General features: G+C 43.1%; 2 protein-coding genes across 3 annotated transcripts; one reads left to right on the top strand and one right to left on the bottom strand.

The window, feature by feature from the left end:
- The first annotated feature begins 32,143 nt into the window (after positions 1 to 32,143).
- Positions 32,144 to 43,036, top strand: ZFAND5 (zinc finger AN1-type containing 5). 2 transcript variants are annotated; one of them, XM_079996170.1, is made up of 6 exons: positions 32,144 to 32,363; positions 37,874 to 38,030; positions 38,262 to 38,373; positions 38,749 to 38,852; positions 41,069 to 41,194; positions 41,391 to 43,036. In XM_079996170.1, exons 2-6 carry the CDS (start codon positions 37,880 to 37,882, stop codon positions 41,537 to 41,539), a joined length of 642 nt encoding a protein of 213 aa, XP_079852296.1. In that variant the 5' UTR covers positions 32,144 to 32,363; positions 37,874 to 37,879; the 3' UTR covers positions 41,540 to 43,036. The 2 variants fall into 2 exon arrangements, with proteins under 2 accessions (XP_079852296.1, XP_079852297.1); XM_079996171.1 differs by having other exon boundaries at positions 32,162 to 32,363; positions 38,752 to 38,852.
- A 27,570-nt stretch (positions 43,037 to 70,606) lies between these two features.
- Positions 70,607 to 122,116, bottom strand: GDA (guanine deaminase). The gene is made up of 14 exons (XM_079996117.1): positions 121,905 to 122,116; positions 106,716 to 106,804; positions 103,737 to 103,908; positions 102,191 to 102,278; positions 101,775 to 101,880; positions 99,450 to 99,477; positions 98,073 to 98,180; positions 96,365 to 96,472; positions 94,427 to 94,524; positions 83,158 to 83,225; positions 82,638 to 82,784; positions 77,370 to 77,488; positions 76,457 to 76,484; positions 70,607 to 75,752 (listed from the first exon to the last, which is right to left on the bottom strand). Exons 1-14 carry the CDS (start codon positions 122,010 to 122,012, stop codon positions 75,682 to 75,684), a joined length of 1,338 nt encoding a protein of 445 aa, XP_079852243.1. The 5' UTR covers positions 122,013 to 122,116; the 3' UTR covers positions 70,607 to 75,681.
- Positions 122,117 to 144,179: the final 22,063 nt, after the last annotated feature.

Raw genomic sequence — 144,179 nt, 5'->3', positions numbered from 1 at the left:
ATTTGACACATGCACACCAACACATGAATGTGTAAATCTGTCTGTGCTTGTCTACCCAGAGCTTAAATATATGACCGTTCACACACGCTTTCAAACATATGCATTTGGAGAGGATACCTAACAAGAGAGAGAAAGAAATAAAGATGAAATACAGGACAAAATTGGATCATTACAGGACATAGCATTTTACAATGAAACACGAGACAATCCTGTATTATACAGGACAAGTGGCAACCCTGTGACTATACCTCTGTTTAGCTAACTCCAAGGCCTCTTCTGCACTATCCACTGAAAGCAGTATTGTACCTCTTTAACCTGTCATGGCTACCCTCAAAGAATTCTGGGAATTAGTTTGTCAAGAGTGTTGAGAATTGTTTGGAGACCCCTCTTCCCCTCACAGAACTACAATTCCCAGAGATCCATGGAAATAGGTGTTGGCTGTTAAACCATCAGAGCACATTCAGATGTTGATATTCAGCCTGAGAGATCTTCCAGTGTCTGCTAAAGGCCTTTGGGAAATAATAACAATCTGCAGATTCTATTTATTATAATATTTAATCATATTTAATCATCCTGCCTGATGTTGTCTGGATTACTTTTCAATGCTGTTAGCTGCTTTGAGGTCCCCTAGGTGGCAGAAAAGCAAGGGAGACATTTTAAAAGAAATAAAATAGGATAAATCCACCTACTGAGATCATGCCAGAGGCAGCACTTGAACCAAGAAATCCCTCACACTCTTCACAATTATACAGCACCAGCTCATACAAGCCATATATGGAGCAGCTCAGAGACGCCCTGCCAATCTGTCAGGCTTGAGCAGCAATGCTGGGAAAAAGAAAAACAGGCCAAGTTTGGAGGGCAAAGAGAACCCGAGACCATATTGTTAGGGGAATCTACGGGGAATCTATGGGGAATCCATCTGACCAGCCAAGCTTTCCTGGAGTATACAGTGGTACCTTGGTTCTCAAATGCCTTGGTACTCAAGCAACTTGGAACTGAAACACTGCAAACCCGAAAGTAAGTGTTCCAGTTTGCGAACTTTTTTTGGAAGTCAAATGTGCTCTGTTTTGAGTGTTACGCTTCTGATTTGAGTGTCACGCTGAGGTCTGTCTGTTTTTGCTATTTATTTTCCGTTTTTGTTTTTGTGGCTCTTTTTGTTTTTGCTTTTGTAACTGTGTGGAACCCAGTTCAGCTATTGATTGATTGATTGATTGATTGAGTGACTGCAATACATTGTTTATTGCTTTTATTTTATGGATCAATGGTCTTGTTATATAGTAAAATTCATGTTAAACTGCTGTTTTAGAGGTTGTTTTTAAAAGTCTGGAACGGATTAATCCATTTTGCATTACTTTCTATGGGAAAGAATGCCTTGGTTTTGGAACACTTTGGTTTTGGAATGGACTTCCAGAAAGGATTAAGTTTGAGAACCAAGGTACCACTGTACTTGCTGCCAGTGCTGCAGCAGAGCTCATCAAAAGCACTGCTTTCATTCTTGGTCCAATTTGGTAGTGTCTTTTGGGATGCATTTTGATGACAAAAGCATCATGGTTATTTATTTTGGATCAACTAAAGAAGCAGCATACAACAACTCTGAACATGGTAGGCGTGTTAATCTGCTGGTCTGTAGAGCCGCCTGGAGAATTTGTGTTATAGGGCGGCTATTTTTAAAAAATAGTGAAGGAATGAAGGAAGGACTAAGGGGTATTGTGGCACATTAAAGACTAGCAAATTTATAATGGCTAAAGTTTTTGTGGAGTACAAGCAGATCTAGCTTTTCACACCTCCAACCCAATGTACAGGCCCTCTCTTCATCTCACAGTGAATAAAAACATTTAATCTCCCCCCCCTCCCCCAGCCTATGGTAAGAGAGAATAACTCTCTGAACAAAATGTTCTGTATCTGAAAGTCCTAAATGCTCTCATCATTTGCATGAAGCTTCTCTCTCAGTGCAGTACATATTAGCAAATTAGCCTTGATGACAAATTGCACAGATAACTCCAGGGCTATTAGCCAGTGGGCAGCTGAAATTAAAGAGTCTGAACACTGTGAGTTTGATCCAAGCTTCCCATGAGCAGAGTTCATTTGCAGAACGCTATTGCTGGAGGAAGGGGGAAGGGGTTTTCTCCCATTGGTCCTTCCTTCTACTGCTCCCTGAAAAGCTGATTCAGAAGGTTGAAGAAGAGCTCTCCAGAACAGCATGGGAGATGGCACTGGGGATTGTGCAGGGAAGAAGAAAAGGATAAAGATAACGTTCCCATTCTTCCTTCAGTGGGAGCTTCTCAGTCCTTTCTACAATGGCTCCAACCATATGTGCTGTACTTTTGTCCTGATCCAGGAAGGGAAATCAATGTATAGGACCTTTGGATATGTGTATACGCCTCTGGATCTCATTGAACTGGCTGTATGAGTCTCTTGATGCAGAGACACATCCCCAGGTGAGGCCAAACCATGTGGCCATCAACTAGATGTACACAACTAGAACTAGATCAAAACCCTTATCAACACAAGAAATACAAGACAAACCAAAAGACAACCAAATGCCCTGGCTAACACACCACCAATTATATGCCATCTTAAACAATCTAGTAGTAAAATCAGCAGCAACTAGGCCCCAGACAACCTTCAAAAACCTCCTCCTAACAACAAAGGAATACGGCAAAGGGATGGTATCCGCAATATACAAAATACTACTGCAAAATCCCACAAACCCCCTAGACTTAATGAAAAAACAATGGGAGGACGACGTAGGCTATAAGATTGACCCCACTCAGTGGACCAGAATGTGGTCTAAACCTCTCTTTAAATCCATATCAACGAAAGGGAAAGAACTCACTTACAGATGATACCTAATACCAAGGAAACTAGCGCTAATATGCCCAGGAACCTCACCAAAATGCTGGAGAGGATGCACCTCCACAGGCACATACCTCCACATGTGGTGGGAATGCCCCAAAATCCAACTCTTCTGGACAATAATCAAACAAGAAATATGCAAAATAACTAAGCAAGTATTAGAAGTCACCCCAGAACTTGCCCTACTAAACATCTTCCAAGATAATAATGCCCACTCACATCATAAAGAGCTCATAACCCACCTCAACAGCCAGAAACATCATAGCCAAACACTGGAGAGACCTGCAGGAGTAAGCATGGACCAACAGTACCAAATTGTATGGGAAACAGCCTTATTAGAAAAATTAACCAATAAACTGAAACTGACACAGAAACAAACAGAAGAAGATGCCTTCACCCCGGTATGGCTCCCCTTTAGCACATACACAGCCCAACAAGACGACGACAATAATCCACCAACAGCATACAAATCAATATGGCGAACCTGATTCAAAAACACCCACCCACCCACCCCCACTCACACATGAAAACAAAGACCACTACAGCCAGCCACAAATGAACAACCACACCCTAGGCCAACCCCAACCTCTCTTACCACTAAAGGAAGTCAAGTGAACAGCAGAGAACCTGCACAAGCAACGCAGGCACAAAAACCCACATATATTAAGTAAAATAGAAACATCACCACCCAACCCCACCCCCAATGACCAAACCCCACTCCACCTCTTTCCCCTTTTTCTTCCTAATGTAACACTAATGTCTCAACAAATGAAATTGATATGTAGAAAATGTAACTTGAAAAAATAGACATTGCACATACTTTTGTAAACCAAGAAATCTTTAATAAAAAATACGTTTAAAAAAAGGAAGAGATCTTGAAATAAAAACAATCACATGTTTTATAAAACATGTCCAAATCAGAGATGATTAGCTTTTCGCAGCAAGCTAGGCATTAACTCATTAATTGATGCCAGCCAAGCAAATGATGTGTGGTCACACTGATGTATGGTATTTTCTGTTCCACAAACCTTAAATCAATTCAACTGTCATACTGCACCTCGGGGGTTGCAAATCTTTTTCAGTCTCTTGGAGCATTTGCAAACTAGGAAAACTGTTGTGGGCATCAGGCACACACCATAGTCAGGCCCGCACCGTATCCATGCAAGCCCTGCAAACATGCATGCACATGGCAACATCACACTCACTAAAGGTAAAGGTACCCCTGCCCGTACGGGCCAGTCTTGACAGACTCTGGGGTTGTGCGCCCATCTCACTTAAGAGGCCAGGGGCCAGCGCTGTCCGGAGACACTTCCGGGTCACGTGGCCAGCGTGACATCGCTGCTCTGGCCAGAGCTAGAGCCAGAGCCAGAGCCGCACACGGAAACGCCGTTTACCTTCCCGCTGGTAAGCGGTCCCTATTTATCTACTTGCACCCGGAGGTGCTTTCGAACTGCTAGGTTGGCAGGCGTTTACACGCTTGTAAATTATCCAAGGACCTCTTATTGTTCCAGTTCTTGTGATTGGTCAGAAATGCAGTTTTAGTGGTGTCTTATTTACTGAGGTGGTAACTGCTAGGTTGGCAGGCGCTGGGACCGAGCAGCGGGAGCGCACCCCGCCGCAGGGATTTGAACCGCCGACCTTTCGATCGGCAAGTCCTAGGCGCTGAGGCTTTAACCCACAGCGCCACCTGCGTCCCCTCACTGCGTCACACTCACTACTCTCCCCCAAAAGTGTTTTCATGTTTTTCCAGCCCTAATTGCAGGGGACACTGATAGGATTGCCACATGTCCTCTTCCACGGGCATGTATAATAAGAGTCGAAATAGCGATCCATAGTTAAAAGTAGAAGTTGGCAAATGTATCCTCTTTTTTGCTCTTCAAAATATGGCAGCCCTAGCACTGATCTTGCTGGAGAATGCTTTTGGGGAGGCGAGAGTCAATCTTCTCTTTCAAGTTTCCATCTCCAGGAAAATCACAACCCCTTCCCTTGGCCATAATAATTGGGAACCAATAGAAGGCTTTTTTAAAGCGTAAATGTAGTGGGGGAGGTGGGGGTCACAGCTGGGAAGAGGCGGGCAAACCCTTTCCTCCCAGCTGCAACCTTCAGAACTGCCTCTCCCCAAAGGCCTGACATGGCAAACCCAAAACATTTTGCCACTGCCCAAAGTGGCAACATGGGACTCTCCTCCGCCATCCCATGTACAGAAACTGACTGGACTGGCTCTGGAGACTTAATTTCAACCAGGAGCAGACTTGGGTGATATGGTGTCCTAAGTGAGGACAAATTTTGGTGCCCTGAATATTTATTTGGCACCCTCCCTCTTCTCGCCTTCTGTTCTGCGCATGCTGTGAAGTCATAATTGCAACATCTCAATTGCCCATCTGGCTGGGGCCTAACTTTGAGTACTTATCCATATAAATCTAGATGATGATGATGATGATGATGATGATACTTTTTAGCCCCTCGGCTCAGTCTCCTGTGGGGGTGAACTGCCTTCACAGCCCTAAAGCAAATGCTGTTTCAGCACTGGCAACAGGGCAGTGCGTCTGAGAGCAGCAGAGACAGGGCGCACTGCATGGCACATAAAACTCTGTCCTCCAGAATGCCACTGCTGTTCTGCCCCCGGCATCTGCCTCATTCTGGTTGCCTCATTCTTTCAGACGGTAGGGCTGGATCTGAGCGCTGAGCAAAAGGCATAAGAATTAAGATGACAATCAACAGCATTCATATTGGACCATTACTCATGGTTTCAGAAATCAAAACAAAATTCTTAAGTATGATGAAATTTGGAGGAGGAGAGAATAGATTTAGTTGTAAGCAACTTCCTTCTTGGGCAGCTATTGCAGCATGTGCTGGTGGATCCATTTTTCCGTATGTGATTTATGGGATCTAGTGCAGATGTGACTTTACATAGGAGTTGGCCTTTATAGTTAATAAAGTCAAAGTACAGGGATGGGCAAAGCTGTGGCTGCGCATCTTCCTGTTGTAACTTTATCATATATATTATTGGCCTCTTTGAGTCAGCAGCAGAAAATTCCTCTGAATTTAAATTGCCTTAATTTCAAGGAAGTATTAGCTACAGTGGTGCCTCGCAAGACGAAATTAATCCGTTCCGTGAGGCTCTTTGTATAGCGGTTTTTTCGTCTTGCGAAGCAAGCCCATTGACAGCTTAGCGGATTAGCACTATTAGCGGCTTAGCGGCTTTTAGCGGATCAGCTGATAAGCGGCTTATCAGCGGATCAGCTGATAAGCGGTTTAGCGGCTTAGGAAAAGGGGGGGAGGGAAAAAAACCCGCAGGAACTCGCAAGACATTTCATCTTGTGAAGCAAGCCCATAGGGAAATTCGTTTTGCGAAGCACCTCCAAAACGGAAAACCCTTTTGTTTAGCGGGTTTTCTGTCTTGCGAGGCGTTCGTCTTGCGGGGCACCACTGTATTCAATATATTTCACTACCTAACCATTTTCTGATGAGTAAGATCTCATAATGTCTCATATTATCTTTTCTATTTTATTTGCAAGAAAGGAAGATATGGAACTGTCAGGCGTATTATGTGGGAAAATACATTCGTGTTTGAATGTAGCAATGAGTGGTCAATAAGGAGGTGCCAAAACACTTTACAGTCTACCCATTTCTCTCTTCTTTTTGAAATAAAGCTGAACAGGAAGAAGCATGAATGCCCTTAAGTATTGATACTATTAGGCACAATCATGAAAACTACAGATAAGGCATTGATGCAGGGCATATCCGAGATAGGAACTCCCTGTTTTCTTGAGTAATTTTTTAAAAAGACACTTACAGTGGTACCTCTGGTTATGAACTTAATTCGTTCTGGAGGTCCGTTCTTAACCTGAAACTGTTATTAATGGGGCCTCCTGCTGCCGCAGCTGCACAATTTCTGTTCTCATCCTGAGGTAAAGTTCTTTACCCAAGGTACTACTTCCAGGTTAGCGGAGTCTGTAACCCGAGGTGTTTGTAACCCGAAGCACCACTGTATATCCAGTTAGGAATGGAATGCAGATACATGGGCCACCTTACAGGCCTGCCCAAGGTCTGGGGGAGGTTTAGGTAGGAGCCCCAGATCTTTGGTTTACAGCACCGTTGAGCATACTGCAAAGTGCAGTTACAGTAGGACTCCAGTCACCAACCACAGTAATTTGCCCAGAGGTCTGAATCTTTTTATATGATGCAAAATGTCTTGTGGGCCTGTGCCCTGAAGTATATAGGGCAAGGAGCCAAATCTGCAGATGCCAAGGCCAACTCCTGAGCTTCATGGCTGAACTGAAATTAGAAACCATAGTTTGTACCCAACTAAGTTCCCTTGTGCAAACAGAAGTTCTTGCACGAATGGGGCAGCTTGGTGGAATACAAGCCCAGGTGTCACCTTCAGGTCAAACACGGAAGCCAATGCAGAAGCTGCCTACATCTATGCAACTACTAGTGTTGTGCACACAAAATTAGGATTAGATTAAGCACATTCTTTTTGCCTTTGCTTTGAGAAATCAATTGTAGGTGTGTGTCCCCCCCCCCCCCCCTGAAAGGAAGCTGTGATTTCTTTCAGCTTTACAGTCTCAGATGGGCTTGCATGCCACAGGTTAACTGCTCTATTGAGCAGTCTTCAGCACATATGAAGTAATTGCTGACAGCAAGCCAAGCTTTAAAATGACAGCAATTTGGCCGGCACAAGATCCCTTGTCTTGATAGCAAGTTCTGACTGATGAAATATGAATCATAGAAATTAAAGGCAAAGAAGGGCTGTTAGCTCATCCACTTCACCTCTCTGCCAGATAAAAATTGTTTGTTGCATATTATTCCCCAATGCTTGTCTAGACCATATTTAAAGGACTGTGAGAAGAGGAATCATCATCTTCTTGGCAGCATTCTTTGCAGTCTTAATAGATGTTGCTATAAGACAATCCTTGCTTCTGATCGTGGCAGCTGAGGCCATTCAGAGCATCCTAAACAATGCCTTCACCTTCAGTTCCTATCTTTGTACTGTGACCAGTTGATGCTGCAATTGACTTCCTCACCTTGTAAAACTAACTTCACTTGCAAAATTATTCAGCAAAGAAAAGGATCCACAGCAAGCAATAAATTACAATTATTTTATCATTTATAGGCATGGTGCACAATATGCAATGCACACATTTTAAAATGCTCACATACATATATTAAAGGTAAAGGTACCCCTGCCCATACGGGCCAGTCTTGACAGACTCTGGGGTTGTGCGCCCATCTCACTTAAGAGGCCAGGGGCCAGCGCTGTCCGGAGACACTTCCGGGTCACGTGGCCAGCGTGACATCGCTGCTCTGGCGAGCCAGAGCCGCACACGGAAACGCCGTTTACCTTCCCGCTGGTAAGCGGTCCCTATTTATCTACTTGCACCCGGAGGTGCTTTCGAACTGCTAGGTTGGCAGGCGCTGGGACCAAGCAGCGGGAGCGCACCCCGCCGCAGGGATTTGAACCGCCGACCTTTCGATCGGCAAGTCCTAGGCGCTGAGGCTTTAACCCACAGCGCCACCTGCGTCATACATATATTACAGATTTAAAAATAAATAAATCAATGTTTTGAACAAACAATTAATTAAATTAATTCTCATGACACGTTGGCTACCACATCTGCTTTATAAAATATTAACAATGGAGGGAGTGCTTTCATTTTGTTTTTAAATCAGGATTAAGGTTGTGGTTGTTTTGCATTGGTTGCTGGAGGAAAATGTAACCCTATTAGCATTCAAAGTGAGCTTATTTTAAAAACTATTTAATATTCATTATATTATGGTACTTGCTCATACTGTTAAGCTGTAAACAGCACTTAGGGGTTAAAAAAAAATCTCCAGGGCATTTTGGTAAGTAAAATTCTTCAGAAAGTAACTTAATAATTAGCTTTAACATAAGGTCAAATTTAAAATTAGTCCAACCAACTGAGCTATCCAGGCAGCATTAGCCCAACCAAATTGCATCTAATAAACAGTATGTGTTGCAATATCAAGAGCAGAAAAAAGGGTGGGCATTAAATCTCTGTGCTTTCAGATACTCTAGAGATGAGGAAAATTATTATACTGCTTCAAATTCCACTTCAGTGTAATAGTTGTACGAGCTACATTAAATGAACCCCTAATGCTAAAATGGTGACAGCAGTCACGAAATTAAAAGACGCCTGCTCCTTGGGAGAAAGGCGATGGCAAACCTAGACAGCATCTTAAAAAGCAGAGACATCACCTTGTCAACAAAGGTCCATATATAGTTAAAGCTATGGTTTTCCCAGTAGTGATGTATGGAAGTGAGAGCTGTACCATAAAGAAGGCTGATCGCCGAAGAATTGATGCTTTTGAATTATGGTGCTGGAGGAGACTCTTGAGAGTCCCATGGACTGCAAGAAGATCAAACGCATCCATTCTTAAGGAAATCAGCCCTGAGTGCTCACTGGAAGGACAGATCGAAAAGACCCTGATGTTGGGAAAGATTGAGGGCATGAGGAGAAGGGGACGACAGAGGACGAGATGGTGGGACAGTGTTCTCGAAGCTACCAGCATGAGTTTGACCAAACTGCGGGAGGCAGTGGAAGACAGGAGTGCCTGGCGTGCTCTGGTCCATGGGGTCACAAAGAGTCGGGCACGACTAAACGACTATACAACAACAATGCTAAAACTTCTTCCAAATTTGGCTTGAACTCCATGTAAAATTTGTCTCTATCCATGGCTAGAAACAGTCTGTTTTTAATGTTGATAAATACAAGTGTCACATAGGTAATAAATATTGTTATGTATTGAAATTTTATACATACATTAGGGCAGGCATGTCCGAAGTCCGTTTTGTGGCCCGCTGGTCAGTTTAATCCGGCCCCTGTGGCAGTTTATTTCCTGGTAAAATCCTAAAAAAAGCTCAACAACTTCAATCCTAATTTGGACACCTCTGCATTAGGATAAAAACCTTTACTTAAAAAGGCTTGTTGAAAAAGAAAGATCTTAGATAGCTGCTGTTAAGTAACACACCCACGATAAAGATGGCGTCTGCCTGATATGTAACAGAAGGAGATGTCATCACACTAAAGGTCCAGGTCCTACATTTTGTGGAACAGACCTCCTGAGAAAGCTGGCTGAGTTAATGCCCGGAGCTTGAGAGGTTGGGCCTGGAGAGGTGGGAGCATCTTTCATGCTGATGAACCGGTGTAGCTTTTAATCACATGAATCATTTCCCCTAGAAAGTGAAAGCACAGTGATTTGGGGAAAGGGATTAAAAACTGTTTGGTTTTCATGTGGATCTTTGCCTTTTTCTAAAGGAAGTCTATGGAGCAAACACCATTGCATGCCCCAAAATTGGGGGGTGGCAGTGCAGAAGCCAGTCTCCCATCAAAGAAGCCACCCAGAGTGACTGGGGAGGCCCAGCCAGATGGGCGGGGTATAAGTAATACATTATTATTATTATTATTATTACTACTACTACTACTACTACTACTACACAGTCTTTGCTGGAGCATAACAATTTCTCACCGCAGTCTTTCCTGGGTATGTATGCTCTTATTACCACCATTATCACCTGCCCTCCTATGATTCCTATTGGACCCACCCCAAAATGTTTTGCCCTTGTGCAGGAACCACTGCAGTTATCATTCTGAAATTTGGTAGGCTTCATCCCCTCAGAAGTGATGACCATGCCTGCAAATTGCATTCATTTCTGGCAGACAATGAAAAAAAATCATAGTTCTCTGTTGTTTTTTAAAAAATCAAACTTAAAGGTGCTCTGACAAAAAACTCTGGATATATCTGCCTACAATTTGGCAGACTTCATATATTCTGGAGCTTCTGCCATGCCTGCAATTTTAATCCACCTTTGTGAAAAGGAAAAAAGTCATAGCCATTTTTAGATTCACATTATATGAAGGGGATGTAGAGATTCAATTTTAACAGGTCTAATTTGATCCCCCAAAATGGGTTGAATTGTATAGATGCAGGGTGGCTGAAAAACAATTCAAAGCTACATATAAAAGTCGGACTTTGTGGGCACTGCCCAGCCCTACTGTACATATTTATAGAAAATACCAAGCTCACAGCATCACAATTACAAGTGTTTAAACTAACAGACAGAGAAACAAATCCTCTCAGGGAATTCTAAACCGCAGAAGCCCTCAGCAGTTTCATTATCATTCAAACAGGGGAAAAGAAACCTCTGCTTCAAGGTTAAATAAAATTAGCATAATTACACCTAATTGATTGCATGTGTTAGAGAGAAACATTTGTCACACTTTTAATAAAGCTTCAAGTAATACAGTGAACCTGAAGTGAAAGGGTCAATACTGAAGTGGTCCAGTCATTGCCAGAGTCCTTTGCCTCCAAGCAAACCTTCTCACTATAATGTGTCATAGACTGCTTACAGCTATAATATATATTCATGTGGATGAAACCCTGAACTTTTATCACCCATTGGGTAACCAACGTAAAATAAGAACACACAAAGCACTATTGTCCAACTGCAGTAGAGCTCTTTGCCCCTGGCATCTACAAGTCCAAGGAACAGAAGCACATGATCTTGGAAAATGCCTTCCATATTTTACTGCAGATGCAAACATGTTGTTCTAGACAGCCATCTAGAATGACCTGAGAGCCAACTATGTGAGCATGATGGGGTGTCTTGTTTTGAAGGCATATTACAGACTTCCTTTTAATCACCCCTGGTATTGCAGTGAGTAGACTAAGAAGATGGAAGGTAGCAGGTTCACAGCAAGGGGGGCAAAGGGGGGGGTATTTGAAGCTGCCTCTGAATATTCTCTGCCCATTTTTCCCTCTCTCTCCCTGTGGTTCATCTAAGCTAGGGCACTTCAGATGTTGCTAAACCACAACTCCAATCAGCCTCAGCAAGCATGTCTAGTGGCTTTGGGGTGATGGGAACTGCAGGGCCAATGGCTCCCCCCGTCTCATCGCAGCAGGCTTGTTGTATGGCTACCAGTCAGAACAAGATTGCCTCAGGAAGTGATACAAGGGATATTTAGTTCAACCATAGTTGGGTCAGTTGTCCTTTCATATTCCAATCACGTCTTCACCCAATTCAGTTGTTTGCTGAGGCCACAGAGCTCTAGTAAGCACATCCCACAGCCACATCCCTGCTTCCCCCAGTGGTGTTATTTTAAACACATGTGGATCTCAGAGGACATTTATGGGGGTTGTTGTTGTTTATTTTAATTAGTGAAACTGGCTTAGATCGCCTCTAAAGCCTGTAAAGTATCAGGATAAGTCAGAGATCTGTTTGACCTACTCTGAGTCCTCTCTGATTATACATGTGTTGACTGAAAAAGTAAGCTTGAGGGAAGAATAGCACTTGTAAAATATTACACTTTTCAGATGGATGCTTGTTTCAAGGAGATAGAGAGATCTTGACAAACCACAAAAAATGAACGCTCTGGGGTTAAAGCTATAAACAGAATGTATCATACAAAACTGAAACTGTGCTCATGAAGGCTATTAAAGTCAATTCAAGGACCTGTCTTTGATTAAAGCCTTAAAACCAGCATTCGAAGCCGTTTCATTCCCTATAGTGAAACAGAGTTAGCAAGAAATGCAAAGCTAATCTATGGAACTGCATCTCATCACTCTGTATGCATTTAGATTTCTGGAGCCTTAAAATAGTTTTACATGACAGATGTTATCAGAATAATTCTGCATAAAATTTTGTATACTGGTGTAAGGAGAGTTAAAACAGATTTATAGTTCACGGATTGCCTGATGCTCTCTTTCTCCCTCTTATTTCATAACCAGTTGTTTTCATTTACCCACCTGACATCTTTTAGAGAAAACCATGAATCTCTACTAGCAACATTAATGGCTGACCGATATTGGATTTTTCTTCTTTCAACACCCCCAAAAGGATACACAGAATTTAGAGGGGAAATTGGCAAATCCCCCATTTCTGCTAATGAAAGCTAATCACAGCCGACACACAACCATACCCTGTGGGGGTTTACAAAGCCTGCTTGGAAGGTCTAATACCAGAGTACATCAAAAGCACAAATGGCACTGTGAAGCATCAGAGATCATTGTTAGATTAGTCAAACATAACAGCAGTTCTAGCCATCAACCAATTGGCCCAGCTTTTGCCTTGCTGAACTCCTTGTTCAGTGTGAGTTCTCCTTTCTTATGTGTGGAAGCAGAACAATGTGTTGTCCCACCAAGAAGAAGGCAATATATACATAAATAAACCTGCTCATTTTTACTCTCTCTCTCTTCCCCCACTCCCTTTCGTTTTCCTGATAGCTGTTTTGCAAGGCATGTTTCTTGCCATTCTCATCATGCTGTATTATCCAGACACCAATGAAGCCTGCTCCCCAGGCTACTTAATACTGCATTTATTCAGTCATGTCTGCTACCCTGCAGTCTTTGCTAGGGGTGGTCTGCTAGGGCAAGCTGAATCTCTCAGGTTCAGTTTCCCTCCCATTCTTACTTTTCCATTCTTAAGTTCAGTTCTCCATGTTTCATGAATATTTGTCAACGTTTTTCCTGCAAATTTGGCTACTATACACATCTTTAAGAAACAGTTGCTCCTAATACACAGGATTTTTGTATTTTCACTAATAAATGTATTCATACTCATTGCAGTTGCAGTTTTGCATACCTGATGTGGAGCACTGCATAGCAAAATTCAGGCATATATAAAATTTGAAGGACAGCTGTGTTTCACCTTGCCTATTGTTTTAGAAAATGCATCTTTGTTAACTTTCCTTTTAAGTACAAACTAAATTGAGCTTTGCCCCCTATCCCTACTGACTGCTGGCTCTGCTAATGACGATCCTGGCTTCTTGAGTTTCTCCTTCCCTGTATGTTGTGACGTGTGAGGATAGGAACATCAAGACGGACCACAGTACAGAGTGCATAGGTATATGACACAAATGTCAGTGTCCAAGATGAACTGAACCACAGAGGATGGGCCAGACACACTGCTAGGATGTGGCCTCGTGTTCACAATTCCACCTCATCAGCTCATTACTTTGATGTGTGGAACAGCTGAGGCAGAGCAAATACCGCAGACATAACATTACCACCTCACATAAGACTTCACACATTAGCTACCAACATTGGCTGATATGACTTGCATCATAGATGAATCACCATATTTGGAATACAGTATATTTACAAGAGCAAAAATAAATAAAAATAGGTCCCAACTTTGAGCACATGCTGGTCCTGTGGGAGATGCATCAGATATAGGGAAGTCCAGCTTAACAGGTGGTGGACAGCAACTGATATAGAGGAACAAAAACACTATTTACCTAATCAAAACTGGTCTGTTTTCAAAGCAATGCATCACTTGGCCGAATTATCACAATTCATGAACCTGTTTTCTTAAATCACTACATAAACATTGGCATTTAATTATGTTGTGAATCTTAGAAATGTTTTCTTCCCCAAATAAAAATTTATGAGAATATACTAGACAGAGCTGGTCATATATGAAGCTTCCTAAATGTTATAATTTCTTACAAACTCATTTTCTTCTTACTTGTTATGTCAGGCTGCCAAGAAGCAGATACAGAGGGTGCTGCTGCAAAGTGCCCAGAGACCACTGACCACGTAGACTCTGAACTTGCTTGCTTTCTTCTTTCTTTCTTTCTTTCTTTCTTTCTTTCTTTCTTTCTTTCTTTCTGTTAGGAAGGAAGGAAGGAAGGAAGGAGCCCTTACTTTTTGTTATGAAACAAAATGTGTAGGTAGCCTTCTAGGTGATTTATGGGAGATGAGTGAAATCAACGAGTGAAGGTACAGTTGTGATTGCTCAATGAGCTGTTTAGATTCCAGGCTGCAGTACATGAATCCCTGAGGTCCAAAAGAGAAACTCCTCTTTAGTGCACTTTTCTTTCCTGTTTCTGTCTAATTTTTTTGGTCCTTTGAAACTCCATCGCTTGACCTTCCTTTTCCCCTAGCAACCAGGATGCATCTTTCCTGTGCTGAATATGTCCGTTTATGGTACAGTACAAAGATGTAGTAGTAGTAGTTAAAGGAACCAAGATGGGATTCCTATAATATTAAGACTAAGTCCCCTTTTGGAGCTATTTTATACCTCCATCTATATCTTCACAAAAGTCATGTGTAGTAAAGAGCCAGATGGTCTCTGGCTTGCAGAGGGGACCTCGGACCTGAATTGTGCTGCCTTTGGGAAGAATCAAGGCATCTGTGTTGTCAGAGGGGGCTGATCCAAGCTGCCTAACTCTGGGGTGGGTCGGGGCATTCTTTCTGAATGCTGCTATGTTTTTAGCAATAGCTGTATTAAAATGCAACTCCAGATGAATTTTCAAAACAATTCAAAAGAAAATGCCATAGAAATAATTGATGTGTAAAACTCATCTCAAACAAAGGATGCCTGTGTAGAACTATGAAAACAAGTTCTCATTGTCTTATGAGTTACTTCATAAGCAGGTTAAAAAATAGGGCATATAATGCAATTGTATCATCTAGTAGATTATCATTGTTCAGATGCAAATACACAGACAATCCAGAAAACACCCAGGTGCTTGTGATCTTTTTTGAACAGCTTCCAGGAAAAGTTCCAAAAATACATTCCAAAACTTAATTAATCTGAGGAAATAGTTTGCTGCACACCTACTGTACAATTCACAAGTCAGTATGACTCCAACTTTGTACATTTCCCCTCTGTTTTACATTTTCAGAAATAAACTCCACTAGCAATTTGCCACCTATAGATGAAACCAAACAACATTGCCATAATTTTATTTTGTGACATTTTCATATAAGTAATAGTACAGAAGCTGAGCCTATTCTACTGTAAGGCAAAAGGTAAAGGTCCCCTGGATGGTTAAGTACAGTCAAAGGCAACTATGGGGTGTGGCACTCATGGGGTGTGGCACTCCCTTCAGGCTGAGGGAGCCGGCCTTTGTCCATAGACAGCTTTCTGGGTTATGTGGCCAGCATGACGAAACCGCTCCTGGCACAACGGGACACCATGATGGAAGCCAGAGTGCACGGAAATGCCATTTACCTTCCTGCCACAGCTGCTCACACTGGTATGCTTTCAAACTGCTAGGTTGGCAGGAGCTGGGACAGAGCAATGGAAGCTTACCCAATCGCGCAGATTCAAACCACCAAGCTTCTGATCAGCAAGCCTAAGAGGCTCTGTGGTTTAAACCACAGCGCCACCCGTGTCTACTGTAAGAAGTCCGCAACCAAGACCGCTTGGCCAGATCTACCCCTTCCTGTTTCCCCCTGGAGATCTAACAGATGAGGAGAAAATGAAGATTGTGGCAATGAGGATTTGATTTTTTTTTTTTTTATAAATATTTATTAGCATTTCAATAATACACATAGACACACACAAAGAAAGAGAAAATAACAAAAAATACAAAAATTTTTAAAAAAAGAAAACAATTAAAAACAAATGAAATTTCAATTGCTTATTTTCATATAACTTCTTTCTTAGATCTCCTCTCCCCTCCCCTTCTTGTATTCCAGTTCAAGTTCTTAATCCTGCAAATCCTTATTACTTAATTCTCAACCTTAAACTTAATGATTTTAACATACTGTAATTTTACCTTTCCTCATTCTACCATTAAATTATTATTGCATTCCTCATTTTCATTTCATTTTAACCATTTTAGACACCAATTTTAACTTATCTAATCTTAAACATCTTATACATCATTTCTTATTCTTTAACATATTTCTTAAAGTCAATATTTCCCTTCCATGGCTTTCCCAACTTCCAAACAAATATCAAAACAAATTAAAACAAAGTAATTAATAATTCTGTACCCTTTGGATTTCCAAACTCCAACCCCCCTTTCCCGGTTTGGTCCCCAATAAATGTTCATCAATCAATACTGTTTAACCTGGAGATCTCATGTCCGAGGCTCTCAAGTCAACCTCAGTTCCTCTCTGCCGGCCTCTTGGATAGTCCTTTAGGTTAAGCCCCAAGGCTCGAAGGGGCTCTGACCCAACAAGATCCATGATTTTTTCAGTTGGCCCTCCATATTTAAGATTAATACTAATGAGGTGCTCCACTCTCGAATTTGCAATTTCCAACTCAGTCCACACTTTCCACCTCAGATTTTTATTCTCCTTTGTTGTCTGCATGCCAGGCCCCAAACTGTAATTCTCCCTTGACATCTGCAAAATTACCAGTCCACCTTCCTTTTCCTCAAAATCCATAGTCTCATGGCTCTCAAATTCCTCTTGTTGTTGGTATGTATAAACTTCCTGCCTCCACTCCATGTCAGCTTCAACAATGTTGTTTACTGCCAGGGCCAGAGTGTTCGCATTTGTAGTCAAAACATCTGTCTGATCTTGTAACTTTCCCAGGAGAGCCAGTATTTTGTTGAGTTTAGTCTGATTTTTGCTTCTTTCAGCCATTTTTGTAGTGTCTCTCAGTTTAAAAACCAGTCAGTAAGTTAATTTGTAGCTGCTCTCCCTTATTTTCCAGAAGTTGTAACAAATATAGCCAGCAGATGCAACAAAGACAAAGTTCCCTTTGTCCTTTCCCTTTGACAGCTATTTTGACAGCTGTCAAAATCTTCAATAGTTCCTCAACAGGTTCTCTCGCGGGACGCCCCCGGGTTCTGGGGGGGTGAAACTTTAGCTCCTAACGTTAAGTTTATCCTCCAGTAAAATTTATAGCGTCAAGCCGTGAAGGTATTTTTTTTTTATAAAAAAAAAGAGTTCTCTCGACCTTAAGTTGCAAGCTCTTTGCGTTAGAATATCTACTCAAAGGGGGGGGCGACTTCCTTTTTGACCCTTCCCCGCTCGTTCCCAATTCAAGAAAAATTTGTTTGAGTTCCAAATTCCATATTTACTCACGGGTTCTTGTTTTTAAGTCCAAATGTTCCAAGGAAAAAGTCAGCGCTTCTCCAACAATGGCATGCGGCTTCGCTCCGCAGAAGGAGCAATCGACTCACAGCACCGCGCCGTCCCCCGTCCCCGTTCCTGAGCCTTTAAAAAGGCTCCTTCGCGGTTTGGGGGGGCGCAAATGGTGCCCGCCGAGTCACCACGTTCACAGGCATCAGCGCCTGTGATTTTTAAGGGTCCCCGCGTCGCCGGCGCGGACAAGACCCGATCCTGCGGAGCCGATTCCCTCCGGAGCTCGGAGAGAATCCGCCATTAATCGGCAGCGCTAACCCGGAAGTCCGCAATGAGGATTTGAAGGCATGGCTCTTCAATGGGTCCAGGTTGCAGAGTGAGATCACCACTGCTCATTCACTTCCCTAATTAAACATCCAGCCAGGGGGCAGAAGGGGAGCAAAGGATCCAATCCCGCTGGGGTCTGTTTCCCCAGTGTGTTCTGGCCAAGGAGACCCCTGAAGCCAGCAGGATTACACCTGTTCAATCTTGTTTCCCTGCTGGGAACAGGTGTGCACAGGCAAAGCTGTTTATTCCTGTCTGATGATGTCCTATCCCCAGCAGTCCCAGATCACTCTGGGAGGCCTAGCCAGAACCAGGGTGATGTAGGATTGCCTCCATGCAACTCACGTGAAGCCCTGACACGCTCCCCCCCCCCCCCCCCGCTGCCCTAATTCCAACTGGCTGGGTTTGGGATCCAGCTAGATACATTGCAAAGCCCTAGTTAGCACAATATATTAACATATTTACAGTCTTCTTGGTTATGCCTACTGTATTAGAGAATGTGAACAAAGTATGTAGCCCACTATTCTTTGAACTTGGGACAAGGAGTAGGCTATGGGGAAAAACAGCTACAGTTGCTTCACTCTTGTACAATAACAAGGATTAGATGCTTAATTTTATTTTAAAAAAAATATAAAATAAGACCTTTCTGCCAAGTTGGATCAATATGTATTGATGATAGCACATGGGACTCAAAGTGGCAAAATCAGGGCCTTCTGGATCCTTTGACAGCAATGTGAGTCTTCAGACTGGGTCTCTGGCCACTAACTGCAGTGTCAAGAACACAAATATTAACATGTGTAAGTGGAGAGGTCTGTACACACAAATGAGTGCCCTTCTCCTCCCCAAACCCCTTTATATTTTCTTTATGAGTAGAAAATACCACCAGCAGTTTGATGGAAAGGGACATTGAATGTTAGTAGTTATGTGCCAAATAGCTTGATGGCAACATAGAATATTTCCTAATCTGCAGCTCTTTAACAGCAATCTCACAGGAGGAAGAATGTGGGAGTTGTGAACATGATTGCTGTGTCTGATTTTTTCTTGATTAATGAAAGTAATATATTAATCCTACTTCTGGTAACTGAAACTTTGCGGTTATAACTGATGCAGTTAGAAACAAAAGCTTGGTTTCGGGCTACTGCATTCAACAGCAATAATAAAAAATCCTAATTTTTGCCTTTCAGTAAGTGTCAAATATTTTTGTGCTATTTTTATAATTCTCAAAAATCCCAAGAAAGATGTAGCTGCTATTTAAGGCCTGGCACTTGACTGCAGTTGACTACTGAACTAGTAGCAAATGTTAAAAATATACCCTTTTCCCAAAGACAGTTTACTTTCTTCCCAACAGATTTAATACAGCTTCAAGGAAGACAACCTCTGTCATTAATTGAGCTATGTATTTGTGTTAACTTCATTCAGCTAATTCAATTAAAAACCTTTTCAGCCCTACTACAGGACAAAATCAAATTGTCCTAAATATCTCACCACAGTCCAGAGACAGCTCTGCGTAATTCCATGTGGTTGTCAGTTCCAAAACTACTCTGACTTTTTGCAGCATTTACGAGACACACTAGGCCCGGCCTCCTCAAACTCAGCCCTCCCAATGTTTTTGGCCTACAACTCCCATGATCCCTAGCTAGCAGGACCAGTGGTCAGGGATGATGGGAATTGTAGTCCCAAACATCCGGAGGGCTGAGGTTGAGGAAGCCTGCACTAGGCTAACCAGATTTCACTCTAGGGTCCAACTCCTATAGCTGATATCGCCTACCGGCAAATTTTTTTTATTTCTCACAAATAATTCATACTAAACTGGGCAGTTTTTACAGTGAAGGTATGTACAATAAATGCATGGCTATCACTTTTACTGAAATGGCCATGACTCACATAGAAATGAAGTTCCTGCGACGTCAGTGTGGTGTAGTGGTTAAGAGTGGTAGTCTTGTAATCTGGGGAACCGGTTTTGCTTCCCCGCTCCTCCACCTGCAGCTGCTGGGTGACCTTGGGCCAGTCACACTTCTCTCAGCCCCACTCACCTCGCAGAGTGTTTGTTGGGGGGGAGGAAGGGAAAGGAGAATGTGAGCCGCTTTGAGACTCCTGAAGGGGAGTGAAAGGCGGGATATCAAATCCAAACTCCTCCTCTTCTTCTTTCTTACACTGTTGAATATAAATCCATGTTATTAACCATCTTGGCTGTCTCTTAGTGCCTGAACTTCCACAGCTGTCATCCACCATGAACCACCATTGACAGGATTGGCAGCAACAGCAGCAGATACGTTCAAAGCTTGATATTTTATTCTCTTGCTAATTGTGCTGTTTTAAATGTGCATTTTATATATGATTTCCTTCAGAAGGTTTCTGTTGAAATGTTAAGATATCTTTTTTACTAACTTTGCTGTGTTTAATGTGCATTCTGTACATGATCTCCTTTGTAAATTTTTATTTTATTTTTATCTTTAAGATAACATTTTAGTTTCGTGTTGATTATGTGGCTTTTAATGTACATTTCATTTTCTTCTGTAATCAAATTTATGCTGGATTGTTTTATTTGATGTTTTAATGTAGGATCTAAATTCTTTGAGACTTTTTTCTCTAAAATATAAAGCTGTAGAGAAATGAAATAAAAAATAGAATAGTAATAATAATAACAGTTTTAATACTGTAGCCAAAACTAGTATCAGGCCAAATTGTATTGTTGCTGAACTCAATTTGCCTAGCTATTTTGCTAACTTCTCTTTTATGTCTATATTCTCTGCTGGACTCTAATTTCTAAACAAATAAATAACATTTATTTGCATTGCAGTTATTTGTGTGTTCAGACCCAGAGACCTCCCCCCTAAATAAACACACATTTGACTCAAATTTTAGTTTTGGTTTTTGGCAGAATTTAGGCCACAATTTTATTGATTACAGAAAGTGAGTGGTTGCATAGACTCTGGTTCAACTAGCTCCCTGCACCCTTGCAGGTAGCGCTGACCCAGAAATCTATCATAGGTCAGCCAAGGGTGAACACCTGTGGTAGGTGGAAAGCCCGGGAACAGACTATGTCCACTCCCATAGCAGCAAGGATCCTTCTAGCAAAGTATTGGAAGACACAAGAACTCCCCACACTGGAAGAATGGCAGACGAAAGTGATTGACTTTATGGGATTGGCAGAAATGACTGGCAGAATCCGTGACCAAGAGAAGGAGACGGTGGAGGAAGACTGGAAGAAGTTTAAAGCTTATCTTAAGAACTGTTACAATATTGATGAGTGCTAAAATGTCAAGGGGAAGGAAGATGCAGAATTGCAGCTGAAAATGTTATTTAAGGCGAAATTGAGAAAGATAGCAAATTTAAATTTAATTGGCTAAAAGGGTTGCTGAAAAACTGTAAAATAAGGATGCAAAAAAGGTGAGGTATGGGGAAGTCCGAGAAAGGAGGCTTATGAAAATGAGGTTAAGAATTTATATTTGTGTGTTTGTTTGTATTGGTGGATGTTTTTATGTCGTTGTTATTGTTTTGTTTTAAAAATTGGAAAACTAATAAAAATTATTATAAAAAAAAAAGACTATGTCCACTCCCCAGATGCTCCCCTGGACTCAGGCAAAGGCACAACCCCCTCTCGGGGGTTGACCAAGCCAACTTGAGTCCCTGGATTCCTTTAACGGAATACCCTTCACATAGGGATGGCGAGACCGTTCTCCCATCCCTATCACCTGAACCAGTGCCTATCCGCCACACAAGCACCTGCTCTCACCGCCAACCACTCACACCTGTAACCAGTCCCTTAACCCCACTGTCACTGCTGTCAGCCGCAAATCATTCCCAGTCACAGAGAGATGCACCCCATCAAGCATGCATCATGGAAGGTAATGCCCGGGTGACAGATCACTGTCCTGCCCAAGGCCAGAACCTTCTTGGCCACAGTGCTCTGGACACGCTTCCTGACGCTCTCAGTGGCAGCTGGGCACTGGCTACCTCACCAAACACATCACTGCAACAGCTGCAACCAAAATATTTTGAGTCCAGGAAGAGCTGCCTTCAACTCTTCCGAGTCCTCCTGCATGCAGGTCCGCAATCTCAAGCCGGGAGCTTCCGGCAAATCATTCTCGCCCAGCTGCACCACCATCGCCGCAGGTGTGCCTTCCGCAGACACCTTCGCCTGCACCATCGGGAGAAGCTCCTCCCAACACATTCCTCGTCTGGATACCCAGGAGACACTCACATGGCCGGGAAGTCCAAGCCTGGGTCTGAATCCAGACTCTGCTGCCCTCCTGCCGGCCCAGTGGACAATGCTGTGCTCGACTATCCAGACGTGCAAGGCAGACGGACCTAGGAATGAACAAAACAACACTAATAACTGCACCTCAGCGCCGCTTCCGTAAATAACCCCGCATGCATCAGACTTCCCAAATCCTTGATCCTGTCAACGGACAGGCCCCAGTGTGCAACAGTGGTGGCATCACCAATGCAAAAGGAATGAGGTGCAAACTCACTGGCCAGCAGACCACACGCTGCAATCGCCTTACGCATCACTGCAGCAAATTGCTGCCTCCTTAACGGGTTCCCATCCTTGTGAATCAGGAAGGGACCATCCCCAGGCGGGCAAAGTGACAAATACTTCCTGACATCTTTAACTGGACAAGGGCCATGCTTACCAGTGGCAGGCAGCCTCATTAAGGCACCTCTGCCCAACTGGTCCGTTCTGGAATTCTGGATGGTGAGAACCAGCTCCCCCTCAGAAAGCTGAACATCCTGCAAAAGCAAGCCCCTAGAGAACCCTCCTCGTGCTGACTCCAGCACCACTTCGCCCACACGCAGTGCACCAGTCTCACTTCATAAGTGGACCAGCAGACAAGTCTTAACTTGCTGCACATTTTGGATAAAAGGTCAAAAGTGACCGGCCTCCTAGCTGGCGACTTAGGTGGCTGCAATCTGCCCCAACCCTCCAGAGCCTTGCGCACTAGAAACTTTGCACAAGGATCTTTAGAATAAAGGGATTTACAGAAAAATGAAATGGCAGAAGATTGAATTCTAATGGACTTAACCGCACGACCCATGCTCCACAGGTGAGCCAAATACTGCAACACCTGATGCATGGATGGCAACAAAGTATTGTCGATTGTCAAGTGCCATGATTGAAACGCTAATAAATCCATCCAGGCCCTCTTCTAAGACCGCAATGTGGAAGAAGAAACAGATGCCACTACTCCCTAAGGACTAGCCGCTGCCAAGGTTCCAAAGCTGAACAGGGAAATATTCCGGAAACTGCTGTACATCCGGAGCCAGGGATCTGAAGCGCTCCATCTGAAAATGGGATAGGGCGTCAGCAATATCATTAGTAGCGCCAGGAATAAAACGGGCAGAAAACACAATGCTGAACCTGAGGCACCGCAGCACAAACGTGTGCAAAAGGGTAGAGACTCTGCTGGAGCGTGACAACTGCCTTGCCAAAACACTCACTACGGCCTGATTATCGGACCAGAAACGGACCCGCCGGTCCTTGAACTCCATGGTCCACACGTGCACTGCTACTACAATGGGGAAACGCTCAAGAAACGTTAAGTCACGGGTAATGACTGTGCCCTGCCAGTGCTCAGGCCATGGCTGTGCACACCAATGGCCATGGAAATAAAGCCCAAACCCCAAGGATCCAGCAGTGTTCAAATGGACCTGGAAATCACAGTGCAGGTTCAAGGTATACTGCCACAGAGATACCCCATTTAACTCCCTCAGGAATTCCAGCCACATCTTGAGGTCTGCCTTGACCTCCCTAGGCAATCGCACCTGATGATGGGTGACTGCAGGCCTGCAGAGAGTCTTGCCAGGCGAGCACAAAGGGGGCGACCAGGAGCAACCACCCTGCAGGCGAAATTCATATGACCCAATAGGGACTGAATCTGTCTCAAGATAACCTTCTCCAGTGGCAAAAACTCCAAAATAAAGTCACATAGGGCCATCAATTTACCCTCAGGCAGTGAGGAAGTCTGTGCCACAGTATCCAGCTGAATCCCAAGGTAAGACAACCTTGTATCTGAAGAAGTGTGCATGCACACAAAAGCTCATACCAATAAACTTAGTTGATCTCTAAGGTGCTACTGGAGGGAATTTTTATTATTATTATTTTGTTTGTGATAATTACCCTTCTGCATTGTAGAGTTGAACTGGTTTTCTCCAGCTCTGAAGCTGACTGTTCACTTTAGTGAAACAGAGAGCCCAGTAACCATTTTAGCTGGTTTGTGGCACTTAGATTCCCAGGTTCCATTGTCTACTTCAGTGGTGTCCAAAGAGGGCCAGATTTGATGAAGTGAAGAGTTAAGGTTTTTTAGGATTTTTAGGATTAAACCAGATTAGGCCTTCGTAATGGACTTTGGACATGCCTACAGGGGCATAGTAAGGGGGGTGGAGGTGCCACTCTGGGAGGGGTGACAAGATGGCCCCTGCCTCTCCCAGCTGTAGAGTGGCCAAGGGCGCACACAGTCCGTATGGGCGCTGCACAAGTGGCAGCTCATATAGCCGCCACACGCGAGCGGCATCCCGTACGGACCGCGCACACGTGGGATGCCGCATTCGCAGTCCATATGGTCTACGCCGCCCCAGGTGCTGGAGAGGGTTCTTCCAACACTGCATGCCTGGTCTATTTAGAAGCCTTTAGCTGCTTAGAAACATACATTTTTAATAGGTTCAGGATGTAGTTCCAGACAACAGGTCAGTCCTTGGTAAATACTTTGTGATTAGTTCAAAAATTCCAGTGATCATAAATAAACGGTATCCAGGATATAGTCAACCCACTTATATTTTTGATAAAATAAATTCAAACACTTTGAATCAATGCCAGTTTATTCTTATTCTCCTTGGATGAGAGATAGGATATTAATGTAATAATAAATAAACAGTACACACAGACATTGCTGGCTCATAAGCAAGAGGAACTTGCTCACTAGGAATGCCTCAGTACTTTTATACATCCTTAATTATCTGCCCAAAACTAGAGTGTAATAAAAATTAAAAGGAAAATAAGAGAAAAGAAAATAATGTCAGAACAACAACAACAAAAATGCATACATACAAAAGTTATTGAGAATTCCAGCTCTTAGCTAGAGGAATTAAATGGTGGTAGGAGCAGGGAATCTGCAGCAATCTGAAATTCAATGGTCAAACCTTGTACCGTTTTACTTCTGTCCTTATTTCATTTAAAAAATAAAAACAAAGCACACATCCAAAAGTAGGCTTTTAAAAATGATAAGATGTATGCTCAAGACACCAGATGCCCCAAGCTCCTTGTGCTGTGGGATGTCAGCAAAGCCATCTCATTATTCCTGTTTTGCTGTCTCTGCACAGAGAATCCATCCGCAGACCAACATTTTCCATCCATCATGACATTAAAAAGGCTGCAGCATTTAAACACAAATGAGCAAAAACCCAAGGTGTTTAGTATAGTGGACCTGCAAAACAGCAAATATGAACAAATGTTAATGTATGCAACTAAAAATAATGACAGAAAAACACAACAGAGGCAGGAGAGGAGAGAGATGCGAGTATGAAGAGAGGTGCTTGGGGTGACTGTCTTCTGATTATGGAATTCCCTCATGGTACATTTCAGAAATATTTCAAGACTTTGCCTGTGAATGCAAACTGTGTCCTTGGTTTTATCTGAGCGCAACCCCTGCTGGTGAGCTCATGAAGGCAAAATCTGGCCAGGAGGCCAGGTAGAAAGAGGTAGATTGTGCTGCATAGGATCTAAAATTGTTTTCATCACATATCCTGGGTTGTTTAATTCACTTATCCTTGTGGAAACAGTCTTTACTTCTGAGTTAACAAAAACGGGAGTGGTCTGGTATTTTTTTACTATTGTTATTATTCATTCCATTTCTTTACTGCTTTATATTTTTAAGAAAATATCTCAAAGCAGTTTACACTAAAGCAGCAGTTTACACTAAAACAGCAAATAAAACCATGTAGACTAAAATATGACTGAATAAAGTCAAATATACATTCAAAGCAACATTAACAGGAAAATAAAATGTTATATTAAAGATTTCAGAATAAACCATTGCAAAGGAGGTCAGCTACAGAATGCACATTTAATGGAGCAAAGTTAACAAGAGAAGACATAGAGCATACCTGCTGCAGTTGCTGCCAGTCCTGCCAATGGTGGCTTGTTTCACCTGTTCCTGGTACAAGGAAATGACCTCTGAACATTTGTTCTGATCAACCCCACTTTAAAATGTCCACATTGCAGGTTTAGCCTCAGGAGCTGCTACGGAGTAATGAAAGAGGAGGTTGGAATTGGAGGTGAACGCTTGGTAGCCGTGGCACTTGTGGCATAACTGTCAACTTACAGATTTGAAAATAAGGGACCAGCAGCCTCGAAAATAAGGGATCAGCAGCCAAAATAAGGGATTTTCCAAGCACAGGTATATTCAACTTCTGATCCCCTCCGAGCCAAAGGCAGAAAGCCCAGCCAGCAGCCAAATGCTGTGTCCCACACCGATTTAATATGAGATGTAGTTTGTCCCGTACACAGTGCCAAACCCAGAAGTGACCCACAAACATCAAAAAGGACATCACTAAAAGGGTGGGGCAGGAGCAAAACAGGGCATTTCCATTTCACGTGATTTCATGCAAGTGCACAATGACCTAGAACGCAACCCCCACACAAATCGAGGGTTCCCTGTATTTTGCCTCCCTTCCCTCTTGCTCTCCCTCCCCCTGGCCCTCTCAGGTATTTCTGCCCTGCTCTTCTTCCACCTCCGTTGTCCCAGCCACAGCACCATTGGCCGGCAGGGCGTGGGAGAGGGAGCAGGAAAGCGGGTGGCATGTCGCGGGGTGGAGCAGCCACAGCCACAGCCACAGCCGCAGCAGCCCAGCAAAGAGGTGAAGTGGCTGCTGGAGGTGAAGTGTGCAAGGTAGAAGGAAAAGTTCTTGTGACAGGAGGTTTCTTGGCTGTGCAAGGACTCATTGCTAGTACAGTGAAAAGCATCACCAACTTGTGCTTGTGTTGGGCTTGAAAATTAACATAAAAACAAATCCTGTATTCCAGTCATGTTTAACACTTCTAGAAAGAAGCTGGTGTTCTTTTGTTTCTTAAACATTAGGAAGAACTTCCTGACAGTAAGAGCTGTTCGACAGTGGAATTTGCTGCCAAGGAGTGTGGTGGAGTCTCCTTCTTTGGAGGTCTTTAAGCAGAGGCTTGACAACCATATGTCAGGAGTGCTCTGATGGTGTTTCCTGCTTGGCAGGGGGTTGGACTCGATGGCCCTTGTGGTCTCTTCCAACTCTATGATTCTATTCTATGATTCTTTAAATTTACAAATCCCTGAATCATAGAATTGTAGAGTTGGAAGGGACCATGAGGGTCATCAAATGCAGCGTTTCTCAACCTTTTCCCAACCCCAGCTCCCTTTCCACCTTGTTTCCTTCCTGTGACCCCCTGTCCTACCTGTAGAAAGGTAGCAATTTCAATGTTTTGTTTGTAAACAGAACATGTTTTAATTTTAATTTTTATAATTTACACAAAACACAATTACATTAAAAAAATATTCTTTAAGTATTTCTCTATCAATGTGAACCTTGTGCTTGATGACCAGAAACAAGCTTTTTATATCCTGTTCTATTGCTGTGAGGAATAACCAAAGATCATCTCTGTCCAGTATGCTAAGGTGATTCAGGGTTAGGCTGAGTAAATAATTCACACAACTGAGACCTGAATATACCAAAGACAAAGTAAGAAATGTCATGAAAAACAGTTTTGCTTGATGATTTCTCACTTCCCTCTGTGGTCCTCTGGTCTCGTGCCATGGCCCCCCATTTACACAATTTTCACCTGAGGGCCCTGAGGGCCCCCAGGGGACCATATGGCCCCCGGTTGAGAAATGCCAATCTAGTCCAACCCCATCCAATGCAGGAGTCTCAAGTAAAGCATCCCTGGCAGATGATGGCAGGTGTTTGTGTGAAAGAAAGAAGATATTGAGTTTACCAGGTGCTCTTGTGACTGCTTATCTTCTTTTTCTGACAGTGGATGAGTGTTACAAAATCTTGCATGGTGCCAGCCAGTAAGAGTTTGTCTAAATGTTTGGAAATAGCTTCTAGAAATGCATCTCTTTCTGCCATCCAGGTGAGATGAGTAAAAGAGATTAAGCTCTTTTAAAGCTCTCCTGGCAAGAGGCCCAGGCCATTAGTAATTGTGGGGAGGGGAGGCAGAGGCTGAGGTAATCATATCTTAGTTTAACACAGGCTTCCCCACCCTCGGCCCTCCAGATGTTTTTGGCCTACAACTCCCATGATCCCTAGCTAGCAGGACCAGTGGTCAGGGATGATGGGGATCTCAAAATATCTGGAGGGCTGAGATTGAGGAAGCCTGGTTTAACACAGCTAAAAGAAATCTGATGTACTTGTGTATCTTTAAATTTACAAATGAGGCAGAATGACAGATATATTTACAGTGATGCTATGAATTCATCGGGTACTCTTGCAACTCAGCTTGCAAGGAACATGGGGTCCTGTAATGGTGTCCCACTTGTGGTCTCTTCAGCCAAAAATTGAAACTACCTTCTGAGGTGCACAATATTTTTAGGGGTGTTTCAAAGCAGTAGCTTCCTATTTTCCTAGAGCAATGGCTTCCAAAGCTCCCCCTCCCCCTGGCATGGACCACTTGAAAATTGCTGGGAGTTTTGGCAGACCATGTAATGGTTTTTCTGCCTGTTATGCCAATTGTAATGGGTTGTGCTAGATGCTGCATGGTTTTAATTTTATTTGTATGGCTTCCATTATTTCTTCTATTGTATTTTATTGTGTTACAATTTGAATACTGTAGAAGTCAAACTGCAATAAAGAAAAAGCAATAGAAGAAATAATAGAAGCCATACAAATACCATTAAAAATCGGTATGAATATTTAATGCAATTGATGTGTCTGTTGGGTTTTACATCTTAATTCTAGCCTTCCATTAACTTTATTGGATAAAAGAAATAAAAGAATGGCAATAGCTTAATAATAATAATAATAATAATAATAATAATAATAATAATTTATTATTTATACCCCGCCCATCTGGCTGGGTTTCCCCAACTGAATTTATCTGGGACAGGCTTCCTCAACCTCAGCCCTCCAGATGTTTTGAGACTACAATTCCCATCACCCCTGACCACTGGTCCTGCTAGCTAGGGATCATGGGAGTTGTAGGCCAAAAACATCTGGAGGGCCAAGGTTGACGAAGACTGATCTGGCACAATGAAAAACCACAGCTGAGTGCAGATACAGTGACAGACATATTAGAACAGGCTTCCTCAAACTTGGCCCTCGAGATGTTTTTGGCCTACAACTCCCATGATTCCTAGCTAGCAGGACCAGCGGTCAGGGATGATGGGAACTGTAGTCTCAAAACATCAGGAGGGCTGAGGCTGAGGAAGCCTATATTAGAAAATGTACAGATCTCTTTATTCTGGCCTTTGACACCTGAGATGTATGTTTTCAGGGTCAACCATATTCCTGCAATTGTAATCTGTTCCAAGTGTTTTTAATTTTGAATTGCTGCAACTCAACCTGGGACCTGCTAGTGAAGGATGGGTAATAATAATTTAAGAAAACAGAAAAGGGGTTCTGGTTGTACTGATCCTCACCTTCCAGGCAGACCCCCAGGCTCTAAGAATGATGGAGCAGCTGCTGCACCCACTACTCTTGCTAGACCACCTGCATGAAGCTTGCAAACCATGGGTGGTCCATGGATCAGCTTGGGAACACCTGTCCTGAGTACTGCACAGCATGATTTGGCAGAGGGCTGTAAGGATAAATGTGACTCTACTTTTAAGGGCACCTCCCATATTTAGCTGAGGTAAGGCCCAACCAAGCGGGCAGGGCAAGAAGCCAGAGTGAAGTAGCACCTAAAAGATATTAGACCTGTTTGTACTTTGTTCTTTAACAAATCCTCATTAAAAGAGGACATTACAGGGACATTGACTGTTCCACCTCTGGCAGAAAAATGTCCTGGACTGGGCTTGGGCTTATCTGCTTGTGCAGATGGGAGTTTTGTCCCAAGCTCTGCTGTCCTCCTTTGCACCTTCCAAAATGCTGTTCTGGAGAATCCCCCAGCCCTCTGAAAACCAGTTTGCAGAAGCAGCAGACAAGGAAATCAGAAACACCTTGCCCCTGTGTAAGCAGAAAAACCTTCCCTTTATGCAGACCTACCTTAGGATCCAAGCCTCCAGAACTCCAAAAGGTTCTGCTGCACCTATTCAGTCCAAACATTTCACTGCTAAGTACGGTTCTGTTTTTGCCCAGTCACCACAGCTGACCTCGGGGAAGCAGCTTCTCTCTTATCCCTCCTGTAGTATAAGAGAGCCCCTTCTGTGCAGCCGAGTGAAAGCGGCAATTGCCTTATCCCTGTTTACATCTTAGCAGCACAAGCTTACTCATTCACAGCAGAAAGTTCAAGGCCCACACGCCTGTACTTGCAGTCCCAGGCACTAAAAGGACACTCACCAAAAAACCCCGCTAGCGTGCAGATATTAACACTGATCTAATGAAAAAAGGATCCCAGCAAAACAAGAATATGTGCAACTTGATGTGCGGTGTGAACTTTATGTAGGGTAAAGGTCACAGCTGTTCAGCAAGCACAAAAGGGGAAACAAATGGCTCAAAGCCCCAACTGGGCTCCCTGTTGTGTACAGATCCATTTTGTTTTTCATTCATTTTATCTTACTGTCTATTTAAACATTCACATTTTATTTGTCTAACGGATATCAGCAGGCCACTTAACAGGAGTGTACAGTGAAGAGAAAATATTTATAATTACAATGTGTTGAGGTAGTAATAGAGGGACTTTTATTTATGCTGAAAGAAATACAGTAATTTGGAATTGGTTATCAAAGCAAATATTAGGCAAGATCAAGAAATGCTCAGCTGTCAACAGCAACATTAGAGCGTCACTGGGCTGAAGCTGTTTTCAAACAACACTTTCAAAAGACATTCGGCCTGTTGAGGAGGTCCTGGGCTAAGCACTGCTATGGCACAATTATGATTCCCGTGGCCACAGCCAGACCACCTCAGTAAATAAGACACCACTAAAACTGCATTTCTGACCAATCACAAGAACTGGAACAATAATAGGTCCTTGGATCATTTACAAGCGTGTATTAAATCCAAAATGAAATTTCTGATCCCACTAAATTAGCAAGAGTAGCCGTGCTCAAGGAAAAGTCTCTAAGCACTATGCATGCCCTTTAATATGTACTGTATATATCTTTTAAAATATTTGATGGAAGCTGATCTCCTTATTATGGGTATCCTGGCAGTCTTGTTTTTCCTCCCAGGATTAGGCTGGCATGTAAATGTGTGGAGAGAAATGAGGTGGGAGGGCACGGTGGACCTGAAAGGGGAGTTTGCATAAGTGGACAGATGTGCAGATTCCCCGGGCCCCACGCAGTTTGCCCCCAAGGCAGCAGGTGTGTCTGGGTGAATGTGCAGGAATGCCTGGGGAATGTGCCAAGGGACACGCGGGACATGCCCCGCTCAGCAGGGTCTTCTCGGAGGCGCCTCCGGGTCCCGCTGCTCCCGCCCGGCGGCGCCACGTGCTGCTTCGGGGTTTTCTGGTTCTCCTCGCCAAGGGGGAGGGGGATTTCGCAGGAATTCGCAGCTGCTTTCGGCTGCCTTCCATCCCTTCCTTTGCGCTGCTGCAGTTCGGGCACCACCCGGGGCCTGCTTCCGAGGAGACGTGGCTGGGCTGGGCCAGTCGGAGCGGACGAGGGAATCCCTCTCCGGGCGGCGGCGGCGGCGGCGGCGCCTCCAAGCGCAGCGATCCCGGCCTGGGGAGGGGGAGGGGCGGCGTGGGGCGGGCGGGGCGCCGGTGACGTATCCCGCCTCGTCATCGAGCCCGTCAGCTGCCGCGCTCGCGCGCCCCCGCCCGCCTCCCTCGAAGCGCCTGGGCCGCCGCCGACGTGCGCGCGCCCTCCTCCCTCCCTCCCTCCCTTCCTGGCTGGCTGGCTCGCTCGGCGGCGGCGGTTTGTGCGCGCGAGGCGCTCTCTCGGCTCCTCCGGCCCCGAGGCGGGTGGCGGCGGCGGCGGCGGCGGGGCAGAGGCAGCACCGGCAGCAGCAGCAGCAGCAGGAGCAGCAGCGCCGCCCTCCGCCCTCCCTGCGCGGCCGGGAAGCAGCTGCTCCCCCCGCCCGGCAGCGGCTCCTCCTCCGCCTCCGCCTCCTCCTCCTCCCGCTGCTGCTGCTGCTTCAGGAACAAAGGGAGGAAGCGGCGGCGGCGGCGGCGGCGGCGGGGCTGTCTTCCCGCCCGAGCCCGGGATAGCGGCGGCGGCGGCGGCGGCGGCCTCCCTCCTCGGCCTCCTCGGCCTCCTCCTGCTCCTCCTGCTCCTGCTGGTTTCCGCTTCTTTGTCCTCTGGGTGGGAGTCTGGCCGGGAGCCTCCAGGCGGGTGAGTCGCCCCTTCCTTCCTTCCTTCCCTTCCCTCCCCTCCCCTCCGCGGACCCAGCGGCGCCCTTTCTGCCCCCCCGGCTCGGGGGGGGGGCTCTGTGTGTCCGCGTCTCCCCCGCGCCAAGGAGGCGGCGGCGGCGGACAAAGGGCCGCGAAGGGGCCTCCGGGCTTCGGCTCTGGGCGGGGGAGAGAGAGAAAGAGCCTTCCCCGGAAAGGGGCCTCCTTCGGGGCGAGGGGGGGGCTGGCAGAAGACCCTCCGAGGGAGGGGAGGGGGCGCGGGGACCCGGGCGGCTCCTCTCCCGCCGCCGCTGCCCCCGACAGAGGCGGCTTCCTGGGCCCCGCGGGCCGCCGGGCGCGGAGGCCGCGAGCGGCTCTTCTCCTCGGCCGGCCGGGCCTGGCCGTGACTCAGGGATTCTCCGGCAGGCCTCTCGCCGCCACGGGGCTCCCCCCCCCCCGCCCCCCCCCCCGCGCGCCTCCCTCGGCGCTTCCTCTCTCTCTCCTTCTCCTCCTCCAGCAGCAGCGGCCCCCCCCTTCTCTTTGTTTGCCCCCCCCGCCCCGCGCCCTCTTTCTCGGGCCTCCAGGCCCCCCCCCCCGGCCTAGTTTTCCTCCGCTGTTTCATTGTGTGCCTTCACCACCCAGTTTCCCTTCCTAATCAAATTACATTGAAAAGAAGGAAACATTGATCAACATAGTGGTGGTTTGTAAGCTTTGCTTAAACGAGAACTCTTAGCATGGTGAAGCCTTGGGGCCTTGATTGTCGATGGGGCCTGTTCCCCATGTTATGCGCATGAATGGCACACGGTGTGCCTCTCTCTAGCTGTGGCTTTGGACCAGCATTGGAACTGATGTGGACGGAGCAGTTCCAGGAAGGCAAGCTATGCAGTTGAGCAAGCACAACTTTCTTGAGCTGGAGAGCCTTAACCCAAAGCAGCATATTTTAGGAGGAACCCCATCTGGTGCATACAGTTTGGAGTGTGTGCTCTGGAGTGACACAGTTGCACTCATCTATCTGGGCCATTTAACTGTTCTTACTACTCTTGCTCAGGGCTAAAATCCCTGATAAATTCTCGATATAGTTATCAGCCTGACATGTTTGAGTGTCCTTTGTTAAGCTGCTGTTATAGTTTCCTGTTGGTCCATTTTTGCTGCTTCAGTTCTGTGGGCTGTACAGGAGCTGGGCAGCCTTTGGAGATATAAATAGAAGCTGATTTCAGAGGCCCCTGTTGACGAGCTTTTGCCTGAGCCTCTAGCTCAGCCTGTCACATTGCAGCCTTGTGACAAGCGGAAGCTAATGCACTCACCATGTGACTTGGGCTTCTGAAAAATATTAAAGCAAGCAGAGGACGTGCAAGTGATACTATTATTCAAACCCAGTATTCCAGTAAAAAAGCTGAAGGTCTAAACAACGGTAGCTAGCTTAAAATTATGAAATTCATACCCGATAACAAACGTTGTTTTTCTGTAAAGATTTGTTTGGCTTTCCATGCTAGCCATTTGCAGGTGCAAACTTCTTTGATACCGATGATGTCATTCTAGGGCTTTTTAATTGGATGGTGCAAAATTTACATGAAACTAGAAAAATGAAAATGGCACAGCTTTGTTTTTACAGATAAGTTTTACATAGCTTACGGTGTCGATTTTACATTTGTTTTGGAAAAACAGGTCAAATTTGTCATCACATATTCTCCCAACCATCAATAAGTGCCAGAACTAAGACGCATATCCCCCAAAATCTGAGGGATTTGAATTGCGGTTGACATAGAGGGAGCTTATTGTGTATAGTTTACTTAATTGAAGTAAAATTGGTTTTATAGGGGTGTTTTGACTTGGAACTGTTTAAATTGTATTGTTTATGGATAAATTTTGATGTATTGTTTTTAGATATGGGCCAATGGCCGTAATAAACCAATCAATCAATATTCTCCCAAACAAATGTTTCTTTATAAATTACAAGCTGATTTTAGTGAGTTGGGGGGGACTTTATGGTGAAGGTGTGCCTGAAGTCTGCCTTGTGATATTTATTCAGCAAATATTATCTACTGTTTTGTGAAACAGGCCCTCTTTTTCTGTCCCCCTTGAGCATATCTTCTAAAATGCTATATTATAACAATTGTGGAAAAGTGACCCACTGGTATGTATGGTGCAGGACTCTTGTCTTCAGGCCTTTTAGAACAAGAATAAACTCTGAAGCCATTCTCAGTTGATTTTCTTAAAGATGCTTGTGCAGAAAAAACATGATTATTCAGGATATGTAAATTCAAGCTTTGGAAGTTTTATACTGTTTAAAATGTATACATGCAAATATGCTCTGTGAAGATTTTTCATTTTTATTCATTTCACAGTTTTATATGCTGCCTTTCCATTGTTGAGGTCTTCGAATGCTTTTCTTTCTAGTAGACCATTATTACACGTTACAATCCAATTAATGTAGTGGTGTGGGAACAGAGGTTATGGATCCTATATTTTTATATCAGTCTTGCATAGCTTATATGGTAATGAAGTTGAAGTGTTTATGTTGCTAAAACATGACCCGTGTCATGCACAGATGAGGCGGCCTTTGCAAGCAGGAAATTTTGTTCAAGTTTGTTTTGATAGTCACGGTATTTTGCTGAGTTGCTGTAAAATGAGTGGCTTGTTTTAATGAATATATTAAGCAGGACATCTTCCAAAAAGCCTGCTTCAAGTGAAACTCTTCAGCTTAATAGCTTTTGTCTTATTAAAATAGTAGGTGATTTTGTATAAAATAATTTAAACACATGGTGTTCTCAGTTAGCATGGGGTTGGTTTGGTTAGGGGCCCAAGTTCTCAGGTCCTGTTGAGCTAGTCTACCAAGAATAGTGCTCCATCCTTATCTCTGTGATTTGTTTTTAATATACAAAGCGGTGTGTTTCTTGAGCCTAAAAGTACTCCCCATGCTGTGAGATCTATTGATAGGCAATAACCAGAACAGGCATGAATGGAGAAGCATAAGGCTGTTCTGCTTTATTGAATAGACTTGAAGATTTAAAATCACTATGAAAGGTTCAGGACACATTTGTGTCCCTTTCAGTGACAAATCACAGTCCAGGGTTTTATGATTAGCATGTGTTGGTCTGCCTTCTCCACAGGAATAAAGGAAAACAGAACCACAAACTATTTTGATAGTTCGTATATTTTGCTTCTAGTGCTGTTCTTGTTGCATCCCACTCCACAGATGGGGCAGGTAGAGCAAAATGGAGGAATCTTAGAGTGGGAAGGGACCTGAAGAGTCATCTAGTCCAGGCATGGCCAGATTTGGCCCTCCAGCTGTTTTGGGACTACAACTCCCATCATCCCTAACTAACAGGACCAGTGGTCAGGGATGATGGGAATTGTAGTCCCAAAACAGCTGGAGGGCCAAGTCTGGCCACGCCTGATCTAGTCCAATGCTCTGCAGTAGGAGTCACAGTTAAAGACAGATAGAATGTTTCTCTCTCTATTTCTTCCACACTCCAGTAAAGATTGCCGGATCAGGACCCTTAAGTCTAAATCAAAGGAGCATAATTGCAGTGGGTTGGACTGGATGACCTTTGAGATGATCCTTGTGGATGTGGTCTTTTCAGCACCGAATGACTGTCAATGGAACATACATTTAGATTCACCTCTGCCATATGCTTACTTGAAAGCAGTGCATTGTGGGCAGGTTGCATTGATGCCTGTGTGCACTTAACATTGACCCTCAGGCGTCTAAGCTATGAGGCAACATTTTTTCTGTAGTAAAGCAATCCAGGTGAGGATAATTTGGGACTGGAGAATATGAATCCAATCTTCCCTCTCCTTTTTAGGCCCTAGGCTAAAGATAATCAGTAGGCAAGCTACTTACCTCTCTTCACCTTCAACAGTTGAGGTGGCATTCCTGCATATTCCTGCCAATTTGACTTACAAGATGAAGGAATCACACAGGTGTAGCTCACAATCCTGTCTGCATTTGGGGGGAAGGTGCTGTGAACGAAATCTGATAAGATCTTTATTGGCACTGGCTGGCTAATTACTTTATGGCCCCAATTAGCCCCAGTGGTCCGGCACGCTTCCCAGCCAAGCCACGCAGACCTTCTTCTTCTCCGGTCTCGCCTTGCAGAGTAAAAACACAGCGGATCAAAACCGTTGCAGTCTGCTTCAGATCCAAACACACCAAGCACTGTGTATGTCCAAATTCATCAGTTCTTTATTGCAGCAAATATTTACAGCTCAGCATTTCTCAGATTCTCCTGGACTGCTAGCATTCATGGCGTCCTTCTCTCTCAGAGACACAGAGAGAACAACAAGTAGAGCTCCTCCCTCCTTTCAAACGTCAGAATGGGAGGCACACTCAGAACAAACTTAACCCAGAGACATTTTAAGAATGAACCTTCCCCTCACCCTCCAGAGACATTTTAAGAATGAAGAGATCATTCTGCCCCTTTGCATTCTCTGCTGGCCATCTTCAGGCAACGCAGCCTCACAGCTTGCAATGTCTGTCAGGGGAAGTGGCTCTTTCTGGCTTACATCCCAAAGCCCAGTAACCAGAAACCAACCCCTTACTCTTCTGGACCAGGTTGCCCAACTTCTTAAAGTGAGCTTTTCAAGCGGAACGTCCTCAAGGACCTGGCTGTCTGCCATTCTCTCCTCTTTCCCGGGGCCCCAGCTGCTGTACTCACGTTTCACCAGCTCTCCGGCACCCGATTTCTCAGCTGCTCTCTGCTCTTAGCAACTCTTGCCTCTCTGCAGCAGGCAAAACACAGAACGCAGACCTCCGCTCCGCTTCAGTAGCGTCTTCCAGCTATTGCCAAGCTGACTTCAAACTTCAAAGCTCACCGGCAGACTCCCAGCAACAGTTTTATTAGCGGTAATTAGGTCCTCCATAACCTGTGAACGAAATCTGATAAGATCTTTATTGGCACTGGCTGGCTAATTACTTTATGGCCCCAATTAGCCCCAGTGGTCCGGCACGCTTCCCAGCCAAGCCACGCAGACCTTCTTCTTCTCCGGTCTCGCCTTGCAGAGTAAAAACACAGCGGATCAAAACCGTTGCAGTCTGCTTCAGATCCAAACACACCAAGCACTGTGTATGTCCAAATTCATCAGTTCTTTATTGCAGCAAATATTTACAGCTCAGCATTTCTCAGATTCTCCTGGACTGCTAGCATTCATGGCGTCCTTCTCTCTCAGAGACACAGAGAGAACAACAAGTAGAGCTCCTCCCTCCTTTCAAACGTCAGAATGGGAGGCACACTCAGAACAAACTTAACCCAGTAAGTTCTGAATCCCAACAGGTGCTGCCTTTTCACAAAGTTCAAGTGGAAACAGGCTTTTGCCTCCTACCTCACTTACTCTGTTTGGAGTGGTTTCCTTTAGTCCTGTCCCTTTTCCTGTTATGGTTGCCTGTGCTTATACACAGAGAATGACCACTGTGGAAATATGGCTATGCGATGTTATCTTATGTAATGGCTAGTTCATGTGAATTATGATCTTATAGCAACTTCTAAAGCAGTTTGTGTGTGTGTTTATTTACAGCACAAGATGGCTCAGGAGACCAACCAGACCCCAGGGCCCATGCTGTGTAGCACAGGATGTGGATTTTATGGGAATCCTAGAACTAACGGAATGTGTTCTGTCTGCTATAAAGAACATCTTCAAAGACAGCAAAATAGTGGCCGAATCAGTCCAATGGGTATGTGCTGGAGGAACATAATATAACTGAAATGCTAGCTGTGAATACTGTCACATTTCAGATATAAACATTTAAGTGAACATTTGTACTATTCTAGTAACTTTGAGGCATTTTTGTGTATAAGCCAAATTAACTCATTAAAAAGACTTCCAAGTATTTAACAGCTCTAGTATCTGCATATTACGAAGTTTACATTTCTAATCTATGCTTATATTTCCCCCCTTCATACAGGAACATCAAGTGGTTCCAACAGTCCTACCTCTGACTCTGCATCTGTACAGAGAGCAGATACTAGTTTAAACAACTGTGAAGGTGCTGCTGGCAGCACATCTGACAAATCAAGGTAAGAGCAGTGTAGAGCCTGATAGTGAAATGAAATAATTCTGGGAGAGTATGTAAGGGACACTCTAAGCCTATTACTATTATAACAGTTTCTGCTACAGCTAGTTTGTAGGGGAAATAACTGCAGAGTTTACTATTTCTGCAATCAAAAAGGCTCTGAGCTTTACAATGAGGGAATTGATGTAAATGCCTTAGTTTGCTATAAGGTTAGATTACAAGGACACTTAGATATTACAGTCTATACATCAAACTTTTATCACCAGAGAGTTCAGTCATAGTTGTCAAAGAAGAGCCCAGGGTTTTTAAGTTTTAGCTTTATAAGATGTTAGTCTTCCTAATAGCACTAACAGATTGCTCTCATTTCACTGAATGCAAGCAGAAATGTGCCTGTTGCCGCCTTGCCTGTAACACAGCAAATGACAGAAATGAGCATTTCAAGAGAGGAGAAAGTAACTCCGAAAACAGAAACAACAGAGCCAGGTATGCCTTTTTTAAAGTCGCTTTAAGTGCAGCTAGTTCAGTGGGACCTGGCAGGTGTAGACGTTTGGTAACCAATGAGAAAAACTGTGCCATATTCTCTTCAGTATTTGGTTCTTTAGCATTAAAAGGCAAAATTGCAAAGTAAAAGATTTATCATCCTTAGATCAATTTGTTCACTGCTTGTAAGAGTTCATCCAACAGTTATTATAAGTAGATTAATGTCGCTAGTCCCTTCAGCGAAAATGAACTGAGTAGTGAGAATGTGCTATTCTTTTTTTATTTAAGGAAAACCATACAAAATGGTTGGCGTTTTTTTCATTAAGCATTTTGAATGAATTCTTTAACGTGCTGCAGTTCACCAGTCTTTACAACTTTCAATAGTTACTTTAGATCACTGGAGAAATCCAACAATCTTGCAAACAAGGTTGGGTTTTTTTAAGTATCTTTGTTTTTTATATCCCTATTTTATATCTGTTTTGTATACCAACTTCACTGAAATGATTATTTCTGAATATAATATACCTCCATGCATTGTTATTCAGGCTTTTTTTAAAGACTTGACATTTTGAAGTAACTTCTGGTACTTGTAAAGTGTTTATGAAATATTTTCTAAATTTGAAAAAGTTCACAAGGTTGGAATCCATAGAGCATTTTGCATGAGTGTTTTTGTATTAATTTGCATTCAATATTCCCACTATTGAATGTTCTGGTGCTGAAGTCGTAATCAATGGGTATATATTTACATTAATTGTTTGGATGAACTCTTCTTATAATAGGCTTTTAAAAGTTGTTTTTAGTAATGTATTTTTGCTATATGATTTTGTTTGAACGCTTTGATATTAGGATGGTTTGATTCTTTTGCCAGTATTTCTTGCTGGTGTATAGTATCATAAAATGTAATTCTAAATAAGGTGAATTTGGACATGGGATTCATTTAGAAGTAAGTGAAAAGGCCAGCCCAGCAGGTACAGCCGTAATGATGAACAGCTTTATACATCAGGGGGACCTTTTTATGTATATTCCTGATAAATGTGAAGGTAGACGGCAAGCTGAAAGATATTTAAGTAGCACAATTATTTCTATATTTCTTTGAATCAAGTAGCATACATATTAATGTTCTGAAACTAGGTGGGAATATATAAAATGATAGAATATGCTATGGCCTATGTATGATGTGTGTTGTTCCACCCATCTTCCACAGACGTGTCTTTTAGTAAGCTTAATAAATCTGTAGTGTAAGTAAACAGATAATGCATTAAATGAAAGGGCGTTTTTTAACTGCATAGATTAGGTAAAAAAGAAAAAGTAGTAGTAGTATGATAGCGTTAGCTCTTCATTTATGATGATAGTGCAGCAACACTGAATACTGTGTGTACAGAAAGATGGAAACATACCACACTAAGGTGTTGAGCACCCAGAAATACCTTCCTAGTTCTCTGGAGCAGCTATGGGCTGATGCAGATTCTGTTTGAAGGTGATGGTAATTATAGGGGAGAGAATAGGAAAGAGGAACCTCCAAGGTACATCCTTTCAGCCAATGTATGTTTTTGTGGTGGCAAGAGTAGTAGTTTGCTGAAAGTTTGAGTGAGACCATAAAATATCCATTCCGGAACCTGCATCTTTACTCTTGGTAATCTCCAGCACACAAATCTTCTACAATCCATTACTTGGGAACCAGCCCAGAAGGTTATGGGCTCTACTTGGTGCTTCTATCAAGATTGAATTGCTTGAATCCTAAACTAACTTGAGAAATTTAACTTAATGGAACGAAGCTTTACTATCCCCCACACACACACCACCCCTGAAAAAGTCTCTGAAGGGGAGGCATCCTGAATAATATGGAAGGGTACAGCAGACTTCTGGAAAAGATGAGGACTGTGGCAGCTTAGAAGCCACTGCCCCATAAAAGGTGGGGAACCCCCCAGGGAAGCTTTTCATGGGTCATAGGTTGCTATAGGCAGAAGGCGGGGGGAATAACTTTGTGTTTTCAGGTTAACATAATAAGAGAACCATTCTAATGATTTCTTTACTACAAAAAGGAGACAGGGAGGATGAAGGAGTAGGTGCTTCCAAAAATTAATTCAGCATCTCTTTCTATAAATAAACTACCAACACTGAGGTGTGTAAAGAAGAGAATTTAAAATGTGGAGATGAAAGCAGTTTAGAATTACAGTATACCACGTCTAATCAACTTTGGCCTGTTTTGTTCTTTTCAGTTGTTACTCAACCCAGTCCTACAGTTAGTCAGCCTAGTACATCTCAGAATGAAGAGAAAACACCTGAAATGCCTAAACCAAAGAAGAACAGATGTTTTATGTGCAGAAAGAAGGTTGGCCTTACAGGTATGCTATTAGACACTGCATTATCCACACTTATCCAGTCTTAAATATAGTTACTGCTGAGGACTTGCATTGAAACTTTGTGACACTTTGAAATGGCACAGATGTATGTATGTACGGGAGTTCAGTTTTTTATTCCACATGACGAAACCTAGGTCTTCACTGAACAGGACTTTATGCTGTTTTTGTGCTTTTACAGGGTTTGATTGCCGATGTGGAAATCTGTTTTGTGGACTTCACCGTTATTCTGACAAGCACAACTGTCCATATGATTACAAAGCAGAAGCTGCAGCAAAAATCAGAAAAGAGAATCCAGTTGTTGTGGCCGAAAAAATCCAGAGAATATAAACTAACCTACTCGGTGAAAAGACTGACTTTCTTTGTTTTTATTTTAAAATATCCTAGGAAAACATTAAAGAGCAGATGCATGGCCATTTTCCTTTGATGTTCTCCAGAGTTTTACTTTAGTCTATCTTATTGATTGATATTTTAGGATGTTGTGGGTGTTACAGGCAGAATTGGATAGATACAGCCCTTTAAAATGTGTACATGCCCTCCCCAAAATGAATTGAAAGAGCAAGACCTGCACTTGGAAAACAGACGTGCACAAAAGACAGAGTTGTCTAGTTCACATGTGCCAAACAGATGCATAAAATCTGCATGTTTGCAGCAGATTTGCCTTTTGGGAATGTAATTGAGGTATATCATCCTTGGATAGTGCTACGTGCCTGCTTGATTAAATTATACACCAGGAAAAAATGAGTCTACTTTTACCATAGTTAAACTTTGTCCTCTTTAATTTCCACAATTCATTGTTTTGAAACTGAGCTGCAGAGGAGCCACTTTCTAAAGAGAACGGGCGTTCAGGTGCCATAAGCTGCAGTTTAAGGTTACCTACTGAATGAAACCAAGAAATTTGAGTCTGAACAGTGCAATCCTTGGAACTGATGAAAATTGCTCAACTATTAAAACTGGTTCCCAAAGGAAACTTCATTTTCAGAACTTTTTGAACTAGCCTACAACAGAAGATTTGTCTGCTTCTTACTCTTTATGTAGCTGATAAGTTTGTGTAGCACAAAACCACAAGACTGTTTTACAGTTTACAAACAAAATGCTACATTAAAAAAATAAACATAACCACAGCAGCTCTGTCAAGTAACATGCATCTGATGAACCTAGTTTGCAAATGTATTCAAGCATTTAATTTGTCATATACATCTTAAGTTGAATGTGTTCTGGGTTCAAAAGAACGTTAGCTTTTAATTTTTATAGTTTTCAAATGTAGTGAGATTGCACCATTTTGCATGGAAAAATCATACCCAATATGGCTGCTGTAGACTTTAAGTGGTACCTGGAACCACTCTGAGGGCTGCTTTATTATTTTAATAGTACTTGGGTGTAGGACTATAGTGTTCTTGGGTGTATTGCATGGGCTGCATTATCTACAGCATTGTACAATAACAACTCTAGAAAAGGCAGTATACTTCACTGATGCTTGTCTGGTAATATCACTTCTGTGTTATAATGGAAGGTTTTTGTGATGTATGAAACTTGTGTTTTTTTATATAAACAAGTACAGTTTAGAGTCGTGTAGTGGTAATGCCTGTCCTCATCTGTAAATAGTTGTGTATACACAGGGCACTACTTCTGACTTCTATTGCAGTGTTCAGTCTTAGTTTTTCTTCATTAAAAGCATCAGGTTTTGCTTTAAACTTTGTCCTCAGTTGAGTTATTAGATATACAAATGTGTACAGATAGTTCATATTTATGTATTGCACATAATCATGCTACCCGGCATCTATGCTATATTGTATTATGTAAATAATAAAATCATGTACAGAGGGATATAGCTCCTTTTTGTGATGCTTCATTGGGTTATTAAAATATTGATTGAATAATCTGAAATCTCCTACTTGTGAAAAGTTGGTTGCAACTAATCCTTCAATTCTTATTAGTTAATAATTCTGGAGATCAGCTCTTCTGCATGTTTTTCCCCTTGCTGGATTTTATTTTTATGTACACTTCAGCCAATGAAGATGTGTTCAGATGAGCAAAGCATGTAAAATGGAATACAAATATGACTCCTGGACCTTTAAGGGCAACATCATAGTTGAAAAAAGAAGCCTTTAAGAGTCTTAGTTGCTTTGATCTACAAATTTCTCCACTCAGATTCTTTTTGCTGCCACGTTAGCTGCAGTTTTCTGACCTGATTTACTGCAAAAGTTGTGCCTTTTGACCATGTTGAATCACTCGTTTTTTATTTATTACTGTTATGAAATCCAATTACCCTATGTGGTGGTATACCACTTCAATGGAATTAAATATGAAAACTATATGATGTCTACAGATTTCCCCTCTTTCAAACTTCTTTTTTTTAAAGAGCTTGGAGCAATAAAGAGCACACTCCCTAGTTCACTTTCCCAAATTATGTCCACCCTGGTCTAGCTCTGTTTCCTTTTATATATTTTTTGTAGGAAGGTCAAAAGTCTGTGCATAGAGCTCTGTTCTGTAGTGGCTAGTAATGCGTTTATAATTAAGTAGGATGCAAAAAGTTGGAGCTATTCCCTGGAATAACAGGTTTACTTATATGAGCAGATTTTAAAAGTTTAGTTTGCTTTCTCATGGAAGTTGTAGAAGAACATTTCTGTTCCTCGTGTGTGTGTGTGTGTGTGGAAAAAACCCATAGCAGCTCCAAACCTCACAAGGGGTGGGCTATTAATGACACTATAATCAAAGCTTAGCTATGTATCTGCCTTGCCTGTGACACGATAGTTTGAGAACTTACACTTTAACAGAGACCTAAAATTATCTGCAAACAGATGTGCAATAAAACAGTTTTTACAGCTTTTTTACCTCTATTATTAGGCTAAAATGCTGCACATGTATAGAGCTGATGCTTAGCTCTGTAGTTTTTTCTCCTAGTATGAAATCATTTGCTTTGTTTCCTGAAGTAATTCACCCTGTGAATATCTTTGTATAAAATATCTGTCACTTGGGTTCCCTTGGGTGGGTAGAGAGCAAGTGCTGGTGCACTACAAAGTATCCACTGTGAAGGAAAGATGTGCCCCCCGTCTCCAGGGCCAGATGAACTGCATCCAAGAGTATTAAAAGAACTGGCAGATGTGATCTCAGAACCACTGGCAGTCATCTTTGAGAATTCCTGGAGAACAGGCGAAGTCCCGGCAGACTGGAGGAGGGCAAATGTTGTTCCTATTTTCAAAAAGGGGAAAAGAGAGGACCCAAATAATTACCGCCCAGTCAGTCTGACATCAATACCAGGGAAGATTCTGGAGCAGATCATTAAGCAAACAGTCTGTGAGCACCTAGAAAGGAATGCTGTGATCACCAATAGTCAGCATGGATTTCTGAAAAATAAGTCATGTCAGACTAACCTGATCTCGTTTTTTGACAGAATTACAAGCCTGGTAGATGAAGGGAACGCAGTGGATGTAGCCTACCTTGATTTCAGCAAGGCATTTGACAAGGTGCCCCATGATATTCTTGTAAAGAAGCTGGTAAAATGCGGTCTTGACTATGCTACCACTCAGTGGATTTGTAACTGGCTGACTGACCGAACCCAAAGGGTGCTCATCAATGGTTCCTCTTCATCCTGGAGAAGAGTGACTAGTGGGGTGCCACAGGGTTCTGTCTTGGGCCCCGTCTTATTCAACATCTTTATCAACGACTTGGATGATGGACTCAAGGGCATCCTGATCAAATTTGCAGATGACACCAAACTGGGAGGGGTGGCTAACACCCCAGAGGACAGGATCATACTTCAAAACGACCTTGACAGATTAGAGAACTGGGCCAAAACAAGATGAATTTTAATAGGGAGAAATGTAAAGTATTGCACTTGGGCAAAAAAAATGAGAGGCACAAATACAAGATGGGTGACACCTGGCTTGAGAGCAGTACATGTGAAAAGGATCTAGGAGTCTTGACATGAGCCAACAGTGTGACGCGGCAGCTAAAAAAGCCAATGCAATTCTGGGCTGCATCAATAGGAGTATTGCATCTAGATCAAGGGAAGTAATAGTGCCACTGTATTCTGCTCTGGTCAGACCTCACCTGGAGTACTGTGTCCAGTTCTGGGCACCACAGTTCAAGAAGGACACTGACAAACTGGAACGGGTCCAGAGGAGGGCAACCAAAATGGTCAAAGGCCTGGAAACGATGCCTTAGGAGGAACGGCTAAGGGAGCTGGGCATGTTTAGCCTGGAGAAGAGGAGGTTAAGGGGTGATATGATAGCCATGTTCAAATATATAAAAGGATGTCACATAGAGGAGGGAGAAAGGTTGTTTTCTGCTGCTCCAGAGAAGCGGACACGGAGCAATGGTTCCAAACTACAAGAAAGAATATTCCACCTAAACATTAGGAAGAACTTCCTGACAGTAAGAGCTGTTCGACAGTGGAATTTGCTGCCAAGGAGTGTGGTGGAGTCTCCTTCTTTGGAGGTCTTTAAGCAGAGGCTTGACAACCATATGTCAGGAGTGCTCTGATGGTGTTTCCTGCTTGGCAGGGGGTTGGGCCCTTGTGGTCTCTTCCAACTCTATGATTCTATGATTCCATGTCTACTAGTTTGTAGAAGACTATAAACAAAGGTGTTCTCCCTGTGTCCACAGGAGTCTTAGGCGACCTTGGACTTAGTTGACATCCTGCCTGACGTTGAAACAAGGCTGACCCAGGGTCTGCTGGTGGTTGCTGCATGTTTGGTTCCCATAAGCTGCAGGAAAGGCTCTTGTGCGCAGGCTGCAGAGATGCACAGGGTTTTTCTTCTCAAATGCTTTCCCAAGTTGGCACGCAATGTATATTTCAGCCGGGACATAGTTGTTGTCTAAAAATAAGGCAACTTGCCTGAAATCGGCATCTTACTTTCTGTCTGTATCTTCCACAACAGTGAGATTGTGATTTATGCTTTTTATTGTTACGCTACAGAGCATTCTGCATTTCAGTTTTCATTTAGAAGAAAAGATTGAAGTTACTTTTAAGTTGCCTTATTGTATAAGGCAACTTATACAATATACATGAAGGTGTGCAGATTACCTTTCAAAAAGTAACTGAATCTGAATTCCAAATCTCACTTTGGTCATATGGTACTGTGATCAAGGACAAAATGTGGTGCCCCCCCCCCAAAAAAATACTATTTCTCATTTTCACAATAATTCCTTTTGGTACAGTTTTTTTTTAGGTACCTCTATAAATATAAAATTTGGCACTTCTTTGGCCCTGTGCCCTGTGCAGGTTCCCCTACAGGCACCACTCTAAATCTGTCACTGTTCACTTGCCTGGGAGGAAACTACTGAGCATGAGATGACTTGCTGCGGAATAGATATACCATATTTTTTCACTCTATAAGACGCACTTTTCCCCTCCTAAAAAGTAAGGGGAAATGTGTGTGCATCTTATGGAGCGAATGCAGGCGGGAGGCTCTGCTCAGCGTTCCCTTTAAAGAGCCACATGGAGCGTGTGTGCGGTTCTTGGGGGCTTTTCCCTGGGAGGGAGAAGGGCTGGGGGAAAAGCCCCCAGGAGCCGCACAAACGCTCCGCACGCTCTTTAAAGGGAGCCCGGCTCTTGGGGGAGCCTTCCTCCCGCTGGCTTCTGGCTTAGCCGCGCGCAGCCTCTCCCGGGCATCGGGAGCCTTCATCCCCCTGCCCGGGAGAGGCTGCACGTGGCCATCCCAGAAGCCAGATCCCTCTTGCTGTTCTGGCTTCTGGGATTCAGAATATTTTTTTTCTTGTTTTCCTCCTCCAAAAACTAGGTGTGTCTATGGAGCAAAAAATACGTAGTTAGGTTTGCACTGTCAGTAAGGTTTCGTAGTCCTGGTTAAGTAAAATTTAAACTGGGTAAGCCTGCAATCCCATACGTATTTACCTAGAAATAAGACCCACTGAACTAAGTGGGATTTACTTCTGAGTAAGCATGTAAGTGATTTATTTTTAGTCAGCACTCTGGCTTTTAATCAGTTGGTTCCACTAAGTTGTATTCTAGTAATTATATTTTGGAAAATGTGTCTATTATTATTAATAAAAATATTATTACTATTATTAATGTCTGTGAAAACAAACCACTAGGCTGCAGCAAAAACACTTGGGATGGATCAACAACTTCATGAGCATAACAAGAGAGAGAGAAAGCATCTGTCTTGAATAGGAGAGGGAAAGGAGTGCCAGTTTTAAATTCCTGATTAAGTGGCAATGGGTGAGAGCTGTTGTGGGAGCTTGTCTGCAGTCTTACTCCTGAGCCAATGCATCCTTGCAATAATCACCTTGCATAAATTGGATGGGAAAGCACAGAGACACATACTTTTTGCATAAATTACCATTTTATGGTTCCCACCCCCTTTTCAGTTCTGAAGTAGCACACTTTCTAACACCCCAAGGGAATATGGATTTCACTGTTCTGGGGAAGCAGATGAAAAAGCTAGTTATATTTATTTCACTTATGGTGCTGGAGGAGACTCTTGAGAGTCCCATGGACTGCAAGAAGATCAAACCTCTCCATTCTGAAGGAAATCAGCCCTGAGTGCTCACTGGAAGGACAGATTGTGAAGCTGAGGCTCCAGTACTTTGGCCACCTCATGAGAAGAGAAGACTCCCTGGAGAAGACCCTGATGTTGGGAAAGATGGAGGGCACAAGGAGAAGGGGGCGACAGAGGACGAGATGGTTGGATAGTGTTTTCGAGGTTACCAGCATGAGTCTGACCAAGCTGCGGGGGGCAGTGGAGGACAGGAGTGCCTGGCGTTCTCTGGTCCATGGGGTCACGAAGAGTCGGACACGACTAAACGACTAAACAACAACAACAACAAAAGCTATATACCTGTAAACAGATTAGATCAGTATTCACTGTCAGTGTTATGTATTTCTAGGTTGCAAATACAGAAGAAAAGCAGATCCAAATGTCATTTGCTTATGTATAAAGCAGGACAGTCTCTTCTGACTTCATGTATCTCAGTGTTCATTTTTTCATTGGCCTGGTGTCCTCTACTAATTTTGTGTGTTCTCGTGGACACATCTTTGTGTCCCTAACGTGATGGTTTACATGTCCTTGTATCTTAAAAATGCACTCCTAGATGTCTGTAACCAGAAGTAAGCCCATTGAAGCCAATGGGTTTGTGTAGGAATGCAGCCTACAATTCTTATTACTGCTATGTGCATACATGGTCCAATCTTGGGCAGCCTCTTTGTATGGCCAAGCTATCCTAACTGGTTCCATCCTCAGAACCACTGCCTTATTCTCACTTCATTTCTTATTTATCTTTTCCTTATTAAGTCCAGTAACCACTGTATCATTTGCATATCATGTTTATTTAAACCATGTCTTTCTGAACGCATGCTCATTTCCTTTGTATTTTTGTAAACCTTGCTCCTAGTATTCTAATCCCACAAATGCCAAACAGAATTCAAGTGCCTTGTTCTCCTTTTTAAGCTCCTGCTTCATAGACTCAGAATTTTTCAATTCCTGAGCTGATGAATGTACTCTTGCCTGTTCCCTGATTCTGTACCTACTCCCCCGATCATATATTCTGTCATATCTTTACAATCTTCAGTCTATTCTACTCCAATCACCTCTGCCACCTCTTGGTATTCATTGCATTGGACATAGTTATCTGCAAATGGCACATTACATGATGCATTTCTGTGGATCTGTGCAGTTAGCACAATTGTTATTTTGATGAGCAAGAATAGGATTACAGCAATTCCTATAAGTACTCACATTGTATCTCTGTTCTTGAACTTCCTTGTACAGAACTGCATTATAGTGCAATTTCATTTATCCAAGGCAGGGAGGAGATGGCACAGTACCACAATATTAATGGGTATTATCAGGTGCAGAAAGCTGTGGACAAATCACATTTGTTGTGACATGGCAAACAATAAATAGCAATAATAATAAAGGTAAAAGTAAACTAATGGACCCCTGGATGGTTAAGTGCAGCCCAAGGTGACTATGGGGTGCAGTGCTCATCTTGCTTCAGGCTGAGGCAGCCGGCGTTTGTCAAGAGTTTTCTTTTTTCTTGTTTTAATGTATTTTTCTTAAAGATTTTCTTGATTTACAGAAGTATGTGCAATGTCTCTCATATTTTCCCCATCTATCATTTTTACAAATCAGTTTCATTTGTTGAGACATTAGGAAAAAAGGGGGAGGGGTGGAGGGGGAAGATGGGTGGGGGTGGGGTCGGGTGGCGATGTTTCTATTTTACTTAATATATGTGGGGTTTGGTGTCAGTGTCGCTTGTGCAGGTTCTTTGCTGTTCGCTTGTGTTCCTTTGGTGGTGAGAGAGGTTGGGGTTGGCCAAGGGTGTGGTTGTTTGTTTGTGGTTGGCTGTAGTGATCTTTGTTTTCGTGTGTGAGTGGGGTGGGTGGGTGTTTTGGATCAGGTTAGCCATATTGATTTGTATGCTGTTGGTGGATATTTGTCATTGTCTTGTTGGGCTGTGTATGTGATAAAGGAAAGCCATACCAGGGTGAAGGCGTCTTCTTCTGTTTGTCCCCGTGTCAGTTTCAGTTTATTGGTTAATTTTTCTAGTAGGGCTGTTTCCCATACTATTTGGTACCATTGGGCCATGCTTACTCCTGACAGGTCTCTCCAGTGTCTGGTTATGATGTTTCTGGCTGCTGGCCCTCTCCTTACTGGAACTTCAGAGGAAAGAGAAAAACCTAAAATTAAGACTGGTTCCTGAAGGGGAAGGGGAAGGGGACAACCTTGTGGAATTCCTTACAGAGAACTTTATATCTTTCTGGCAAGAGGAATGGGCCGAAGAAGATGAATTTGAGATAACAACAGCCTTTCGACTGGGCAGGAGACAGGACAAGAAGCCAAGGGATTGTCTAATTACACTGAGATCAAAGGAAGAAAGAGATAAAATACTGAACCTACACTATCAAAAGTCATTGGTGATCCAAAACAGTCAAATACAGATCTTTAAAGACATCCCCAAGTACATCTTAGAGGTGAGAACCCTCTATAAAAACTTAGTTGACCTGCTGAAGAAAAATACTATACCATTCAGATGGGAGTTCCCACAAGGACTGTCCTTCAACTTTAAAGGAAGGAAGATCAAAATAAAAACAATTCAGGACAAAGAACAGTTTCTGGAGAGATACGTGGAGGACCTGCAGAAAGGAACTGTAGAGGAGAAAGAACCACCTGATATATATCATTTGGACTTTTACCACCACCATCGGAGGAAGAACAGAAGCTTGGAGCAGTTGGAGGAACAGGTACTTAAACACAAAATGTCTCTGCAACTTCTTAGTTGGAATTGTAACGGCTTGAACCTTCCTCGGAAAAGACGACAAGTTTTTCACATTTTGAAGAGAGAACAATTGGATTTAATATGTCTGCAGGAAACTCATATTGCCACGATACACAGGAAATTATTGATAAATAAGAGGCTTGGTCAAAAATTCATCTCATCAGACAAAGTGAAGAAAAGAGGTGTGGTGATCTATGCAAAGGAAAAATTGGCTCCAAAATTGATATTTAAAGATGAACAAGGAAGATACCTGGCAATTGAAATACAAACTCAAGGAGAAAAGATTTTGATGGTCGGAGTATACGCCCCAAATGAGGGGAAGGCCGAATTCTTTAAGAAGCTGCATGAGACACTAGTCGACTTTATAGACTATAAAATCGTAATGATGGGAGATATGAATGGAGTTGTCTCAACAAACATGGATAAAGCACAGAGACAAGTGATTTCAAAAGAAGGGAGACTACCAAAGACTTTTTTTGAAATGACCGAAACTATGGACTTGATTGATATTTGGAGAACAAGGAATCCTCTAGAGAGAGAGGGAACTTTCTTCTCTGAGGCAAAAATGACATGGACAAGAATAGACCAAATTTGGATTTCTAGCAGTCTGGTGTCAAGAACAAAAAAAGTAGAAATCTGCCCAAAAACTTGCTCCGACCATAACGCCGTGAAGATGGAGATGAAACTAACAACAACTGGATCCTTTAGATGGAGAATGAATGACACCCTATTTAGAGATGAAGAGATTTATAAGAAGGCCCTTAAAACATTAAAAGATTATTTTGAGATAAATTTGAGAACAGAAGTGGAGAAAAGAACAATTTGGGACGCAAGTAAAGCCGTGATGCGAGGTTTCCTAATTCAACAGAATTCTATAAAGAGGAAGAAACAAAATGAGAGGAAAGAAAAAATCTTAGAAAAAATAAAAGGAGAGAAGAAATTGAGGTCCAAACCAAAGTCCCATGAGATCTTGAGAGAAATAAAGTTTTATCAGATGCAATACATGGAGCTCATGAACCAACAGATAGAATGGAAGATAAAACAAATGAGACAAAAGACTTTTGAATCAGCGGATAAATGTGGGAAACTTCTGTCATGGCAATTGAAAAAAAGGCAGAAATTGAACACTGTGACAAGTCTAGAAATGGACGGAAAAATTATCCACAAACCTAATGAGATAAATAATTGCTTTCAAAGTTTTTTTAAGAAACTGTATGCACAAGGGCCAGTTAATGAACAAGAAATAGAAGAATTCATCAGAAAATACGGTTTACCAAAAATTTCAGAACAAAGCAAAAGGATCTTAAATGAGAAAATAACAGAACAAGAAATAGAGGGTGCCATTCAAAATATGAAATTGGGAAAATCACCAGGACCAGATGGCTTGACGGCTAAATACTACAAAATGCTGAAAGAATGGTTAATACAACCACTGAAGGAAGTTTGTAATGAAATCTTGGAGGGGAAAAAGGCACCTGAATCGTGGAAAGAGGCTTTCATCTCACTTAAACCGAAAACGGAGACTGAGAAGAACCAGGTTAGAAACTACCGCCCTATATCTTTACTTAACGTGGATTATAAAATTTTTGCAGACATTTTGGCAAAAAGATTGAAAAGAGTGTTGATAGAGGAGATTCATAAGGACCAAACAGGCTTTCTCCCAGGGAGACATATGTCAGACAATGTGAGGAACATTATAGACATTTTGGAGTTGTTAGACGTTGATATTAACAGGAAGGCAGTTCTGATTTTTGTGGATGCGGAGAAAGCCTTTGACAACATCTGTTGGACTTTTATGAAAAAGAATCTCCAAGGGATGGGGGTAGGCCAAGGTTTTGAAAACGGTATAGGTGCAATATATTCTAAACAAAAAGCTAAGTTAATTGTAAATAATGTGGTAACAGAAGAAATATCCATAGAAAAAGGTACACGGCAGGGATGCCCAATATCCCCTCTGCTTTTTATATCAGTCCTGGAGGTTTTGCTAAATATGATTAGAAAGGACCAGTTGGTTAAAGGAGTTCAGGTCGGAGTTAGACACTACAAACTAAGAGCATTTGCAGATGACCTAGTATTGACCCTGCAACAGCCAGACACTAGCACTAAAAGAGTATTAGAACTAATTGAAATATTTGGTCGAGTAGCAGGTTTTAAACTGAACAAACAAAAAACGAAAGTGTTGGAGAAAAATTTAACAATGGAAGAAAGAGAGAGATTTCAGAATGAAACAGGCTTGGAAATAACAAAAAGGGTAAAATACCTGGGGGTAAACTTAACGTCCAAGAATGTGAACTTATTTAAGGATAATTATGAAAAAGGTTGGTTAGAAGTAAAGAAGGATCTGGAAATATGGTCAAGGTTGAAACTTTCCTTGTTAGGCCGCATTGCTACTATTAAGATGAATGTACTGCCTAGAATGCTATTTTTATTTCAGACGTTGCAGATTTTGGGCAAGATGGACTGTTTCAAGAAGTGGCAGAAAGACATATCAAAATTTGTCTGGCAGGGCAAAAAGCCCAGAATCAAATTTAAGATTTTAACTGATGCAAAGGATAGAGGGGGGTTTGCCCTGCCGGACTTAAGACTCTATTATGAATCGGCAGCTTTTTGCTGGTTGAAACACTGGCTACTCCTTGAGAACACAGACATTTTGGATTTGGAAGGGTATGACAATAGCTTTGGTTGGCATGCATATTTATGGTACGACAAGGCAAAGGTGTATAAAGGCTTTAAAAACCATATTGTAAGGAAAGCATTGTATAATGTTTGGATTAGATACAAAGATTTGTTGGAAAGTAAAACCCCCAGGTGGGTGTCACCAATGGAAGCTAGGGAAGTAAAAAAGCTTAATATGGACTCTAAATGGCCAAAATATTATGAAATTCTAGAATATGATGGTGAAAGGGTTAAACTTCAGAGTTATGAGAAACTAAAGCCCAAGGTTCGAGATTGGTTGCACTATCATCAGATAAATGAGACATTCAAACAGGACAGGAAAATAGGATTCCAGAAAGAGAGGTCAAAACTAGAAACAGAATTGTTGGAACCCAATACTAAGAATTTATCAAAAATGTATAACTTGCTGTTGAAATGGAATACACAGGATGAAACGGTGAAATCAGCTATGATTAAATGGGCACAAGATATTGGTCATGATATTATGTTTGCTGACTGGGAACAGTTATGGACCACCGGTATTAAATTTACTGCATGTAATGCTTTAAAAGAAAATATTATGAAAATGATCTATCGGTGGTACATGACCCCAGTCAAGCTTGCAAAAATTTATCACCTGCCTAACAATAAGTGTTGGAAATGTAATGAGACTGAAGGCACTTTTTACCACCTTTGGTGGACCTGCCCAAAGGTTAAAGCTTTCTGGGAAATGATCTATAATGAAATTAAGAAGGTCCTTAGGTGGACTTTTCCTAAGAAACCAGAGGCTTTTCTCTTGGGCATGGTTGGCCAATTGGTGTTAAAGAAGGATAGGATTTTCTTTATGTATGCCACTACAGCAGCAAGAATTCTACTGGCAAAGTATTGGAAGATGCAAGAACTACCTACTCTGGAAGAATGGCAAACAAAGGTGATGGACTTTATGGGACTGGCTGAGATGACGGGCAGAATCCGCGACCAGGGGAAGGAGACAGTGGAAGAGGACTGGAAGAAATTTAAAATATATCTTAAAAACTATTGCAAAATTGAGGAATGTTAAGATGTCAGGGGCTAAGAGGTAGAGAATTGCAGCAGTAACTAAAAAACTAAAGGAAATTTTATGAAAGGGAATTAAGACAATTGACTAAAGAGTTGCTAAAGAATCACTAAACAAGGATGCAGAGATGGGGAGGTATGGGGAAGTCAAAAGAAAGAAGGGTATGAAATGATGATTTTGAAGTTATATTGGTTTAATTGCTTTGTGTGTTTTGATTTTCTTGTTTTCTTCTGTTTGTCTTGTTTTGTTTTTATTATGTGTTTGAAAAACGAATAAAAATTATTATAAAAAAAAATGATGTTTCTGGCTGCTGAAAGTAGGTTTTATGACTTCTTTGCGGTGTAAGTGGGCATTATTGTCCTAGAAGATGTTTAGTAAGGCCGCTTTCATTGCATCCCATAAGAGGGGGGTTGTTATATTGTGTACATCATTTTCCTTGAAGTAGTTTTGGAGAGTTTTTGTGAGACTAATTTGTTTGTTTGTAGTTAGGATGGGACTGAAGGACCATGATGGGGTGGTTTGTGTTCTTTCTCCTATTTTAACGATGACTTCTACTGGGGCGTGATCTGTGATTTTAATGTTACCTATGTTTGTTGATTCCACTGAGGGGATCAGACTCTCTGTGAGCAGAATGCTGTCCAGTCTGGACACTGTACCATGGCGTCCGGATTGGAATGTATGGCTGGTGTCTCCCAGGTTTTGCTCACCCCCAGATGTCATAGAGACCCCCGTTTTTTAACATTTTTAGTAACTTGTAAGAGTCCCTAGTTGTTGGGGGTTTCGTTCGGAGGAAGGTTTCCCATGGGGTTGTAAGGTGAATGTTTTTCAAGGATATGCCTTTCATAATTAGGTTGAGGTCCCCTCCTAGGATTGCTTCCCCTTCAGAGAAGGAGAGGAACTTATTTAGTGTCTTCTGGAAGAATTCTAGTTGTTTTGAGTTTGGGGCATATATGGAGCTGATTGTCAGTTTAATTTTGCCATCTAGTGTCCCTTTAGCAAAAATGAATCTGCCTCTTTTGTCCTTTAGGACTGTTGTGGCGTTGAAGTTCAGGTCTCTACTGAGTATTATAGCTACTCCGTGGGCCTTCCCTGAGCCAGGTGCAACCCATTGTTGACTGAAGCGGGGCTCGTTCAGGGGTTTGCTTCTTTTGGGTGGGTTGTATATTTCTTGTAGGAAGGTGATGTGTGGTTTCATGGTATTTATGTATGAGGTGATGCATTTTCTTTTGATGGGGTTTCGCAACCCTCTCACATTTAATGTAAATGCTTTTAAGTTAGCCATTTTGCTTATCTATTATGTAGGGCGATTCCCTGCCAACCTGTCCGGGTTGTCCTGTGTCTCTCTCTTTGTTGTTTAACAAACCAATGGGGTTGCGCTGATCTAGAGTGTGGTGGGTGGGGGACTAGTGGGATTAGAGTAAGATTTGGGTTAAAGAGTAGGGGGTAGGTTGTAAATAATTTCCTATATGTAGTCATATAGATGTTTATTTGGGGTATTTTGGGCCATCTGGCATTTAGCCGATTGGTCCTAGGTCTCAGCTGGTGTGGAGGGCCATGTTCAGGGACAGGCCATCCCCCCTGTCGTTTGTGATAGGGGATGATCAGCGAGACGGTGTAAAGTGTTTTTGTGATGCCCATGTCGGGAAGAAGAAGACAAAGAAGAAGAAGAGGAGGAGGAGGAGTTTGGATTTGATATCCCGCTTTATCACTACCCGAAGGAGTCTCAAAGCGGCTAACATTCTCCTTTCCCTTCCTCCCCCACAACAAACACTCTGTGAGGTGAGTGGGGCTGAGAGACTTCAGAGAAGTGTGAGTAGCCCACGGTCACCCAGCAGCTGCATGTGGAGGAGCGGAGACGCGAACCCAGTTCATCAGATTACGAGTCTACCGCTCTTAACCACTACACCACACTGGCTCTATAGAACATAATAGAGCATCACAAATCATCTAAACTAATTAACAAATCAATCATAATTAAAACAATTATGATCTATAAAACACTATTAACAAAGCAGGAACTAAATAACACAGACACACTGCAATTTGGAGAGTTGTAGGTTCCTGGATGTAATACATAAATTTTGGGCAATGGACAAAACAGCAAGAGTAGTCAAGACAATCTCAAAATATTAAAAACAAATGAACACATCCCAAATAGCTGATCCTGTGCCTATTGGAGATTAGCAAGGCCGATTGAAGTGCAGAGTGTTTGACAACTGGGAAACACTGGCCTGCGAGCGCTCCAATTGGAGAACAGCCTTTACCAAAGGTGTCAGGGACTTTGAAGACGCTTGAACTCAGGTCAAAAGGGAGAAACACGCTAAGAGGAAGGCACGCTTGGCATATCCACACTGTGATCAACTCCCCCCCGGAAACAAAGGTCCCCACTCTGGAAGGACATGTGGATACAGAACCGGCCTCCACAGTCACTTACGGACTCATTGTTAAAACCGTGTTTATGGAAGACAATCTTACTCAGCTACGAGGGATCGCCGAAGAAGAAGAAAGAAGAAGAGATAAATTTTGGGCAATGGACAAAACATCAAGAGTAGTCAAGACAATCTCAAAATATTAAAAAGAAACGAACACATCCCAAGTGGCTGACCCTGTGCCTATTGGGGATTAGCAAGGCATCCATTCCACCAGCCAGAAACGGGGGAATCAATTGATCCTAGGTCAGAATATTTGTCTCTCTGGCGCAACTCTGTGTTCTATGATGATGACGATGATGATTTATTAGTTATGTGCTCAAATGACCTTGTGATGGGATAATGAGCTGCTTGTGCGTAAAAGCTTGATCCCTCAGAGATTACTCAGTGTAGTAAAGCTCTGCCTTGAGCAGAGCCCTTTGGCATGGCTCCGTCAGTCGCTGGTAGAATCTGACAGTGGGCATCTGCGGAAACATTTCCAACATAAAAGCTGTTTAACGGAAACCCGTCTCCTGGATTCTCTGCGTGACAGTTTCCGGCGAGGGATGGGGGTCCCTAAAGGGGGTCCTGATATCTCCTCACTGTTCTCACTGGAAGTATCCCAGAGCCTCCCCTCCGATTCCCTTTCCCTTGGAGCTCCTGCACCCCCCTACTGGTTCCCTCTTCTGCTGTAGTGTCTCTGGAATTCTCCTGGAGCCTTTCCACCACCTGTTCTTCCGATGGCAGTTCCCTGACATCCACCTCCCCCCCAGGGCCCCCTTCACCCCCTCCTGCCTCTTCTCCTACTGGCGGTGAGGATGGAAAGCCCCGGAAGGAACTCTCCTCATCCTCAGAGGATTCAAACACTTCTAGCCACGGCTTTCCGTCTCTTTCCCCGTCTTCCTCTCCTTCGTCGGAATCTGTTTCCTCCTCCACCCCTGACTCTGGGAACCCTTCAAACTCCCCTTCCTCATCTGTGGTCCTGAAGTGTTCCCTCCTAAATTGTGCCATGGGTTGTGTTTTTCTTGGGAAACGCCGATGAAACGTTTCTATTAAAATCTCGTCATTGACTTCCTCTGCTGGTACCCATGTGTTTTCTGACTCTTCTTCCCCCTCCCATTCTACCAAGTATTCCACCTGATTTCCCTTCCACCTGGAATCAATGATTCCTGCCACATCCATGTTGCGTTCTCTCTCTTCTATGACGGGTGTCTGGGTGACCTCCCTCTCATGTTCCCTCCACTCACGTCCCTCTCTGTACGGCGACAGTAATGACCTGTGAAATACTGGGTGCAATTTCATGTGACTGGGCAATCGGAGTTTGAATGCTACTGGGTTGACCTGTTGTATGACCTCAAAGGGTCCCCACCGTTTGGGTCTCAATTTCTTACACCCTCCCTTGAACGGCAGTCCTTGGGTGGATAGCCACACCCGGTTACCCACCCTTATGGTTTCACCTTCCCTCCTATTTCTGTCTGCTTGCTTCTTATATTCTTCTTTGGCTTTCTCTAAGTTGAGTTGGAGCTGACGGTGGATCGCTTCCATCTCTTCAACAAAATGTTCCGCCGCCGGTACACTCCACCTCTCCCCTCCTTCTCCTGGAAATGCCCGAGGATGACACCCATAATTTGCCAGAAAGGGACTCATCCCTGTGGACACGTTCTCCGCGTTGTTGTAGGCAAATTCTGCCAGAGGTAACTTGTCTACCCAATCATTTTCTCTGTCCTTTACATAACACCTCAGGTATTGTTGCAAAACCCTGTTTGCCCTTTCTGCCTGCCCATTTGTTTCTGGGTGTCTGGCGGTGGAAAACCTTACCTCCACGTGCAGCAAGCTCATTAGCTTCCTCCAGAACCTGGAAGTAAATTGTTTCCCTCTGTCGCTGACCACCCTCAAGGGGGCGCCATGCAACCTGAAAATATGCTTTACAAACAACTTTGCGGTTTCTTCCGCTGTGACTGCATGTGAACAGGCTATAAAATGGCACATCTTAGTTAATAGATCCACCACCACCATGACAGCTGTTTTTCCTCTGGATTTTGGCAGATCTGTCATAAAATCTATGGATACCATCTCCCATGGTCTTTCTGGTGTGGGTAAGGGTTCTAATAGCCCCGCTGGTGCCAGCCTCTCTCCTTTTGCTCTTTGGCACCTGTCGCATCCCCGGACATACTCCCGTACGTCTTCCCTCACCTTGGGCCACCAAAACTCCCTGGTAACCAACCACATGGTTTTGTGCTGCCCGAAGTGCCCTGCCGTGGGGTTGTCGTGTAACTGTCTGAGCACTCGGCCTCTTAATTCCCCATCTGGTATGTAGAGTGCCCCTTTGTAATACAATTTTCCGTTCTTTTCCTCAAAACCCCCTGTGTTCTCCCCTGTTCCCCTGAGTTCCCTGAGCTTTTCTTGGGTGTATTCATCGTTCTCGGTACCCTCCACCAGTTCTCTTTGCCCCACCAATGCCGCCCCACAAACCCAGTGGTCCTCGGGGATGATATGTCTTTCCTCCGCCGCTCCCTCCCCCTCCAAGTATTCAGGTTTTCTGGAGAGAGCGTCCGCCCTGACGTTCTCTGGCCCTGGCACGTAGCGAATTTCAAAATTGAACTTGGAGAACTCTTGCGCCCATCTTACTTGTCTCTGGTTCAGTACTCGGGCCGTTCTCCAGTATTCTAGATTTTTGTGGTCTGTCCGCACTTGAACCTTGTGCTGCGCCCCAATCAACAGGTGTCGCCATTTCCGAAACGCTTCATGGATGGCGAGTAATTCTCTGTCGTACACTGTATAGTTCCTCTCGGATTTGTTCAACTTCCGCGAGAAGAAGGCACACGGTCTCCATTCTGACGTATCTTTTCCCGGCTGTAGGAGCACGGCGCCCACCGCTCTGTCTGACGCGTCGGTCTCCACTCTTATTGGCTGCTGCAGATCCACGTGTAAGAGTTGTTCTTCCGAAGCGAACGCCCTCTTTAACCTTTCAAATGCTTGCTGCGCTTCTTCCGTCCAGACAAATTTCTTCTTACTGCTGAGACAATCCGTGATGGGCGTCGTTAAGTGGGCAAAGTTCTTGATGAACTTCCGATAGAAGTTTCCGAAACCCAAGAACCTTTGCACGTCTTTCTTAGTTTTCGGTGGTTTCCATTCCAGTACCACTTGAACCTTGCTAGGATCCATGGCCAGCCCCTTGTCTGACAACCGGTACCCCAGGAATTCCACCTCTCTGGCGTGAAACTGACACTTCTCCAGTTTCACCCATAGCTGGTTTTCTTGCAGTTTGCTCAGTACCTCTCGTACATCTCGCACATGCTGCTCCTCATTCTCTGAGTACACTAGTACGTCATCTAAGAACGCTGCGCAGTTCTTGTAAAGCAATGGTCCTAGGACGTGATTCATGAATGATTGAAAAACGGCCGACCCCCCCTGGAGGCCGAAGGGCATAATGAGGTATTCAAAGGCCCCCAAAGGGGTGAACATAGTGGTTTTCCACTCGTCTCCCTTTCTCATACGTATCAGGTTGTACGCCCCCCTTAGGTCCAGCTTGGTAAAAATCTTCCCCTTCCTCACCCTGGTCAGAATTTCATCGATCCTGGGCATGGGGAAAGCCACTGGTTCGGACACAGCATTTAGGGCCCGGAAGTCTACGACCAATCTCGGTTTATCTGTATTTTTTTTGTCCACAAAAAACACTGGGCTACCCCCCACCGCTCGTGACTCTCTGATGAACCCTCGCTTGAGGTTCTTGTCTATAAACTCCCTTAACTCCTGCATCTCCCTGTCTGACATTGCATACAGCTTGCCCACTGGCAACTGTGCTCCTGGGAGTAAGTTGATTTGACAGTCAAAGGGTCTGTGCGGGGGTAGTTTATCTGCTTCTCTTTCGCTGAAGACGTTAGCTAAATCGGCGTATTGTCGTGGTACCCTCCCTGGGTCTATTACTTCCATCCTTGCTAGCGTGGCTTGGGTGCCTACTTGGCTCTCCCTCTCCGTGCAATATGCCAGGCAATGCGCTGACCCAAAGGAAACCACCCTCTGGTGCCATCCCACTAGCGGATCATGCAGCGCTAGCCAGCTCATTCCCAAAATAATGGGTGCTCCTCCCAAGGTGGCTATGTTAAACGCTATCCATTCTGTGTGCCTTGCCACCCTCATTATCATGGGGACCGTCTGCTGGTTAACAGCTCCTCCCAACAACTCCCTCCCATCAATCATGGTCACCTGCAGAGGGTTATTTAAGGGGATAATCTGTATCTGGTGTTCGGCTGCAAACTCCTTACTCATAAAGTTGCAGGAGCTGCCTGAGTCCAATAGCGCCTTCACCTTTAGTGGGTGTCCGTTTGCCAGCTCTAGCAACACCTCTATTACAAGAGCTGGTCTTGGGGGTTCTGGCGTGGGCACATTCACTGTTCCTTGGCCTGGCTGCTGTGCCCCGATGGTGGCAGCCAGGCATTGGCTTTTACTTGCTCCTTAGCCCCCTCTGCCTCCTCCCCAACAGCTCCCGCCATTCCTTGCCATTCCTTTCTTTGCGGACAAACTCTGGCAAAGTGACCTGGCTGTTGGCAGAGAAAACATTTCTTGGTGCCTTTTCCCTCCTTCCTCCGCCCTTCACTGGGGTTTGAAACTGCGCGCGCGCACGCGCTGTTCCAATTTCCATCGGCTCTGCTGGCAGGGAAGGCTGCTCTGGAATCTCTGGAATGCGGAAATCCCTCCAACGCTCCCCTTTCCCTTCCCGCTTCTCCAGGGCTCTGGCCTCCTGGCGTGCTCCTATGGCCAGCGCGGATTTAGTCAGATGGTCTATAGACTCCGCCCTGGGCGCCCGGGAAAGTTTGTCTTTCACTGCCGAAGATAGTCCTTCTTCGAACAGCATTTGTATCGGTTCCGCTGACAAATCCCAACCTAATTTATGGATCAACATGGTGAACTCAGTCCAGTACTCACGGACAGATCGGTTCCCTTGTTTACACGCCATTAACTGTCTGCGCGCCACTCCCTGCTCAATCTCGCTGGAGAACATCAGATCCATGGCGCGAAAAAACTTCCTTGTGTCCTTTAGGACCTCATTATTGGCTGCTAATAGGAGTCCCACCCAGTGTTTTGCCCCCCCTTCGAGATGGCCAATCACAAACGCTACCCTCGATTCCTCATCAGGAAAATCATCAAACTGCAGATTGAGGGCATATTGCATCTCTGTCCTAAAGGCTTGATAGTTCCTGGGATCACCCCCAAACTTCTGCACCAGTCCTGGCACCTTCCTCGAGAGTTGGGTGGCTTTTCCCTTTTCTGCATCCTGAGCCCTCCTCTCCTCAAGCCTAGCCGTTTGCAGAGCTAACTGAACCTCCAACATCCTGTACCTTTCTTCCAGGCCTGGACCGGCTGCAGCTGCTCCCCCATCTCCGGCTCCGGCTGGGTTGCTCATGATGCCTCTCCTTGCACAAGCTGCTTTCAGTGACTGTCAGATTGCTGTGATGGGATAATGAGCTGCTTGTGCGTAAAAGCTTGATCCCCCTCAGAGATTACTCAGTGTAGTAAAGCTCTGCCTTGAGCGGAGCCCTTTGGCATGGCTCCGTCAGTCGCTGGTAGAATCTGACAGTGGGCGTCTGCGGAAACGTTTCCAACATAAAAGCTGTTTAACGGAAACCCGTCTCCTGGATTCTCTGCGTGACAGTTTCCGGCGAGGGATGGGGGTCCCTAAAGGGGGTCCTGATATCTTCTCACTGTTCTCACTGGAAGTATCCCAGAGCCTCCCCTCCGATTCTCTTTCCCTTGGAGCTCCTGCACCCCCCCTACTGGTTCCCTCTTCTGCTGTAGTGTCTCTGGAATTCTCCTGGAGCCTTTCCACCACCTGTTCTTCCGATGGCAGTTCCCTGACAGACCTGGACTAGAATTGACCAAATATGGATAACTAGAGGATTGGCACCAAAGACTAGAAAGGTGGAAATCTGCCCCAAAACCTGCTCCGACCATAACGCCTTGAAGATGGAAATGAGACTAACATTAACTGGTTCCTTCAGATGGAAGATGAATGACACCTTATTAAGAGATTAAGAGATTGTTAAGAAGGCCCAAAAGATTTTGAGAGACTATTTTGAAGTAAATCTGAAAACTACAGTTGAAAAAAGAGTAATCTGGGGCGCAAGTAAAGCGGTCGTGAGGGGGTTTCTGATACAACAGAATGCTATAAAAAAGAGAACCCAAAATGAGAAAAAGGAAAAGATTTTGGAGAAAATAAAAGAAGGAGAGAAAAAACTAAGATCGAAACCAAAGTCACAGGAGATTCTGAGAGAAATTAAATTATACCAAGTACAATATTTGAAACTGATAAATCAGGAAGTTGAGTGGAAAATTAAACAAATGAGACAAAAGACTTTTGAATCGGCAAATAAATGTGGGAAACTGCTAGCGTGGCAGTTGAAAAAAAGACAGAAGTTGAATACGGTTACAAATCTTGAGGTTGAAGGAAAAAACATTCAGAACCCTGTGGAGATTAGAAAGTGCTTCCAGAGATACTTTAAACAACTTTACACCCAGGGGCCACAGAATGAGACTGAGATAGACGAATTTTTAAGAACAAATGGATTACAAAAGATATCTCAAGAAAACAAGACAATGTTGAATTACAAAATAACAGAACAGGAGATTGAAGGTGCCATTCAGAACATGCAACTAGGCAAGTCTCCATGACCTGACGGACTAACCTCCAAGTATTACAAGACTTTGAAAGACTATTTAATTCAACCATTAAAGGAGGTATGTAATGAGATTTTGGAGGGAAAGAAGGCGCCGGAGTCGTGGAAAGAAGCTTTCATCACACTTATACCCAAATCTGAATCTGAAAAGACACAACTTAAGAACTACCATCCCATATCCCTTCTAAATGTGGATTACAAAATTTTTGCAGATATTTTGGCTAATAGATTAAAAAGAGTCTTAAATGAAGTAATTCACAAAGATCAGGCAGGCTTTCTCCCAGGCAGACATTTGTCTGATAATACAAGGAATATCATTGACATTTTGGAGCTATTACAAGAGAATATTAATGTAATGGTATTGTGTGGTTACTCGTGCGTAAACTGCCTCCACTTCGATTAGGTGGTTTGCTCAAACATGTTCAGGGTTAGAGCTCGCCCTCCGTGACCTGTTAGTCACTTGCAGAATCTGCCAGTGGGCGTTTCTTGAATCTCTTCCAGCATAAAAGCTGCTTGACCCCAAGTCTCCGCCTATGTTCCCTGCGCGGAACGCGTCTGCGCAAGTAAGGGGATGGCAAGGGCGTGCCAGCGCTCTCTCCGCTGGTTTCAGTTGAAGGGTCTTGGAGCCCTGACACCGATTCCTCCATCTCCTCTCTATTGGTGTCACACTGAATTCCTTCCCCCCGACTGGTTCCCTCTCCGGCATCGCTCTCGAGCCCTGCCTCCGCTTTTCGCTCTGATGTCAGTTCCCTGACAATTAATACAAAAGCAGTTTTAATTTTTATCGATGCGGAGAAGGCCTTTGACAATATTTCTTGGAACTTTATGAAGAAAAATCTTAAGGGAATGGGAGTGGGACGGGGGTTTGAAAATGGGATAGAAGCAATCTATTCAGAACAAAAGGCAAAATTGATAATTAATAATGTGGTGTCAGAAGAGTTTAGGATTGAAAAAGGAACACGACAGGGCTGCCCTATCTCTCCATTGTTATTTATATCGGTCCTGGAGGTACTTTTGAACATGGTCAGAAGGGACCGGTTGATCCAGGGAATTAGGGTCGGAGCTAAACAATATAAACTTAAGGCTTTTGCAGATGACTTGGTTCTCACATTACAGGAGCCAGAATCTAGTACGAAAAGGGTGTTAGAATTGATTCAAGAATTTGGTCATGTGGCAGGATTTAAATTGAACAAACAAAAAACTAAGGTTTTAGAGAAGAATTTGACAACAATGGAAAAAGAAAGGTTTCAGAAGGAGACAGACTTGACTTTGGTAAAGAAAGTGAAATACCTAGGGATCAATATGACGGCTAAAAATTTGAATTTATTTAAAGATAATTATGAGAAATGTTGGTCAGAAGTTAAAAAAGATTTAGTAATTTGGTCAAAATTGAAACTTTCCTCAGATTGCTGCTATAAAGATGAATGTATTGCCAAAAATGTTGTTTTTGTTTCAAACTTTACAGATTGTGGACAAGATGGATTGTTTCAAGAGGTGGCAAAGAGATATTTCTAAATTTGTCTGGCAGGGCAAGAAGCCCAGAATAAAATTTAAAATATTGACAGATGTTAAAGAAAGAGGGGGGTTTGCCCTGCCAGACATGAAGCTTTATTATGAATCAGCAGCATTTTGCTGGTTGAAAGATTGGCTACTTCTTGAGAACACTGACATTTTGGATTTGGAAGGGTACAATAATGCTTTTGGGTGGCATGCATATTTGTGGTACGACAAGGTAAAAGTTAACAGAGCATTTAAAAACCATATTGTCAGAAAAACCTTGTTTAATGTCTGGACAAGATATAAAGATCTATTGGAAAACAAGACTCCAAGGTGGCTATCACCCATGGAGGCCAAGGCTTTGAAAAAACTCAATATGGAGGCCAAATGGCCAAAATATTGGGAGATACTAGAACAAGACCGAGACACATTGAAATTGCAGAGTTTTGAGAAACTAAAAGACTAAGTGCGAGACTGGTTACATTATTATCAAATAAGAGAAGCCTTCAATTTGGATAAAAAAATAGGCTTCCAGGTGGAAAAATCAAAATTAGAAACAGAACTGTTAGAACCTAAAACCAAGATACTTTCGAGAATGTATAACTTGCTGTTAAAATGGAATACTCAGGATGAAACAGTTAAATCAGCCATGATTAAATGGGCACAGGACATTGGTCATAACATTATGTTAGCTGACTGGGAGAGGTTGTGGACCACTGATATGAAATTTACGGCATGTAATGCCTTAGGAGAAAATATTATGAAAATGATCTATAGGTGGTACATGACCCCAGTCAAGCTTGCAAAAATTTATCACCTGCCTGACAATAAATGTTGGAAATGCAAGGAAGCTGAGGGAACATTCTTTCACCTTTGGTGGACATGCCCAAAGATTAAGGCTTTCTGGGAAATGATCTATAATGAACTGAAAAAGGTATTTAAATATACCTTCCTCAAGAAACCAGAGGCCTTTCTCTTGGGCATGGTCGGCCAATTGGTGCTAAAGAAAGATAGAACATTCTTTATGTATGCAACGACCGCAGCAAGGATACTCATCGCAAAGTACTGGAAGACACAAGATTTGCCCACCTTGGAAGAATGGCAGATGCAAGTGATCGACTACATGGAATTAGCAGAAATGACTGGCAGAATCCGAGACCAGGGATAAGAATTGGTGGAAGAGGACTGGAAGAAATTTAAAGAATATCTTCAAAAACATTGTAAAATGTTTGAATGTTAAAATGATGGGAGATACAAAAATAATAGGGCACTAGGGGTTTGGTAAAAAGAAATATGCAAAAATGATGTGGAAAAGAAGGGGTAAGACCAGAGCACTATTATGTTGTGTTTAAACAAATGATATAAAGGACTAAGTTAAACTACAAAGAACATGTGATAAAAATTTCTTTTTTTTTTTCTTAAAAAAGAAGGAAAATAAAGGCATAATAGGTTGAAATGTGGGACGCAGGTGGCGCTGTGGGTTAAAGCCTCAGCGCCTAGGGCTTGCCGATCGAAAGGTCGGCGGTTCGAATCCCTGCGGCGGGGTGCGCTCCCGCTGCTCGGTCCCAGCGCCTGCCAACCTAGCAGTTCGAAAGCACCTCCGGGTGCAAGTAGATAAATAGGGACCGCTTACCAGCGGGAAGGTAAACGGCGTTTCCGTGTGCGGCTCTGGCTCGCCAGAGCAGCGATGTCACGCTGGCCACGTGACCCGGAAGTGTCTCCGGACAGCGCTGGCCCCTGGCCTCTTAAGTGAGATGGGCGCACAACCCCAGAGTCTGTCAAGACTGGCCCGTACGGGCAGGGGTACCTTTACCTTTACCTTTAGGTTGAAATGTACAATATTGAATAAGATTGGAAAGAGGGTAGGAAATTGCTAAAACTGATTTGTGTAAAGGGGAACGCAGAAAAAGGAGATGCGAGGAAGTCAGGAAAGAGGGTTAAAAAATTAGTAAGTAAGCAATAATTTTTTATTTTTTGTTTCTGTTGTTTTGTTTTGTTTTGTTGTTTTTGATTGTTAATTTTGATGTATTGTTTTGATTTGGATTCGTTTTGAAAAAACCTTAATAAATATTTCTTTAAAAAAAAGAGATTTATTAGTTATGTGCTGTCCATGTGACTGGGTTTCCCCAACCACTTTGGGCAGCTTCCAACAAATTAAAACACAATAGGACATCAGACATTAAAAACCTCCTGATGCAGGCCTGCCTTCATATGTCTTCTCAAAGTCAGATAGTTGGGTGGCGTTCCACAGAAAGAGCACCGCTACTGAGAAGGCCCTTCCACTAACACCCTATACACCTGTTTTCTATAATTTGTTACAATTAAGTTTGTACTTGTTACTCAGAGCAAAGCTAAATTATACACACAACCTTGAAGCACATTTCAGTTGAACTGACCTGCTTGCTAACAACTGATTTGGACAACTTATTTTTCATGTGTGGAAGATTTGGCTATTTATATTGTTATTGTTATTGTTATTGTTATTGTTATTGTTATTGTTATTGTTATTGTTATTGTTATTATTTGCCTGTGGTAGAAATTGGCTCATTCCAGTCAGTCAATTCTCCAGTGTCTGAGCAGCCTTCCAAGTCCCAACTTGAACTGCAAAATATAAATATGAAAATGCCTTTCTTTGAAAAGGGCAGCAGCCCTACTCTTTCCTTTCAGCTGATTGTTAAAGACTCTGACAACAAAGAGCACGTTTGTAGCACTTACTTCCCAGAGGGAATGGTGTAACACTAATGAAATTTGAAACCATTTTTATATCATGAGAAAAACTTTGACTCTAAAGGAGATTGTAAACAAGCTGTTTTCAAGAGAGGCAAGAAGATGTCCCTTTCTACTGACGGTTAGTTTGTTGTTCATATATCACTTTGAATATTTCAAAAATCTCTCCAGTAGGTGCTGCTTTGGAATGGAGGGAGTATTCGTAGAATCACAGAACTGTAGAGTTGGAAGGGACCCTGAGGGTCATCTAGTCCAGCCCCCTGCAATGCAGGAATCTTAGCTAAAATATCCATTGAAGGAAAGAACAGTGGTCTGGAGAAGGGGTTAAGCATATCCCACCACCTCCTCCTGCTTTAAACTCCACACCTGGCTCTCTGCCAAACATCTGACTCCACTCTTAGCTGTGTGATAGAAGTTGGGCCACACACCTTGGGCAGTTGGAACAGTGTAATGTGGAAGACTAGGAGAGGTTTTAGGTTCATGGACATTAAAGGTAAAGGGACCCCTGACCATTAGGTCCAGTCGTGGCCGACTCGGGTTGCAGCGCTCATCTCACTTTATTGGCCGAGGGAGCCGGCGTACAGCTTCCGGGTCATGTGGCCAGCATGACTAAGCCACTTCTGGTGAACCAGAGCAGCACACGGAAACGCCGTTTACCTGCCCGCCGGAGCGGTACCTATTTATCTACTTGCACTTTGAGGTGCTTTCGAACTGCTAGGTTGGCAGGAGCAGGGACCGAGCAATGGGAGCTCACCCCATCGCGGGGATTCGAACCGCCGTCCTTCTGATTGGCAAGTCCTAGGCCCACAGCGCCACCCACGTTATGGACATTAGCAGGCAGTTAGGGATGGCAATTGCAGAAGTGCATAGAACTCCATGGCTCTTCATTTTGGACTTTTTTGCCCTTATTTCATTGTGTGGTTATTGTCCTCTGCAAAACCTATAACAAAAGTGATTGAGTGGCAGTATGCTGTAATGTCATAAAATCGTTGTAATGTAGGATTGCTATCCAGTAGCTGCATCAACACTTGGCTCACATTGATCAAAATGTATTATTCCAAAGTCTCATTAAGGGTTGTTGTTTTTTCTCTATCAGTTGATGGCATAAATTAAATTTTATCCCAAGAGGTGGCCTTTAATGAAATCTTCATAAATTATAAATATCTGGTTTGTTTAACCCAAGTTAATCACTTTGAAGTATTGGTTTGAAGGGGGAAAGTAAGCATCTGCTTAGTGCTTAATGTCAGCTACAGTGTGTTCCCTACGGATGTTCTAGTGTTATACAAGATTTTCTGAGAATAAATGTTAAACCATGTATTGCAAAATTTCATTGAAATTTCAGAGTTTGTTACTGTGGGAAAATGTGCAAAGTCCATTTTTACTACATTTGACAAAAATCCAATAAAAGTATCTTGAAAGCTGGTATGATTTGCTTCAGAAGGGCACTGTGTATAGCAGAGATTTTAGGTGCCATGTAGAAACGTTGATTTCTGTATTAAAATACTGACAGTGAAATTAGCACTTTAATTTGATTGATATACTAACCCCTGTTGTTCTGATGATATACCGTATTTTTCGCACCACAGGACGCACCGGACAATAGGACGCACCTTGTTTAAGAGGGGGGAGAACAAGAAAAAAAAATTCTCCCCCTCTCTGCCCAGCGCCCCTTCAGCGAAGCGGCAGGAGGCGCTGCGCAGAGAGGGGGAGAATTTCCCCCCTCTTGTTTTCCCGTTCTAAAACAAGGTGCCGTTCAGGCGGCTACCTTGGAAGCCTGGAGAGCGAAAGGGGTCGGTGTGCACCAACCCCTCTCACTCTCCAGGCTTCAGGTTCCTTTCGACCTGCTCTTTGGGGCTGGCAGGGGAAGCCCACCACCAGCCCCAAAGAGCAGGTCAGGGAGCAGCGGAAAGGCGCAGCGGAGAGGCTGCTGCCATAGCCGCGCGCCACCTCTCCAGCCGGGAGAGGGTCGCGGGGGGCTTCTTTTGCCCCGTGCACGCTCTCCCGGTTGGAGAGGTGGTGCACAGTTATAGAGGCTCCTTCCATAGCCGCGCGTTACCTCTCCAGCCGGGAGAGGGTCGCGGGGCTATGGCGTCTTCGCTCCATAGGACGCACACACATTTCCCCTTCATTTTTGAAGGGGAAAAAGTGCGTCCTATAGAGCGAAAAATACGGTAATCTTCTGGAAATTCCAAGCAGCCGCCTTTGTTGGAAACAGGTGTCCCACATCATCTCCCTCCCCTGAGGGCTTCCTTTACTGGGTGTGGCAGCTGATGGCTCAGGAGTTTAGGAGATTTAAACTGGTAAAATTGTTAGGGGGGGGCCACTTTCAGAGATATATCAAGCCATCAGTCCTATCACACACCAGGATCAAAGTTAAGTAATGGACCTAATGTTGTTCGGTTCACAAAACATTTATGCAGCCAGTGTTGCTCCATTCAAAAAAAAATCCATTTTCAAAGCCCAGGATATATAACCCATTTACTTTTTCAAACGCCAGTAGGTGATAACATTCCACACACCGCTCAATGGGGCATAAGAAACCACATATTTAACTGTCCCCATGTTCCCAGAGTCCCTGCAAACCCTCCTCCCCCAAAACAACATGCATACGGATCCAAAGTGCTAAACCAGCTTTTATTCTGTTCCACGTGCAGCGGGATGGCAGGGACAAAATCCAAAGTGTTCCCAAATGCTCCTACAGCAGAAAGCTGCAGCTCTCTGGAAGAGAACATTTTAGCCTAAGGTGGGGCAAGAGCAGTTTCTCCAAGCAGAACTCAGAGAGAGCGGCCACTTAGGGACATGGTAATAGTTACCTAGGAAGTGGTCTCAAACCCAAATCAGACGGTTGGTTCATGTAGCTCAGTTAGTAAGAGGCAGCAGCTCCTCAGGGATCTTTCCCAGACATATCTAGAGATGCTAGCAAAGAAATGTGGGAATTTTTATGCAAAACCTGCACCCTGTTACTGAGCTACAGCTCTTACCCAACTTGCTATTTGAAAGTTCACCAATTTGTAGGGAAACAACACCAGGGCAAAACCTGAAACATAGCTTGTCCCCCAACTTTTTCCTTTCCTTTACGTCCGTCTGTGGATTATGGTTTTGTATATTCTCCCAACCAAAATAATCAGACGCTTAGTAATGTAAACATGGCCTCTTTATTTTGTTACATCAGCACAAAGGTGCTCATTTAGCATAACTGACAACAAATCAGCCAGAAACAGAGCAACAATCACAATTCCAGATGCATTTCTAACCCCAAAAGAAAGAAATCAAAAGAAAATAGAAGATCTGGTGAGCATATTTCAAATACTTCCTTCAAAAAGCAGTCTTGCACTTCTGCAAAATGTGATTAGAGCACCTTTTTTACACCAGTGCTGACAGCTCCTGCATTTTGGTGAAGTGCTCCTCTCCACATAGTCTAATCCATGCAGCCTAAATGTAGCCAGCAACATCCCAAAGGCTTGCCAAATCTTTTGAGTGGTATGAGTAAAACTGCTAATGTGTTCCAAGCATGTCAGTGCCAGTGTGAAAATAGCTACGACCTCCTAACTCTGTGTGTGGCACACACGAACCTCTTGCTGCCTATCTGAATGTTGTGCTCTTCATTCAGCAAGTACAATGAGGCTGAGTTTAGGTCATCACACTAACCCCTCTTATTTAAATGGAGGGTTTAGATGTTTTCACAAGCAGGAGCCCTACATTTTGGTGTGAACTGACAAGGTGGTGAAACTCTTAAAAGTTTGCTTTCTTCTCCACTACTGCAAAAATGTACAAGCCCAGTGCATTGGGGGAAGCATCCAACAGAAGGAAATAAAGTGCAGCCTTTCTCTGAGTTCACTAAGCCATCTGTTTGCAAATATTACAGAGCATGGACACTATGCCAAGGCAACATTTTAAAGTGCAGAACTCTACTTGTCACATAGGAATCATTCACATAGCTGCACAAAGCACAGGCAATATTCAGTTTCATTAACATCTTCAAACAGAAGGTTAGCAAGTGGCACAGTAAGACAGAGACAGAATTATACATTCAGATCAACGTCATGAAAAGTGCTTGTTTCCACAAAGTGCACATTTAAGATATCCCTCCAATAAGCTACATTTCCACATTCTCCTTTCTTTTTCATTGTCTAAATTGCATGCTGACAAGAACAGAAGGGGGTCATGGGGTGAGAGGGAGAGGCATAGTATCAAATTTTTGTAAAATGAAAATACAAGAGAATGTGAGGCTTCTGAAAACAGACTTTCCCTATGACTTCATTCCCCATTTGGAATGTAATGGGACATATTCTTGGCTAAGTTAAAGCAACTCCCTTTTTCTTTCCCTTCATGACCAACCAAAGCTATATTTTGGCTTACATATGGAAGGGTTTTCTGCTTAGCCTATGCAGTGATAAACCATACTGGGAACATCACCGTTTTTCTACTGAGAATCCCTTTAGAGACAACACTGCACCATGGCAGTAATCCTAAAAATACCCTATACAAATGTGACAACCTGGTAAAGATCCATAGAAGGCACACATCCTTCTAAAAGTGCTCTGTTCAAGTCTAGTACATTAGCACCTACCAGTCTGTGGGTACAGCACAATAAATCTTGAGCACAGATCAATTCCTTTCCTACGTACTTCATGTGCATTATCAGAATAATCATTGTCAATGAACTGCGCTCTCTGGATGCACAGAGAGGAGAACGTGTCAAGAGAGACACAGTCAGCTCCTGTTATTCCTGATTCATGTCACATTCCACCTGACTATACTCTCATTCCCAATGGTTATGATTTTTAAAGTTCTAGAGAGCACCTGATGAATAAGGCCAATTCTGCTGCTTGTTCAGATGGGAGAGGACGGATTCCTCTCACAACTTATTTCCATAAGCCAGGTTTGCAAGTAGGACACCTTTAAAAGTTTTGTGAAGTTCAAAATGGCAGTCCATTAAAAAAATATTTTACATCAAAACTTTAAGAATATATTTTCAACATTGTTTGTTCGGAAAACAACAACAACAAAAAGAGAGGTTTATACAGGAGGGCTATACTTTTAATACTAAAATAAATACATTGGCCGCAAAACTATGTGTTCACAGTTTTATATAGATGAGAAATGGATCCTCTTTTGTTGCCCTCCTCACAAAGAACTATGGGCCTTATCAGAAGTACGATTTGAATCTATTAGTTTATCCCTTAATTATTTCCTAACACCTTATTCACTAGATGATGTGCCCAATTGTATGTAACATTTCCGCAGCATGTTTAAAGCTGGAAAAGCTGATTCTGGAGAGCTGATTGGAACCAGAGGAGGCGGCAGGGCTGACCTCCTTGAAACTTGCTCTTTACAAGCATCAAATCTCAGTTAGTGACATTCACAGACCCTGCACCAGTTTCCGCTCTGCGTGGGTTCAAATGAAAGAAAACATGCACTGAAGCCCCCACAGGGGAAAATCATTGGGTTGTGTGATTTGGGCTGAGGAAATTAAGGGTGTCAAAAGAGGGTGGTGCAACATTAACTTTGGCCCTTAAAATTTTATTCTGGCAACATCTGCAATGCAGTTTAACAATGAAATGACCCTCTCAGTTAACAGCTCAGTGGCATCCCCTGCACTGCTCCTTTTAAGCATACTATTGCTGAGGCAGTTGAATGATGATTCTTCAACATCAACTTCATTGGACTGGTCATGTTGTACAAATTATCATCTTCCAAAGGAACTACAGTGGTACCTCGGTTTACGAACTTAATCTGTCTGGAAGTCCATTCTTAAACCGAAACCGTTCTTAAACCGGGGCACGCTTTCCCTAATGAGGCCTCTCGCCGTCCGTCAGTGCCCTTCCACCATTCGGATTCCGTTTTTAGACCAAGGTAAAGTTCTCAAACAAAGACACTATTTCTGGTTTTGCAGAGTTTGTAAACCAAATCGTTCTTAAACCGGACTGTTCTTAAACTGAGGTACCACTTTATTCCGAACTTAAAAATGGAAAGCGTAATTCTGGTGGTCAACAAAAGAGGTTTATAGACTGTCTCAAGGCAAATCTAAAAAAAATTGTAGTATAAACACCAACAATTGGGGGACACTTGCCTGCGAGCGCTCCAATTGGAGAACAGCCTTTACCAAAAGCATCTTTTCACCAAAGCCAGATTAAATGTATTCCCATCAGAAGTGTTAAATGGCAGACTGAGAGGTATCCCTTATCAAAATAGGATCTGTGTATGCTTTCAGAACATCGACTGCATGAGGCATATTTTATTGCATTGCAGAAAATATGATCAAGCTAGGGAACAATTGATTAAACCACTATTGGCAAATTGGCCAGGTCAATCTGAAGCCTACTATATCAAATATCTTCTGGATGACAAATCCAATGATATCACAGTGGCCGTGGCAAAGTTTCTTTCAGTAGTCATACGAATCAAAGATCAACATACCCATGACTAAACAAATAACACTTTGGTCTCCCTTCCCTAGGGGGTTGTCTGTATGAATCTGTATTTTAAGCATGTTATGTGTCATTGGACTGCAATAAAGATTATTATTATATTATATTACTATAAAGTGTCATGGGCTTTGAAGACACTCAAACTCAGGACGCAAGGGAGAAATGTGCTAAGAGGAAGGCACGCTTGGCAAATCCACACCGTGATCAACTCCCGCCCGGGAACCAATGTCCCCACTGTGGAAGAACGTGTGGATCCAGAATTGGCCTCCACAGTCACTTACAGACTCATTGTTAAAACTGTGTTTATGGAAAACAATCTTACTCGGCTATGAGGGATTGCCAAAGAAGAAGAAGATAATTATTCACATTAATTTCTCTAGTAAGATCCTATTAAACTTGTCCCAGTCTATAAGCATGCATTGGAAAAAAAAGTGTTACAGAACATTGTGGTGCCTGAGGCCTAAAACCCAAGAAATGCCCCCATGATGGCAAAGCTATACTAAATAAACTAAATAATTGACTATTCACTGTATTTTAGAATAACAGCAAAATCTTTCAGTTGAGACAGGCTGCCTCATCCTGTCTAATATGAAAGACAGCCTTGTTATTGTTTTAAAATTACGCATGCAGGGGTGGACTTTGGTAATCTTTCGTAATATGGTGCCCTGTGCTAGGCCAAAATTTCGTGTCTCCAATGGATCTTCTCAATTTTGTGCCCCCTCAGCTTGGAGCCCTGTGTGGAAGGACTGCTCACACCACCCTGCTTCTGGTGTTGAAGCATGTGCTTACATTTGAAGCAATTTGGAACCTGAGGCAGGGTGTGCATGTGTGGGTCAGTCCTGCTGTAACTGCTTGTTCAAACAAGGTTTATGGTAATGATTACATTCACAAATATCTAGCAGTGTCCTAATGAGAAGGAAATAAGTCAGCAGAACATGATCTTTATGCTGGGTTTAGAGCCTTCAGTAAAAGTGCTTTTTAGGGGATGGATGAAAAAGACATTTTAAAAATGCAAGAAAAAAAATGGCTTGAAAGGATGGTTGAGCAAATTGAGATAAAAGTGTATCTGTGCCCAATTTTCTACCCCATCCCACAAATAATTCCTGAGTATTGTTTAATGTCATCAAAGATGAAATGAATGGGTTTAGGCTTTGTTAAGAATTATGCTTTGCTTTGCTTGAAACATATTTATAAACAATGACCAGGATCCAAAAAGTCCAGTGTTCTGTTTGCACACCAGAGCATTTCCAGTCCCCTTCAATGTGCAGTGCGCTGTTCCCCTGAAAGGTGTCACCTGAATGTTGAAGTAGGACTGATGTCCATGAAGGATGCAGATTTTGGGGGGTGGGGGGAATAATCATCAACACCCCCCACCCCCATACCAAAGTATGGTATGGCTCTCATTGAAATCCTCATAATATTTTATAATAAGATGCCTAAAATTTTACGGGATAAACATTTAAAATCATAAATTTACCTCAGTACCTCAGTAAGTACTTGAGGTATGTGTACTATGACTGTATCTGTAAATTCTTGTTTAAGTCAGAGTTTTTTCCACAGACAAGTTTGTTTTTACTTTAGATCTTTGTGGCCTCTCTCACATATACATTATTGGCACAATACTTTTTTTGTATCTGATGTGTAATTGGTTTCTTTTGTGCAAATCAGAAACATACTAAACAGAGTGAGCATGGCTTCACAACAAGGCACCCCATTTTCACCCAATTATTCCAAGCTATAGAGTTACCAGCAGAGCATTTTGCAGCAAGCAGATCTGACTTTAGACAGAGCTTGAAAATGGCACCACCAATTTGCCAGCCACATAAACTTCTTCAATATTCCTGTCATCACCTGAAATCAGAAAAATGAAAGAGATGTATGCAATCTGTTCCGTCAGCCTTGATATCGATATTTTTCTAAGGACACAAACACACCATGTAGCTAAATTATGTACAGATTCACATGCTTCCAAGAACTGAACTTGACACCAGGACTTAGTTTATACTAGTAATTTCCCAAGTGAACAGAGAAGGGGGGTGGCACATTAACCATCTCCCCCCCTCAACTGTTATGAATGCTCTCCTGGTCATCTCTTTTGCCAGGCAACTTGTTGGGTGATGACCCCAGATGTTAAGGGGAATCTCTTTATAGAGATTCAATAATGCCTATTGAAATCAATTACAGTACATTCAATAGATTTAAATAGGGTAAATTTAACCATATAAAAATAAATAAATAAATAAAATCTGGGAAGGGGAGGCAGTGGCGTAGCGTGGGGGTGCCAGGCGCAAATCCACGGGTTAGGGGGCGCAAATCCACGGGTTAGGGGGCGCAAATTACTTGCCTTGCCCTGGGTGCTGACAACCCACGCTACACCACTGAGGGGAGGGGGTGAAATAATAATAATAATAATAATAATAATAATAATAATAATAATAATATCTTACATTTTGAAAGAAAGTTTTAACAAAAAGAGCACCTTCAACGCTTGTAGCAGAAAGATACTCATTTTGCATTTAGATGAAAACATCTGTATAGCAAGAACTGATACATACCCAGATATAGGAATTTCTGGATCATATCCTAAAAATACGGGAGAAGAAACAATTATTCAAAAGCAGTTCCTCCTTTGTAATTAAAGCAGCAAGATAAAAAGGCTAATAATAGCCTTTAAAAAACTAAGCAATATTAACATTTTAAAAGCAAAATCCAGATCCAACATAGCTATTTCCTTTAAAGACATGTGAGAATGAACAATATTATAGAATGTTGAAAAATTACATTAAGCAATCCTCAGCTGTAGATACCTTTTATTCAGTTGTTTCTTACCCTGCCATATTATCCTATTCAGAGGTTGTTTAAAGCGATTGCAGGGGTGACACTGGGCACCATGCTGCAATGGGAGCCAAAACAACACTTTATAGCTCAGGCCTTTGGAAATAATATTGCCTGAAATGAACTAATCCAGTTTTTGTCAGTTTTCCAACAGGAATCTTCTGCAGACAATGGGTTGGATCCAGAGACAATTAAGCAGAACTTTATTCATGCAACAGGGTTTTGCTGGTTTCTCCTACCACCATTATGTCCCCTCCAAAAGCCACTCTTGAAGGTAACCCTGGAATGGTGTGGGTCATGGGTTGTAGAACAGTTTAGAAGTGTGTTATTCAGTGTGGCTGCCATGTGCAAGTGGTAGCGCTTTCCTGTTCATGCAAGACATTCCTGGATCCAAGCCATTTAATTAATCAATATTAAATGGAACAAAAGAACAAAATAAATTCCTTAGCCATAATTCTGTTGGGTAGAAGCCTAACCAACAAATTTTGTGGTGAGCAGCAAGCATCTTGTATAAGGGTTGCCAATAATCCACAGATATGAAGCAGCCAGAAAGCCACAAAGTCCAGCCCATTGGCCTAAAACAGGTTTCTCCAAACATGGTCAACGTATTTCCACAACACATTGTTCAGTTACCTCAAAAGCATCACAAGTGAACAGCTCAAAAGGACTGTCTGAAGCTTTGGTGTTGATAAGCAGTGCATCAAATTCTTTGCCAACTTCAAAGTTCCCAATCACAGTATCTAGCCCAAGGGCTATGAAAGAAATTTAAATAACAAATTACTCTTTTCTCTTTCATAGAATAATAAAAATAATAAAAATAACAATAACAATAATTTATTTATTTATATTCTGTCCTCCCCAGCCAAAGCTGGGCTCAGAGTGGCTAACAACAGTAAAAACAGCACAGTTTACATAAAATCACAGTCAATTAATTGAAATACATTCTAAAATAAATTCAGAATCAAATTAATGGCAACCATTGGGCTAGAGTTCTATGAGGATTTGGCCAAAGTCCTGGAGGAACAGCTCTGTCTTGCAGGCCCTGTGGAAAAATGTCAAGTCCTGCAGGGCCCTGGTCTCTTGTGACAGAGCGTTCCACCAGACTGGGGCCGAAAAAGCCCTGGCTCTGGTCAAGGGCAGCCTAACCTCCCTGTGGCCCAGGACCTCCAAGATGTTTTTATTTGAAGACCATAAGGTCCTCCATGGGACATACCAGGAGAGGCAGTCCCGTAGGTACGAGGGTCCTAGGCCATAGAGGGCTTTAAAAGTTAAACCTGCAAACAAACATATGAAAACCTACAAACAAACATCTGATTCATTAAGTTGCAAGTATGATAACTTGTAATGGGAAGAAAAGAGTTATAGCATTTATGTTAGGAAATATAGCAAGAGTGAAGGTCAATATGGAGTTTTAATGTGTATCAGAGCGGGGGGCGGGGGGTCATAAGGTAGATCAGGCTTTACTGGTAGATCTCTGGGTGATTTACAATAGATCAAAAAGGGCTTCTGGCTCCCAACTGTTGAACAAATCAACAAAACGACTTTTCCTGTCTGTATTAGGCTGTGGAGATGGAAAAAAACTAAGCAGCAATGGACTTTTGTGTTAAAGAACTGTGAGCTCAGCTCAGTTCTAGCACAGAAAACAAAACCCCAGGCTAAGAATGTGCTCTGAGGCACCAGTATGTTTTTTCCATGTGGCTCTGATTTGTAGATCTTTGGTTCTAGTTTTAAAAAAAAAAGATCCAAGAAGCCTGAATCCTGCCCACCTCTGTATTACGATGGTGATGATGACAGATCAATAGATAGAGGATATTATTGAAAATTAATTTCTCTATTTAGCTTTACTGATGCAAATGCTAGGAATATAATTTTGCATTGTAATGGGTTTAAATTAAAAAACACTACAATTTACATTCTAAGAGTCTTGCACAGTTCCTCTTCTTCTCAAAGGCCAAACCAACAGTGTAGATTTACATCAGTTATGGTTTTACAGCAGTTTAGCTGACTGCCATGACCCCAGCATCTAATTCCTCATCTTCAGCGAACAAGGTTGGGAATTCAGAATAAGAATCGCAGCTTCTGGGAGCTCGCAACCACAAGCTAGTGAACAGGACTCGCAAACGGGTGTTTGCAATGATTGCTGGAGGAGACTGAAGAGAAGCTTGTGCCTTGCAGATTCTAGCTGGTTGCTTGAATGAAGAAGAAGAAGAGTTTGGATTTGATATCCCGCCTTTCACTCCCTTTAAGGAGTTTCAAAGCGGCTAACAATCTCCTTTCCCTTCCTCCCCCACAAGAAACATTCTGTGAGGTGAGTGGGGCTGAGAGACTTCAGAGAAGTGTGACTGACCCAAGGTCACCCAGCAGCTGCATGTGGAGGAGCGGGGAAGCAAACCCGGTTCACCAGATTACGAGTCTACCGCTCTTAACCACTACACCACACTGAGCTGTTTAGAAGCTTGACTGAGTGCAGGGCTGGGGCTGAGGTTTCTGCTGGAGCACGTGATCTGAGGGGGAGGAGCTACTGCTGAGAGGAAGTCAGGCTGAATGCGGAAATGAGTTGAGGAAGAAGTTAGCAGCCGGCAGCAGTGCAACTTCGCTCACTGCAGTTCTGGTTGCTCAGAAACAGGGTTGTTTGTGAGGGTGTTTAGAGGGGGAATTTAAGGGGAGGCCCAGAGTATTGTCTCTCAGTGTGCAAAGGACCAAGAGACATGGAAGGCGAGGGAGCTGCTGCAGTGACCTGCAACACCTGTGCCATGTTTGTCTTTCTGTCGGAGAACATGCAAGAGCACACTTGCAGCAAGTGCAAGCTGGTTGTCTTGCTGGAAGAGAAGGTGCAGCAACTGGAGGCTCACCTAGCCTCACTTCTAGCTACAGGGCAACATGCAGAGTTACTTGATAGAGCTGAGTGGACTGTGATGGAACAGCAACACTGCGCTACAGTTCCCCAAGTTGCCTAGAGAGAGAGAGAAGTGGATATGGAACTATGTTATTATATAGTATGATATTATATTATATTTCGTACGATAAGCCCAAGGATACATCTCAAAACCAGGGCTCTTTCCCACTGGGAAAGGCTACTTTACCAGATGGAGGGGGATGCCATTCCTGATAGGATGACCCTCCCGACTGGAGACAGGCAGGGTCTTCAGCTTGCCATGTCCTTTCCAGAGGGGAAGAGCCCTCCCGTTTCTCCAGACTGACCCTGCCTGCTGCAAGGGATGGTTGCGTCTTTGTGTCTCTCTCTGTGTGTGGAAAGAAACACTTGCCTGCTTGTTTTTTGTGGATTTTCCCTTGTCTATTCTTCTCCTTATTCCTGTTTCCTAACAGGATCATCTTTCTGAGTGAGTTTTTTCTGAGCACTTATGAATGCAACTTGCTTTAGTCCCATTTATTCCAGACATAATGGGCAGTGAAATGGCGATCCCTATTATGAAAATATGTGAGTAGATTCTTGTCTACCTACCTTTATAAATAGCTTGGAAAGATTGATCATTTCAGAATATTTGAATGGAATTCAGGTACTGAAAGCTATTTATAAATTGAGACCAAGGTAGTTCCATCAAGCATTTAATTTATATATACTGTAAAATAAGAACTATTGTAATCTGACTTCAAGAAACATTGTATGCCCGACACCCGTCAACACTAACACTGGTATTGCTAGGCTTTACAATATAAAAAAGAGTCAGGTCTTGGGAGATATTTGGTAATCAAAGGATATTTCATTTGTTTTCCAGTTCTTATATGCAATAAATATTATTTACTATACTTCAGCATAAAATGCAACAGCACAAAATTTATTGTTTTACAAATTGCATGGAAAGCAAGAGCATTTCAGCCACAGAAAGTGAAATAGAATAAGGAGGGGAAAATGACTTTTTTAATTGTACCAATCTTGTTTTAATAATACCAAATGTTAGGCACTTAGTAAAATATTGTCAGCATGGCAGTGTGTTACTTTTTTCAGTGATATCTTTAGTGCAGTTTTCACATTAAACACAAGAGGGTGGTAAGAGCTTAAAAATGATTTTTAAAAGGTTTATTCGACTATGTTTGAAGCAAGAGGAAGAATAAGCAATAGGATCTCTGTGTAGGGAACACGGAGAAATGCTATTGGGTGACAGAGAAAAGTTGGTGGACTATTGGGAAGGCATAAGTGATAGAGAAATAACGTTAGTGGCATTTAAAGAAGCTCTGTAAAAGTTAAAGAAATATTGCAAAAAAGAAAAACAGGTTTCAAAGGGTATATTGAAAGGTAATAGTGAATTTAAGAAATGTGTATTTAAAAATTAAATTTGAATGATTATCAGAGAGGCTGAAGGAAGTCCAAAAGTGAAAAATTTGTTAAAGTTGAAATGTGATGTGTTATGTATTTTTTATTTGGAAATTAATAAAAAATTATATACAAAAAAAAAAAAAAAAGACAACGTTCCCCATGATATTCTTTGGAGGAAGCTGGTAAGATGTGGGTTGAACGAAGTAGCTGTTAGGTGGATTTTTAGCTGGTTGACTGACCAAACCCAAAGAGTACTCATTAATGGTTCCTCGTTGTGGCATTTGCCCATTCACTGTGATTTCGTTTGTACAGGGGGTGGAAATGGTTAATGAAGATTGACCAATGAGAAAGCTCAGAGGCAGAGCCTACCTGGTTTTGAGGCTCAGCCCAGGGGTTTCACCATTGGGAGATAGAGGAGTCCGAGTCAGACAGAGCGAGTAAAAGACAAACATAGCAGTTGTGACAGCTAGAGTGAGAGACAGGGATAGAACTGAGAGAGAAGAGTGTGACAGTGGGAGATAGTGCCACATCTAGTTATGGGCGTGCATTTGAGAAACCGTTCTGAATATATTTAAAACTTGTTTGTTCTTCAATAAACTTTAATCTTCGTTGTTGACTTTACAACCTGACTGAGACTCAGTATTTCACCAGAAGAAACCTGGTTGGTGGCAGCGGAAGAATAAAGCAGTGGTGTACAGGTCTATAGTCCGTGAAACGACCGGGGGCTCTGTACGAACGCCACACTCGTCATCCTGGAAAAAAGTGACAAGTGGGGTGCCACAGGGTTCTGTCTTGGGCCCGTTGTTGTTTAACGTCTTTATAAATGACTTGGATGAAGGAACTGAGGCGATGCTCATCAAATTTGCAGATGACACTAAACTGGGAGGGGTAGCTAATGCTACAGAAGACAGAATCAGAATTCAAAATGACCTTAACAGATTGGAAATCTGGGCCCAAAAGAACAAAATGAATTTCAATAGGGACAAATGTTGGGTTCTGTACTTAGGCAGGAAGAATCAGATGCACAAATACACGATGGGGGACACCTGGCTTACTAGAAGTACACGTGAAAAGGATCTCGGGGTCTTGATGGACCACAAGCGTAACATGAGTCAACAGTGTGATGCAGCAGCAAAAAAAGCTAATGCTATTCTAGGCTGCATCTAACATGTAATTCACGTTTGACCCCACTGAGAAATTTGTATCCTGTGTTGCCATTGAGATGAGCAAATACCACAAATTTTCACCTAGATGAATAGACCTGAGAAGACAGGGGATAGTTTCCATGTCATGCCTTTACATCACACTACTTTTAAACATCAACTTAATCCCCTGAAACACAGCTCTTCTCACCAAAAATCTGAGCCCTCAAGCATGAGTATGCAGAAGCCCTAAGTCCAAAATGGAAAATTCATTCAGAACAGAATCAAGTATCAAATATGAAATTCAAATTTTGAGAAATTCATATTATCAGACAGCCAGAAGGAAATCTTGTCAATTTAGAATATGAGGGGGGAAATGTGTATTGCCTCTAACTTTGCACAAGTAGCTCCTTGATAAACCAAAATTTTGACAGCTGTGCATTCTAGGGTAGAGAAGTAAAAGAAGAAGAAGAGCTTCATTACCTTGGCTCCCTCCAAGAGTTGCTAGTTGGAAAACTTCCTTGAGAGTTAAGCACGTTTCATCCTCTTTGTTAATATGAATGATGTTAGATACCATAATTGCCTTTCTGATAGCATCAAGCATAGAGGCTGAGTAGCCACCAGCAACATCTGAAATAGAACAGAAAATTAAAAGCATAGCCTGGAAGGAACAGTCTGCAGGTGAAAATATGAGTTCCATTAAATATATGGGGGGGGGGGGTCCTTAGCATGGCGCAGCTGTGTTACGGAGCGGATATGAGCAGAAGCCTGTTGAGCAGCCTTGGTTACAACCCAGAATTTCTGCCTGCAGACAGACAGAGAGAGACACCCCATCGCTCCATCAGGGGTTTTGTTTCTTTTTAAACTTTAAATGCTTTTAAAATCTCTATTCAATAAGCAAACTGGGGGGGGGGGGGGAGTGTGGCGCTTTGTTAGCAGATGTTCCACGTGAAGATGCCTGTGAGTCTTTCCAAAATAAGCAGCTACGGAGTCAATGGCTCACCTGTGCCCAGGCCCAGCTTCACGCGATGCTGCAGAACCTTCCTTGCGTTTAAAAGGCCACTGCACAACCTGGATGGGAAGCAGGAGAAGGGGGAAATGTGCCATCTTTACAAACAAAAAAACCCATGTGTTGTCAAATGAGGCTATTGGAAGTCTTTCATAAAGGGAAGCCTAGAAAAAAGTTTTTATATAAACCTTGGCTAAGAAAAAGAGAGTTTTCTCCCATTACTTCCATTCTTTGTTGTTTCACTGTTTGGAACTGAGGTGTCCCACATATTCCTGTGACTGTAAGTTGTTTTAATTGTTTTTAATTCTGAATTATTATTAGTAGTAGTAGTATGCGTTTTTTCAGTTTTTCAGTTACATCTTCTTGTCCATACCATACACAATAAATCTATTTGACTTCCCACCCAGCATTTCATGACACTTCTTTATACATCTTATTTGGCTGGATATACATTAGTTCAGGCATAGGCAAACTCAGCCCTCCAGATGTTTTTGGCCTACAACTCCCATGATCCCTAGCTAGCAGGACCAGTGGTCAGGGATGATGGGAATTGTAGTCCCAAAACATCTGGAGGGCTGAGTTTGCCTATGCCTGCATTAGTTCCTTCACCCAATTTTCCACACACTTATATTTTATAAGGTCACAAAGTAACCCCTACTTTGAGGTCCAATTTTTGTAAATATTCCCCTAGGTTCTTCCACTCACTCCTTGTCAATTTATTGTCTTGATTTCTTATTTTAGATGCCATACTGGCAAGCTCTGCATATTCAGTTAATTTGTATTGCCATTGTTCTTTCCCTAGGATTTCTCTTAATTTCTAATATCTTGCATATATTTGCTGCCACTGTTGCATATAAAAATAGGTTGTGGGCTTTCTTAGGTAATTCATTCCCAATTACACCTAGAAGAATGTACCGTATTTTTCGCCCTATAGGACGCACCGTCCCATAAGGCGCACCTAGTTTTTTTGGGGGGAAATAAAGGGGAAAAAAATATTTTTCCCCCCCCAGGCGCGGGGCTGGGGCGGGGGAGGCCCGAACTTCCCCCAACCCCAGTCCCCAAACAGGCAGCTCTCTGCAAGCCGTGGGAGCCCAGGGCTGGCTCCCGCTGCTTGCGGAGAGGTCCGCGAAGCCTGGAGAGCGAGAGGGGTCTGTGCGCACCGACCCCTCTCGCTCTCCAGGCTTCAGCGAAATCCTGCATTCGCCCCATAGGACGCACACACATTTCCCCTTCATTTTTTGAGGGGGAAAAGTGCGTCCTATAGGGCGAAAAATACGGTACTTCTTCTAGGAGTACTGTGTCCAGTTCTGGGCACCACAGTTCAGGAAGGACACTGACAAACTGGAACGTGTCCAGAGGAGGGCAACCAAAATGGTCAAAGGCCTGGAAATGATGCCTTATGAGGAACGGCTAAGGGAGCTGGGCATGTTTAGCCTGGAGAAGAGGAGGTTAAGGGGTGATATGATAGCCATGTTCAAATATATAAAAGGATGTCACATAGAGGAGGGAGAAAGGTTGTTTTCTGCTACTCCAGAGAAGCGGACACAGAGCAATGGATCCAAACTACAAGAAAGAAGATTCCACCTAAACATTAGGAAGAACTTCCTGACAGTAAGAGCTGTTTGACAGTGGAATTTGCTGCCAAGGAGTGTGGTGGAGTCTCCTTCTTTGGAGGTCTTTAAGCAGAGGCTTGACAACCATATGTCAGGAGTGCTCTGATGGTGTTTCCTGCTTGGCAGGGGGTTGGACTCGATGGCCCTTGTGGTCTCTTCCAACTCTATGATTCTATGATTCTATGAAATGCTTCCATTTACATTTCCACATAAATAAATAAAGGAAAAAAGGAACCCTCTACTTCCAAATATTTCTAGCACACTTTTGAATTTTTTTGGTACATTTTAGTCAGCTTATCCAGTGTCAAATACCATCTACTGTATACTGCATTTTTTCTAATTTGGTAACATGCTGAAAAGTTCATTGATCATTTCCATAAATTGTGCCTCATCCAAACTTTATATAGATTCCTTCTAATCATGTGATTTAAAAATCCTCTGTGCACCCTAGTTTTCTCATACGCATGTCATCCGTAGATCAGGTCAGCTCCTTCTAAGTCCAGCACATTTATATCCTTCAATTTGATCCACTCCTTCATCCAGCTTAGGCAGGCTACTTCATAATATAATTTCAGATCTGGGAGAGCAAACCTCCCCCTTTGATCCTCATCTATTAAAATTTTGTATTTGATCCTTGGGTTTTTTCTTTGCCATAAAAAGTTTAGCATATCCTTTTTCCATTTTGTGAAGCAGTTGGTGTTGGATATCACCAGTAGTGACTGGAATAAAAATATAATTTTGGGGAAGACATTCATTTTAACTACAGAATCCTGCCCCAAAAAGACAAATTCATTCACTTCCATTTTTTAAAGTCTTTTTTTATCTCAGTCCACACTCTATTATAATTATCTTGAAATAGATTCAGATTTTTGGATGCAATCCACATTCCTAAGTATTTAATTTTTCATTCCATTTTGATTCCTAGGTCATTTTCCAGTTCTCTCTCTGTTTGATTATTTATATTCTGAGTTAACTTTTGGCTTTTTATTAATACAGAATCCCGCTAGATTGTCGAATGTTGTGATAGCTTCCAAGGCTATTGGTAAACTTATGGATGGGTTCTCTACCGTTATTACTATGTCGTCTGCAAAGGCCTTAATTTTATACGTTCTCTGTCCAATCCGTGTGCCTTTTATTCTCTTCTTCTCCCTAATCTTTCTTGTAAGTACTTCCAATACAAAATTAAATAATAATGCAGATAAGGGACATCCTTGTCTTGTACGTTTTTTTATTTGAAATTTGTTGGTGATCTTTTTGTTAATAATTATGTTTGCTCTTTGTTCTCTGTATATTGCCTTAACAACATTTGTAAAGGCTGGTCCAAAGTCCATATAGTCTAGAATCTTTGTCATGAAGATCCATAAAATGTTATCAAAGGCCTTTTCTGCATCTAGAGACAGGATTGCTGCTTGCTTCTCCCTCCTTTTTTCCACGTATTCAATTATATCCAAGATATTTCTGTTTTTCATTTGTCTTGATGGCAAAAAGTCGGCTTGGTCTTTGTGGATTACCATATTCAATACCGTCATCATTGCAAATAATTTATAATAATTGTTTAATGGAGAGATTGGCCTGAAGTTCTTTGGGTGTGGAGCTATTTATCTTGTTTTGGAATTAATGTTATACCTGCCTTTTTCCATGAAGGTGGAACTGGGTTCATTACCTCTGCCACTGGTCGTGCCACTGTTTCTTGGAAGACTTTATAATACATCGAAAAAAGTCCATCAGCTCCAAGCAATTTTCCTAACTTAGCTTGTTTCTGTTGGAATCTTCAAGCCTAGTCAGAGGAATTTGCCATTCTCCAGGCATCTGGCTTGAGTTCCTTGTTGACCTCCCTGTCAGCGACCCCCAGCAGGAGACAGGCAAGGTCATCTATCGGCGATTCTCCTCTGACGTGAGAAGAACACACCACTCTCCCTCCTCCCTGTTTTCCCCAGGAGGGGGGAAGAGACAGACAGAAATGTATTTACATGCCTTTATTTCTGTCTATGCAGCAGTACAGAAAAACACGTCCGTACTCTTCAAACAACAACAGCAGAGAGAGAGACTCCACCCCTGTACTTCCAGTATATGTCAGGTGACACACTGAGCTAACATCCGGTGCTCAGTACAGTGAATAGACTGTCCTTTTGCTCCCACGGTACAGTCACAAACATCAACATCCTGTTTGGCTTTTCCAGCCAGCTGCAGCTCGCTGCTGCATTGCTCCTTTTCGTAACATACTCCCCCAAAAGAATCAATGCGTGATGCGAGCAAAGCTTGATCCAAAGAGGAAAACAAACAGTTGTTATACACATAACACTCCCCTGTTGTTTCAGTTCCACCCTTGGAACTCCCCGCCACTGGATTCCCCAGTGTACCTCTTTGGTTGTCTGGCTTCCAAGGAATGAGTGCTTCTGCATTACCTTGGCTAGCAACTCTCTGTTGTGCCTTTTCTCTGACTTTGACACAGTTTCAACCTGTCCTCGGTTGTGTACGACAGCAACACATGCAACAGCTAAGTTGGCAAACTCTTCTGAATACCTCTTGGGTGGTATACCCTTTGTAACTCTCTCAGACCTACGTATGAGGTGCTGATCCTCTCTGCTCACTGGTTCAGTCTCAGGACTCTTTAGAGAACCAGTACCAATAGTAAACAGTGGTTCATCTTCCACCTGTGAAGGTCTAGCTATTGTGTGAGATTTCCTCTCAATGACTGTGACAACTGAGCTCCCTGAGCTATCACTGTCTTCATCAGTACCACTGTAATCAGTAAAATCATCATCATCTGAATTGTCCTCTGTGGGAAATGTGTGAACAATTACTCTCTCCTGTTCAGGAGCGCTCTCTAGAAATTTTGTGAGAATCACCTGACCAGATTCAGACAAAATTACTCTGTAGAGACCCTTTTCATATCCCACAAAAATGCCTCTGGCATTCTTTACTCCCCCTGGAGCCTCTGTCCTCACATGAGACCCAAAAACCTTGAAATGGGCGACAGAAGGTTTTCTATGGAACAGCTTCTCAAAAGGAGAACATCCCAATTCTTTTGAAACCTTTCTCAACCACGTATAACAATACATTAACGACTCCGCCCACTACTCATGTGGCAGATGTGAACTAAGCAATTGTGCTTGCATCCCCTTTTGCAATTCTTTGTTCACCCGTACACAGACACCCCTGTTCCACGCTTCCGCTGAAACAGCAACTCGGTGCCTTATCCCTTTCTTCTGCAGGAAGTCCTGAAAATCCTGTAAAAGAAATATTGGCTTCTCATCTGTGAAAAGACAATCAATGTTAGCATCATGCACATTTTTAACCTTGTCACAAAACTCTTTAAACCTTTCTAAGGCTTCTTGTGGTTTCTCTAAAACATACACTGAAACATAATGTGAGAAACAATCCATACACACAAGGTAAAATCTTGCATTGCCTCTAGATGGTGCTAGAGGACCAATCACATCAGCATACACCCGCTGAAACGCTTTGTCGACTCTGGTCACCTGCGTGGCCTTTGTCACACCTGCAAGAGAAATCACATTAGAACCAGATGAATTACATTTCATGTAATCACTTTGATCAAAAGTCAACAAATACAGTCCATCTTTCTCTCTGGCAGAAAGATACAACTCTCCATCTTTGAAGATCTTGCAGCTTTCAGCATCATAGGACAGTTTCAGTCCTTTCTTTGCGATCTGCGAAACACTCAGCAGATTGAATCTCAACTCAGGAACCAAGTACACATTGTCTATAGTCAAGTTCAGACTCTCAAGATACACAGTCCCAACTCCGGTCACTGCCAGCTCCTGACAGTTGGCCTGCTTCACAGCGAAGCTTTGCTTCTTAAATGTTGAAAACAGTTCTCTGTGTGGGGTCATGTGTTTCGTGCACTCCGTGTCAATTATAAACGAGTTTCCCACCTCTGGCGTGGTTCCTTTCGACATCAAAGCCTTTGCAGGTTTCACCTGTGACTTGGTACGACTTTTGCCTGACGCCTCAGGCCTTGCAGAGCTCCCCTTGGCTTCTTTCTGTTGACGTGGCCTCTTACAGCTCCGCTGAAGATGTCCAGTCTGTCCACAATTGTAACATCGGACAACGTTCAAAGCTACAGCGTCCTCTCCAGTAGCAGTAGCAGTGGAAGAGCTAGAACTCCGTTCCTCCCTCCCCCTGTCCTTTACTTCCAGTGCAGCAAGTCTGTCATGTTCATTCAGAACCACTGCGTACACCCTCTCTGCGGTCAACTGCTGTGCCGGTAGGGAACCAAGCTGACTAGCAACCGTTTTATAAGTCCGATTCAGGCTGTTTATAACCATGAAGCAAAACACTTCCTCCTGTAGATGAAAATTGCGCTCCGCCATCTGTTGGCGCAGAAACTTCATCTCCGTCAGGTGCGCTTGAACATCTCCATCAGGCGCAAGCCTCAAATTTGTCAGCTTTTCAAAATGCAGCAACGCTGAAGAACCAGCATCTCTCTGATGTGTTCTACACAGCGTGTCCCAAACCTCTTGCGCGTACTGCAAATCCTGTATATGCACCAACTGATTATCTGCGACACACAGAATCATGGCCGTCCTGGCTCTCACATTCTGTGAATTCCAACCTGGCGTTGGTGCTGCAGGGATGGGGTTCTCAATCACCCCAAAAAGCCTCTGATTCTGCAGCAGGGCTTTCATCTTTACAGACCATGAGGCATAATTGTCATTTGTCAGGGGAGGTGGGTAAGGCAAGCCTCCCCCCTTCTTGGCATCCATTATGAATCTAGGCCTTAGCTCTCACTCTGGAGCCTGTAAAATCCCAAAGGCCTTTCTTGGTTGTTTACTGCCTTTTCCACTTGGCAGTAAAACCGCAAGCTGCTCAAAAGTCCTTGCAAAGAACAGCGAAGTAGACAAAACACACTCCGTGTTCCAGCCCCAAGTCAGTAACTTTCCACTGTACTGACTCTTCGTTGCTTAGCAACTGTGCATACCAGTCCTTATCTAGGTATGCAAAGTATGCAGCTGCTTTTCCCCTCAGTGCTGGTTTTTTCCAAATGCAGACACTTTTGTGAGCCAAAAACTTTTCCTTAACGCGTTCACTTAACAGCCATAAATCTCCATACCTCTGGGGCTCCGTCGCTTGGCAATCACCTCGTCTCGATGCCCAGCTGTCTGATCAGCTTCCCTTGGTGCAGAGGATGGCATACCATCCATCAACCTCTCAGGCAGATTTCCATGGATCAGAACCACCGGCAGCTGCTACCAGTTGTTGGAATCTTCAAGCCTAGTCAGAGGAATTTGCCATTCTCCAGGCATCTGGCTTGAGTTCCTTGTTGACCTCCCTGTCAGCGACCCCCGGCAGGAGACAGGCAAGGTCATCTATCGGCGATTCTCCTCTGACGTGAGAAGAACACACCACTCTCCCTCCTCCCTGTTTTCCCCAGGAGGGGGGAAGAGACAGACAGAAATGTATTTACATGCCTTTATTTCTGTCTATGCAGCAGTACAGAGAAACACGTCCGTACTCTTCAAACAACAACAGCAGAGAGACTCCACCCCTGTACTTCAGTACATGTCAGGTGACACACTGAGCTAACATCCAGTGCTCAGTACAGTGAATAGACTGTCCTTTTGCTCCCACGGTACAGTCACAAACATCAACATCCTGTTTGGCTTTTCCAGCCAGCTGCAGCTCGCTGCTGCATTGCTCCTTTTCGTAACAGTTTCATGACCATATTAACCTCCAATTATTCAATTATTAACATTAAATATTAATATTGATTAACGTTAATAAGTAATATTAATTTCCGTGTGCTCTGGCTTCCATCACGGTGTCCTGTTGTGCCAGAAGCGGTTTAATCATGCTGGCCACATGACCCAGAAAGCTGTCTGTGGACAAATGCCGGCTCCCTCAGCCTGAAGTGAGATAGGCGATGCACGTAACCGTCCAGGGCTCCTTTACCTTTTTTGGAGTAATAATTCCAAAATTCACTTCTAATGTCTTTAGGGTTGGATATTATTCTGTCCCCTATTAGGACTTCGTTTATGATATTTGGTTTCCTTCCTTTTGATAATTGCTGTTCCAGGAGTTCACCAGGTTTATTAGCATGTTCGAATTGCTTTTGTTTTAAGGCTTTTATTTCTTGTTCTATTTCATTCTGTGTTGTAATTGCCAGTTGTGTTTGTAAGATTTTAATTTTCTGTGTGGTAGTTAGGTCTCTGGGCTTATCTATTACTGTCTTCTCATAGTTCTTCAGTTCATCCATTAGCTTTGATATTCATAGAATCATAGAATCATAGAGTTGGAAGAGATCACAAGGGCCATCGAGTCCAACCCCCTGCCAAGCAGGAAACACCATCAGAGCACTCCTGACATATGGTTGTCAAGCCTCTGCTTAAAGACCTCCAAAGAAGGAGACTCCACCACACTCCTTGGCAGCAAATTCCACTGTCAAACAGCTCTTACTGTCAGGAAGTTCTTCCTAATGTTTAGGTGGAATCTTCTTTCTTGTAGTTTGGATCCATTGCTCCATGTCCGCTTCTCTGGAGTAGCAGAAAACAACCTTTCTCCCTCCTCTATGTGACATCCTTTTATATATTTGAACATGGCTATCATATCACCCCTTAACCTCCTCTTCTCCAGGCTAAACATGCCCAGCTCCCTTAGCCATTCCTCATAAGGCATCGTTTCCAGGCCTTTGACCATTTTGGTGGCCCTCCTCTGGACACGTTCCAGTTTGTCAGTGTCCTTCTTGAACTGTGGTGCCCAGAACTGGACACAGTACTCCAGGTGAGGCCTGACCAGAGCAGAATACAGTGGCACTATTACTTCCCTTGATCTAGATGCTATACTCCTATTGATGCAGCCCAGAATTGCATTGGCTTTTTTAGCTGCCGCGTCACACTGTTGGCTCATGTCAAGTTTGTGGTCAACCAAGACTCCTAGATCCTTTTCACATGTACTGCTCTCAGGCCAGGTGTCACCCATCTTGTATTTGTACCTCTCATTTTTTTTTGCCCAAGTGCAATACTTTACATTTCTCCCTGTTAAAATTCATCTTGTTTGTTTTGGCCCAGTTCTCTAATCTGTCAAGGTCGTTTTGAAGTGTGATCCTGTCCTCTGGGGTGTTAGCCACCCCTCCCAGTTTGGTGTCATCTGCAAATTTGATCGGGATGCCCTTGAGTCCATCATCCAAGTCGTTGATAAAGATGTTGAATAAGACCGGGCCCAAGACAGATATTTCTTTTCTCTTTTTCCTATAAAAGACATTCTGTTGTTTTCCTTCAGATCATATAAATCTTTCGCCCTTTCTGTATTTTAAATTGTCATAAACACCAACCCCCAGGTCCTGCTGGTGAAGGGAACTTTAGTATTAAAAGTACAATTATTATTATGTTCTTATGCTTAGGACCCCAACTCCCATCAGCTCTGGCCAGCTTTAGCAATAGTGAGGGATGATGGGAGTTGTAGTCCAGAAACCTGAAGGTTACAGAGTTGACCACAAAAAAACAGCACAGTCAAGGAAATTCATGATGTGATAGCATCACATCACATGGTGAACATTCCTACATAGGTTATGGTGGAGAAAGGAGCAGTATTCATACTTATGCAGGACCTAGGATGTCAGAGAATTCTGTCAGAAATGGCAGCAAAAAATGCCTCACTTTGCATGCTCATCCCAAGCCAGGAACAAAAATCAGACAAGTGAATATGAGCAATATTTACTATCTTTATTTTAATCTATGAATGTTATCTAAATAATTACATTATTTTCTGCATAGTTTTTAACATTTCCTTCCACCGAAAGGCTTTGAAATTAATTAAACAATTAATTAAGAAATAAATAATGTAAGTTTTGGCTAGAAGCTAAACTGTAGCAAATGGAGACAGTGCTGATGGTGACAGAGAACAGGGTGGAAATCTTTGCTTCCTTACATCCCCAGTAGGAACTCATACCATGTGATATTATCGCATTGTCAATTTTCTTTATTGTACTGTAAATCTACAAGACGACCTGGCTGGTAGCCAGATTCTGCGCCCAGATTTGTAGGCACAGAGTAAAATAGCTTACTAGGGAAATGCTGAAGTCATCCTTTGGGGTGCCTCAGGGTCAATATTTTATGGTAGCCCAAATCTCAGTTGTACGGATGTACGTATATATCTCAATTTTAACTCATGAGCTATTGCTGCAATCTGCTCCAATTGTATATTTTATGAACGCTGTTTTTATTGTGTTATGTTATGTGAGCTGGTCTTTGACCGTAATAAATTCTCTATCTATCTACTGTAAATCAAAGGCTGCTGGTGGTGGGAGAATTTGCATCATGCGAAAGACACAGCAGAGCATGACTGTTCCCCCTATATGCATATTATTGGGGTGTCATTTTCAGAGGTATCTCCCTAGTACATTATATGTCTTGTTCTGGTCTAAGGCACCATGATTCTTGCCAGTAGTGAGGAATGCAGCAGCAGCAGCAGCAGCAGCAAGCCTGCCTCCCAGCTACTCCATTTCAGAGAAACTATCTGTTTTTGAAACTTTTCACTTTTTGTCTCAAAGACAAAGTCCTGCCATCCCAATTTAATGCTGCAAACAAACAGGCGGGTTCATGGATTACTGCTCTACTTGTAGCTTTCAAAACAGCACTCACTATATCAATAAGAAAATCCCATAACTACTCACAGCTCTTCCCTTCACTGCATCCCCATGCCAGTTCATTTTCATGCCTCAGGTTGACTTTTGGGCAGTGGCATAGCGTGGGTTGTTGGTGCCTGGGGCAGGGCAAGTGTTGCACCCCCCGGGGGGCTAAGCAGCTGGGGTAGAGGCACATGATGGGGGTGCATTCATGGAGCTAAACAGAGCCCGCTTGCAACAGGCTCCTCACCCGCTGTCTCCGTCCACCTGCTGGACCCTGTTACGCCCTGCCACAAATGTGCGCCCCCTTGCCCTCCCCATGCTTGGCCTCTACTGCCAGGGGCACAGGCACAGGGCTGGTAAAACAGATGGCCACTTCAGAGCACCCAGATTTATATCTGTCTTGGGGACATCTGGAAACAGGCTGCTTTGACCCTTCAAAGGGGTACATGCAAACATCTATTTTCTCTGTGAAGAGAACAGTACAGTGCCGATTCCATCATCCCATGTTAAAATTATCTAAACCTTCAAGCTATCCACACTGAAATGTGGTGAACTTTAAAACACAAATATGAAACACAGCATTATCTGAAACACACCTCTATGAGGTATTAAAGGTAAAGGTAAAGGTACCCCTGCCCGTAAGGGCCAGTCTTGACAGACTCTGGGGTTGTGCGCCCATCTCACTTAAGAGGCCAGGGGCCAGCACTGTCCAGAGACACTTCCGGGTCACGTGGCCAGCGTGGCATCGCTGCTCTGGCCAGAGCCAGAGCCAGAGCCAGAGCCAGAGCCAGAGCCAGAGCCAGAGCCAGAGCCGCACACGGAAACGCCGTTTACCTTCCCGCTGGTAAGCGGTCCCTATTTATCTACTTGCACCCGGGGGTGCTTTCGAACTGCTAGGTTGGCAGGCGCTGGGACCGAGCAGCGGGAGCGCACCCCGCCGCAGGGATTCGAACCGCCGACCTTTCGATCGGCAAGTTCTAGGCGCTGAGGCTTTAACCCACAGCGCCACCTGCGTCCCTAGGTATTACCTACTGTAAATGAATTAACTTATTTTACTTACGATATGTTTGAATTAGGGCAATGTACAATGGCAGCTCCTTTAAGATTAAAAACTTGCAGTTCTTCATCAGAAAGATGGCAGCCATGAGCCATTATTGTCTAAAGAGTAAAACAAAAACAGTGTAATTTGTATTTTTGTTTTATTCTTAACTTTTACTATCATTTTGCTTCTACTTATACCTAGAGAGGACAATACCAAGAGAGGGCCCTGGTGCTCTGAAGAATAATTGCCTCTCTTCATTCCTCATAACTCTGCTGTGAGCTCATTTGCTCTCTTCAAGAGAGCCAAATAAGATGTATTATCATTCACACAATTAGGAATGGTGTAATCCTGTGTTTACAAAGGTTATCACGTGCTAGAACAGCTACTTCCATGGGCTGTTATGTGTCCTTCATACCGTTCGTATTTCTTTTCCTGACCTCTTAAATGACCAAGGTGAACTGCCCATATATCCCAGTAAATTTTATCCAAACAACTAAAATACGAATGAAAAGCAGTGAAATTGAGTCTATTTGGCTTTTGTTGTGGTTGTTTAATGCTACCTTGAATGAAGGATATTCTTTATAATAGAAAGTACGGTAATGTTTGTTTCTCAGATAATCAAAGGAAGCATATCAGGGCCTTGCCATACGCAAACTTTTAAACTCTTGGTAGTAAACCCTCATCATTAATGACTCTATTTAGAAGCATTGTGCTTAAATTTGAATCTCATTAATGTGATTAATGCTGTGTATGCAATCTGCTAATTGACATTAAGTCAGCTAATAAAATGCTATGCAAATCTTAAAATCCAAAGGGAGAATTTCAAAGACAAATGAGACGTATTCCCTGAAGATTTTCAGAGGCAACTGAAAATGCCTTGCGTGTCTTTGAAAAATCTCCCTCACAAGTGTAATTGAAAAACCTAAGTTTGCCTCAAAGTCAAGTTTATTAATTTCAGAGTGCTTCTGTGGGGAAACAATCACAAAGAAAACTGTCTGAAAAACCTGGGGATTCACACTGCTTTAATTCAAATGCAGACAAGTGTGTTTGTTTGTTTGTTTGTTTGTTTGTTTGTTTGTGTGTGTGTCTGCACACGTTCCTCCACTTTTTAATCTGTGGGAATTTGCTAGGGTTGCCTTATTTTAAAGAGCAAAAAAGAGGAGACACACACATGTAAGCACTCCTCCAAGCAGCCAATGGCTATGATGTTTTGCAACTCCCCAACACACACCCCACCACCCCATAAGGGGCCTCAGGCTATGTTATTGTGCATTGTGACCAAAGCAAAGTGGACAGAGGTGCCTCAAACTCTTCTCCTTAACCCACACACCCGATACCTTGCCGCAGCCACCCTCCTCCCAGGTCTTGCCCAGGCAGCTGGCGGAGGAGAGCCGGCGGGGAGAGAGGGAGGCTGGGCAGCGGAGGCGCATGGTGAGTCTGGCCGGCCGTGCTGAGGAGATACATTGAACACCTCCTCACACTGCCCAACCATGAGCAAGGGCGCACACGCGCCTTTCTCTGTCTCTCACCTCTGAGAGGCCTTGTGCCCCCCTTCATTGCTGCTTCACTCTCTCCTTCTCTCTCTCCTCACAAACCTGGTTCCCGCCTCAACGCTGCCCACCAATTGGGGGGGAGTGAGAGGGAGAAGGGCTGCCTACGGCCCTGATCCCAGGGAAGAGAGCCTCCTGGTGCTGGAGCAGGCGGACCCATGCTCGTTTTTCTTGGTGCCCACCACTCCGGAACAGGAGCCAAGCGCCCTGACGGCGGGCTTCCCTTCCCAAAGTAGATCTCCTTCTGGCACTTGGGCATGGCGGCAGCAGCAAGCACTCAGTCACCACAATGGAGGGTGGCAGCAGCAGCAGCAGCCATAAGAGAGCCAGGACTCTGTCTGCTAGAAACCCCACCAAATGCATCCTCCCCAATAACATATCTAAGTATTCTGTAAAAGCACTCTACCTTGTTTGTAAGAAGATTGTTTTTATCATATAACTCTGTATAGTTTTGATAAGTAGGGAATAATTTTTCTACGAGTTTCATTTCTCCTTCACTCTCACTTATGTGACTCTGTAAGGAGAAATGGGGTTCAATTACAATGGTCAGCATTTCAATATATGGTTAGCTTGAACAAAAAGACACCATAACTCCCCACTCCAAACAAGTGTGTAATGGCTTTGATTCTACAGAGCACATCACTGTTAATTATGAATACCATCTTCTGTATTATCTTCCCAGGTGACAACATAAAGATATTCTAGTCAAGGGAGTAGCCAGCTTGCAAGGAAATGACACACTGCATATATTATAGATCTATTTAAGTATCTGTGTCTCTATATAGATAGAGGCTTATTAGAAAGAGATTTGTGTGGTGGCAGGAGCACATAGCCTTGGAAAAAATATCAAGGAGGGGGGAAGAGGTCAAAGGCTCACAAAATAGTGATACGTTCTTTGGGAAGGCGGGAAAGAGGGAAGAAGGAACTAGCACTGTTGGCTTTCAGCACTTCTTGATTTGCTTCCAGTGCTATTTTGTGCATGCTTACTCAGAAGTAAGTTCCACTGTGTTCAATAGGCCTTACTCACAGACAGGAGTGGCAGAGGTGTGGCAACTTTCTCCTGGGAGTGGAATGGCTGCTGCTTACTGACCACAACAGAGATCAGGTCTGCGTGGATGGCGTCTGCAGGGAGCCCATCTGACACTCCTGTCAGTGCATCTGTGCAACCCTTAACTTGCTACTGCCTCACCTCTCTCTGACTTGATAAGCAGCAGCAACTGTGGCTCCATCCCACCAGACAAGCCACTCTTGCTCACAAATACAGCATGCAGAAAACTGCAGCTTTTGTTCCATTTTGAAGGACTCTGTGGAGTATGCATAGCCCCCAAAATGGTTTAAATGTTCATAAAATGGGATTGGATAGGAAGTGTGTGTTGATCATTACAAATGATGTCATGGACATTAATCATTAGGTCTGTGACACCTGAAAAACCACATTCCACACAGCATTACAAATTGCAATAGGTGTGCAAACGGAACCTATTTTCCTGGCACAATGTATTACTGTTCAGAGTGCTGGCAAAGGTTCCCCACAAAAAGCCAGATTGAGCCCCCAGCAATAATTAACCACACTGCACTTTTATTATATAATGAAATAGTTATAAAGAATGGTTCCCATTCCTATTTAAGTACATTTGATTCTACAGTCAGACAAATGAAGGCCATTGTAAGGGACAGTCTCGTGGAAATTACAGTAAAAATATTCTAAATACAAAGCTTCTTGCTGTTTCCTGATCTAAAGTTTGTGCGCACTGCAGAGCAAAAACTAAGCCTTCTTAGACAGCTAACTCTTCAACTCCCCGGGGCAGACCTCTTGCCATAAGAAGAATTACTCAGTGTGAAGCTGATCCTTATGAGCATGAAAAAAATTGCACTGGGTTTTCCATTTCCCATGCATATATCATGACTGCAGGGCCTGACATCAGGGCTGGTGGCCTAAACAGAGTTGGTGTTTCCTAAGCTACAGTAGGGTTGCCATATTTCAAGAAGTAAAAATCTGAACACAAAAGTTGTTAAGCTTTTTCTTTGAAGGGGGGGGGGGATAGCCCAAAAAGTTGTCATTTGAAATTGCTGCATACATGAGTTTTCACTAAATATGATATCAAAAAACTTACCTGCACATGAAGGTCATGAATCTTTGCCAGCTTACCAAGGCTATTAAGCAGTTCCTCTGTACAGGATGGTCCAAAGCGGGGCGTTACTATGGGGTGAACCCTTGGATACTGGGGAAAATGTCAAAAAAAGACAATAGACATTTGTGTATAACAGCATGTTAAATATACCTATTCTTAGATTACTTCTTAGGCAAATTATTAAAAATGGGAACAAATTAAGCCTGTACAGATTACTTTTTCCAAGGCACACAGTTTTTGTTCTGTTATGGCTAAACCACAATTTCAGATAGCTAAACAGTGACATCAGTTAGTAGGGACAAAGTGCTCAGCATGTGCAAATTCAGGCTATAACCCATCATTCTTTACAAGGAGCGTGATCCACATATGGCTTAGTTCCTTGCAGTCTCTCTGACTTCACGTTCCCCTCAGCCTGGCTCCAGGAATGGCAATGAGTCTGGAGTGGGGTTAAACAGAACTACAGTGGAACCTCAGTTTTCGAACGTAATCCATTCCAGAAAACTGTTTGACTTCTGAAACGTTTGAAAACTGAGGCGCAAAGGGTGGTCTGCAAATTTACAGAGAAAACTGAGAAAAATACAGTGGTACCTCAGTGGAAGCCGTTCGACTTCTGAGGCGTGTTTGAAAACAGAAGCATTTACTTCTGGGTTTTCGGCATTCAAGTTCCAAAACGTTCATCAACGAAGACGATCAAAAACTTAGGTACCACTGTATCCCTCTCCGTTTCAAATGATTGGGACAGATCAGATAGATGGGTCTGTCTCCATCATGTCTAGTTCAGCTCAAGGGTGAGACGTGAATTCTGACAGGATCACCAGCCCAGTGTCTGTGGGTACCTTGTAAGGGTTCCCCTGGCTTTTTCTTTCTTTCTTTTTCTTTCTAGTTCCTATCCCTCTTAGAAAGAAAGTAATAGGGCAAAATGTGCAGGTGCCTTCCAAATGATTTCTGTGAAATGAGGAGAGTAGTGTTGTAACCTTGTGTATTTTTCCTGGTACTGAGGAACACTCCCTGCTGCTATTAGCCAGTAACAGCATCAGTGTGTGTGGGTGTGAAATCAGTAAAAATCAATGTTGTGTGATCTACCCCGTCAGGATCAGGTAAGCCTAAAGCTGTCTCCCAATTTTTGTGTTTTGCCATGCTCCCCATGGCACCCATTTTGTGTTATGCCCTGCCCCATAGCGGCTATTTTGTGACCAGAATCCCCCAAACTCTGTCAAATTAAAAATGTTAATGACCCCTACCATACAGCCTAACCTTTTACATAGGAAAACATCTTATCATTTACATAGAAATATGCATGCCCTGGGAGTACAACATGACCAGTGACTGTTCTGGGAAGGGAAAGGAAATTCTACTTACTTTCTTGTCCAGTACTCCTCTAACAAACCTGAAAGGATTGGGGTAGGAAATTAAAATATATAAAAAATATATTCATCACCATCATCTAGATTTCTCCATCCTTTAATATGAGGTCCCAGGGCAAGTTACAACCATTCTTAAAATTAGCATTATATTTGTGCATGTCAGTCCCTCTGTGTTTCTGTATCAGGGGTGTACCTTGTATCTGTGCATTTTAAAAAAATTCTTATCTGTTTCTGAATTGTTGTGTGTCTGCTCTGCTTTGATTTGTGTTCTGGGTTCTGAGCATCTCTATATAAAACAAAGTGGTCCCCAATCACTATAATCACTATAATCGTGAATTTAAAAATGGTTACAACTCCCTTCCCTTTTGGATGAATTTTACAGAAACACTGAGTCCCTCCGGAGTGGATTACACATCAACTCAATTTGCCTCATTATTCAGCCCCCACATGCAGGCTACACCCCCCCCCATTATGTGTACAAACAGAAAGATATTTTCGTATGGATCGTTTGACAATGTAAATTTGACACAGTAAATCATCACTTTTTCAGTGAGGTTAATAGGACTGTACAAATGTACAGCAGCTAAGGATTTTTATCTCAAATCTACACAAGCTGTTGGTAATTAACAGCAGACAAGTGGTCATTACTATGCTTCCTGTGACAACTAAATAGATAACATGTGAAATGAAGTGAAAGCATAATTATATACTACAATGGCAGTATTTTTCTTTTAAAAAGTAAAAACTTAATTTTGGCTGTGTATCACAAACCTAAATGAATTCTATTTTTATTGCCTTATTTTTAGATGGCAAAATCGATGTTTCATTTACAATAGTTATGTCCACAAAAAAATTAAGCTCTAATTTAAGATCTGTTTTTCTTCATTTCTTTGATACTGTCTACCTCCCCTGCATCTCCTTTAAATAACATTTATTTTCTTTTAAAGTATGTAGAAAAAATGAGAATTTCCTTGAAGGTTTATGAAGACAGGTTAATTAACTAAATAAGCAACATTAGCAGCAGTTTTTCTTTGATACTGTGGGTGAGTCACACACAAGTACAGCACATGTTGTAGCAGCTGTAAGAAAGCAGGTTCCTTATCAGCCACATGTATAGGATATATTGGATGCCACTAAAAGTCATCCTAAATGTGGGCACTAGAAACATGCTCCTGCACATGGCAGCGCCTGCACAGACATGAAGAAATTCCAAGGAGCCATTAGAGACACGTCCCAATGTGGTGTACATTGGTATTGAGTCTCTCAGATGTACACATAAAACACATTGGCACTTTATTGCTAGGTCCAGTTAAGATGTTTAACAATATGCCTATAAACTTTGGTTATTCAACACTTTTCGAATGAAGCTAAACATGATAGACAAGTTCTGTCTGTGACCCCTATGTGTCTGTGATTCCTGCACTGCAGAGGGTTGGACTAGATTGCCCTTGAGGGTACCTTCCAACTCTGCAATACCATGATTCTTTTTATCAGTTAGCATAATAGTCTGCCTTTTTCCTTTTGGGCGCAAGGGGCTGCGATAGGGGCAAGGAGGAATCCACTTGCACCTTAGATTTCAGCAACAATCAAACTAAAGTATGAACAATAAGACAGGTACTGCCATCAGGATTCCAGTTTGAGGACACAACACAAAAGGGAAAGTATCTGAGAGGGTGGAGGAAAAAGGAGGAGGAGGAGGATGTGATGAAGAAACTCCAAAAGCAATATAAGAGGAACATTATTTTTTTTAGCTTAAAATCTGTAATTACAGAAGTATAAATAATCCTCAAAATCTTTTAAACTATCCAAAATATATTGTTATGTATTTTTATATATTTTTACCATTTTATGTTCCAAAAAACATGACTTCAGTGACCCAAGATTTGCTAACAACGTTACATGCACAATACTTAGATATTTAATACTATCCCCCCTTTGTTTTCAACAGGCTTATTTTGATAACTCTCTTTGTAAACCGGATGCAAGCTAAATCCCTTCTCTTCTGATATATAGTAAGCTGTTAAAAACATGGAAGACAGAAATAGACACCTTATGCTTTAAAAAATTAGAAGTGCATTTAAAAATTTATTCAAGAAGAAATGTGTCTCTGTTGGTTTACTTCAAGGGTAAGTATTCTTAAGAATGTAACATGGTTATAAAAATAGCTATAGCAGGATACTTAGATTCTGTGGTCATATTACAGCTCAATATTTATGTTTTAATCAAGTCTTCTATTTAACTTTTAGATTCTATGTTTTACCTATTTCATTATTTTTAGAAAAATATGCTACCTAATTTGTACATGAAGAAAGCATTTTACCTTTCCGTCTCCTTAATTGATTCAGTAGTGGTCTCCTTGTACTCTTCAAAACTCTCATTGATGTCCATGCAAACTTTACCCACAAATGCCCTCTGGCCAAATTTATCTGTAAAGAACAAAACTCAAAACAATGCTTTCAATTCGCAGTTCTGGCAAGCCTTTCTTTTTAAAACCTACTAAGAAATCTCTCCTTGTAAACCCAGGCTGTTAGCTCTGATCTCCACAGCTAACCTGCAACCTTCATTTTGCTGAAGAAAAATAAGTGTTTAGTCTCCATTGTGCTGTCTGCAAGCTTTTCTAGAGAAATCAGACCACCAATTGTGAGAGACGCCATATACAATCAGAGTGAGACTTCATCAGAACCAGCAACCTAATTCTTATGTTATTTAAGTTGTGGAGAGCCATTATCATTTTACCTATAATATCAGCGAGAAGCAAAGAAGCATCTGTGTGAATTGTTCCAAAGTAGCAGGCTGTAGTTGTGCCATTCTTAAGCGTTCGCCTCTGTAAAAAAGAACTCTGTTTCAGTTATTTGCAGAAACAGTCCTGCAATGAATGCTAGACAAAAAATTTTCAACTGCAAATTTCAGGAGTCACCATAGACGACACAGATTTTTGTAATGTGCAAAAAAGTGGCCAGAGGCAACAGAAAAAAAGAAAAGAAATGAGTTTATATATAATGGAAAAAATGTTTCCGTTATAGCATCTTCAACTCATTTTAAAAAGATTCCCTGTTTCTAACTTGCATGGTACATTTATAACATGTCACCCATGTTTCTAAATTTCTACTTTGTGCTTGTTTTCCTCCCCTTGCCTTTCTCCTCCCTAGTATTCTAAGTCTTTTAAATATTTATTTAGTATAAAAAAGTGCAAGGTAATGTGCAAATTCCATTTCTTCTATCATTTCTCTATCTTAGCTTCTTTTTTATCAATCTGCTATTCCATTCTGTCTCCCCACTCCTTTTTTATTGCATTTAAAACAGTGTATCATAACATACAACATCATGTTGCCACTTATATCACTGAATTTCATTTAGGCTTCATACTGACCACCACAAACGGTTCCAACAATTGAGCCATAAGGTAAAGGTAAAGGTACCCCTGCCCATACGGGCCAGTCTTGACAGACTCTAGGGTTGTGCACCCATCTCACTCTATAGGCCGGGAGCCAGCGCTGTCCGCAGACACTTCCGGGTCACGTGGCCAGCGTGACAAAGCTGCATCTGGCGAGCCAGTGCAGCACACGGAACGCCGTTTACCTTCCCGCTGGTAAGCGGTCCCTATTTATCTACTTGCACCCGGAGGTACTTTCAAACTACTAGGTTGGCAGGCGCTAGGACCAAACGACGGGAGTGCACCCCGCCGCGGGGATTCGAACCGCCGACCATGCGATCGGCAAGTCCTAGGCACTGAGGTTTTACCCACAGCGCCACCCGCGTCCCTTAATTGAGCCTTAGGTACTGCCTGAATAAGCATGCTTATTTCTGATAACATGTTCCACTGAAGATGGTAATATTCAAGCAACTTAACTAAGCCAAATTCTACCAGAGAAAGTGTACATGTGTGTCTGCCCATGCATGCACACACACACACACACACACACAACTGCACCTTGGGAGCCAGTCACCCATCTGGGAAAGGGTCACAGCTCACAGACAGAGCTCATGCTTCGTGTGCAAATATTCCCAGGCTCAATCTCCAGGTAAGACTAGGAAAGAGTTGCATCTCAAACCCTTGAAAGCTGCTGGCTTACTAGTTATTCAAGTTGCTAATGTTTTGTTTATAAATTGTTTATAAGCAAATGTTTGTCACCTACTGTACTTCTTATTGGAGTGTACATGTGGAACTCACAAGAGGATTAGAGAATCTAACGGGCTGCCTTTATTTCAGCATATCCACTTGAAATGCTCTTGTTTTACAAAGGCATAAACTATCCTAACCCTCAAGACAGAATATACTTACCACCACTCTAGTGTACACCTCTTCCACAAAATCATTGTCTTTGAATTTGGCTTCTGTTGGGTAGGTATATTCCTTCAACCACTGCAAAAGAGGCAGATCAATTCGTGTTCCTGCAAAAGAATACTGTGGAGCATGGATGTGTGCATCAACCAAACCTGGCATGAAGAATTCACTGAGGAGAAAATACATGAAAAAATAAGAAGAAAAACACGTTTTAAAATATTATTCCCATAAGTATCTTAAGCCCTGGGTCTTAATAATATGCTTGTGGAACAATCCTCAGCTTAAGCACATAGTAAAAAACAACAACACAGCACATAAATATCAAATGTCACTTTTGAACAAAAGAGTAATCTCCATTTCACAAGGAACAATACAGACAAGAGTGGGGCTCTCAATACATGGAGGGAGCACCCACTGGTTGCCCTACCATTTATTCACCTCAAGCAGAGCCTAAAAGCACCCAACCTGAACACGCACAGGCAATTGGGGACCCTGCATTTCTCCCTTCGCTCTTCATCAACACACTGATAACCCCACAAATGCCATTCGAAGAGGGCTAATATTTGTTTGTTTGTCACATTTGATAGCTCATTCTTCAGTTACAATAGAATTTTATTTCAGTTAGAACCCTTCAGTTCCATTAGGGGAAGATGGCAGCTGTTAACACTAAGCACTAAATGCTGTCGACAGTTAAAAAGCACAGAAAAATATAAGGCCTTTGACCTAGTGAAAGAATCACATAACCCTTGTGTGGATTGTGTCCATGATCTGAACATTGCATTAGATAAGTGTTATACAATATTTGCTTTATGCTTATTGCTCCTATGAGTAATATAATACTGATTCGCCTCTCTCATGTCTACTCCTGCTGTATTCCACACTTCCTGTATTATTCTCAGCATTTCAGTCAATCATCCCATGTAATTTATGAACATCCTGGCAAATACATTGGTACCTCGGGTTAAGTACTTAATTCGTTCCGGAGGTCTGTTCTTAACCTGAAACTGTTCTTAATCTGAAGCACCACTTTAGCTATTGGGGCCTCCTGCCGCCGCCACGCCGCCGGAGCACGATTTCTGTTCTCATCCTGAAGCAAAGTTCTTAACCTGAGGTACTATTTCTGGATTAGCGGAGTCTGTAACCTGAAGCGTATGGAACCTGAAGCGTATGGAACCCGAGGTACCACTGTAGTCAATTCTTTTTCTGGTTGCATTAATTCTGAAGCAGCCCAATCATAAACCAGGCCTCCATTATACTGAACACTTTTAATAAGATTTGCTTTCCATGATACTAGTAAATCTTGACAATCTTAACATTCAAAGAAAGCAAACCTGAACAGAGTGCAAACCATGATTATACGGCATTCTAATTTTAATGAACTTTTGCCGAATTGTGTGTCAATGTGTTATTCTCTCAGCTGGGTTTCAGAAGTGTGATCTGCACAAATGTTTCTTGCGTAACTGAAACATAGCCTCCTTTCTATTGCACAAGATGGTAAACAAAGAGATATCATGCTGCTCTGCCAATTTCCCTCTACCCAAGTCACCCTACACTTATTAACTCAGCTAGAATCTGCAATCAACCTGTTATGGCAATGCTTTATAAATGCAAATCAATAAAGATGAAAAATAAAAATCTTGCCATTTTAAAAGACCATTCTGTCTTCAGTACCAATTAACACCCCAAACCTAAATGCATTTACTTGAAAGTAAGGCTCACACCCTTCAGTTGTAGCTACTCACTTTGGAGCAGTACCCATAGACTGGCTCTCTCTCAGGCTTTGCACATTTAACTGACTTCTGTCAATGTAAGCAAAATTTGTCTACAATGCCTAATTACAAAGCTGCTTCGGATGGGACACTTTGGAACAGAGAAGCAGCTGGGAAAGTGTAAAGTCAGGTGTTTAACGTGTCTTTGGAACCATACAGCAGAAAAATGCTTGGGAGTACTGTTGCATCCATTTCCTCCAATGGGTATTCCATGTGATTATTTTCAACATGTAACAACATTCTTATTTAACGTTCATACTCAGCATTATACCCATCCTGCAAGGGAAGAAGATTGGGCTGAACGTCAAGGCAAAATATTGATATACGAAGGTCAAACTGTATACAAAAAACGGTATTTATCAATAACATGGAGCAGAAGTTAAGGTGGGAGCCATAATATATGGTTTCCTTGGTTTTTAGAACATGAATAAATTTGTAATTGCTTTAATTTAAGCCAAAGGTCTCTCTAGCAACTAGATTCTAACCCAACACCCTGTATTGGCAAACCAGTTGCTTCCCTTTCTGCAACTGGTTTTCAGAGGCACAGTTCTTCTGAAAACGGATATTCCACAGTGGACTATTTTGGAAGGGAACTTTCCTCCATGTACTTGAGCTCATGTTTGTGCATGCATTCCTGTTTAGCATGTTAGAAGACAACTGGAGCATGACTTGTGAGTGGCAAGTCCCAGTTCAAATCTCAGCAGACCACGCACTTGCCCCATCTGACAACATCAGCACCCCCACTTTCAAAAATATAGGGATACTATGTACAGTGGTACCTCAGGTTACAGACACTTCAGGTTACAGACGCTTCAGGTTACAGACTCTGCTGACCCAGAAATAGTGCTTCAGGTTAAGAACTTTGCTTCAGGATGAGAACAGAAATCGTGCTCCGGCGGCATGGCAGCAGGAGGAGGCCCCATTAGCTAAAGTGGTGCTTCAGGTTAAGAACAGTTTCAGGTTAAGTAAGGACCTCCGGAATGAACTAAGTACTTAACCCAAGGTACCACTGTAATATATAGATAGTTGTACTAATCTGGCTCTTAGAACTGTTGTGGGGATAACAGGAGAAAATGCAAAGCAGACCAAACACTCAGAAAAGGTATTTCATAAATACAATTCGTTATCATCAACAACAACAACCTTATTGAAAATGATAAAGACAAAAATATCTGATGACAAAAGTAAAATAAAACATAATGCATACTTATTACTGAGCTCTCGGATGTCAGATGCTTTGAATCCCCACTTCTTTGCCAGTTTCTCCTGCTCTTCGGCTGGTTCCAAAAATGCAATCTAAGGAAGTGAAAAGAGTATAAGGCATTCAAATGTTTGTTTTTGATATGACTCTGTGTGTTTCACGTTTAGTGTAGATTCAAATGAAGGAAAATTAGTCAAGGCTAATTTTAAAGTTGGACTCAATGGCCCTTGTGGTCTCTTCCAACTCTATGATTCTATGATTCTAAAGAATTTTAAGTTACTTTGTATAAGGTGTGAAGGTAAAGGTAAAGGTACCCCTGCCCGTACGGGCCAGTCTTGACAGACTCTGGGGTTGTGCGCCCATCTCACTCAAGAGGCCGGGGGCCAGCGCTGTCCGCAGACACTTCCGGGTCACGTGGCCAGCGTGACATCGCTGCTCTGGCCAGAGCCAGAGCCAGAGCCAGAGCCGCACACGGAAACGCCGTTTACCTTCCCGCTGGTAAGCGGTCCCTATTTATCTACTTGCACCCGGAGGTGCTTTCGAACTGCTAGGTTGGCAGGCGCTGGGACCGAGCAGCGGGAGCGCACCCCGCCGCAGGGATTCGAACCGCCGACCTTTCGATCGGCAAGTCCTAGGCGCTGAGGTTTTACCCACAGCACCACCCGCGTCCCTTCGTATAAGGTATAATTCATATTAAAGGTTCCACTTTATTGCTCTTCCAATATAATTCCAAACTATTACTCTTCCACAACACTGGTGACTTTAGTGTGATCTCGTAATTCAAATGCTATTTCCTGTAACATAAAGTATCCTTGTGCTGCTCCTGTTTTTCATCTATATTACTAAGGAATGCAACTCTAATCATACCGGGGCAGAAGTGGGGGCTCAGAAGAGCAGCGGAGTCACCAGCACAGCTGCAGCCCCATCACTTGCACCAAGAAGGGTGCAAGGGGGTAGGAGATAAACTTGTATTTTTACTACACGAAATATGCTGTGACTTAAGATCCAGCAGATCCTTTGCCAGCCCAGCTCCAGCCCTTCCCAGCCTTCCAAATGCCTTGTAAAGGCAGTAGGAGTTTGCACCCAACCAGGGGCGCCAACTTGAATAATATATTGGGGGGGCAGGTAAGCCCCACCCTGCAGAGTTGATCACAAGTTGCAGCACACACATACCATCTGAATGGCAATGCCCATCAACTTTGGGGAGGTACAGCCCCCTCAAATATTTTATGGGGGGGACAAAAAAGTACACTTAGAGGCACTTAGCCCTAGGCTTCTCTCTTGTGGCGTTCCAGACACACTGGTGCTTTTAGGGAGAACTCTAAAAGGAAGACACTCAGAAATATACTCTTTTGATAGGACTTCTGAATGAATAATATCAGAAAGAATAGCAGTTGTGTGAAGGAGCTTTAATACATATAATTATTAAATTTCTATAGTATAGAACTATATTAATATAGAAGAGGGGGATTAAAATGTTTAAATGCTTAAGATAGGTCACGTTAACTGAAGCATAATATATTGAATAGCTGAAAGTAGAAGTCTAACTGCAGTGTTAAGCAGAAATAACAGAATTAGTAAATATGTTCAGGATTGGTAACAAACGGATGTGGAGAAGGGCATTAGTGAACAAATGGCACAGCAAGAACAGCACACCTGTTTGGTTGTGCATCGGGGCATAACAAGATAGTGCCAAGATGGCACAAGCAGATCATGAACTCCTTATATGCCATAAGGTGGAGATCAGGTAGGACCCATCTGGGCAAGGAATTATGGGGGAAAGTCCAGCGTTAATCTTCAGGATACACAAACATACACTTGAAAAGGGATCATACCTCATCTAACTCCAACAATGCCTGGCTTTATAAGATTCTGTCCTACTAATTGGCCTGATCAATCAACTCATGCTGTATTGGGGTAGTACAACTACTATCTGCTTAACGTGTCAGAGTATTAGAGTAGGTGGTACGTTCTGAAGTATTGCTTTATTAGAATTGTATTAATCAATATAAGAGTGAATAAATATTTTTAAAAGCATGTTGTATCTGTCTTCTCTTAAGTTGACTTCCGGGTTGGCGCCTCCGGCGATGGCGGAGCTCCTCCATTTGGGAGGAACTTGCTCCGTGAAAAACAGGGTCTGACCGCCACAGCGAAGGCGGAGACCCTCAGAAATCACAGGTGGAGAAGCCTGTGAACTTGGGATTCGGCTGGCACCTTCCCCTACTCGCGGGGAGACACAGTATCAGGAATCCGGAGCGACGTGGGGTGAGTGGCGCGGTGCTTTGAATCAACCAAGAAGGACACTGACAAACTGGAACGTGTCCAGAGGAGGCCAACCAAAATGGTCAAAGGCCTGGAAACGATGCCTTACGAAGAACGGCTAAGGGAGCTGGGCATGTTTAGCCTGGAGAAGAGGAGGTTAAGGGGTGATATGATAGCCATGTTCAAATATATAAAAGGATGTCACATAGAGGAGGGAGAAAGGTTGTTTTCTGCTGCTCCAGAGAAGCGGACACGGAGCAATGGTTCCAAACTACAAGAAAGAAGATTCCACCTAAACATTAGGGAGAACTTCCTGACAGTAAGAGCTGTTCGACAGTGGAATTTGCTGCCAAGGAGTGTGGTGGAGTCTCCTTCTTTGGAGGTCTTTAAGCAGAGGCTTGACAACCATATGTCAGGAGTGCTCTGATGGTGTTTCCTGCTTGGCAGGGGGTTGGACTCGATGGCCCTTGTGGTTAGTGCCCTCTTTAGAAGGTAATGCCACCAATTCGCACAACATTTTCACACAGTCTATTCATTCAAATAATCCATAAAAAATTATGAAGTTCTTGTTAATTCCCTCTTACATTCTATTAATAGTCATAATCCATCGATAATTAGATTCCATTACAGATAGGTAGCCGTGTTGGTCTGCCATAGTCAAAACAAAATAAAAAAAATCCTTGGTATACCAATAACTAACTTAGTTGGTCTTTAAGGTGCTACTGGAAGGAATTTTTTTATTTTGTTTAGATTCAATTAGTAATTAATTCTTCTTCAGTGAAGGTTTGCCGAATCATAAAACAGCAATGTAGAGAGAGAACAAAGGCTCCCCTTCACTTACATTCCAATCCAATTATGTCAAAAATACTTTCCAGATCAAAACCGTGCCACTCAGTGGCTGATTCATTTAGCAGGTTATCTTGTCTCTTTCGTCTAAAACACGCCTGTTTCTTAAGTCCAAATTCAAACCCATCTTAAGATAACAGAAGGATCTCCACACACGGTTGAAGAGTTTCTGATACATGCAGTGCTATGCACTCAGCGTCCCTGCCCCCTGCATTCCGTCGGAATAAGAGGCAGATATCAAATGATCTGTGAGTGGGAGCTCACCCACCCACCCCCGACCCTGGGAGGGGGCTTGCAAGGATAATTACTCTCAAATTATCCTTAATTAGCTGTACAGCGGGCATCCACTATTGTAGGAGCTGCTGTTCACCATGGCGGAAAACACCAGAAGTCCGTTCCCTCTGCCTTCAACCCAACCTTCAATTATAAATGCTAGTAGCACAGAAAGCATCATAAATGGTCAGCAGGAACCCTGGTCTGGAATAACAATATATGTTCCTGATCAATCTCAGGGAACAATCCTTCACTAGACAAGAGGAAAGGCCCCAAATGTAGCAAGACCAAAGCCAATGCGGAGGACAAGTGCAGGTGCTGAAAGCTTAGAGACCTTTAAAACATTGGCTTTTACGATATCGCTGCTGAAACAGACATATGGTGAAACGGAACAGGTGGGAGTGTCTTCGGAATTTTAAGGGAGCGGCTTATATTCGGGTATTGTCTTTTTTTCTTTTTCCCTTTTGAATTTTAAAGGTGCGGCTTATATTCAGGTGTGGCTTATATTCGGGCCAATATGGTACTGTCACAAAGTGTGCAAGGAGTCCGCATGGAGCAAACAAGTCAATAGTCCCATGCAGGAACAGCCAGGAGCATCGTGGTCAGTGCTTGTGCTTAAGGAGTGGGCTTCCCTCAAGGCCTACAGAGATCCTTAACCTGGATCCTTAACCTGTAGGAAAGCGGACTATGGAGAGCATGGTGAGAGACAGAGAAAGCAATCAGCAATAGGCAGCAGCTGGCACCATATGGCTCTGGAGTCTAAGTAGGTGTTTGTGAGGAAATGAAAAAGAAGGGCTGATGAAATCTGAGTGTTGTGCTAGAGCTCTCCACTAGCACCACTGGTATGGAGGGGGAGAGATACAGTGACTATGAGTGTACTCACATTCCTCCTCCCCTGGAGGGCTACAGTGAAAGGCTCTGTGTATGGTAACAGTTTCTCCTGCTTACTGCATCTGGGCTGCGAACCTTGCAAGGCAAAAGTGTGCACGAGTGGCTAGCAGTTGCAATGGTTGGAGTGGATGATCTGGCTTTTGCTGATGGAGACATTAGCTGCAAGTGGGGATGGGTGCCTCCCTTTCATTTGGACGACATTGCTGTCTGCTGTGTGTGGAGAATCTGAGAGCAACACAGTTATGACAAGACACACGAATCATACAGTGAGACAGTACCTGCTCAAGGTGCTCTGTCTTGGCACCCCCAGTTGCTGGAGTGGAGTCTATTGCTCGCTCCTTGTGCTTTGTTGTACAAGGCGCTCTTTCTCCATTGTATCCCATTGCCAGAGGTCCCCCTTATGAGCTCTAAGTGTTTGTGACAGGAGGCCTAAGAAATATAACCTCATACCATGTGCCCAATCATTTGACTTTTGCTCTGCCAGCATTGGGTTTACACTGTATTTGAGTGGAGGTGTGCTGTGCTTAAGTGCCAGGTAACACCAAATCTGTGGCTCTTGAACTGTGTCTCCTGTTTTAATTGCAGTGCGGCTTAAATAGGATTATTTTATTGTATATCTTAATCATGGAGTTTATATCTTAATTTATGGTGTGTTTTTAATTATTCTGTATTTTAACAATGTAGTGCAATTGGTTTTTATATTCTGTAAACCACTGAGAATACATTTGAACATTAAGCAGAATATATATCTCGTTTCGAGCCTGACCTGGGGGTGGAGAGAAGCTGCGGTGTGCTCGCCCCGGGTGTGCTTTGCAACGTGAGTCGCAGCAGGCTGCCTCTGCACCCTGCGCCCCTGGGGGTGTGCCCCACTTGCCTGCGCTAGGCAGCATTAGCTTACACTCTGCCACTGCAAATGTGTCCTTCAAATATTTGTTGTTTTAAAAAGTAAAGGTAAAGGGACCCCTGACCATTAGGTCCAGTCGTGGCCGACTCTGGGGTTGCGGCGCTCATCTCGCTTTACTGGCCGAGGGAGCCAGCGTACAGCTTCCGGGTCATGTGGCCAGCATGACTAAGCCACTTCTGGCGAACCAGAGCAGCGCACAGAAACGCCGTTTACCTTCCCGCCGGAGCAGTACCTATTTATCTACTTGCACTTTGACGTGCTTTTGAACTGCTAGGTTGGCAGGAGCAGGGACTGAGCAATGGGAGCTCACCCCATCGCGAGGATTCAAACACCGACCTTCTGATCGGCAAGCCCTAGGCTCAGTGGTTTAGACCACAGCTCCACCCACGTCCCTAATCTGTATCTTACTTGCTTACAAATATATCAATTGAATCATATTATTTGTGATCCTACTGTCCAAGTAGAGGCTACACACATACACTTAAAAGTTTCAAAAATCTACCCTTGACCTTTTCCTCTTGGGAATATGGGTTGGTTTCTAAGCTATATGGGGAACTATAGCAAACAATGTTGGGTCCTTTGTCTAGTTTAAAAATGATCTGGTAGGCGGGTTTAGGTTGACCAATATATGCTAATGTGACAATATCTGTATGTCTAAACCTGCTAAATCAGTTTCAGCATATGTTAGGGAGAAAACAATTAAACTCAGGCATAGGTGGCATAACACACCTGCCCAACCCTAACTCTAACACACTTGCACTTTGACGTGCTTTTGAACGGCTAGGTGGGCAGGGGCAGGGACCGAGCAACGGGAGCTCACCCTGTCGCGGGGATTCGAACTGCCGACCTTCTGATCAGCCAGCCCTAGGCTCTGTGGTTTAGACAGCACCACCCGCTGGTAAAAGGTAAAGGTAAAGGTACCCCTGCCCGTACGGGCCAGTCGTGACCGACTCTGGGGTTGCGCGCCCATCTCGCTTAAGAGGCCGGGGGCCAGCACTGTCCGGAGACACTTCCGGGTCACGTGGCCAGCGTGACCAAGCTGCAGCTGGTGAGCCAGCACCAGCGCAGCACACGGAAACGCCGTTTACCTTCCCGCTATAAAGCGGTCCCTATTTATCTACTTGCACTTAGGGGTGCTTTCGAACTGCTAGGTGGGCAGGAGCTGGGACCGAACGACGGGAGCTCACCCCGCCGCGGGGATTCGAACCGCCGACCATACGATCGGCAAGTCCTAGGCGCTGAGGTTTTACCCACAGCGCCACCCGCATCCCTACCACCCGCTGGTACTCAGTTGTAAATATTTGCTGCTGGAAATAATAAATGTAATCTGTAAAATTATCTAGTAACAGTTCATTCAAGGTAACAAACAACTATTATTATTATTATCATTATTATCATGCTTTGGCACATGCATGCACACTACACCATTATATAACAGATGTATATGCTTTATAACACAGATCTTCTAATGAGCAATTTAAAAATGTCACAGAAATGCTGGAGTGAAGCTGGGAGGAGAATGACTAATACCACTTACTGAACACAAAGTAGAAAATGAGAATAAGTGAAGGAAAGACAAGCATGCTACACCAGATGGGAAATGTGGAAAGCAGGCTTGTTGTCATGGAAGAAGAGCTGCCTATACAGTATTCATAACAAGGCAACTTTAAATAGTTTCTTTCAGGAGTAGCAATGAAATCTTATAAATCATATCATATAAATGTCACTTTAAGAAGAAAGAAAATATTTAAAAAGCAAAGAGGGAAGAACAGTTATTAAGAACAAGTTGTAAAAGGTTAGGCTATCATCTGGTTCAGATGTTCTGCTTCTTTTGTAGGCCACCCCAATCGGTCAACACTATTCCGGTGAGGAAGGGACGCGGGTGGCGCTGTGGTCTAAACCACTGAGCCTAGGGCTTGCCGATCGGAAGGTAGGTGGTTCAAATCCCCGCGATGGGGTGAACTCCCGTTGCTCGGTCCCTGCTCCTGCCAACTCAGCAGTTCGAAAGCATGTCAAAGTGCAAGTAGATAAATAGGTACCACTCCAGCGGTAAACTGTGTTTCCATGTGTTGCTCTGGTTCGCCAGAAGCGGTTTAGTCATGCTGGTCACATGACCCAGAAGCTGTACGCCGGCTCCCTCGGCCAATAAAGCGAGATGAACATTGCAACCCCAGAGTCGTCCATGACTGGACCTAATGGTCAGGGGTCCCTTTACCTTTACCTTTTAATCCAGTGAGGATGATGAAGCAGGGGTCAGTTCACACATGCATGTTCAATATTATTTGATTGCCCTTTTTTTATTCACACATTTGTATCTCTGCCAAAGCATCTCCTTAGATCTGCCAATGGAGAGTACTAAAGTAAGTGATTTACTGTAAAATATTCTACCCGGTTGTACTTAGTACTTTATCAGGAGTCATCTGTACACAAAACATGCCACCTTAAAACCCGAGCAGCCATCAAAAGGCGCTCCATCACTTCTCAAAACTTTGCCAAGTCTCCAGGGGACACTCACTGCTTATCAGCAAAGTTGGTAAGATAATGTTTGAAGTTAAACCATAATATACGGCCCGTGTATTTGTCTATGTGTGCATTTGCATTTCTGCAGTTCTCTGAAATACTTGCTTGCTACTGATTAAAAGGCAGCCAAATGATCAGTAAGTTTACTGAGAATGATACAAGCTGTTCTTGTATTGTACAAAGATCACCATAAGAGCCGCCCAGGCGAAGCACAGTGAGTTGCTGCCAACTGAGTTCTACTCAGAGTAGATCCACTGGAATGAACGGCCTAAGTTACACATGCCCATTAATTTCAATAGGCCTACTATTAGTTGAACCAGCATTGGATTCAATCCAATAGTGTGGGGTGGGGAATACAGATATATTTTATTTTTATTTTTATTTAGCTTTGATTGGGCATATTTTTTAATTTTTTAATTTTTCATTTTTTTCCACAATAATATTTATTATTTTCCATACATAAACATAACGATAATAAAGGGAAAAGAATGAAACGTAAAAAAGAAAAAGAAAAAAGAATATAAAACCTAAAATACAAAAAATAAAAAACATAAAATTTTATGTTTTAGGAATACAGATATATTTTTATCCCTGAATACAACAAACCTGAGGGAGGAAGTTGGGTTTTTTGGCACTTTTATGCCTTCCAGGCCCCCCAAGGTCAGCTTTAGGTGCTTGCATTTCAATTCCTCCCTTCTACAGGCCACACATACACAAACATTTCCCATTTGGTGGGGCAAGAAATTGCAGCAATCGAAATAAAACAGCTGTTAGGAACTTAGTTTGTCATTCAACGCATTAAGCAGTACATGTGGCTCCCTGGAAGGCAGAATTTAAGAAGCCTCCGGCCACTCTGGAATCACAAGGCATGGCTTGAGGCATGGCTTGTTTCCCCAAAGCTTGGTTTCATTTTTCAGCTGCTTCTTCCTTGTGTAGCTTAGTGAGCATGTGGAGGGGTGCAGCCCAACAAAGCATGTTTAAGCAAGGCTTTTGGGTTCAGAGACAACACCAAACCATAGCCGGATTCCTGACGGCTGTGAGTGCTGACGGCCCCTCCCTGGAAGGCCCTTTCCATCTGGCCTGGGGGGCGGGGTCCAGGCTCACCTTGCCCTACAAAAGAGGCTCCGGAGGGACCGCAGAGATTCCTGCCAGCTGTGGGTGCTGACGGCCCCAATGTTTGTTCAATTTTTAACATAACTATGTACTTTTTTGTTTTTTGTTGTTTTATAAAGTTTGTATTTGGTTCTTAAGGAGAGGGGGTCAGGGCTGCCAGGGAGTGGGCCCAACCAACAGAATGGCTGAGGCAGGTTCCATGGTGGTGGTGGTGGGGGAATGCTCTGGGACACCCAATCCCAGTGATCACAGATAGGAAGAGGAGTTACGCTAAGTCCAGACCATGTCATTACCAAGGAAGCAGGCTTAGTCGTTGTTTGAGGACTATCCCTGCCTCCAGGTCTGGTCTTGACTGGAAGGATACTGGAATCAACAAGGGATTGTTGGGATTCGGAGGATACTGAATAAGTCTGCAGGCTTCAACAGGATGATGCAATACTCTGTGAAGTGCTGAGTCAGAGTGACTCAGCAGGAGTGTGATTAATGTGATTGGCTATCACCTGTTTAAAAAAGAAAAGCCTGTTTAACAGTGGGTGTGGTTGCAGTGGTGGTTGTGCTGTAGTGTGGTGGTGCTGTGGTGGAGAGTATTCGTTTGTAAGTACTCTGTATGGACTGTCTCTTTTGTAAATACCTGTATATACCTCACATTAAAAGACTGCACTGGGAAAAACCTGGGACTCTTAGCGTTTCTGCTGAAAGCGCCACAAGGAATTTCGCGACAGGGATACCCACATGAGCTGAAGGTGCTGCTGTGCAATGCCAGGTCAATGATTCATAAGACCACTGCCATCCATGACTTGATTGTGGATGGAGGACTTGACCTGGCATGTGTAACAGACACTTGGTTGGATGAAGCAGATGGGTCTGTCCTTGCCGCTGCTTGTCCACCAGGTTTCTCTTGCACACAGCAACCCAGGCCTTGTGGGCGGGGAGGGGGGTTGCAGTGATTTTTAGGAAGTCATTAGTTTGCACCAGGCGTTCTATTGGGAAGACCCAGTTCTCTGAGTGCATGTTCTGGAAGTTGGGCAATAGGGGCAGTACAGGATTCCTTTTGGTATACCAAGCTCCCCAAGGATTCCCTGCCTGAGCTGCTTCAGGTCATGGCAGATGTTCTCCTGAAGACACCTAGTTTGGTTGTCCTAGGGGATTTTAACATCCATGCCAACACAACCTTACAAGGGGCCGCTCGTGGAAAGCATGGCCTCCATGGGGCTGTCCCTGAATAAGTTTGGCCCAAGTCATAGTCGTGGACATGCCTTAGACCTGGTGTTCACCTCTATGGATGTGGGTGATCTGACACTAAGTAAAAGTGAAACAAAAGAAGTGCCATGGTCAGATCACTTCCTGGTGCATCTGGACTTCTCCACAACCCTTCCCCTCTTCAGGGAGGTGGGACCAATTCAGATGGTCCGTGCCCCCCCCCCCACTTAATGGATCCAAATGGTTTCCAGAGAGTGGTAGGAGATGTTTCATCCCATGTTGATGGCCTTTCAGCTGATTCCCTGGTGGCCCACTGGAATGCGGAGTTAACCAGGGCTATTGACTGTCTGGCTCAAAAGTGCCCTCTCCGATTGCATGAAGCCCAGACAGCCCCGTGCTTATCCCTGGAGCTGAGGGCGATGAAACAATTGCTGAGACGGCTGGAGCGCCAGTGGCGGAAAACTCATTCTGAATCGGACCGGTCACAGCTTAGAACTAAACGTCAAGCCTACCAAGTGGCGATAGCGACGGAGAAGAAGACTTTCTTCACTGCCTCTATTGCATCTGCAGAAAATAGCAGCAGGAGACTCTTTCAGGTGGTTCACAATTTAATGGAACCTGCTTTGCCATCAGGGCCTGGTAAAGAACCCTTGATCTCCTGCAACGATTTTGCAAAGTTTTTTTGCTGATAAAGTTGCTCAGATTCGGAAAGAGGTAGACTCCACCGTGGGGGCATTGCCGGGGCGGGAGAGTGCTAGAGCCCTATCTGGTCGAGTTGCATGGAATCAATTCCAATCTGTTACCTCCGAGGATGTGGACAGGCTGCTTGGACGAGTGAAACCAGCCACCTGTCTCCTTGATCCTTGCCCATCCTGGCTTATAAAAGCTAGCCAGGAAGGGCTGGACGATGGGCTCTGCGGGGTGGTGAATGCTTCCCTCCATGAGGGAGCATTCCCAGGCCCGCTGAAAGAGGCGGTTATTAATCCGCTTCTTAAAAAACCATCTTTAGATGCGGCCACGATGGCCAACTATCGCCCAGTCTCAAATCTTCCATTCTTGGGCAAGGTGATTGAGCGAGTGGTTGCTGAACAACTCCAGGCACGCCTGGAAGAAGCGGACCATTTGGATCCCTTCCAGTCGGGATTCAGGCCTCATCATGGGACTGAAACTGCCTTGGTCGCGCTGGTTGATGATCTCCGGCCGGCTAGGGACAAAGGTGAGAGCTGTTTCCTAGTCCTGCTGGATCTCTCAGCAGCTTTTGACACCGTCGACCATAACATCATTCTGGACCGTCTAGAGGGGCTGGGAGCTGGGGGCACTGTCATACAGTGGTTTCGCTCCTTCCTCCTGGGCCGTGTTCAAAAAGTGGTGGTGGGGGATGAGTGTTCAGACCCCTGGGCTCTCACTTGTGGGGTGCCTCAGGGTTCCGTCCTCTCCCCATTGCTTTTTAATTTCTACATGAAGCCACTGGGAGAGATCGTCAGGGGGATTGGGCTGGGTGTTCATCAGTATGCAGATGATACCCAGCTCTACCTCTCTTTCAAATTGGAACCAGTGAAGGAGGTGAAGGTCCTGTGTGAGTGTCTGAGGTGGCTAACGGATTGAGGTTGAATCCTGACAAGACAGAAGTACTCTTTTTGGGGGCAAGGGGCGGGCATGTGGGGGGGACTCCCTGGTCCTGAATGGGGCAACTGTGCCCCTGAAGGAGCAGGTGCACAGCCTGGGAGTCATTTTGGACTCACAGCTGTCCATGGAGGAACAGGTTAATTCTGTGTCCAGGCCAGCTGTTTATCAGCTCCATCTGGTACGCAGGCTGAGACCCTCCCTGCTCGCAGACTGTCTTACCAGAGTGGTGCACGCTCTAGTTATCTGCCGCTTGGACTATTACAACGTGCTCTGCATGGGGCTACTTTTGAAGGTGACCCAGAAACTACAACTAATCCAAAATGCAGCAGCCAGACTGGTGATTGGGAGTGGCTGCCAAGATCAAATAACACCGGTCTTGAAAGACCTACATTGGCTCCCAGTACGTTTCTGAGCACAATTCAAAGTGTTGGTGTTGACCTTTAAAGTCCTAAACAGCCTCGGCCCAGTATACCTGTAGGAGTGTCTCTACCCCCATCATTCTGCCTGGACACTGAGATCCAACACTGAGGGCGTTCTGGTGGTTCCCTCACTGCGAGAAGTGAGGTTACAGGGAACCAGACAGAGGGCCTTCTCAGTAGTGGCCCCCGCCCTGAGGAACGCCCTCCCATCAGATGTCAAAGAGATAAACAACTATCTGATGTTTAGAATACATCTGAAGGCAGCCCTGTTTAGGGAAGTTTTTAATGACTGATGTTTTAATGCACAATTCAAAGTGCTGGTGTTGACCTTTAAAGCCCTACTGCGAGAAATGAGGTTACAGGGAACCAGGCAGAGGGCCTTCTCGGTAGTGGCGCCTGCCCTGTGGAACACCCTCCCATCAGATGTCAAAGCAATAAACAACTACCTGACATCTTAAGGCAGCCCTGTTCAGAGACGTTTTTAATGTGTGATATTTTAGTGTATTTTTTGTTTCTGTGGAAGCCACCCAGAGTGGCTGGGGAAACCCTGCCAGATGGGCGGGGTACAAATATATTATTATTATTATTATTATTATTATTATTTATTTATTTATTTATTTATTTATTTATTTAATGTACCGTATTTTTCTGTGTATAAGACTAGGTTTTCCCCTAAAAATAATGTCCAGTATTTGGGGGCATCTTATACATGGATAGATCTTCCCCCATTTTCTTAAATCCGAGTCCCCTAAAATACGTGGGAACGTCTTATAGACGGGAAAATACAGTATTTTTTCATCTTTGTTGAAAGCCGCTCAGAGTCGCTGGGGAAACCCAGCTAGATGGGTGGGGTACAAATAATAAATTATTATTATCATCATTATTACAGCTAAAACAAGCCACATTTCATAAGTTAACACCGCACCATGACTTGTCAGAAAACAAGCCATGGCTTAGTGCCACATGCAAATTAGACCAGAGTATGTAAAGCAAGCTTTGCAAAGCAATCTTTACAATTATATGAATTGTGGCAGAAATAGAATATGTGGTCATGTCGTAAGGAAGAAACGAACTGTATTAAATAACATGTACAGTCAGAGCTGCAAAAGTAGGTATCGTTGCTATGCCAAGCATCCATTTATTAGTCACTGCAATCATTTGAAACTGTGTGGAAATGCACAATAATACACTCCATTAAGCTTTTAAAGGAATACTTATCCATGAATGTGGAACATATATTAATTATATCTCTTGTTAAATGAATATTAACTGGACAAGAGTTTGCTGGCTCTAAAAATATATAAGGCCAGATGGTCAAAGCAGCAGAACCCAGAAGCTTTGTGTGTCTAATGGTTGAGCAAAAATTGTTGTTGGAGGTTGGCCAATGAAAGAGGAAACATCTTAACAGTATTTAGAGAACCTGTGAAAAGGTATGCGTGAAATGGCTTTCTGCAGCATTTTATATATGCAATAAAATAGCATTAAGCATAGAAGTCATGTACAGTGGTACCTCTGGTTATGAACTTAATTTGTTCTGGAGGTCCGTTCTTAACCTGAAACTGTTCTTAACCTGAAGCACCACTTTAGCTAATGGGGTCTCCTGCTGCCGCCGCGCCGCCACTGCACAATTTGTATTCTCATCCTGAAGCAAAGTTCTTAACCCGAGGTACTGTTTCTGGGTTAGCGGAGTCTGTAACCTGAAGCGTCTGTAACCCGAGTACCACTGTACTACTTAGGATAGGACAATATGTTAGAATCAAAGAAAGAGAGATGAGGACACAAATCCCCCCAAGAGATACTGAAAAGGCTCCTTGAAACAATGTCTTTTGTAACAAAGATTCCAGGGGGTGGGGGGTTTTAAAGCCAGTTTTGAGGCCATATGTTCTGAAAGCTATTTATAAAAGGATCTGCCGATGAATCATCTCAGTTAATTCTCATCTTTACAGGAAGCAGCTTACAGAAACAATGTGATTATCTGGAGATACTGTAAGGATAAAGTCAATTTTTATCACAGAAAATTAGTATCATAGAGGCCATAATTTTACATTTCAAACTTTCACAAGAAAAAGATGTGTGTAAAAATATATTGCATGCCACCTCTGCTTTTATATTACTAAAATTACCGAAGCCTACAAAATTATGTGAATATCTCAAAGACATGTTCCCAGATGTATATCTAACATCACCCAGAAAAACCCATAATAAACTACATGCACAACAATCTTCTATTCAACTCCATCAACACAAGCTGTTAAGTACTTGAAATATATGTATACAAAATCAGGATGGAAAAAGACTTGCAAGTGCTTCGCTGTTTTCCAGGCATATTTATTTAGTATGGTTTCTAATCTGTGTTAGTATGTAATGATACATGATCAGAGAGCAGCAGTAAACGGTTCATAATTTCTGTGACACTTTTGTTTTGGTGCTTTATATTCGCTGCCTTTAAAACAATCTCTCAAAAGGCTTACGACTTCATATTGCGCCTGAGACGCTTCCCAGCACTGTGGAAGCAGAGCGGGGCATCACCGCTGCTCTTTTTGCACTTGGCGTCATCGACTGGCATTGTACTAGTCATAACCCTACCAAGAGCTTCCTGAAGACCATTTTAAGACGCTGGCATCTTGCGGATGGGCTTCTTCCACGCTGCCCTCTTCCTCCCCCCACTTTCCTGGGGGTGTTCTCAGAGCCGAAGAAGCACCCGGAAACTGGAAAGCGAGTTGGGGCTGTCCCGGACAAAGTCCCGAGTCCGAGTCCCTGTCCAGCACTCTTCGCTTTCCTGGCCCCGAAGCACGTCTACTCCGAAGGAAGCCCTCGGTCCTGCCCCGGGGGGCGCCGGCCGGCAGCCTCTCTCTTCGCGGGCCTTTCCTCCGGTCCGGCTGCCCCCGCCAGCGGCCCCGCTTTCTTCCCGCCCAGCCGCGCCTTCCGCTTACATAACCCTCGGAGCACCGGGACCCCCAGCTGCACCTCCTCGCGGGCCGGGCACCTGGCGCGCTGGGGGTTTCCCCCGCCGCTCCTTCTCCTCGAAGCCCCTCGCCCCCCTCGTCCCGCGGCCGCCCACGTGCCGGACCAGGCGCCAGCCGGCATCCCCCGGGCGCCCGCCCGCCCGCCCGCCGCCCCGCCGCCCCGCCGCCGCCTCACCTTGCCGCTCTGGTCGACGCCCAGCAGGTGGCCGGCGAGAATGTCGAGGGGCGAGGAGCGGCTGGAGTGCGCGAAGGTGCCTCGGAAGAGGAGCGCCAGAGAGCCCATGGCGCGCGCCTCTCCCGCGCCCTAGACGGCACCAGCCTGCCGCTCCTCCCGGCCTCCCTTGCGGCGCAGGTGGCGGCGGCGGCGGCGGCGGCGGCGGTTCCTCCTCCTCCTCCTCCCGGGAGCCCGTCCTCCTTCGGGGCCACGAGCAGCTCCCGCGGTGCCTGCCCCCATCTCTCCCCCTCCTCCTCCGCCCCAAGCCTTTCCCCCGGCGGGGGTGGTCGCTGCCAGCGCTCCTCGGCCCGCCCCGTCCAGGCGCCTCAGCCTCTGCCGCCGAGTTCTCGACGCCGCTGCCACCCCGGGCGGCCGAGGGCTGCTGAGCCCAAGGGCCAGTCTGCCGCGGCCCCTCACGGCGCCCCACCAGGCCTCGTCAGGAGGTCTCTCTCCACTGGAAACCCAGTTGGACTTTCTGATCCAGGAGGCAAACAGTCAAAATTCCCACCCCGGAGATCCTGCGGGGTCCCTAGAATTGTGCCTGGAATTTACCTGGGCGCAGATGAGTTGGCTTCTTGGGGGAAAGGAGTTGGATATGTGTAGCTCACTTTTTAAAAAGAATATCAAGTGGCTTCATCAAGGGAGCTTAAGCTTTCTTCTAGCCCAAATTTGCCCGCACTGTGCCACAAAAGATGAGGGGGCAACCAGCAAGCCCAAGCCAGCTTATTCCTTCATCTGGCACTTTGACATTTTGTATACAGTAGTTCCTTACTCTTCACCCTGTCGTGACCGTTGTTTACAGGGGGAGTAGGAGCTGAGGGAAAGAGCCTTTCCCATGGAACTTGTACACATATTCCCCACATCCCAGGCCACATCTGCAGCCAGACAAGACTGCTCTTCAAACCACCTCTTGTGGGGCAGATGCTGCATGCTGCTCAATCTCTTGAGCTTGCTGTGGGCTCCATTTGAACCTACAAGTCTGCCATGGTGGTGAAGATACACTAGTCTAGTCTGTAATTCTATCTGCCTGCCCATTTTGAGGCAGCTGTGAAAAATGCAAACTCAGTGCTAGGGATCAGAAAGGAACTGAAAATAAAACTCTGGTATCATGCTGCCATTGTACTAATCTATTGTGCAACTGCATTTGCAATGCTATGTACGATTCTGGGTGCCTCGCCTCAAACGGGATATTGTAGAGTTGGCAAAGTTCCAGAAAAGAGCAACCAGAATGATCATGGGGATGGAGGAAAGGCAGAAAGGTTGCAGCATTTGAGGGTTTTCAGTTTAGAGAAAAGGCAAGAAAGAAGGGGAGTGGCACGATAGTTTATAAAATTATGCACAGCATAATAGTTCTCCCTCATAACACTGGAGTTGTTAAAGTTCAAAGGACATGTTTCTCTGAATCTAGGAGAAACACATGCTACTGTTTATCTGAGTTGAACAGCATATTTCAACTCTTAACTGCAGTTCAAGGACTATATCTGCCAGTTTTCCTGGAATTAATGAGAAAACTGCCAAGGACACACTGGGCAAACCATCTAGTGAACTATTAATTTAAGGCCGGGGCATGAGTGTAACAAGTTTAAGCATACTGTCCTTGGGTCATCTTATTTTCATGTATTAAGTTGCTGCAGTGCACCATTCACCCAAGTATGGTTTTGATTTATTTTATATTTGTCATTGATGATTCATGGTGCCTTTGGCTTGGCCTTCCTCTCCCTCCCATTGCCCCTGTGTGGCAATTAGGCTTTGGAAAAAAGGTCACAATTTTTGCAAATGAAATTTTAAAAATATTTCTGGCTAAGCCTAGTAGCTTGGGGGGGGGCATAATGGTGAGTAGCACTAGTAGCACTAAACAATGGTTTTGATTAAATGTACTTCCAGGTTAGTATGTTTTTATCCTTACTATGTTAGTATGTTTTAGGGACACGGGTGGTGCTGTGGTCTAAACCACTGAGCCTCTTGGGCTTGCTGATTGGAAGGTCGGCGGTTTGAATCCCCACGATGGAGTCAGCTCCCGTTGCTCTGTCCCAGTTTCTGCCAACCTAGCAGTTTGAAAGCACACCAGCGCAAGTAGATAAATAGGTACCACTGTAGTGAAGAGTGTTTACGTGCGCTCTGGCTTCAGTCACGGTGTTCCGTTACGCCAGAAGTTGTTTAGTCATGCTGGCCACATGATCTGGAAAGCTGTCTGCGGACAAATGCCAGCTCCCTTGGCCTGAAAGCCAGATGAGCACCACAACCCCTTTGGCTGGACTTAACTGTCCAGGGGTCCTTTACCTTTTTTTACCTTTTATCCATAGTCCTAATAAACATCTGTTTTGTACAGATTAGTGGTTGACAGGCAGCTACTGCTGTGCATAGTAAAAACCAATCCCTTACTGGCTTTTATAATATTATCTGTTTATATCCTCAGTTCTGAGGAAGTTACAAACTGTAGGGATGAGTGGATTGAGTGTTTGGCCTTGACCATGCTGTTCTCTTCTTCTTCTTCTTCTTTGGCTATCACTTGTAGCTGAGTAAGATTGTCTTCCATGAACACTATCTTAACAGTGAGTCCGTAAGTGACTGTGGAGGCCAATTTCGGATCTATACATCTTTCCACAGTGGGGTCATAGGTTTCCGGATGGGAGTTGATCATGGTGAAGGTTTGCCAAACATGCCTTCCTCTTAGCACGTTTCTCCTTTTCACCCTCAGTATGAGTGTCTTCAAAGTCTATGATACCTTTGGTAAAGGCTGTTCTCCAATTGGAGCGCTCACAGGCCAGTGTTCCCAGTTGTTGATGTTTAGATTTGCCTTGAGAGAGTCTTTAAACCTCTTTTGTTGACCACCAACATTACGCTTTCCATTTTTAAGTTTGGAATAAAGTAGTTGCTTTGGAAGATGGTAATCAATATGACCAGTCCAACGAAGTTGATGCTGAAGAATCATTGCTTCGGCACTGGTGATTTTTGCGTCTTCCAGTACACTGGCATTAGTTTGCCTGTCTTCCCAAATGTTGTGTAAAATTTTTCGAAGACACCGTTGATTGAATCTTTCAAGGAGTTGGAGATGGCATTTATAAGTGGTATTTATAAGCATACAGTAAGGTTGGTAGTGCAATAGCTTTGTAAACAAGCATTTTTGTTTCCCTGCCAGTGTTCCGGTCCTCAAATACTCTGCACCTAAATCGGGAGAAAGCTGCACTCAAAGAGCTCAGGCGATGCTGCATTTCGCCATCCATGTCTGTCCTTGTGGAAAGATAACTACCCAGCTAGAGGAAGTGACCAACATTTTCCATGATTGAGTTGGATTTGTGGTGCTTCAGAAGGGTTGCTTTGTGCTTGTTGGTGCAGCACTTTGGGTTTTGTGGATGTTGATCGATAGGACAAGTTTTTTGTAAGCTTCTGCGAAGATATTTAGGATGGTTTGGAGGTCATCCTCTGAGTGTGCACATACTAGGTTGTCATCAGCATACTGAAGCTTGATGACGGAAGTTATGGTAACATTACTCTTTGCTTTCAGCCTACTCAGATGAAAAAGTTTTCCATCTGTTCAATATATGATTTCTACTCCGATGGGGAGTTTCCCTTCAAGAATGGCAATGAAAATAATAAATGGAGTTGGGGTGATAACAGAACCCTGTTTAACACTTGATCCCACTGACAGATGCAATACGGGATAAACCTACAAAATTGGTGAAAGAAGAATGGGAATGTTTAAATAATTATTTAGGGGACAAGGGTTCAACAAGAAAGACCTGGTTATGTTTAGAATGATACCGCATAGCAAGATGAGGGATTCTTTGGAATGCAGATAGAATTGATAAGAATAATGATCTGTTGTGACCTTGATGGAAGCGTACAATAGATGAGCTTTCCTGTGTTTTGGCTCATCTTCCTTTTCCCCCCTCTTTTTTTCCCTTTCCCTTTTTCTTTTTCCCTCATCCTTCTTCTTTCCTTTTTCTTTTTTCTTTTGCATAGTGGCTTATGTTTTATGCCATGTACTTTGATATTTTTTGTAGTTTTTAATTTTTTTTCATTATTATTATTATTATTAAGGAATTTTCTTTTGTAATTTTGGTTGTCTATATTTATATGTATTTGTTTAAAGCAAAATAAAAGTATTAAAAAAAAAACCACATACAAAAACCACTTGATCCCACTGTGATTGGTTCACTTTTGAAAGCCATTGTTATCTGCAATTGTTGCTGTCATATTATCATGGAGGAAATGAAGGACGTTCACAAATTTTCTGGGCAGCCAATTTTCAGAAGGACAGTCCACAGGGCATTACGATTTACAGTGTTGAAGGCCTTAGTCAGGTCAATAAGTGCCATATACAGGGGTTGCTTTTGCTCTCTGCATTTTTCTTGAAGGTGTCAAGTGGTGAAAATCATGTCCACTGTCCCCATAGAAGATTGAAAACCTTTTTGGGATTCAGGAAGGATAGCCTCTGATATTGTTAGGAGACGGTGTGCTAAGATCCTTGCAAGAATTTCACCGGCCGCAGCTAATAAAGAGATGCCTTGATAGTTTCCACAAACCGTTCTATCACCTTTTTTAAAGAGATTGATAATTTTGGTATCCCTAAGTCTGCTGGGATCTCCTCTTTCTCCCAGATTTTTTCAATGAGTTTGTGAAGTTGTTGTGTAAGTTCAGTTCCGCTCACTTTGAAGACTTTGGCAGGTATCCCATCAGGTCTGCTGGCTTTGTTGTTTTTCATTTGGTTAATAGCCGTACACAACTCTCCCAGATTTGGAGATACTGCAAGCTCATCTCTAACTTGTTTTTGCGGAATTTGTGAGAGGACCTCAGCAGCTACGTGGAGTTCACAGAGAAACTTTTACAAGTTAGCACAGGCTTCCTTAACCTTGGCCCTCCAGATGTTTTTGGCTTACAACTCCCATGATCCCTAGCTAGAAGGACCAGTGGTCAGGAATGGTGGGAATTGTAGTCTCAAAACATCTGGCGGGCCGAGGTTGAGGAAGCCTAAGTTAGCACATACCTATCTCCACATGGAAACAATGCGCAGAGCCTACAGTTGTACCCTGACGTACCCAGCATGGGTGTCGTAACCCAGTTTTTATTTTTCAAAGATAGAATAGGTTTCTAGCACTTGTAGAACTTCAGATATGAGGCAAAATATATGAGCACTGTTGTAATTTGTTTTGTTAGCTTGCCTTTCAGTTGTATTTCTTTCTTTGTTTGGAGTATTCACTTCCCTGCTCCCTGAAAATATTTCTGTGGATGTCCATGGTACCCACAATAAGGTTTCTAGATTTCTTTCAGATTCTATATCTGGTCTTAATTCTGGGTTAGTTGTATAAAGTTAAGTTTCATTTAACACAGTTGGTTGCATTGTTGGTTTCTAAAATCTGTGACATCTTTATACCACTTACTTATCACCCCTAACTTTGTAAATGATCCCTTATGTCCTTGACAAGTGGTACTTGGTGAAGAAAAGGACTAGGTTCAGATTTAGGGATTTTTACAAAAATGAGACTCCTATTACAGTGGTGTAAACCACTGAGCCTTGGGCTTGCCGATCGGAAGGTCGGCAGTTCAAATCCCCGCGATGGTGTGAGCTCCCGTTGTTCGGTCCCTGCTCCTGCCAACCTAGCAGTTCAAAAGCATGTCAAAGTGCAAGTAGTTAAATAGGTACTGCTCCAGCAGGAAGGTAAATGGCCTTTCCGTGTGTTGCTCTGGTTTGCCAGAAGCGGCTTAGTCATGCTGGCCGCATGACCCGGAAAAACTGTCTGTGGACAAACGCCGGCTCCCTTGGCCAATAAAGTGAGATGAGCGCTGCAACCCCAGAGTCGTCTGCGACTGGACTTAACTGTCAGGGGTCCTTTACCTTTACCTTTTTACGAAAATGAGACTCCTATTACTTTTCATTGGCAATCTGTATCTTAAAGGTCAAGGTCAAGGTACCCCTGACCATTAGCTCCAGTCGCGGACAACTCTGGGGTTGCGGCATCTATACTCAGGTAGGCATTTGCATATATTTTTTTAGCTTAAGATGGTGGCGGCCACCATGAATGTGAGCCAGGCTTAGCTCCCATTCAGAACTTTGCCACCTGTCCAAGTCCCCAGTGGAGGTGGTGAGTGGCACTCCACCAAAACAGAGGCAGCAGAGAAAATGCATGGTGGCAGCTGCCATAGCCATGACAAGCAGGGCTGAACCATGTGCTGGTTGGAGGGTCTTTTGTTGGTGCCATGCCAAGGGGATCCAGAAGTCTGACACCAGCTCTGTGGAAAATGGGAACACCATGTAACTAACTCAGTATGTTATTGTGAGAACGCACAAGGTAGGAAAGAACTAAAATATGCTGTGTAAATTACCCACAATTATTAAAATGTTTCAAATATATGTTATAATAATAATATGTTGTTGTTGTTGAACTTAAAAGGGAGAAAGAAATCTACCCAAGTGTGGTTTTGTAGGTTGCCTTTAATAAGGCTGCTGCAGTATCACAAAACAACTATGTGATTTCTGTATGTGGTTTGCTTTGAGGATTACTCTTTGCTGCCTTTATGTTACTGGCTGCATTTCAGTAGCAGAAATCTTTGTTATAAGAACATGGGAAGCTGCCTTATATTTGTCCATACAGCCCACTATTGTCTACTCTGTCTGGCAGCTGTCCAAGGTCCTTAGACAAATAACTTTGCCATCGCTTGCTACCTGATCCATTTACCAAGACCTCCCAGAGGTTGGCGCAGAGTCTATGTGCTTTTCCACTGAATTGTGCTTCCATCCCTTTGCTTTCTTGTGCTGAGGCAAGTCTTCATATTCATATTGGAAACTAGGTTGCACAAGCAATTACTGCACAAACCATTCTTTCAACAACAGCAATAAGAAGGCCACAGTTGTAGACGGTGATAATTCATCTGTTCTTTTCCTTTCAGCTGTCTGAATTCTCTTAGTACATTGTACTCACTGTTGTACAGGAAAATTATTTAAATGTGTTGCTTTCTGGTAGCTGCTAGGTAGAATAAATAAGACCCCAACAGTGTTTCTAGCAGAAAGAGATTCACATCAAGCCTTGCATTACTATGGTATCATAAATGTGGACTGATGGCTAGACTGATGGCTAGTGTACACATTTGGTATACTCTGTGGATTCAACCAGGACTTAGCCTGGTTCAGAGTAGACCCAGTAAGAATTACTAACTTAAGCCCCACTTATTTCATTGGGTCTAATCTAAGCCCAGGTAAGTCTGGATCCAATTCTGTGACATGAACAGAAAATTCTATGAACCCATGGAATTTAAAGCATTTCCTTGGGAAATAGATGTTCCTCTTTATGGTAGTTAATCATTATCCTACCACAGAAGTCTGCTAACTTTATAAGTATAGGTCTTGATTATGCAACTGGGTTAGAATAAAATATTTATCAGCTGGAACTACGAACTCTCTTTGTTCCAGGCACCCCAGTCCCCAGGCTGTACCCTTAAATAGCTCTGCTTCACGCCCTTCACGGGAGTTTATGCCTGGATGGAATGTGTCATTTAATTCTGATTTTAAAAACCCTGCTTGTCTGGTTAGAGAATAGAGAGAGCACATGCAAGTGTGCATTACAAAATTAGCCTTCTCTAGAAAGGTAACATATGTTGCTTGACCATCTTTTGCCTTGGCCGTTTTTTACCTTTGGCCAGGGGAGTCAACTTGGGCCCCAGGTTATGGGTGCCCAGTGCGCATGACATCATAACATCATGTGCGACATGACGTCATGACGTCATGACGTCATGATGTCACAAGCACAAGCTTCCGTGGCACTGGAAGTCGGGTTCCGAAGTTTCACAAAGCCTCAGACATCATCTCTGATGCCTCACAAGGCCTCAGAGATGCTATCCGAGGCTTTGTGAGACCTCAGATGTTGTGTTGGGGCCTGCGGTGTGGGTGCTGAGCACCCACAAGAATTTTTTTGTAGGTGCTCAGGCATCCAGAGCCCCCTGTAGTTGGTGTCCCTGCCCTTGACTTTGCTTGCAGGGGTGTCCAACCACCTGCCCTCTTGACCTTGGCCATTGACTGGATGAGTCGGGTAGGGAATCCAATAAAATAATAATATCCACAACGCAGCTTTGAAAAGACAAGATGACAAAATGGAAAACTGAGGAAGAGAGTGAGCCAGCAGCAGCATTATCTGTATTATCTGGGGAAACTAAGTGAACAAGTCATAAAGGGCTAGTGTGGAAGCAATCCATGTATGACATAATTCCGTTGCACACCAAAGTAGTGTGAGATTCCAGGGGTCCCAGGTGCTTACTCAGGGTCTGTGTTTCCTTTTGGAAATGAGGCTCGGCAAAGACTGTGCTGTCTTTATGATATATGGTTTATTTACACATACATACATGGCATGCTGGTTTGGTATCTACAGAGTACCTGACAGAATGATATGGACAATACTCCACACAATTGTCTTTTGATCCTCATCTTCTACTCAGTGTTATGCCAAGCTGAGCCCCTGGTGCTGTTAACTGCAGAACCTACCCAGTTCCTGGAGATGAGAGCACCAGCCCTTATTAAGAGTAAGTTGCTCTGCGTTTTCAAAATCATAGAATTGTAGAGTTGGAAGGGACCATGAGGGTCATCTAGTCCAACCCCCTGTAATGCAGGAATCTTTTTGCCCAACTTGGGGCTCAAACACACAACCTTGAGATTAAGAGTCTCGTGGTCTACTGAAACGAAATATTTTTTAAAATAAAAAAAAATAGATTCAAAAATATATCCAATATAAAAATAGATTTAAAAATATATCCAAGCATCTAGAGCACTTCAATTCCTCTGTGGGGCATGTGCACACGTGGCTGCAAATGTGATTTAGAGCTGGTTGTCAGTGTTAGGGACAGATTGTGGCCAGTCTTTGTTCTTATTGTGGCATGTGTTACCCATTGCCAAGGTCACTGTTCTCTCAAATGTTGATTGCTTTGCTGTAGCTTTTGTGTGTGTTTATTTTCACTTACTGTGGGAACTAGCTGCCACTTTTCAAGTGCAATTTCAGATCTAGATTTGTCTAGCTTGTACTGTATTTATATTGCATCTTTTTTTTCCTGCTTGTGACTGTCAGATTCTGAAGACTCAAATTTCCTTTCGGTGTTGTTTAGCATTTCTTATAACTGGCTGAATGCAGTAGAGAATTGATGCCATGGCTTCTGTGATGTTGCCTCCTGATGTCTTCCTAAAGATATTAAACCTTAGAACCTTCCTGACAACAGAACACAATCCTAGTCATGCTTACTCAGAGTAAGGTCCACCACTCAAAGGTAAGATCCATTGAATTAAGTGAGACTTTCTTCTGGGTACATGTGCATAAGACACTTTCAAGAATGCAGTTAAATATGGCTGACCACACTGGAGAACATGTGCTGTACTGTTCCATTCAGTTTTTGATGCTGGATGACACAGTAAAAGGGAGGCCTCTCTAGTGAAACTGTCCAGTTTTAGTTTGGTCACAATTGTTAATGTCACTTCAAGGATACTAACATATCTCTCTGAAGGATATTGCTGTGACTCACAATTGACATGACTCAGAGAAACTTCTGGTGTAGATGTGTGTTCCAAACCTTAAATAGCTATAGCGAAGAACAAAAGTTCACGAGTGACACCTTTTTAAAAAATGAGAATGCCACCCTTAAGCACTTTGTGTTCATTCAAAAGCTTCCTGTGTTAAAGTGGTTTTTTTTTGGAGGAGGGATAGTTTTGCTCAGGTACAAAAGATATCCAAAAACAATAACAGAACTTCACAGCTTCATTTTCTTACAAAAGAAAAATAAATACAGCTACCTATGCAGCTGTGGGAACAGAGTGAAGATCAGGGGAGCCAACTTGGGCCCCAGGTTATGGGTGACCAGTATACGTGACATCATGACGTCACATGTCACGTATCATGACGTCACATCATGATGTGTGCTTTTTTTAATAATAAAAAATTATACCATAACCTTGTGAAATTAATGGCATGAACCTACAAAATTAGCAAATGCTTTGAAATCTATATACAAAACATAAATTACTTCTACTTTTAAACTCAGTTTTTTGTGCACCACTTAGAAATATTTTAAAGTGGCACCCAAAATAGCCATACACCACTCTAAAAAAGGAAATTGTTCTGTTAATATCATACCCTCCCATTTCTCCCAACACTCAGATCTCAATACACAACTAGTCATCATGTTCACAGACATTTCCAAGGTGATATTTCATGTTCCGTTCTCATAACTTCTGGTTGTCGGAAAACCCATGCTTTCCTTGGTTGAAAGAATTTGGTCCTACTGAAGTTAGAGTATCCCTTCCAATGTTCTTCATGCACATTTTAGCTTCTGGTGGCATCAAAAGAAAATTAAGACCAGAACAAGAAAGAAGTTTTGGATGAAATAATTAAGAAAAAGAGTTAGCTAAAAAGCCAAAAAAGGAAAGCATTAAACAGACAATTAAAATATTACAATCACAATATTCAATGATAATTAATCAAGAAGTAGAATGGAAAATTAAAATACTAAAGCAAAAGAACTTGAGTATGCAAATAAGCCAGGAAAATTACTAGCAAGGCAATTAAATAAAAAGAAAACCAATAACCTGATCAACAAGATAAAAGTAAATGACAAAATAATAGATAACCCTAAAGAAATTAGGAATAAATTTGTTAAAGATTTGTCAGATCTATACCATAAAGGCCCAGAAAACAAAATAGAAATTGAAAGATATATACAACAAAAAATGATAAATTAAATTTATTAAATGCTCCAATCAGTAATCAAGAAATTTTAGAAGCCATTAAACAAACCAAAACAAGTAAAGTCCCAGGCCCAGATGGGCTGATGGCAAAATGTTATAAAAAATTACAAAAATGGCTTGTTCAACCATTACAAAATGTAATGAATGGAATATTAGTAACAGGGGAAATACCAAAGACCTGGGAAGAGGCATACATTACATTAATTCCAAAGCAAGAGGTAGATAGATTGGAAGTTAAAAATTATAGACCAATTTCATTATTAAATTGTGATTATAAAATATTTGCAAATATTTTAGCAAAGAGAATGAAAGGTCTACTATTAGAAATAATCCATCAAGACCAAACAGGATTACTCCCAGGTCGACAAATGAAAGAAAATATTAGAAATATAATAAATATCATTAAACATTTGGAAGTGAGAAATGATAAACAGGGAGCATTGATATTTATTGATGCGGAAAAAGCTTTTGACAATGTTTCATGCACCTTTATGTTGAAGGCCCTAGGACAGATAACTTTGAAATGACATTTGTAAGAGGCATAGAAGTTATCTACAGTGGTACCTTGGGTTACAGACGCTTCAGGTTACAGACTCTGCTAACCCAAAAATAGTACCTCGGGTTAAGAACTTTGCTTCAGGACGAGAACAGAAATTGTGCTCCGGCGGCGTGGCAGCAGTGGGAGGGGGCCTTAGCTAATGGGGCATTAGCTAAAGTGGTACCTCAGGTTAAGAACAGGACCTCCAGAACGAATTAAGTTCTTAACCTGAGGTACCACTGTATTCTAGGCAAAAGGCGAAATTGATAATTAATAATATTTTTACTGAGGAATGTAAGGCAGTGTTGTCCTCTCTCCCCGTTATTGTTTATTTTAGTATTAGAAGTTTTGATGCGAAATATCAGAGCAGATGAGAAAATTAGAGGAATAAAGGTAGGAATTTAAATTGAAAGCATTCACAGATGATTTAGTAATCACTGCAGAAGATCCAGTAATGTCACTTGAAGAGGTTATATATAAGAAAAAAGAGTTTGGACAAGTTGTGGTTTCAAACTTAATAAAAATAAAATGAAATTATTACGGTAGTTAAAAATATCCCAAAACAGGATAAAGAAAAAAATTCAACAAGAAATAGGTATAAATATTCACAACAAAGTGAAATACTTAGGGATATGGCTAACACCAAGGAATATCAATATTCGCCCTGGCCCCCAACAACATCTTTCCGTTCATCATAATCACCAGGGCCAGTCCTAAGAATTTAATCAAAATATTGGGCCAAAATATACTTCATGAGGCTCACAAATAGGCTGCCTGATTCCTAATTGTAGCAGGTTCAGTTATTGCATAGCTAGTCTGGATCAGAAGATGCTTTATTGTTAATGTTAATGATTATATATATTTTTATTATATATATTGTGGGTTTTATGTTGATCTTTTCTGTGAACAGTCCTGAGACCTCCAGGTATAGGGCAGTATATAATTTTATTATTATTATTATTATTAAGAACAACAACAACAACAACATGTCAGTACACTCTAGAATGCCATATTTTGTCTCCGCTATTTGATCCAGTTCTTTACACTACACACACACACACACACACCAGCCAAAGTATGTTGGTTCAGTGCCCTAGATAGCTGTCTTATATCCTTCCACAGTGAAGGTGGAATTATTTCCATCTTCCATTATTTCCATCTTTCAGCTTCTTTGCAGTATCCCTATTCCACTGCCTGTTGGTCCAAGCACTTTCCTGCTGTCTCCTCCTCTCCGCTGATGCTGCGCGGGGAGGAGGAGGCTGAGCGCAGGGCCCAACTCTGTGCTCCCCATTCCCCACCTGGTGCACAAGTGCCAGCATCGCAGTGGTGGCACGCCCGCACTCTCGTGCTAGGTGGGAGTGGGATGCATCACGTGATGCGCCCCTGCGATATGGGGGGCACGTCGGTGCCCTTGACTCCAGCGATGGAAGGGCACTGACCCCACACCCAACAGCCCCTCAAATGGCCTTTGGATGCACCAACATGATGACCCATGTTCCTTGCCTCTAGATACACATTGGCATGAAGGAAGGACTAAATTAAACGGCATTACCAGAGAGGCAATGTCTGTTCACAGAATACTGACAGTTTTGGATAGTGCACTGTTAGATTTGTATATAAAATTAGAGCTGCTGCAATCACCATGGTTACCTACTCTGCCAAACAAACACAGAGCTTCTGGAATATAAATTGGGCTGCCCACACTTGGGCTCCAGTTGCCCTCCTCCCTCACATTTCTTTGGATGGGTGTTTTGCACCTCAAAGAAAAATATTGACAGAATATTATCAGTGCGTCATTTTCAGTACATGTGGATGTCCTGCTGGGAATAAGGGTATGGTGGGAACAAAGTGTCATATCTTCCGTTGAAGATAGGGCCGGCTCACCCACAAGGCCAAGTGAGGGGGCTGCCTCAGACAGCATGGTCCCCAGGGACAGCAAATCTTGATGTCAATCTCCCCCTCACCCCTTGTTCCTGATGTAGATCTTCGCACACTTGGCAAAACCTCCAAGTGTCCCTATTTTCCAGGGACAGTCCCAGATTTACAGAAGCTGTTCCGGTTTTTTTATATGATCCCAGAATGTTCCGCTTTTCCTTAGGACGTCATTATTTTCATCGGAGAAATGTTGGAAGGTATGGAATTATGCAACCCCTGAGCCAAGAAATGCTTCCCCGCTTCTCTTCACAGGAGAATTTGATGAGTAGAACTCTGCTTGTGGATCTCTGGATTCAATCTATTATAGTTGACTATACTAGTACATGTGAGATGTGCAGCCAGATTATTCAGGTCCCAGTGACTGTCAAAGTTGGTTAGGAAGAACTAAAAATTAGGCATGTTCAAATTCCTCAGAGTGGGCACCAGGCACCCATGGCCTAGAACACTTAGTAACAATCTCTGAGAGTTGTGGTAAGTGTACTACTCTTGGTGTGTTGTATACACCTACATCTTTTCTCAAGTTTGAGTGAGAACTACAATGCATGGCTAGATTGTGGTGCTTACAGAGATGAACACACAAATTTAAAGCAACATCACACATTCGGGAGAGTTGTGGTGGATCATGCAGGAAAATATTGGCATCTGCTAATTTTATAGCTCAGTACAATCTTGGGAGCAAACATTCCTTCCTTTACTTCAGTGACACCTAGTGTCCTAAATAATTTCTGCACAACAGATATTAACATAAAAAGGTAAAGGACATACCGGTAGGTGGATGTTAATTGCATACAAGAACGTCATTTGTTGACATATTAGAGGTATATCCTGCCCAAATGTTAAAATCTGGTCTCCTCAGCTACTTAACAAGTCACCAACCAGGCTTAATTACAATTGCAGTTATATGTAGTCCTTTCAAAATATGGGGTTTCTTTTGGTGAACTGTTTTTGCACTTGAAGTAAATGACACTTGGGACAGTTTTAAAGGTCTTGGTTTTTCCAATCTGTGGCCAACATAGTGGTCCATTACTCTGTGTCAGACCATAGCTAGATGCATTCATTGTCTGCATTTCTGTTATTTTTATTCCCTTGAAAACTAATGTTTAAGGCAAGGGTAACCAATGTAATGTCCTCCAGAAGTTGTTGTCCTCTAATTCCCACCCCCACCTGAGCCAATATGCCCAATAGTCAGGGGTGATGGGAGTTGTAGTCCAAGCTGCTGATTTAAAAGGATTTGGAAATATGTCACCACAGAGATGGCTCACCTGTAGCCCTCCAAATGTTCCTGGGCTACAGTACCCATCATCCATGACTAAGCTGGCGCCAATCCAGCAATATCTAGAGGGCCCCCCCGGGTTAGCGATCCCTGCCCTATGGGATATTCAAGCAGACCTGTGGGGGTCCAATTGGTTGCAGAGTCAATGATGTTGGAGGGGGTGTGGCCTTATGGGAAGGAGCAGCTGCGGGGAGGGCATATGCCCTATATATTAGTGCTTAAGGGGTTGGGCCAAAGGAATGTCAAAGAATTTCTGGTGTATAATATTCTAGGAGGATTGTTGGTTTTTGGCTGCTGTTATAATGCTATTTGTATAGATATGCCATAGGTCCTCTGCTTGTTCTGATATTTGAATACAGCCACTGGGGCCTGGTTTGCACATTGGCTTAATGTGAATGCATGAGTCTGGGGGCTCCCAAAGAATTCCCAGCTGCACAACTCCTCTCTGGCTGTTTTGCTGCTACGCCATGCTGAGCTTCATGTGTCATTTGAACCCTGGCTTGTGGTTTAGCTCTCTATTGTTTACAGCTCATGGTTTTTCTGGGAGAACTAAACCACAAGCCAGAGTTTGGACAGCACACTTAGCTCAGTGCAGCAGCAAAAGAAGTGGATAGAAATGTGGCTAGGAGCCTCTCTCCAGAAGCCAGAATAGTTTGGCTAAGTGTGGTGCGTAAACTAGGCCTGTCTGAATTTCAGTGGCCACTCATAGCAGCCTCACCTGAAAAGACAACATCTGCTTTTCACTTGCATTAATGTACATTTTTATATGCTTTAATAAATTGTATATTATGCATGATAGTTTTTGCTGCCCAGGGCTTAATGAGTTGGAGACAGAGGCCTGATTGACAGCCCTGTAAGATACTGAGGAGCAGTAGCTACTTATTTGCATTCTTGCTGAATTGTGCAAATTGACTGGTGCTGTTTAAATGAGATGGTGTGCAAATGCAATTTTTGCCATTGTGAAGTGTGCTAAGGATAGTGTTCGTTTTTAAAAGAGAGAGAAACTTGAAGCTTCCCTGTTGCCAGGCCTAAACTGAGGACTGCGTTCAGCTTGGCAAATCTAGGCAGAGGCTTTTTCTTTCTGAAGCTACACAGAGCAGCCATTAAAATCAATGAGACATTTTGCTTGGAACAAAGGAGCAATGTGTGCCTTTGTTTTTAACGGCGTCTTGCATCACACACTGAGGGTGACAAGAATGCCTACATTTCTCAATTGATATTATTGAAAATGGCTGCATTTATGAGTGTCGTTTCTTTGGCCTGGATGGGGACGAGATGGCCCTCCAGATGTTGTCAGACTCCAGCTCAGCTCAACCCCAGCCAGCATGGCCAATGGTCAAGAATCCTGGGAGCTAAAACACAGTCAGGTGAAGGCAACACAGCCTAGCAGCCTATTTTGGGTGTCTGTCTCCTTGCAGAGTTCTGGTGACTTTAACTATGTCAATGTTGTTGTGCTTAAAAGCTGTGCACAGGAAGCCCCATACATGAACAGCTCGCCGTGTAAAGCTGCTTCTACATTTTGAACAAGCACCCACACCTCTGTTACCTAATTGTGCCACATTTATTAGACATTCCAACGGCTGTGCTGGTGCCCACTGAAAATGAACCACAGAGACAGCTCCACATTCGCAACCTGTTTGCATGTGGATCTCCCTAAAGGGTTTGGGCAAATTTTAATTACCTGGATCCATGCTAGTCTGGGTTGAGGTCTGGGTTTGGGACCAAAGCAGCCTTGGTTGCCCTGATTAAATACCTTTATCAAGAGGAGGACAAATGTGGGCCGCTTTTGATACCATGGTATCCTTTGACGCTTGTGGGTTGGGTATTGGTGGCACTAAGCTTGGGTGGCTCTGTTCCTACTATTTTGTCCCCAGTATATGAAGTGATTGGAAGTGGTCACCAGGAGTTTTGGAGCAAAATATCATGAGTATTCTGATGACAGTCAGCTCTATTTCTCCATTATGTTTGAGTCAGCAGACACTGTGCAAGTCCTGGAGCAATGTCTGGATGCAGTGGTAGACTGGATACAGCTCAATAAACTGAGTTTGAATCCTGAGTTTGAATCCTTGTGGATGGGTGGTTCCCGTGTCTGGGACATGGGTCAATTGCCTGTTCCGGGCAGGGTTGCATTCTGAAGGAGCAAATATGTGGTTTGGAGGTAGTCCTTGATCCATCTGAGACCCAAATGACCTCTGTGGCCAGCAGCACTGGAATGAGCTCCAGCTGCTACACCAGCTGCAGGCATTCCAGGACTGTGATAGCCTAACCACAGTGCCCTCGTAACCTCAAGACGTACTTACAGTAATCAACATGCTTTATGTGGGGCTGCCTTTGTATCTGGTCTGGAAGTTCAGCTAGTGCAGATTGCCAGCAACATGCTATTCTGCTGCTGAAAACTGCACTAGTTGCTAATTTGCTACCGCGCCAGGTTCAAAGTATGTACTTGTGTTAATTCACAAAGCCCTACACAACTTGTGAATAAAAGTGCCTTAAGGAATATCAGATCCGCTATCCTCCACTTCACTCATTGAGATCTTCTAATGGGGAACTACCAGAAGATGCCCAAAGTCCCCAAGGCTCAGTGGGCCTTTACTAGAGTAGCAGGCCCTGCCCTGTGGAAGTCACTGCCAGAAGAAGTTTGGCAGGCATCTTCCATGCTGTCTTTTATACTACTTCTAAAAACAGTATTGTTTAGACAGACTTTGCAATATGGTTTTATTTTTCGTTTTAACCAACCAGTATTTACTGCTGTTTTTACTGCAGCATTTACTGATTTCATTATAATCTTTTGTATGTTGCATACTGCCTTGATGTACTTTTATGAAAGTGTGCATTATAAATACTTCAATAAATAAAAAATAAACACAATGCTGCAAACAACTTTAAAAAAGGATGACATGGACTTCCGGAGGCGGCGCCATCGGCAATGGCGGACTCCTTCTGAGGAAGAAGGGGAAGCTCCGCAGAAATCGGGTCTACCCGCTACAGCGAAGTGGGGACCCTTTCAAAAATCGCAGGCGGGTGAAGCCTGTGACCGTGGGACTCGGCGGGCACCTTTGCGCTCCCCCCACTTTGAGAAGGGGCTTAGAAAAAAGCCCCGGAACAGGACGGGGTGTGTGACGCGGTGCTGAGAGTCAATCGCTACTTCTGCAGAGTGAAGCTGCACAGCTGATGCCGGAGAGCGCTGACCTTTCTTCCTTTGAAAATTCGGCTTTAAACTACAACCCGTGAGTAAGAACTTGATAAAAATGGGGATCAAAGGATTTGCCTCCTTTGATCGGCACAAGAACTTGAATTTGGCTCTGAAGCGGAAAGGCGCAAAAGGGAAGTCCGTCTTCCAATTTTGTAAATAAGATCAAAGCAAAGACTTTGGAAGCTAAGAACCGGGGAAAGTGGAGATATAAGGAACTTAATTTCAACGCCTGTTGAAAGAACCCCCCTTAAAGTTGGGGGGAGAGAAGAAACTTGTTATTTAAAAGGAAAAAAGGGAGGAAATTAAGACCACCGCTCAATCCCTGTTATTGGGCTGCCAGAAACAGTAAGGAAAGTTCTGCACTGTTTATTGCTACATCATATGGTTACTTTGTTTTTGGAACTGGAAATTTTGAGGGACTCTCTCTGCAACTGTTGCCTTTGACTGAAGGATACTATTGTATATAGAAGCAATCCATTTTAAAGTGAACATTGTTGCCAAGCTCCCCTAGAGGAGGTCTGTGTTATAGCTGGGGTTTTTCCATTGCAGCTGGCTAGGAAACTACTCCCATAACAAAGAATCTGACTGTGAGAGTGACCTTGAGGGAGATAAAGTAATGGATCAACTTCAACCTCAGGAAAAACCCCAGGAAAAACCTCCAAGAGTAAAAACTAGGCTGCAGCAGCGAAGACAATCAATTGTAGCCCCTTCAACTATAGAAAAGGAAGAAACTGGCCAATCTGGGGCAAAAGGTGGGGGCTCTGATGAGACACTGAATGCATCATTAGATAAAATCTTTGGAGCACTGGAAAAATTGTCAGCTAAAATTGACTTAAATACACACACAGGCCATTGACAGGTTGCTGTAGGAATCTAAACTGACAAGAAGGATTGCAGAGGACGCTAAAGAAAAGGTATTGGAAGTAGAGGGAAAGATTCAGCCAATCAACAGACTAGAAGACCACAAGACGCAATTATCCTTACTTGAACTTAGAAATAAACAGGCCAACTTAAGGATCAGAGCGGTCCCAGAATTGGAAGAAGACAATTTGAGTGAATTTTTGACACAGGAATTTGAAGAATTCTGGGGCCTGGACCAAGATAAAGATTTTAAGATAGTGACGGCCTTTAGATTTGGCAAAGGTGGTAAAGGAAAAAAGAACAGAAAAAGAGATTGTTTGATTTCACTCAGATCTAAGGAAGAGAGAGACAAAATATTGAGCCTGCATTACAAGAAATCACTGGAGATAGAGGACTCCAGGATTGAGATTTATAAAGATATCCCAAAACATCTTTTGGACCTTAGGGCCAAATACGGAGATTTGGTGTATTTGTTAAGAAGAAATAGCATCATTTTCAGGTGGGAGTTCCCCCAGGGTTTGTCCTTTACCTATAAAGGGAAAAAGGTGAGAATAAGATCAGAGGAAGACAAAGAGAGATTTTTGAAAGACCACGAGGAACATTTACAAAAAGAGTCAGAGGAAGGAGAACCGAAGATACCAAAGCCAGGAGCCAATACCTGGAATAGCCTGAATAGAGGCAAGAAGAGGTGCAAGAAGGCTGCTGACCTACTGAAAATATTATTGGACTATATTGGTTATAGTGTTATTATTTGGTTATAGTGTTATTATTTGGGGTCGGTGTAAATTTAGGGGGTGTGTTTCCTGTCAGGATATTTGATAGTGTGCAGTGCGTGGATTTTGTAATTGTATTCTGGTGAGAATGTCGAACACAGCAAAGGGGGGGGAGGGGGGACACCTTCTGAAAGAAAGGGATCGAAGCAAGAACAAGACTTCAAGGCAGACATACTAAGAATGTTTGCGGAAATCAAACAAAGTGAAAAAAATTTAGAAGTAAAACTAGAACAAGTAGACAATAAGATAGGGGAAATGGATAAAAAGATGGACGAAACAGTCAATGAATTAAAAGGTCAAATAAAGGAAGTATTTAGGAGAACCCAGGTAACAGAAGAAGGGTTGAAAAAGACGAGAATAGAATTGAAAGAGGTAAGACGTGAGGAGGAGAGGATCAAAGTAGAGCTATTAGAACTAAGCAAAGCGCAAGAAGACTTGAAAGACATAATTGCTTTGAATGAACTAAGATTAAGGGAGGCTAACTTAAGACTTAGAGCTGTGCCAGAAAGACAAGGAGAAAACATTAAAGAGAATTTGATTGTAGAATTAGCCCAATGGATGGAAATACCAATAGAAGAGATGGCAAAATCAGTTCAAACGGCATTCAGACTAAAAATAAAAACAACCAGAGCTAAAAAATTTGTAGGAGATTGCCTGATTATATTTAAAGAAAAGGAAATGAGAAATATGATTTTGCAAAGAAATAGAGAAAAAAGATTGTGCATTAATGGGAATTATATAATAATTTTCAAAGACTTACCAATTAGAATTCTGAAACGTAGAGAGCCGTATAAAGCATTGGCACAGACGTTGAAGAAAAATAATATAGAGTTTAAATGGGAATATCCAGAGGGCATCTCATTCATGTATAGAAGCAAGAGGCATAGATTGGTTAAACCAGACGAAACTAGCAAATTCCTAAGAAAATATAAAGAACTGAGACTAGAAAAAGAGGAAGACAAAATAAGAGAGGCAGCAGGGGGTGCTGAGGAAGAGATAGAGGAGGTAGCAGAAGAGTTAAGAGGAGAAGAAGAAGAACAGGAGGAAAAAGAATTAGCTGAAATATAAGAAAAGAAGTAATTTAGGTAGGTTCAATCACCATGGTATTAAAGATTTGGAGTTGGAACATTAATGGGATAAACGAGAGGAAAAAAAGGAACAAAATCCAACAAATCTTGAAAAAAGAAAATGTAGACATTATTTGCTTACAGGAGACCCATATAACAAGAAGACATAAAAGAATTCTGATAAATAAAACACTGGGAAATGAGTTCATATCATCTGATAAAGTCAAAAAAAGAGGTGTGGTTATTTATGTTAAAAAACAGATTGAGGCCCAGCAAATCTTTAAAGATGAAAACGGAAGGATAATGATGGTACAAATTAAATGGCATGGACAAAACGTAATTATAGTAGGACTATACGCTCCAAATGATAATAAATCCGAGTTTTATAAAACCTTGGAAGAAAAACTAGCTGAATAGGTAGATCAAAAAATGATTATACTCGGGGATATGAATGGGGTGGTCTCACTAGAAATGGACAGACTAAGAGATGGGGGGGGTAAGGAAGGGAAGCTGCCCAGAACCTTTTTCTCATTGGTTAAAAACTGTAACCTAATAGATGCCTGGAGACTTAGACATCCGCTGGAAAAGCAATTTACGTACCACTCTGAGCCTAACCAATCACTGTCCCGAATAGATCAGATCTGGGTCTCGAACGAACTAACACCAAGAATTATAAGGGTAGAGATTCAGGCCAAAATAATATCTGACCACAACCCAATAAAGATGGAACTGAAAGGTCTGGAAGAAGGTACTTTTAGATGGAGACTGAAGGATTATCTCTTAGATGACCAAGATATAGTTGAAAAAGCGCAGAAAAGGATGAAAGAATTTTTTAAGGATAATATGAATAAAGGCACCAAAACTAAGGTGGTATGGGATGCGGGTAAGGCAGTGATGCAGGGCTTTTTTATCCAGCAGAATGCCATTAAAAATAAAGGAAGAGATAAAGGGAAAAAGGACATTCTGAAACAGATAACGGACTTGGAGGGGAAATTAGTTAAAAAACCTAATAATAAGAGAATAAAAGAAAATATTAAAGTACTGCAAGCCCAGTATGCAACAATAATAAATAGGGAAGTAGAGTGGAACATAAAAAAACTAAGACAAAGAACGTTTGAGTTTGCGAACAAGTCAGGGAACCTTCTGGCATGGCAAACCAAGAAAAGAAAGGAACAAAGCACAATAAATAAAATTGTAGCGAACGGAGAAGAAATAACTAACCCCAAGGAAATAAGGAAAGTTTTTCTGGATTATTACAGAGGATTATATAAAAATAGAGAGAGATTTAACCAGAGAAAAATAGAAAGATTTTTGAAAGATAAGCAGGTTCAGAAGATTCCAATAGAGAAAAAAGAGCAATTAAACACCCCAATAGAGATAGAAGAAATAAAATTAGCAATTAAAGATTTAAAAAGAGGGAAAGCCCCGGGCCCAGATGGCTTCACGGCAAGCTACTATAAAGAAATGGAAAATGCTGTACTGGCACCACTGAGAGAAGTAATGAATAATATTTTGAAAGAAAAAGAAATACCAGATACTTGGAAGGATGCTTTCATTACTTTAATCCCAAAACAAGACTCAGATCTGTCGCAAGTTAAGAATTACAGGCCGATCTCGCTGTTAAATGTTGATTATAAAATTTTCGCAGGAATACTGGCAAGTAGAGTTAAAAACATATGGTCAGAATATATCCATGGAGATCAGGCGGGCTTTCTGCCAGGCAGGCAAATGAAAGATAATATTAGAAATATAATAAATTCTATAGAATACTTGTCTGCCAGGTATGATAAGCAAGCCATAATGATGTTCGTGGATGCAGAGAAAGCATTCGATAATATAGTTTGGGACTTTTTACTAAAACAGCTAGAATATATGGAGG

This window comes from Podarcis cretensis (genome assembly GCF_951804945.1).
Source record: "Podarcis cretensis genome assembly, chromosome: 11".
NCBI classification, from domain to species: Eukaryota; Metazoa; Chordata; class Lepidosauria; order Squamata; family Lacertidae; genus Podarcis; species Podarcis cretensis.
The sequence above is the reverse complement of the archived record's forward strand: the minus strand, read 5'-3'. Positions and strand labels throughout refer to the sequence as shown.

Coding starts and splice junctions, on each gene's coding strand:
- ZFAND5 (XM_079996170.1), top strand. CDS start 37,880: ATGGCTCAGGAGACCAACCAGACCCCAGGGCCCATGCTGTGTAGCACA. Junction 38,031..38,261: donor TGGCCGAATCAGTCCAATGG/GTATGTGCTGGA, acceptor CCCTTCATACAG/GAACATCAAGTGGTTCCAAC. Junction 41,195..41,390: donor AAAGAAGGTTGGCCTTACAG/GTATGCTATTAG, acceptor GTGCTTTTACAG/GGTTTGATTGCCGATGTGGA.
- GDA (XM_079996117.1), bottom strand. CDS start 122,012: ATGGGCTCTCTGGCGCTCCTCTTCCGAGGCACCTTCGCGCACTCCAGC. Junction 103,909..106,715: donor ATCCGAGAGCTCAGTAATAA/GTATGCATTATG, acceptor TTTTCTCCTCAG/TGAATTCTTCATGCCAGGTT. Junction 102,279..103,736: donor AGGTGTACACTAGAGTGGTG/GTAAGTATATTC, acceptor TCTTTTTTACAG/AGGCGAACGCTTAAGAATGG.